This window comes from Pongo abelii, chromosome 20 (genome assembly GCF_028885655.2).
Source record: "Pongo abelii isolate AG06213 chromosome 20, NHGRI_mPonAbe1-v2.0_pri, whole genome shotgun sequence".
In the NCBI taxonomy this organism is placed as follows: domain Eukaryota; kingdom Metazoa; phylum Chordata; class Mammalia; order Primates; family Hominidae; genus Pongo; species Pongo abelii.
In genome coordinates, this window is record NC_072005.2 from 21,419,752 (window position 1) to 21,563,930 (window position 144,179).

A 144,179-nucleotide genomic window follows, 5' to 3' on the forward strand; every position below is an offset into this window, starting at 1 on the left:
CCTAAGTGCTTCTGTCTGAAAAAAATTATGGATTTTTTAAAGCTAAGTGAGACTTCTGGGTTCTGTTGGATTTTCATGAGCGATCATGTAGGGGCTGGCCATTTGTTATCCTCAAGTGCACTTTTGGCTGTCTCCTTCACTCCCTATATGCAGTCACAGGTATCTGCTACATGTGGTAACAGCCTTTCACCAAGCTCTCTTTCAGATACTCAGTGCTAGTCAGAGTTCCTAGCCTCATCTGTATGGCTCTGGGCTTTTCTGTGCAGCTGCCACCTCTTAGTAGCTGTTCCTCAATTGCAAACACCACAGCAGAGGGGAGAGAATCAGACAGAAAGAAAAGGCTCACATGGCCATTCACCAATTAACAAAGTATTTCTCCAATAAAACTAACAATAATTAGCCGAAATCCCTAACATCCCAGTGATCATCACAAATAAATCTCTTTACTCATTGAGACAACATAGAGTGAGCCATATATGTCAAAAACATCTAGGCTAAAGGATGTACAAAACAAAGTTGTGACAAGGTCTGTCTGGCCATTGGCTTATTTGCTCCCAGCTCCATTTATTGTCTTTCCCCGTCTGTTCCATGTTCCAGGGGCTATCCTCTGCAAACTACAATTCCCAGTTTATTAATTTTCTATTGCTGTATAATAAATTACTGCAAACTTTGCAGCTAAAAATAACTCCCATTTACTATCTCATAGGTCTATACTTCAGAAATCCGGGTTAATTTGGCTGGTTCTCTGCTTAGAAAGCCCAAGTCAACGTGTGAGCTGGACTCTTATTTTGAGACTCTGGGGAAGAATCCACTTTCTTTTTTTTTTTTTTTTTCCAGCCAAATAACACTTTATTTTTGTAGTTTCTTTTCTTTTTTTTTCTTTTTCTTTTTTTTTTATGGATCTTTGAGCGAAAAAATTCACTCTTTTTTTTTTTTTTTTTTTTTTACCCAAATGTGTTTTTAATTATAGCATTAACAAAGATAAAGCAAAATCAGGGAAGTACAAAATAATTACATGCGAGTCTAACAAAATAAACATCATTTGTTCTTAGATTCTATGTACTTCCTCTAAACCTGCTGTTTTTCCAAATATTGGACCTTTTCCTCTTTACTAATTTTCTTTTTTTTTTATTAAGTATTTATTGATCATTCTTGGGTGTTTCTCGGAGAGGGGGATATGGGAGGGTCATAGGATAATAGTAGAGAGAATGTCAGCAGATAAACACATGAACAAAGGTCTCTGGTTTTCCTAGGCAGAGGACCCTGTGGCCTTCTGCAGTGTTTGTGTCCCTGGGTACTTGAGATTAAGGAGTGGTGATGACTCTTAAAGAGCATGCTGCCTTCAAGCATCTGTTTAACAAAGCACATCTTGCACCGCCCTTAATCCATTTAACCCTGAGTTGACACAACACATGTTTCAGAGAGCACGGGGCTGGGGGAAAGGCCATAGATCAACAGCATCCCAAGGCAGAAGAATTTCTCCTAGTCAGAACAAAATGGAGTCTCCTATGCCCACCTCTTTCTACACAGACACAGCAACCATCTGATCTCTCCTTCCTTTCCCCACACTTCCCCCCCTTCTTTTCAACAAAACCGCCATCGTCCTCATGGCCCACTCCCGATGGTCGCTGTCTCTTCAGAGCTGTTGGATACACCTCCCAGACAGGGCAGCTGGGCAGAGGCGCTCCTCACCTCCCACACAAGCCGGCTGGGCAGAGACACTCCTCACTTCCCAGATGGGGCCCCCGGGCAGAGGCGCTCCTCACATCCCAGATGATGGGCGGCCAGGTAGAGGCACTCCTCACATCCCAGACAGGCCGGCCGGGCAGAGGCGCTCCTCACTTCCCAGAGGGGGCAGCCGGGCAGAGGCGCTCCTCACTTCCCAGAGGGGGCAGCCGGGCAGAGGCGCTCCTCACTTCCCAGAGGGGGCAGCCGGGCAGAGGCGCTCCTCACTTCTCAGACGGGGCAGCCGGGCAGAGGCGCTCCTCACTTCCTCCCAGACAGGGCAGCTGGGCAGAGGCGCTCCTCACTTCCCAGATGGGGTGGCCAGGCAGAGGTGCTCCTCACTTCCTCCCAGAGGGGGTGGCAGCCAGGCAGAGGCGCTCCTCACCTCCCAGACAGGGCAGCCGGGCAGAGGCGCTGCTCACTTCCCAGATGGGGTGGCCGGGCAGAGGCGCTCCTCACTTCCCAGACGGGGTGGCGGCCGGGCAGAGGCACTCCTCACCTCCCAGATGGGGCAGCCGGGCAGAGGCTCTCCTCACTTCCTCCCAGACGGGGTGGCGGCCAGGCAGAGGCACTCCTCACCTCCCAGATGGGGCGGCCGGGCAGAGGCTCTCCTCACTTCCCAGACGTTGGGCCGCCGAGCAGAGGCGCTCCTCATCTCCCAGACGGGGCGGCCAGGCAGAGGCGCTCCTCACTTCCCAGATGGGGCAGCCGGGCAGAGGCACTCCTCACGTTCCAGATGGGGCGGCCAGGTAGAGGCGCTCCTCACTTCTCAGACGGGGTGGCTGGGCAGAGGGGCTCCTCACATCCCAGATGATGGGAGGCCAGGCAAAGACGCTCCTCACTTCCTAGACGGGGTGGCGGCAGGGCAGAGGCTGTAATCTTAGCACTTTAGGAGGCCAAGGCAGGCGGTTCGGAGGTGGAGGTTGTAGTGAGCCGAGATCACGCCACTGCACTCCAGCCTGAGCAAGATTGAACACTGAGTGAGCGAGACTCCATCTGCAATCCCAGCACCTCAGGAAGCCGAGGCAGGCAGATCACTCGAGGCCAGGAGCTGGAGACCAGCCCAGTCAACAGGGCAAAACCCCGTCTCCACCAAAAACACAAAAACCAGTCAGGCGTGGCGGCGTGCGCCTGCAATCCCAGGCACTCGGCAGGCCGAGGCAGGAGAATCACAGGAGCCTGAGGCAGGGAGGTTGCAGCGAGCCGAGATCACGGCAGCACAGTCCAGCTTAGGCAACAGAGGGAGACCGAAAAAAGAAGGAGAGGGAGACTGAAGGAGGGAGAGGGGAGAGGGGAGAGGGGAGAGGGGAGAGGGGAGAGGGGAGAGGGGAGAGGGGAGAGGGAGGAGACTTGGAGGTTGAGGATGAAGTGAGCCAAGATTGCACCACTGCACTCCAGCCTGTGTGACAGAGTGAGACACTCTCCAAAAAATAAAATAAAGATTTAGTAAAAACAAAATATGGTGCACAAAAATCATGGAAGACTACGTGACCATATAAAAATGACACAAAGCCAGGAACCATGGCATATGCCTCTAATCCCAGCATTTTGGGAGGCTGAGGTGGGTGGATAACTTGAGATCAGAAGTTCAAGGCCAGGCTGGTCAACATGCTAAAACCCTGTCTCTACTAAAAATACAAAAAGTTAGCTGGGCATCATGGCAGGTGCCTGTAATCCCACCTACTCAGGAGGCTTAGGCAGGAGAATTGCTTGAACTTGGGAGGTAGAGGTTGCAGTGAGCCAAGATCATGCCACTGCACTCCAGCCTGAGCGACAGAGTAAGAATTCATCTTAAAAAACGAACAAGCAAACAAACAAAAAACACCAAGATTAAGTCCTTTGCAGCAACATAGATGGAGGTGGAGACCATTATTGTTAGAAAACTGATGCAAACACAGAAAACCAAATGCATGTCATTATTTATAAGTAAGAGCTAAATAATAACACATGGACACAAGGAAGGAACAGTCACTGAGGCCTAGTTGGGGATGAAGGATAAAAGGACAAAGACAATCAGAAAAAATACCTGTTTGGTGCTATGCTTAGGACCTCAGTGACAAAATAATCTACAACAAACCCCCATGAAACAATTTTACCTATATAACAAACCTGCACGTGTACATCTGAACCAAAAAGAAAAGTTAAGAAAAGAAAAACCCATGAGTGCAGAAGAGCGCAGTGTAACTGGAAAGAATTGTTTGTTCTACAGATAGTGGTCCCAGTGGGGCTGTACTCTGATTTATTTCTGTGTCCTTGCAGGTAGATGAGATTATGAACAGGTGCTCCATAATGCTAGGTAGACGGAGAAAACAGGTTGCTGTGAAGATTCAGTGTCTGTGGGTGGGGATGTGCCAGGAGACTTGCAGACATTTTTGTGGCTTTTTGGCAAGAAACACTAGGATCAAAAATGCTGTGGTAAAGTTCCTGATGGTGGTGCCTAGTCCTGGGAGGACTGTGAACACATTAATGTCTAGTAGGTGTGTTTGTGAGTGGGTGGGAATCCTGGGGTGACAGCTGTGAGACAAGGGGGTCTGTCATTAGAGCTCCTTTCCTCTGAGTTTTCATTTTCTCTCACCCTGGGAGGAGACTTGGAATCACAGAACAATGGGTAGTGTGACAGCCTTTGTACAGGAGAGCAGAGCCTCCCATTTCCAGACACCCAGAGTTCCATTTGAGGTCAGGCCTCTGTGATATCTTTCTTCTGGCACCAAATCTGTGGAGTTTGCTGAACACCAAGCAATTCTCTAACACCAACTCAATGTCTAACATTTGAATTCTGACACCACCCAGAATCAGCACAGACCCTGATTCAGGGCTCAGTCTCACAACCTTGTCCTCATTGCAGATGCCAGTCACAAACCCCATAGGCCCATCTATGTGTCTGAGATACTGTTTAAAAACTGGGGACTCCTGAGCCCTTTCTCAAGTTCAATTATCTGATCAACCTACTCACAGAACTCAGAAAAACACTGTAGTTACGTTTACCAGTTTACTATAAAACATACAACTGAGGAAAAGTCCAATGGAAGACATGTATAGGACAAAAAAAGAGGTGGAAAACTGAAACGCATGCATAACCCTAGTAAATAGCTGTGATTAATAAAATTCTTCATCCTTTGTGTTCTCCAGGACAGTTTATAGAAAGAAACACTCTTCCTATTATGACTTAAGATGGTGCTCTTTTTTCTTATTTATTACAGAGCCAGACACAGACTCTGCCAGAGGTACACAGCCTCCATTTTGAATAGGGGCTGAGTAAAATAAGGCTGAGACCTACTGAGCTGCATTCCCAGATGGTTAGGCATTCTAAGTCAAAGATGAGATAGGAGGTCAGCACAAGATACAGGTCACAAAGATCTGGCTGATAAAATAGCTTGCAGTAAAGAAGTGGGATAAAAGCCACCAAAACCAAGATGGTGATGAGAGTGACCTCTGGTCATCCTCACTGCTACACTCCCACCAGTCCCATGATAGTTTACAAATGCCATGGCAACATCAGGAAGTAACACCATAAAGATCTAAAAAGGAGCGGCATAATCCACCTTTTATTTAACATATAATTAAAAACCATAAAAATGTGCAACCAGCCTAAGGAGAAAGCCATTTCTTTTATTTCTTTACTTTCTTAATAAATTTGCTTTCACCTTACTCTATGACTCGCCCTGAATTCTTTCTTGAGCAAGATCCAAGAAGAAACTGGAAATTTAGTGTCTTATTGCAAGCTAGATTGAGGCTGGAGAAATGGGGGATGGGTCCCAAGACCCTGCTTGGGACACAGATGAAAAATGCAGCAGAAAATCAGTTCCCTATGGAGTGTGAAAATAATTAAGCGGCAGGAAATTGGAGTGAGGTGTCTCTAGTCCCTGGGTTCCTACTTTAAAAAAAAAACACAAAAATCTAACTCAGGTGCACTATTTTTAATTACCACATTCAGAGAAACAAAATTCAGGCTTCAGCAACTATAAACTGCCAATTAAGTTCTGATTACATAATCAGGAATTTTTCGCCTTTAATGTACAAATTAAGACACCATGTAAAAAAAAAAGACACCACGTGGCTGGGTGCGGTGGCTCACGCCTGTAATCCCAGCACTTTGGGAGGCCGAGGCGGGTGGATCACGAGGTCAAGAGATCATGACGATCCTGGCCAACATGGTGAAACTCCATTTCTACTAAAAAATACAAAAATTAGCTGGGCGTGGTGGCATGTGCCTGTAGTCCCAGCTACTTGGGGGCTGAGGCAGGAGAATCTCTTGATCCTGGGAGGCAGAGGTTGCAGTGAGCTGAAATCGCACCACTGCATGCTAGCCTGGGTGACGGAGCAAGACTCCATCAAAAAAGAAAAAAGAAAAGAAAAGGAAAAAGCCTGGGCACAGTGCAACTGTACCATGTAACTGTACCTAACCAATTACTAAACTTGGTTTTCTTCATCATGCATTTTATAAAAGACTTTCCTTCAAGCCTCTCCCATAGACCACAAATTACAAACCATAGCTGGGTGCTCTACAATTCTAGAACCACTCTTTGATTAAGTTATTTAATATTTTTACAGTAACTCCCATAAATTTTTAATAGGAGAAAATAGGAACTGGGACCCCCACGGACCAAAGTTCTTCCCATTTATGAACCACACCCCAAGTCAGGATTCTCCCCTGACGACCCTCCCATGGTCCCTGCACAATCCGAGAGAGACGCAGCGCTGCGGGTGCAGAGCTGCCCAGAGAGGGCACCAGGCCAGGGCATAGTCACTGCACAGGGAAGAGACAGGACACGCGGGGGGCCGGCTGTCGGCACGGCCACCATATTATGGCTGAAGGGGACTGAGGCTGAGATGGGCCAGGAGAACTCGGGTGCAGATTGTCGAGCTGACTGCTGGGAGGCCTAAGTCCGACCACGGCCACTTCCCACTGGTTCCAACCAGCCCCTTCTTCTCTCTCAGGACGTTGGACCCGGCACTCTCACCATTTCTAGGCTTCCAGGGCGTCCCGTTTTAGCTGTGGATCTCCCAATACCTGCAGGTCACAGGGCTACAGAGGCTGGGCCTCTAGGAGCAGAAGACAGAGAGCAGTGAAAACGAGACCTGGAGCTCCAGCTGCAGCAAGAGACAAAGGACCCGCCACAACCTAGAAGCCGTCCTCTCCGCTCCAGCTGCGTGCCTGATTGGACAGTTCCCAGCCCAGTGTTGCTGATTGGATAATGTTTAAAACCCCACCTTCTCAGGCCCTTACTGACAGAAGATGTGATTAGATGCTGGGTTGAATGAAGAAAGAGTGACAGCCTAGGCTGCAGCCTTTTCTGGCAGGGCTTACTCTCAGAGTTGAGCTAGGCCCACCTTAGAGGGTATTTGCATTCAACCATGTGTATAAGGTCATATGCTTTTGTAAATAATATATCATAAATCCTCTGAAATAAAATTTTGAATTTTCTAGTAGCCAAACTCTAAAAAGAAACAAGGGGCTGGGCATGGTGGCTCCTGCCTGTAATCCCAACGTTTTGGGAGGGCAAAGCGGGCAAATCATGAGGTCAAGAGATTGAGACCATCCTGGCCAACATGGTGAAACCCCGTCTCTACCAAAAAAAATACAAAAATTAGCTGGGTGTGGTGGTGCACCCCTGTAGTCCCAGATACTTGGGAGGCTGAGGCAGGAGAATCGCTGGAACTTGGGTGGCAGAGGTTGCAGTGAGCCAAGATCGCACCACTGCATGCCAGCCTAGGCAACAAGAGCGAAATCTCATCTCAAAAAAAAAAAAGACAATTGAATAAAACTTTTGTTTTATTTACATAGCCCATCAGGTATCAGAAATGTACATAAAGTTTTGATTGTCTTCTCAGGATTATATGTTTGACAAAAAAAAGGTCCTAACCCGTTTTAGTAATCTATAATAGTAACCAAACACACAGACACAAACACCCACACACACACTTATTAACTTAGATTATTTTTTATCTCTTCTGTGATGAGTAATTAAATGCAGTGTTTTTCATAAAAGAAGTTTGTTTTTTTTTTTCCTTTCTGATCTTGGTTATTTCTTTACTTCTGCTGGGTTTGGGTTTGGTTTGTTTTTGTTTCTTGAGTTCCTTGAGATGTGACCTTAGTCTATTTGTGCTCTTTCAGATTTTTTGATGTAGGCATTTAAGGCTATGTACTCTCCACTTAGCATCACCTTTGCCATATCCCAGATGTTTTGATAGGTTGTTTCACTATTATTGTTCAGTTCAAATAATTTTTAAATTTCCATCTTGATTTTATTGTTGATCCAATGATCATTCAGGAGCAGGTTATTCAATTTTCATGTATTTGTATGGTTTTGAAGGTTCCTTTTGGAGTTGATTTTCAATTTTATCCCCCTGTAGTTTGAGAGACTACTTGATATAATTTTGATTTTCTTAAATTTATTAAGACTTGTTTTGTGGCCTATCATATGGTCTATCTTAGAGAAAATTTCACACGCTGATTTGGGAGCTTCACTGTTAGGTGCTTATATATTTAGAATTGTAATATTTTTCTGTTTGACAGGGTTTTAATCATTATGTAATATCCCACTTTGTCTTTTCTTAACTGCTGTTGCTTTAAAGTGTGTTTGTCTGATATATGAATAGCTACTTCTGCTCACTTTTGGTATCCATTTGCATGGATTTTTTTTTTTTCACATTTTTACCTTAACTCTAGTGTGTTAGGTGAGTTTCTTGAAGGCAGCAGATACTTGGTTGGTGAATTCTTATCTATTCTGCAATTCTATATCTTTCAAGTGGAACATTTAGGCCGTTTACATTCAATGTTACTATTGAGATGTGAGGTACTATTTTATTTATCATGCTGTTTGTTGCTTGAATACCTTGTTTTTATAAAACATTTTGTTGTATTCATATTTTATAGGCCCTGTGAGAATTATGCTTTAAAGAGGTCCAGTTTTGATATTTTTCCAGGACTTCTTAGAGTCCCTTTTAGCAGTTTTTGTAGTGCTGGCTTGGTAGTGGTGAATTCTCTCAGCATTTGTTTGTATGGAAAATTTTTTTCCTTCAATTATGAAGCTTAGTTTTCCTGGATACAAAGTTCTTCACTGGTAGTTGGTTTGCTTAAGGAGGCTGAAAATAGGGCCCCAATCCCTTCTTGCTTGTAGGGTTTTTGCTGTTAATCTGATATGTTTTTATTTTATATATTTTTAGGTTACCTGGTGCTTTTGCCTCACAGCTCTTAACATTCTTTCCTTTGCCTTGACTTTAGCTAACCTGATAACAATTTGTCTAGGCAATCGTCATTTTGTAATGAATGTCCCAGGTGTTTTTGAGCTTCTTGTATTTGAATGTCTAGGTCTGTAGCCAAGAAAGAAAAGTTTACCTCAATTACTTTCCCAAATATGCTTTCTGAACTTTTAGATTTCTCTTCTTCCTCAGGAATGCAAATTATTTTTAGGTTTGGTAATTTAACATAATTCCAAACTTCTTGGAGGCTTTGTTGATTTTTTTGTTCTTTTTTGTTTGCCTTTGTTCAATTGGGTTAATTGAAAAACCTTGTTTTTGAGCTCGGAATTTCTTTCTTCTAGTTGTTCAACTCTATTACTGAGACTTTTCAGTATATTTTGCATTTCTCTAAGTGTGTTTTTATTTCTTGAAGTTGTGATTGTTTTTATTTATTCTATTTTTTTCACTGAAGATTTCTCCCCTCATATCTTGTATTATTGATTGATTTCCATAAATTGGACTTTACATTTCTATGGTACCTACTTGATTAGTTTAATAATTGACTTTCTAAATTTTTTTTTAGGCACTACGTGGATTTCTTCTTGGTTTGTATTCATTGCTGGTAAACTTGTATGATTTTTGGGTGGTGCTAAAGAATATTGTGTTTTCATATTACCAGAATTGTTTTTCTGGTTCCTTCTCATTTGGGTAGACTATGTGAGAGGGGAGATCTGGGGGCTTAAGGCTGCTGTATAGATTCTTTTGTCCCACAGGGTGCTCCCTTAATGTAATACCCTAACCCTTTTTCTAGGGATGTGGCTTCCTAAGAGCTGAACTACAGTGATTGTTGTTTCTCTTCTGGAGCTAGCCACACAGCAGGGCTATTAGTCTCTGGGCTGGTACTTGAGGGTGTCTGCACAGAGTCCTGGGATGTGAATCATCTTCAGGTCTCTCAGCCATGGACACCAGCAACTGCTGTGGTGGAGGTTGCAGAGGAGTGAAATTGACTCTGTGGGCATCCTTAATTGTAATTGTTTAATGCACTAGTTTTCTGCTGGCTGGCCTCCTGCCAGGAGGTGGCACCTTCAAGAGAGCATCAGCTGTGGTAGTATAGGGAGGATCAGGTACTGGACAGGGCCCTAGAACTTTCAAGAGAATATTAATTTTGTCTTTGGCTACCAGGGTGGGTAGGGAAGGATCATCAGGTGGGGGCAGGGTTAGGCAAGTCTGAGCTGAGACTCTCCTTTGGAGGGGCTTGCAGTGGCTGCTGTGGTGGGATGAGGTGTGGTTCCCAGGTCAATGGAGTTATGTTCTCAGGAAGATTATGGCTGCCTCTGCTGGTGATGCACGTTGTCAGGAAAGTGGGAAAAGTAGACAGTCACAGGCCTCACCCAGCTCCCACACAACCCAAAAGGCCAGTCTAGCTCCCACAATGCCTCTCCCCCAACAGCACCAGGTTAGTTTTCAGGGAGTGGGTGAGCAGGGCTGAGAACTTGCCCCAGGCTACCAGCCTCCCAGCAAAGGGAGCAAGCAGGACTTTTACACCTTTCCACCTGTCAAGTCTGCACATTGGATTCACGCCCTCCTCTGAGTTCTGGCAAGAAAACTTCACATTTGGTTGGAATTGTTACAAAGTCAAGCTGGAGGTAAAACCATTTTATATTTTTAATAAAATATTTTTTTCAAACTTTCTGCTAACTTACAGATCTAAATATATTTAGCTTTTCTATATCATATAAAAATAAGATTCTAGTCAGGCATGGTGGCTCATGCTTGTAATCCTAGCATTTTGGGAGGCCAAGAAACAAAGACTGTTTAAACCCAGAAATTTGATACCAACATGGCAAAAGCCCATGTCTACACAATATACAAAAATTAGCGGTCGGACACGGTGGCTCAAGTGTGTAATCCCAGCCTTTGGGAGGCCAAGACAGGTGGATCATAAAGTCAGGAGATTGAGACCATCTTAGCTAAAACGGTGAAACCCTGTTTCTACTAAAAATACGAAAAGTTAGCTGGGCGTGGTGGTGGGCACCTGTAGTCGCAGCTACTCAGGAGGCTGAGGCAGGAGAATCGCTTGAACCCGGGAGGCGGAGCTTGCAGTGAGTCGAGATCACTCCACTGCACTCCAGCCTGGGCGACAGAGACTCCGTCTCAAAAAAAAAAAGAAAAATTAGAAAAATTAGCTGGGCATGGTGGCCAGCACCTGCATTACCTGCTATTCAGGAAGCTGAGGTAGGAGGATGGCCTGAGCCCAGGAGCTTGAGGCTGCAGTGAGCCATGATCAATCTACCGCTCTCCATCCTGGGTGAAAGAGTGAAAACTTTTCTAAAAAAATGCCAAAGCATATAAACGTAAACTGTGGGTTTTTAAAAATTGTTGTTATTATTATTCTAAGACTTTTTGAGGTAAAGGTGTTCTTTGGCTATATAGATAAGTTCTTTAGCAGTAATGCCTGAGATTTAGGTGCACCCAGCAACTGAGCAGTGTATACTGTACCCAATGTGTAGTCTTTTAGCTCTCACCCTCCTCCTGCTCTTCCCCTCAAGTCCTCGGAGTTCATCGTATAATTCTCATGCTTTGGAATCCCCATAGCTTAGCTCCCACTTGTAAATGAGAACATACGATGTTGACTTTTTTATTCCTGAGTTACTTCACTTAGAATAATGATCTTCTAATCCATTCAAGTTGCTGTGAATGCCATTACTCCATTTTTTAATGGCTGAGTATTACATGGTATATACATACCACATTTTCTTCATCCACTTGGTGGTTGATGGGCATTTAGGGTGCTTCCATATTTCTGCAATTGGAAATTGTTTTGCTATAACCATGCCTGTGCAAGTGTCTTTTTTATATAATGACTTTTTTTTTTTTGCATGTAAATACCCAGTAGTGGGATTGCTGGATCAAATGGTAGTTCTACTTTTAGTTCTTTAAAAAAATCTCCTGGCTAGGTGTGCTGGCTCAAGCTTGTAATCCCAACACTTTGGGAGGCCAAGGTGGGTAAATCACCTGAAATCAGGAATTTGAGACAGTCTGGCCAACATGGTGAAAACCTATCTCTACTAAAAGTGCAAACAAATTAGCCAGTCATGGTGGCATGTGCCTGTAGTCCAAGCTACTGAGGAGGCTGAGGCACAAAAATCACTTGAACTTGGGAGGCAGAGGCTGCAGTGAGCTGACATCATGCCACTGCACTTAGCCTGGGTGACAGAGTGAGACTCCATCTCAAAAAATAATAATAAAAAAAAAATTCCCAGCTGTTTTCCATAGTGATTGTACTAGTTTACATTTCCACCAGTAGTGTTAAAGTGCTCCATTTTCATCACATCCATGGCAATATCTAGTTTTTTGATGTTTTAATTGTGGCCATTCTTGCAGGAGTAAGGTGGTATCACATTGGGATTTTAATCTGCATTTTCCTGATAATTAGTGATGTTGAGCATTTTTTTCAGTATTCACATTTTTTATTTCAAGGTGTAAAATATATGTGTCCAACATTGTTACTTTCATCTGCAGATGGAATAATTGGGAAGTATAAAAACCTGTACTTGACTTTTTTTTTTTTTGAGACAGAGTCTCACTTTGTCATCCAGGATGGAGTGCAGTGGCACGATCTCAGTTCACTGTAAACCCCGCCTCCTGGGTTCAAGTGATTTTTCTGCCTCAGCCTCTCAAGTAGCTGGGAATACAGGCATGTGCCACCATGCCCGGCTAATTTATGTATTTTTAGTAGAGATGGGGTGTCAACATATTGGCCAGGCTGGTCTTGAACTCCTGACCTCATGATCCTCCTGCCTCAGCCTCCCAAAGTGCTGGGATTACAGGCATGAGCCACTGTGCCCAGCCTTGTACTTGACATTTTATCAAGATTATCTGCCAACAAGTTACCCATATTCAGGTTTCAATGAACCTGGAATCTTCTTTCCTCTTGATAGGGGTATGTATTAGGAAATCCAGTTGATGACATTTTTATTTAAAAAATCAAAAAGAATCAGCACAGTCAAGTTGTCTTAGTCTTAAGGATTTCTGGATTTCTTTCTTGGAGGAGGTCAGGATCTTTCCAAGGCTTGGGTCCTTGGATATTCTTCCAGTCATCAAAAGTGGAGTCTCTTATTTTCTCATATTCTGACTCTAATGATACTATTTGCTTTCAGTTTTTTTCCAACTCAGGATCAATTTTAATCTTCACAGTATCATGTCAGATTTGTAAAAACTCATGAAGACCAAAAGAAACTCCAACAATTAGCAACAACATGGGGACTTCATAGCGGAGAGTCTTATTCTTGAGCAAAACACGCATCACTGCGGGTGCAAACATGACTGAACTCTTCCATCCATTTAGAACTCCAAGCAGGCCCAACTCAGATTCTCAAATCTCAGCAGCCCAAGCTCTCATCAAGATGAGTACATCCTTGACTCACCAACTTTCCTTGGTTGTTTGGTGCCTGGTCCTTACTGATAGGTTTCCAAGCATTTTTTTAATATGTTTGTTGGCCATTTGTATATCTTCTTTTGAGAATTGTCTATTCGTGTCCTTCGCCCACATTTTCATGGGACTATTTGTTTGTTTGTTTGTTTTTTCTTGCTGATTTGTTCAAGTTCCTTGTAGATTCTGGGTAATAGTCCTTCGTTGAATGCATTGGTTATAAATATTTTCTACTCTGTGGGTTTTCTCTTTACTCTGCTGATTACTTCTTTTGCTGTGCAGAAGATTTTCAGTTTAAGTAAGTCCCATTTATTTATGATTTTTTTTTTTTTTTTGGCATTTGCTTTAGGGTTCTTGGTTACAAACTCTTTGCCTAAGCAAATGTCTAGAAGTGTTCTTCTGATGTTATCTTCCAGAATTTTTATAGTTTCAGGTCTTAGATTTCTGTCTTTGATCCATGTTGAGTTGATTTTTGTATAGGGTGAGAGATGAAGATCCAATTTTCTTATTCTACACGTGGCTTACCAATTATCTCAGCACCATTTTTTAATGGGCTGTCATTTTTTTTTTTTTTTTTAATGGAGTTTTGCTCTTGTTGTCCAGGCTGGAGTACAATGGCACAAACTTGGCTCACTGTAACTCTGCCTCCTGGGTTCAAGTGATGCTCCTGCTTCAGCCTCCTGAGTAGCTGGGATTACAGGCACGTGCCACCATCCCTGGCTAATTTTTTTGTATTATTAGTAGAAACTGGGTTTTGCCATGTTGGTCAGGCTGGTCTTGAACTCCTGACCTCAAGTGATCCACCTGTCTCGGTCTCCCAAAGGGCTGGGATTACAGGCATGAGCCACTGTGCCTGGCTAATTTTTGTAGTTTTATTAAAGATGAGGTTTCACCATGTTGGCCAGGCTGGTCTCAAACTCCTGACCTCAGGTGATCCACCTGCCTTGGCCTCCCAAAGTGCTGGGATTACAGGCATGAGCCAACGTGCCCGGCCTTAGGGTGTCCTTTTTATACTTTATGTTTTTGTTAACAGTGTCAAAAATTAGTTGGCTTTAAGTATTTGGGTTCATTTCTGGGTTTGCCATTCTGTTCCGTTGGTCTACATGCCTATTTTTATATCAGTACCATACTGTTTTGATAACTATCACCTTTTGGTATAGTTTGAAGTTGGTAATGTAATACCTTCAGATTTGTTCTTATTACTTAGTCTTGTTTTGGCTATGTGGGCTTTTTTTGGTTCCATATGAATTTTATAATTGTCTTTTTTTGTTTTAGTTCTGCGAAGAATGATGGTGTTATCTTTATGGGAATTGCATGGAATTTGTAGATTGTTTTTGGCATCATGGTCATGTTCACAATAGTCACTCTACTTATTCATGAGCATGAAATGTGTTTCCATTTGTTTGTGTCATCTATAATTTATTTCAAGTGTTTTGTTATTTACCTTGTAGAGATTGTTTGCCTCCTTGGCTAAGTATATTCCTAATTGTTATTATTATTATTATTATTATTATTATTACCATTTTTCAGCTGTTGTAAGAGGGGTTGAGTTCTTGATTTGATTCCTAGTTTGGGTTGCTGTTTGTATATAGCAGTGCTACTGAATTTTGTACATTGATTTTGTATCCTGAAACTTCACTGAATTCATTTATCAGATCTAGGGGCTTTTTGGATGAGTCTTTAGTGTTTTTTAGGTATACAATCACATCATCAGTGAACAGTCACAGTTTGACTTCCTCTTTTCCAATTTGGATGCCCTTTATTTCTTTCTCTTGTTTGAATGCTCTGGCTAAGACTTCCAGTACTATGTCGAACAGAAGTGGTGAAAGTGGACATCCTTGTCTTGTTCTAGCTCTCAGGGGTAATGCTTTCAACTTTTTCCCATTCAGTATAACGTGGGCTGTGGGTTTGTCATAAATGGCTTTTGTTACCTTAAGCTATGTCCTCTCTGTGCCAATTTTGCTAAGGGTTTTAATGCTGAAGTGATGCTGGATTTTGTCAGATTTTTTTCTGAGCCTATTGAGATAATCACGTGATTTTTGTTTTTAATTCTGTTTATGTGGTATATCACATTTATTTACTTGCATATGTTAAACCATCCCTTCATTTCTGGTATAAAATGCACTTGATCTTGGTGTATTATCTTTTTGATATGTATTTGGTTAGCTAGGAATTTGCTGATAATTTTATCATCTATGTTCATCAGAAATATTTACTTTTTTTGTTTTTTTTGTCATGCCTTTTTCTGGTTTGGGGATTAGGGTGGTATTGGCTTGATGGAATGATTTAGAGAAGATTCCCTTTTTATCTTTTGGAATAGTTTCAGTAAGATTGGTATCAATTCTTCTTTGAATGTCTGATGATAAAATATATCTGTGAATTCATGTGCTCCTGGACTTATTTGGTTGGCAATTTTTTATTACTATTTCAATCTCACTACCTCTTATTGGTCTGTTCAGAGTTTCTATTTCTTCCAGGTTTAATCTAAAAGGATTGTGTATTTCCAGGAATTTATGCATCTTCTCTAGGTTTTCTAATTTGTACATGTAAATATATTCATGGTAGCAAAATCTTTTGTATTTCTGTGGTATTGTCTGTAAATCTTCCATTTTGTTTGTAATTGAGCTTGTTTAGATCTTCTCTCTGCTTTTTTTGGTTAATCTTGCTAATAATGGTCTATCAATTTTGTTCATCTTTGTAAACAACCAGCTTTTTGTTTTATTTATCTCCTTGTATTTTTTTTGTTTCAATTTCAGTTAGTTTTTCTCTTTGTTATTTTTTCTGTGCTGCTGCATTTGGATTTGATTTGTTTTTGCTTCTCTAGATTTTTGAGGTGTAACCTTATGTAGTCTATTTTTGCTATTTTAGACTTTTTGATGTAGGCATTTATTGCTATCAACTTTCTTTTAGCACGACTTTTGCTGTATCCAAGAGGTATTCATAAGTTGTGTCATTATTGTCATTCAAATCAAAGTGTTTTTAAATTTCCATCTTAATTTTGTTGTTGATTCAAAGCTCATTCAGGAGGCTGGGCATGGTGACTCACTCCTATAATTCCAGCACTTTGGTGGGCAGATCACTTGAGGTCAGGAGTTTGAGACAATCCTTGCCAAAATAGTGAAACCCCATCTCTACTAAAAATACAAAAATTAGGCATGTATTAAAAATACAAAAATACAGGCATGGTGGCTTGTTCCTGTAATCCTACCTACTCGGAGGCTGAATTGCTTGAACCTAAGAGGTGGATGTTGCAGTGAGCCAAGATCATGCCACTGCACTCCAGCCTGGGCAATAGAGTGGGACTCTGTTTAAAAAAAAAAAAAAAAAATCATTCAGGAGTAGGCTATTTGGGTTTATTTCTGGGTTCTGTATTCTGTTCTACTGATCTATGTGCCTGTTTTTTGTTTTTTGTTTTTGTTTTGAGACGGAGTCTTGCTGTGTCTCCCAGGCTGGAGTGCAGTGGCGCGATCTCGGCTCACTGCAAGCTCCGCCTCCCGGGTTCGCGCCATTGTCCTGCCTCAGCTTCCCGAGTAGCTGGGACTATAGGCGCCCGCCACCGCGCCCGGCTAATTTTTTGTATTTTTAGTAGAGACAGGGTTTCACCGTTTTAGCCAGGATGGTCTTGATCTCCTGACCTCGTGATCCGCCCGCCTCGGCCTCCCAAAGTGCTGGGATTACAGACGTGAGCCACCGCGCCCAGCCTATGTACCTGTTTTTATACCAGTATCCTGCTGTTTTGGGGACTATGGCCTTATAAAATATATTATGCCTTGAAGTCAGGTAACACTATGCCTCCAGATTTGTTCTTTGTGCTTAGTCTTTCTTTGGCTATGTGAGCTCTTTTTTGGTTCCACATGGATTTTATCAGTGTTTTTTCTACTTCTGTAAAGAATATTGGTGGTATTTTGATGGAAATTGCATTGAATTTGTAGATTGCTACTGATTTGTGTACATTGATTTTGTATCCTGAAACTTTGCTGAATTCATTTATCAGTTACAGAAGCTTTTCAGAGGAGTCTTTAATGTTTTCTAGGTATACTATTATATTATTATCAAACAGCAACAGTTTGATTTCCACCTTACCAATTAAAAAAAATTTTTTTTTTGAGACAGAGTCTCCCTCTGTCACCAGGATGGAGTGCAGTGGCACGATCTTGGCTCACTGCAACATCTGCCTTGGAGGTCAAGCGATTCTCCTGCCTCAGCCTCCTGAGTAGCTGGGACTATAGGTGTGTGCCACCACAGCCGGCTAATTTTTGTGTTTTTAGTAGAGACAGGGTTTCACTATTTTAGCCAGGCTGGTCTCAAACTCCTGAGCTCATAATCCACCCGCCTCAGCTTCCCAAACTGCTGGGATTATAGGCATGAGCCACCATGCCCGGCCTAACAATCATATCTGTCTCATCACTTAAAAGAGCCACTAATTTTTTTTTTTTTGAGATGGAGTCTTGCTCTGTTGCCCAGGCTGGAGTGCAATGGCATGATCTCAGCTCACTGCAACCTCCACCTCCTGGGTTCAAGTCATTCTCTCATCTCAGCCTCTTGAGTAGCTGGGATTACAGGCACGTGCCACCATGCCTGGCTAATTTTTGTATTTTTAGTAGAGACAGGGTTTCACCATGTTGGTCAGGCTGGTCCTGAACTCCTGACCTCATGATCCGCCCACCTTGGCCTCCCAAAGTGTTGGGATTACAGGTGTGAGCCACTGTGCCCAGAAAGAGCTGCTAATTTTACTTTGGAAATATAGTGAATATTTATATTAAAAGCTAAGATAAGCTTACTATTATGTAGAAAATTTGTGATTTGCATGTGCATTATTACCCATTAAGTGGTCTACAGTTTCTGAAAGTTGCAGAAACACCAATATAAAAATACTATTTCTGATTGAATAAAGGATATCCAGTTATTTTAGTTACTAAATGAAACAGATTGGAATTACTAGTCACAATGTGGTTTTAAATGTTATGTAATGAAAACATGTGAAGTTTCTGTTCAACTCATGTTAACTATTTCTATGTTTTTTCACTTCTATTAGAAAAAATATTAAAATTTAAATTGCTACAAATGTATGAATGTATTCAAATTTAAACACAGTGCCAATCTTAAAAGATCTGTATGCATAGGATTATAGAACACCTATTCTCTATTTACACTTAGAAGATAAATAACTGCTTTTCAGTAAACCCAATGGGGCAATTGTGACTCACCATCATAAGCTACTAAAATATTAATACTACCATCTAGAAAATATTTATTAATTCATTTTTCTTACTTATGAAATACAATCATACTTTCTAGTTGACATAACACTAGATTTGAGGTGCTGTGGCTGTAATAACTAGAAATGTCATGGTTGACTCTGCTTTACCTTCTGCTTATTTCTCACAAACACAGCAAAACAAGGAAGGCCAGAAATCCTGCACCTTGATTGCAAACACACCAGTACCCTTCTAGGGAGAATATATGTTTGAACATATTAACTTGAAATTCCTGGCATCTTTTCTTGAAGAACAGACTTTTTTTTTTTTTTTGAGGTGGAGTTTTTCTCTTGTTGCCCAGGCTGGAGTGCAACGGTGCAGTGCTGGCTGACCGCAACATCTGCCTCCTAGATACAAGCGATTCTCCTGCCTCAGCCTTCTGAGTGGCTGGGATTACAAGCACCTGCCACCATGCCTGGCTAATTTTCTTTGTAGTTTTAGTAGAGACAGGGTTTCATCATGTTGGCCAGGCTGGTCTCGAATTCTTGACCTCAGGTGATCCACCTGCCTTGACCTTCCAAAGTGCTGAAATTACAGGCATGAGCCATGACACCTGGCCTGAGGAACAGAGTTCTATATGGCAAATAATAAAGGCAAATAAAAATTAACGCTAAAATGGAATGAGGAAAGTATTCTTTCTTCACCAGAATGGTTGTGACAGAATGGTTGCAGCAGAGTGGTCTTAAATAACCCTCACTCTATTTTGTTATTCTTGAGCTATGGTCATAAGACATTTATGCTTATTTGAGAGAAATCTTTTTTTCCTAATTCAGAAATTTAGCATGATTTTCACAATCTCACATTTTCAAAAATGGTTCATTATAAAAAAGAAAGATGATTAAACCAACTTCCATTTTTTCCCCAAAGAGTAACAAATTAAATCTGTAGTCTAAAGTACAGCTAATAAATAAAAAATAAAGATTAGTCACTTATTCTAGCTGCATAATTGGGAATAAAACACTTCTTGGGCTATAGGCCAAGAGCTTTCAGAGACGTTAGCTTACAGAATGTCGAGCGACCTGGTACAGAGACTTTCACCCCTCTTTCAAAAGGGAACATAACACTGAGTCTTTCACCCCTAATTCCAACTATTAAGCCAGAATGGGAGAAGTTTAACATGTCATTATCCACAAAGCATTTTATTATTACAGATTGAGGGTACGTGTGCAGATTTGTAACACAGGTATACTGCATGATATTGAGGTTTGGGCACTTAATAATCCCATTACCCAAGTGGCATACATCATACCTGTTAAGTAGTTTTTCACTGCTTCTCTCCCTTCTTTCTTCTTTTTGGAATCCCCAGTGTTTATTGTTTTCATCTTTGTTTCCATATGCACCCAATGTTTAGCTCCAACATGTAAGTAAGAACATGTAATAGTTTTCTGTTAATTTGCTTAGAATAATGGCCATCTTCTGCAGCCATGTTGCTACAAAGGACATCACTGTCTTCTGTGGCTGCATAGTATTGCATGGTGTACAAGTATCTAAGTTTTTTTTTTTATCCAATTTAAGATTCATGGCACCTAGTTTAATTCTATGTTGCTACTGTGAATAGTGCTGCAATAAACACGTGAGTGCAAGGAGTCTTTTGGGTAAAATAATTTATTCTCAGGCTGGGCACAGTGGCTCATGCCTGTAATCCCAGCACTTTGGGAAGCCCAGGTGGGTGGATCACGAGGTCAAGAGTTGGAGACCAGCCTAGCCACCAGGATGAAACCCCGTCTCTACTAAAAATACAAAAAATTAGCTGGGCATGGTGACACATGCCTGTAGCCCCAGCTACTCAAGAGGATGAGGCAGGAGAATGGCTGGAACCCAGCGGGCAGAGACTGAAGTGAGTCCAGATCACGCCACTGCACTCTAGCCGGGGAGACAGAGCAAGACTCCATCTCAAAAATAAACAAATAAACAAATAAATAAATAAATAATTTATTCTCCTTTTGGTGTACACCCAGTAATGAGACTGATGGGTCAAATGGCAATTCTATTTTCAGTTAAGAAATCTCCAAACTGCATTTCACAAAGGCTGCATTAAATTGCATTTCAACCAACAGTATATAAACATTCTCTTTTCTCCACAACTTCAACATCTGCAATATTTTTACTTTTCAATAACAGCCATTCTAACTGCTGTGAAATGGCATCACATTGTCATTTTGATTTACATGTCTCTGATGATTAGGGATGTTGAGCAATTTTTTGCATGTTTATTGGCAACTCTCATGTCTTTTTTTGAGAAGTGTCTAGTCAGATTTGTGTATTTCCTTATTAAATTTTTATAGTATTCTAACCATTAAATTAATTTATATATTATATAAATACATAACATATATGAAATAATAAATATTAACTTTCTCTTATATGAAGTTTGAAAATAGTTTATTCCATACTCTAGGTTGTCTGCATATTTGTCAACAGTTTCTTTTGGTGTGCAGAAGCTTTTTAGTTTAATTAGGTGTTAATTTTTCACTTTTATTTTTGTTGCATTCACTTTTATGGTGTTAGTCATAAATCCTTTCCAGAGGCCAGTGACTAGAAGACTACTTTTTTGGCGTTCTATGATTTTTATAGCTTTAAGTTTCACAGTTAAGTTTTTAATCTATTTTGAATTATATTTTTTATATGGTGAGAGGTACAGTTTCAATTTTCTCCTTCTACATATGATTAACCAGTTTTCCCAGTACCATTTGTTGGATAGAGAGTTTTTCCTTGTTTACTTCTGTTGACTTTGTCAGAAAAAAGGTGGGTGTAGAAATGTAAACTTATTTCAGGGCTTTCTCTTCTTTCTATTGGTCTACATGTGTATTTTTGTAGCAAGCCATGTAATACAGATTACTGTAGCTTGTAGTACAAGCCAGGTAATGTGAGGCCTCCAGGATTGCTTTGTTGTTAATGTTGCTTTGGCTAAATGGGCTGTTTTATTCTTCCATATGACTTTTAGAATAGTTTTCTTTTTCTAATTCCATAAAAAGTTGCATTTATAGTTTGATAGAAATAGCACTTAATCTGTAAGTTGCTTTAGGCAGCACGAACATTTTAATTATATTGATTTTTAAATTCATGAGCATGGAGTGCCTTTTTACTTATTTGTGTTGTCTCTAATTTTTTTCAGCAGTTTTGTAGTTCTTGTTGTACAGATATCTTACCTTCTTGATTTAATGTATTACTAGGTACATATTTTCTTGTTTTTAGCTATTGTAAATAGAACCATGTTCTTTTTTTCTCAGCTTGAATATTATTGGTGCACAGAAATGCTACTCATTTGTGTATGTTGATTTTGTATGGTGAGACTTTGCTGAAGTCATTCTTTAGGCTTAGAAATCTTTTGGTGAAGTTTCCCAGGTAGAGAATTATATCACCAGTGAAGATAATTTGACTTCCTCTTTTTCTATTTGAACACATTTTATTTCTTTATCTTGTTAAATTGCTGTGGCTACAACTTTCAGGACTATGTTGAATAGAAGTGTTTAGAGTGGATACTCTTGTCTTTTTTTTTTGAGATGGAGTCTCACTCTTGTTGCCCAGGCTGGATTGCAATGGCTTGATCTCAGTTCACTGCAACCTCCGCCTCCCACATTCAAGTGATTCTCCTGCCTCAGCCTCCTGAGTAGCTGGGATTACACATGCCTGCCAGCATGACCGGCTAATTTTTTGTATTTTTAGTACAGACAGAGTTTCACCCTGTTGGCCAGGCTGGTCTTGAACTCCTGACCTCAGGTGATTCACCCGCCTCAGCCTCCCAAAGAGCCGGGATTACAGGCGTGAGCAACCACACCCGGCCTTCTTATTTTTATTCTGATGGAGACCTCATCCAGATTTTGCCCGCTCAGTATGATGCTGGCTGAGGATTTGTCATGGATGGCTCTTATTATTTTCAGGCATATTTCTCCAATGCTTAGTTTGTTGAGAATGTTTTTATGAATGAATATTAGATTTTCTTGAATGCCTTTTCTGCATGTGATAATCGTTTTTTAAAAATTATCTTTACATGGTTAATCACACTTATTTACTTGTATATGATGAAACATCTTTGCATTCATACAATAAAATTTACATGATTGTGGCAAAATACCTTTCTGCTTTGCTTATGAACACAACTTGCTAGTACTTCATGAATTTTTGTTTCAAGTTTCACCAAGAATAGTGACCTGTAATTTTCCTTTTTTGTTGTGTCTTCACTAGGTTTTACTATCAAGATAATAATGTTTTCAAATAATAATTTAGGAAAGACTTCCACCTTGATTTTTGGAATACACTCGGTAGAATTAGTACCAGGTTATCTTTGTATATGTGATAAAATGTGGCTGTGAACTCATCTTATCCAGGGCTTTCTACAGTTGGTAGCTTGTTTTATTACTAATTCAATCTTATTATATACTTTATACATTGTTGCTCTGTTCAAGACTTCTGTTTCTTTCTGGTTCAATACTGAGAAGCTGGATGTAGCCAGGAGTTTATCTATTTTCTCTAAATTTTTTCGTTTCCATGCATAGAGATGTACATAGTAGTCTCTGAGGATGTTTACTATTTATGTGAAATTAGTTGTGATATCACAACTCTAACATTTAAATAGATGCAGAATAAAAGCTTGACAAAATTTGGCTGGGCACAGTGGCTCACACCTGTAATCCCAGCACTTTGGGAGGTCGAGGCAGGCAGGTCACCTGAGGTCAGGAGTTTGAGACCAGCCTGGCCAATGTGGTGAAACCCCGTCTCTACTAAAAATACAAAAATTAGCCAGGCGTGGTGGCTCACGCTTGTAATCCCAGCTACTCGGGAGGCTGAGGCAGGAGAATCGCTTGAACCTGGGAGGCAGAGGTTGCAGTGAGCCGAGATCGTGCCAGTGCACTCCAGCCTGGATGACAAGAGTGAAACTCCACTCAAAAAAAAAAAAAAAGTTTGACAAAATTCAACATTCCCTCATGATAATCTCTAAAAAATAGTTAGTATAGGACAAATGCATCTCAAGCCAATAAATGCCATGTATAGAAAAAAATGCCCAGCTAACAACATATTAAACAGTGAAATGTAAGCTCTTACTCTAAGACCTAGAACAAGACAGGGATGCCCTCTTTCTTCCTTTTCCTTTCTTCCTTCCTTCTTTCCTTTCTCTCCTTTTCTTTCTTCTCTTTCTTCCTTTCCTTCTCTCCTTTTCTTTCTTCTTTCTCTCTCTCCTTCCTTCCTTTTCTTCCTCTCTTTCTTGTTCTTTCTTCTCTCTTTTTTTTTTTGACAGAGTCTCACTCTTGTCACCCAGACTGGAGTGCAATGGCACAATCACAGCTCACTGCAACCTCTGCCTCCCAGGTTCAAGTGATTCACCTCCCTCCACCTCCCAAGTAGCTGGGATTACACGTACCTGCCACCATATCCAGTTAATTTTTGTATTTTTAGTAAGACTGGGTTTCACCATGTTGGCCAAGCTGGTCTCAAACTCCTGACCTCAGGTGATCCACCTGCCTTGGCTTCCCAAAGTGCTGGGATTACAGGCATGAGCCACCACTCCTGAGCAGATGCCCACTTTCTACATTCTTAACTAAACATAATACTAAATGTCCAAAAAGAGAAATTATAAGATAAAAGCAAAGATAGACAGATTGGAAGAAAGGGAATTAAATTATTTGTTTGCAGATGATATAATCTTAAGTACAGAAAAGCCTAAGACTTTACTAGAACTACTAGAACTAATACACAAATTGATTAAATTTGCAGAATACAAATCAACATATGAAAGTCAGTAGAATTTCTATACACTAACAATTAACTATCTCAAAATGAAATTTAAAAAGAATCCCAGCTACAATAACTTTAGTAACTATACTTTGAAATAAATTTAAGTAAAAGGCAAAACACCTTATGTTAGAATCTAAAGAACATTAAAGTAAAAAATTAAGTAATACACAAATGGAAAATATTACTCATTCCTTAATTGGTACTATTAATATTGTTAAATATGTGTGTTAAACAAAATAATCTACAGATACAATGTAACCTGTATCAAAATACCAGTGACTTCATAAAATTTTTAAAAATGTATTTAAAATTAATATGGTACCACAAAAGACCCCAAATACCCAGAGCAATCAAGCAAAAAAGAAAGGCTGAAGGTATCACACAACCTCACTTTGAAATATACTACAAAGCTATAGTAACCAAAGCAGTATATTGGAATAAAAATGAACACAAAGAAACCAGAAATATATCCATGTATTTACAGCTATCTAATTTTAAATATAGGTGACAATTTCTCAGAGAAAGGACAGTATCTTTGATAAATGGTGTTGAGAAACTTTACAGCAACATGCAAAGCAATGAGACCCTCATTTGACACCATATATAAAAATCAACTCAAAATAAATTAGAAACTTACATGTAATGCTTGAAACTGCAATGAAACTCAAAAGTAGAGTAAAAGCCCCACAACATTGGTCTAGTCAGTAACTTTTTTTTTTTTTGAGATGGAGTCTCCTTCTTTTGCACAGGCTGGAGTGCATTGGTGCAACCTCAGCTCACTGCAACCTCCATCTCCTGGGTTCAAGCCTCAGCCTCCCAAGTAGCTGGGACTACAGGTGTGTGCCATCAAGTCTGGCTAATTTTTTTATTTTTAGTAGAGACAGGGTTTCACCATGTTGGCCAGGCTGGTCTCAAACTGGCCTCAAGTGATCCACCTGCCTCAGCCTCCCAAAATGCTGGGATTGCAAGCATGAATCACCGCACCCGGCTGGCAGTGACTTTATGATTTAAACTCAAACCCCAGGAAAGCAAAGGAAAAATAGATGACTCAGATTACTTCAAATTAAAAAGCTGCTGCACAGAATCTGATGAAATCAACAGGATGTGACAACTAAGAAATGAGAGAAAATATGTGCAAATCATACATGTGACAAGGGGTTAATATCAAAAATATATAAAAATTCAAATGACTATATCACAAAAAACAAACAACTATTAAAAATGAGTAAAATGCTTATTTTTCAAAAGACATACATAGAGCCAACAGATACATAAAAAATTCTCAATGTCAATTATTATTATTGAAAGCCAAGCCAAAATAACTGTGAGATATATACTCACTTTTGATACAATGACTCTTAGTAGAAAGAAATAAGTGTTGATAAAGATGTGAAGAAAAGGGAATGCTTGTACACTATTGGTATGAGTATAAATGACGACAGCCATTTTGGAAAACAAAAAAAGAGATTTTTCAAAAAAATTTAAAATCAAACTACCATATAATACAGCAATTGCACTACTAAATATACATCCAAAATGAATAAAATCACAACGAAGGAAAGTTTGCACTTCTATGTTGTTTGCAACACTCAACACCTAAAAGTAAATAAAGACAATGTGGTAGATATATCTAGTGGAATACTCTTCACCTCTAAAAAAAATTCTATTATTTTCAACCACATGGATTAACCTAGAGGATATTAGTTGAAATAAGCCAGGCACAGAAAGATTAGTATTTCACGATTTCACCTACACTTAAAGTATAAATAACAAATCTCATTGAAGTAGAGAGTAAAATGGTGACCACAAGATGCCAAGATATGTAGAAAAAAGAATGGTTTGGAAAGATGTCTATCAATGAATACATAGTTATAGTTAAGTTGGAGGAATAAGTTCAAGATGTTATTTGTACAACACTGACTATAGTTCATAATGGAGTATTGTATTTTTGAAAAATGGTAAGAGAATATTACAGGCTCTCACCACAAAAATGTTAACTATGTGAGGTAAAGCATTAATTACCTAGAATTTAGCATTTGACAATGTATATATACTTCAAATCATCACGTTTTACAGAACACACGTTTCATCTGTCCAGTTAAGAAATGTATTTTTAAAACATTATAGAAGGATAACAATGTTTCAAATAGTGTGTCTTTGTCATTAACTTGGCTGAATAGTATGCAAAATATATAGTTTTTGTGCTGTTTTTTTCGCATTATTTTTCAGCCACAACACAACCATAGGTACTCTGATATTTAACAGCATGTTCTGGACACAGCACAGTGTATGAGAGGAGCCAATATAGTTTAGGGCTTCTAAGCTTGGGGCACCTGGAGTTTCTGGTGCTGATGGTAATGGTATCATAGACAGTAAATGGGCAGGTGATGTTTATTGTCCCATGACTGTGAACACAGTAAACAAGCTTGCATGCAAAATAATAGGAAATGTTTTAATCCACAAGTTGCCCAAATTTCCAAAATTCTTCAGAGAAAACGACCAAGGAGTTGCCTATGCTTAGATGATTCAGAATAAAAACTGTAGATTGGGCCAGGTGCTACTTAGATGATTCAGAATAAAAACTGTAGATTGGGCCAGGTGCGTGGCTCACGCCTGTTATCTGAGCATTTTGGGAAGCTGAGGTGGGTGGATCATGAGGTCAGCAGTTCGAGACCAGCCTGCCCAATATGGTGAAACCCTGGTCTCTACTAAAAACACAAAAATTAGCTGGGTGTGGTGGCGCACGCCTGTACTCCTAGTCACTTGGAAGGCTGAGGCAGGAGAATCGCTTGAACCTGGGAGGCAGAGGTTGCAGTGAGCCAAGGTTGGGCCACTGCACTCCAGCCTGGGCAACAGAGCAAAACTCTGTCTCAAAAACAAAAAAACAAAAAAAACTGTAGACTGAACTTCACCCAGTGAAAAAAAATTATATGAACTGGAAATTTCTTCAAATTGTAATATCAGTATGGAAAAGAAATATTATCTCAAATTTCAAATTCACAGAGGTCACTTTATTATTTTGCCATGTTTAACATTCACACTTAAAGTAGAAGATTGTGCATAGAAATGTAAGTTACAGTACATTATAGAAAAGTAAATTTAAATTTCTTTACTTACCATTAGAACTCCTAAAATTTTAATTTCTAAAATATATTTTCTAGCAAATTTTGTATTTGCTACACTTTGTATAAAAATCTAGCTGCCACCCCGTCTGGGAGGAAGTGAGGAGCGTCTCTGCCCGGCCGCCCCGTCGGGGAAGTGAGGAGCGCCTCTGCCCAGCCGCCCGGTCTGGGAAGTGAGGAGTGCCTCTGCCCGGCCACCCTCTCTGGGAAGTGAGGAGGGCCTCTGCCCGGCCGCCCCGTCTGGGAGGTGAGGAGTGCCTCTGCCTGGCTGCCACCCTGTCTGGGAGGAAGTGAGGAGCGCCTCTGCCCGGCCGCCCCACCTGGGAGATGAGGAGTGTCTCTGCCCGGCCGCCCCGTCTGGGAAGTGAGGAGCGCCTCTGCCGGGCGGCCCCATCTGGGAAGTGAGGAGCGCCTCTGCCCGGCCGCCGTGTCTGGGAGGTGAGGAGCGCCTCTGCCCGGCCACCCTGTCTGGGAGGTGAGGAGCGCCTCTGCCCGGCCGCCCTGTCTGGGAGGTGAGGAGCGCCTCTGTCCGGCCGCCCTGTCTGGGAGGTGAGGAGCACCTCTGCCCAGCTGCCCTGTCTGGGAGGTGTATCCAACAGCTCCGAAGAGACAGCGACCATCGGGAGTGGGCCATGAGGACGATGGCAGTTTTGTTGAAAAGAAGGGGGGGAAGTGTGGGGAAAGGAAGGAGAGATCAGATGGTTGCTGTGTCTGTGTAGAAAGAGGTGGGCATAGGAGACTCCATTTTGTTCTGACTAGGAGAAGTTCTTCTGCCTTGGAATTCTGTTGATCTATGGCCTTTCCCCCAGCCCCGTGCTCTCTGAAACATGTGCTGTGTCAACTCAGGGTTAAATGGATTAAGGGCTGTGCAAGATGTGCTTTGTTAAACAGATGCTTGAAGGCAGCATGCTCTTTAAGAGTCATCACCACTCCCTAATCTCAAGTACCCAGGGGCACAAACACTGCAGAAGGCCACAGGGACCTCTGCCTAGAAAACCAGAGACCTTTGTTCATGTGTTTATCTCCTGACCTTCTCTCCACTATTATCCTATGACCCTCCCATATCCCCCTCTCCGAGAAACACCCAAGAATCATCAATAAATACTTCATTAAAAAAAAAAATCTAGGCCAGGCGCAGTGGCTCATGCCTGTAATCCCAACACTTTTGGAGGCCAAGATGGGCAGATCACGAGGTCAGGAGATCGAGACCCTCCTGGCTAACACGGTGAAACCCCATCTCTACTAAAAACACAAAAAATTAGCTGGGCGTGTTGGCGGGTGCCTGTAGTCCCATCTACTCGGGAGGCTGAGGCGGGAGAATGGCGTGAATGCGGGAGGCGGAGCTTGCAGTGAGCCAAGATCGCGCCACTGCACTCCAGCCTGGGGGACACAGCGAGACTGTCTCAAAAAAAAAAAAAAAAAAAAAATTAAACAGATTTAAACAAGAAAAAAGAATAAAAATTTAACCTACAGAAACAATATATATTTTAACTTATTTGCAGTTGAAAGCCACTGGCAAAGAAGATTACCAGAGATGTTAGTTGATTATGTTACCAAATAGTATATTCTTACTATCATTTACCTACACCTTTGAGTAAATGGGATAGGTTTCAGTTAGTGGCATATAATAATGTTTCATTGAATGCACAATAGTATTAACATGTTAAAAAAGTATAATTAAACAATTAAGTTCACATATAAACTGAAAATTTAAAAATGTACTGCATTTTATTACATGAAAGTACAAGTAGTAAAATCATGTACTACTAATTTTTTAATTTTAACAAAACTTAAATGTTCTTACTATAATGCAAAAGTATATTACTCTAAACACCTACCTCATGCACCACTCAATATCATAAGTTAACCACAAATATCGTCTCCACTTAGATTTTCATCATGCATGTTACATTTTAATGTCCTTACTCTTCCAAAGAAAAGGTCATAAATAATGCCCACCTAAAAAAAAAGAAACTCTCCTATCTTTGATGACGTGACAACTGATCACATGCTTTCACATGTCAATACAATAGAAGAAATAGCATCAAGTAATTTGAGAGCTGGATTACAGCATTATTAGCTTTTTAAAAAATCTGTACTTCTTTTCAAGGAAAAAAGTCCACTTTGGGCTGGGCGCAGTGGCTTAAGCCTGTAATCACAGCACTTTGGGAAGCCAAGCTGGGCAGATCATGAGGTCAGGAGTTCAAGACTAGCCTGACCAATATGGTGAAACCCCGTCCCTACTAAAAATATAAAAGTCAGCCGGACGTGGTGGTGTGCACCTGTAATCTCAGCTACTCAGTAGGCTGAGGCAGGAGAATTGCTTGAACCCAGGAGGCAGAGGTTGCAGTGAGCTGAGATTGTGCTACTGCACTCCAGCCTGGATGACAGAGAGAGACTCTGTCTCAAGGAAAACAAACAAACAAAAAGTATACTTTGAATGTAATTACAAACTTCCAAAAAATCTTCTACTCCTTTTAAAGTTATGAACAAACAAATTTATCTACCATTAGTTTGGGATCATTTTTCAGTCAGCACTTTGATATAGTGTAATGTCTGAAGCGTCCGTACCTTAGTTTGTTTGTTCTTGAGATGGAGTCTCACCCTGTGGCCAGGCTGGAGTGCAGCGGTGCAATCTCGGCTCTCTACAACCTCTGGCTCCTGGATTCAAGTGATTCTCCTGCCTCAGCCTCCCAAGTAGCTGAGACTACAGGCACGTTCCACCACGCCCAGCTAATTTTTGTATTTTTAGTAGAGATAGGGTTTTATCATGTTGACCAGGATGGTCTCAATCTGTTGACCTCGTGATCTGCCCACCTCAGCCTCCCAAAGTGCTGGCATTACAGGTGTGAGCCACCATGCCTGGCCCTACCTTAGATATTTCTACTGTGAATTCTCTGATATTTACATAGACTTAATTTTGAATTAAATGTTTTAAATATATACTGCATCTGCAAAAATATATCTCAGTATGAACCCTCTGGTGTTGTCTAAGTTGTAGTTTTGGAAAATTTTTTTTTCAAATTTATTATATTTGCAGGGTTTTTCTCCAATCTGAATTCCCTGATGTTGAACAAAGTTGAAGCAACTGCTTCAGGGTTTTCTCTAGTACAAAATGTGTACAATAAGATCTGTGATACAAGTAAAGGTACTACAACCCTCTTTTATTTGTAATGTTTGTCTTCAAAATAAATACTGTATTTTAAAAGCTTATATTTTCTGAAAGATTTTTTGACAGTAATTAAATTTATAATACTTTTATTAAGTACTCTCTGATGTTGAGTAAGATGTGAGCAGACATTAATGGCTTTTTCACAGTCTTTATATTGGTACAATTTTTCTCAAGTATAAATGCTTTCCTGGCAATAAGATGTGAGTATTCATTAAAAATTTTGCCACATTCTTCACACTTGTAAGAGTTTTTCTAGTAAGAATTATCTTACCTACAATCAAGTGTGACAATCATTTAAAGGTTTTGTCACACTTTTCGCATTTTTAAAGTTCCTCACCAGTATGATTTATGTTTAGAAAGTTTGAGGTGTTGTCAAAATTACTGTGATGTCTTCCAGCTTTGTAGTTTCTCTCCAGTGTAAGTTTTTTTATGTTTAGTAGATTTAGGGACCAGTTAAATGCTTTGCCACATTCCTTACATTTGTAGGGTTTCTCTCTGGTATGAATTATCTTTTGTTTCATAAGGATTAAGAGCCAGTTAAAGGCTTTGCCACATTTATCACATTTGTAGGATTTCTCTCCAGTATGAATTATCTTGTGTTTTTATAAAAGGTGAAAATACACTAAAGGGTTTGACACATTATTTACATTTGTAGGGTTTCTCTTTGGTATGAATTCTCTTATGTTTAGTAAGGTTTGGGGATTGGTTAAAGGCTTTGCCACATTCTTCACATTTGTAGGGTTTCTCTCCAGTATGAATTATCTTATGTTTCATAAGGGTTGAGGACTGGTTAAAAGCTTTGCCACATTCTTTACATTTGTAGAGTTTCTCTCCAGTATGAATTATCTTATGTGTAGTAAGATGAGAGGAGAGAATAAAGCTTTTGCCACATTCTTCACATTTATAGGGTTTCTCTCCAGTATGAATTTTTTTATGATTAGTAAAATTTGAGGAGTAGTTAAAAGTTTTGCCACATTCGTCACATTTGTAGGGTTTCTCTTCTGTGTGAATTACTTTATGTTTAGTAAGGATTGAGAAGATACTAAAGGCTTTACCACATTCTTCACATTTGTAGGGTTTCTTTCCAGTATGAATTACCTTATGATAAGTAAGAGTTGAGGACTTGGTAAAGGCTTTACCACATTCTTCACATTTGTAGGGTTTCTCTCCAGTATGAATTACCTTATGATTAGTAAGGTGTGAGGACCGGTTAAAAGCTTTGCCACATTCTTCACATTTGTAGGGTTTCTCTTCAGTATGAATTATCTTATGTTTAGTAAGGGTTGAGAATACACTAAAAGCTTTGCCACATTCTTCACATTTGTAGGGTTTCTCACCAGTATGAATTCTCTTATGTGTAGTAAGGTGTGAAGATAGGGTAAAGGCTTTGCCACATTCTCCACATTTGTAGGGTTTCTCTCCAGTATGAATTTTCTTGTGATTAGTAAGGTTTGAGGACTGTTTAAAAGCTTTGCCACATTCTTCACATTTGTAGGGTTTCTCTCCAGTATGAACTATCTTATGTTTAGTAAGGTTTGAGGACCGGTTAAAAGCTTTTCCACATTCTTCGCATTTGTAGAGTTTCTCTCCAGTATGAATTATCTTATGTCTAGTAAGAGTTGAGGACTGGTTAAAAGCTTTTCCACATTCTTCACATTTGTAGGGTTTCTCTCCAGTATGAATTATCTTATGATTAGTAAGGTTTGAGGACTTTTTAAAAGCTTTGCCACATTCTTTACATTTGTAGGGTTTTTCTCCAGTATGAATTATCTCATGTTGAGTTAGTTGTGAAAGCATGCAAAATGACTTGCCACATTCTTTACATTTGAAAGGATTTTTTCCAGTATGTCTTATCTTATGTCTCTTTGAATTTGAATATTTATGAAAGACTTTCACATATTTATCATACTGAACTATTTTGCTCTGGGTAGTTGTCACACACTGGTTAAGTCCCTTATGACCTCCTTTGTGCAACTTACGCTCATCCACACTTTTACAGCCTTTCTGATATCCACATTTTCCATATCTTCTCAGTATGACTTTTTGGAAAGAATTTTTTATATATTGCTCTGGCCTAAGGTCTTTGGCAAAATGAGAACACATAGCTGAAAGAAATAAAAATAACAAATTATTCCATTTACTCAACTCAGATTAATATCATTTACAAATCTAACTTATACCAACTATATAAGCAAGATGGCATAGCAAAATACCACAGATCCTAAATCCTTTATAGACATATAAATGTAACAAAAACATTCTGACCAAAATAAGTTTGTAAAAAATTTATAAATAAGTAAAGTGTGTGCAGTGCCCCAGGTGATGACAATGCATAGAGCCAAATAGGAGAAAAAAGAAAAGTCTGTTACATTTACCCAACACACTTTTTCTGCTGCCCAATATAACATAGTGCCTTCAGAAGTAAATTGCCAACTCCTGGTTTCTTTTTTAAAAGACTAAAAAAAATAGTGTCACATACATGTTTATTTCTGGCTCTAAGAGGCCTTTTCAGACACTGGTTTCCATCTCCCATGACATAAAGTGCTAAAAGAAACGGTGGTATACTTTGGAATGACAGTTTGAGTCTGCTGAGACCAAAGTTAAGTGTTACAGCAGCAGAGACTGCAGTACCACATACAGGAAACAGGTTTAGCAAGTGATTACTGACTATTTAGAAAAAATGCTAACATACTTCTTTAACTTAAAAAGCCCACAAAATTTCAGACAAGACACAATCTAAGAAAATGTTTGAGGGACTCCCAAAATCTGTAGCCAAGATAACTGGTTTCAGACTATACCAGGCCTAAGCTACATTATAAAGATTGTGACAGGGCCGGGCTCAGTAGCTCACAGCTGTAATCCCAGCACTTTGGGAGGCCAAGGCGGACAGATCACCTGAGGTCAGGAGTTCAAGACCAGCCTGACCAAGATGGAGAAACTCTGTCTCTACTAAAATTACAAAATTAGCTGGGCATGGTGGCACATGCCTGTAATCCCAGCTACTCGGGAGGCTGAGGCAGGAGAATCGCTTGAACTCGGGAGGCAGAGGTTGTGATGAGCTGATATTATGCCATTGCACTTCAGCCTGGGCAACAAGAGCAAAACTCCATCTCAAAAAAAAAAAAAAAAAAAGATTGTGACAGGTAGCTTGTTTTTAATGTCTAAATCTCAATCAAAAATTAATATACACAAAATATTAGGGCAGGATGACCCCATCAAAAACATTACTAAACTTTCAGAAGCAACCATAGGAATATAAAGATGTATAAATTTTTTAAATTTAAAGTAAATTAAATACTACACAGTGAATGAAACAGGAACACAGACAACAACTGAAGTTCAGAAAAATGAGGATGACAATAAAAATATTAAACAAATCAAAAAACATAAATTAGGAAGATAAAAATGTCACAGACAAGAAAAGAATCTTAGGAGCTGCAAGATAGAGTAATGTATTATTTATAAAAATGTCTTATGAGATAACCAGTAAATTTTCAAAAAAAATTGGAAGGCCTGAAGAGAACTGGGTGATATAGTCAAAGTCCTGGGGAAAAAAAACAGCTGTCAAGTGAAAATAATACAACTAAAAAGAACTGGCCGGGCACAGTGGCTCATGCCTGTAATCCCAGCACTTTGGAAGGCCGAGGCGGGTGGATCACCTGAGGTCAGAAGTTCGAGACCAGTCTAGCTAACATGGTGAAACCCCGTTTCTATTAAAAATACAAAAAATTAGCCAGGCGTGGTCACATGCCCCTGTAATCCCAGCTACTCAAGAGGCTGAGGCAGGAGATTCGGTTGGACCTGGGAGGCGGAGATTGCAGTGAGCCAAAATCACGCCATTGCACTCAAGCTTGGGCAACAAGAGCGAAACTCCTTCTCAATAAATAAATAAATAAATAAATAAATAAAAAAGAACTGTCCAACTGAATAAAAAGAAAGACCTTCCAAAATAACCCAATCCTGAAAAAGTATATTGGCACTGCCTATGCCCTACATGCCAAAGATGCTGAAAGGAGCTCATCCCACTGAAAATGACATGATGCAGGAAAACACATAATCATACAAAAATACATAACTTTCTGGGAAAGATATTTACATACACAAAAACAGAATTCCTTAGCATTTTAATAATCATGCAGAAAGCATTATTAATTATTCTCTAAAATTTAAATATAAAAGCATAGAAATGATTATAAACATCTGTTAATGTAACATAAAAATAAATAATTAGTGGCCAGGCACGGTGGCTCATGCCTGTAATCCCAGCAGTTTGGGAGGCTGAGGAGGGCGGATCAGCTGAGGTCAGGAGTTCAGGACCAGCCTGGCCAACATGGTGAAACCCCATCTCAACTAAATATATAAAAATTAGCTGGGTGTGGTGGTGGGCAACTGTAATCCCAGCTACTTGGGAGGCTGAGGCAGGAGAATCGCTTTAACTTGAAAGTTGGAGGTTGCAGTGAGCCGAGATTGCACCATTGTAATCCAGCCTGGGTGACAGAGTGAGACTCTCAAAAAAATGAATAAATAAAAATTTAAAAATATATATGTATATAATTAGCAACATCAGTAACAAAGTAGAGAGCAGATGTAATGAGATTTTTTTGTATGCAAATAAGGTTTATATATATATATATATATATATATATATATATATATATTTTTCAGATGGAGTCTCACTCTGTCGCCCAGGCTGGCATGATCTCGGCTCACTGCAACCTACGTTTCCTGGATTCAAGCAATTGTGGTGCAAATAAGGTTAATTTTTACTACATTAAAATTGTTTTATTTTTTAAAGTTTTTATGTAATTCCCAAGGTACCACAAAGAAAATATCTGTATAGATACACAAAAGAAAATAAGAGAGTAGTGAAAGCATATTAATACAAAAACCAAAGGACACAAAAGAAGACAGAAAGAGGGAAAATGAGGGACAAAGATACAAGAATTAAACAATAGAATTAATAAAATTACATTAGTTACTCTTTCAGAAAATTATTTAAATATATATAAAATTAACTTTTCAATTTAGAGACATAATTTTCAATAAAATGATTTATTAAAATCTTTCAAATACCAAGATTCATTTGCCTTTTTACAAGAGTCAGTTGAAATCTAACAATAAAAAAAAGACTGAAAGTAGCAAGATGAAAGTAGAAATTTTATGTAAATATTAACCAAATGAGAGAAGAAGAGGTCAAAATAATATTACACAAGCTACATCTTAAGTCAAAAAGTGTCATATTTAATAAGATGTACTTTAAGTCAAAACTCTGAAAAGAGAAAAAAGGACACTGAACAATAGTAGATTCATTTACTGGGAACGAATGACTAGTGTGTGTGTGTGTGTACGCATGCACATCTCACATGAGGGTTTCAAATATATAAAACAAATATTGACGGAATCGAAGAAACACACAGAGAGCAATATAATTATAGTAGAATATATCAAGACCCCATTTTCTTAATAAAAATAAAACAAGATGGAATATTAGTAAGGGAATAGAAAACTTGAAATCAGTATGGAACAATTATTTCTAACAGAGGTATAGAGAGCTGAACATCAGGATACACACCCTTCCCAATAGCTCATACAACATTCTCCTTGAAAGGACTGTCTGTTAGGCCAAAAAAATTCTTAACAAATTTTTTAAAACTGAAATTTTATGAATTACTTTCTGTGACCAAAATAGAATGAGATTATAAAACAATAATTTAAAAAACGGAAACATTCACAAATATATAGAAATTGAACAACACATTTTTGAGTGTGCTGTTGTTGAAAGGTTGAAAAAATTAATATTGTGTAGATGTCCATGCTGCTCAATGTAATCTAGAGATTTAATGTAATGTCTTTCAAATTTCTTATTGCACTTCTGAAGAAATAGAAACAGCAACCCCAAAAGTATATGGAATCTCAAGAGACTATACCCAACAATCTTCAAAAAAAGGAACAATGTTAGAGGTATCACAGTTCTTTACTTCAAAATACATGACAAATCTACATAATAAAAACAATTTTGTATTAATATAAAGATAAGAAAGTAGACTAATAAAATAGAATCCAGCACATGAACTTTCACATATATGGTCATATAAAGAGTCATTTGCATACCCATAATTATTGCAGCACTGTTACTGAAAGCCAATAGGTAAAAGCAATGCAAATTTCTGTTACAAAATCATTTAGTAAATATAATTTGAAATCTAAAAACACTGGAATATCACTCAGTTTGCAAAAAGCAGAAAATATTATAACAACTATAAAGATAAATCTTAACATTATGCAAAATGAAATGAGCCAGTCACAAAAAGACAGAGATTGTATGATATGTCTAACAGTTACACTCTGAAACAGAACAAGAATGGTGTTTGAAAAGTGAGATGAAATGGGAATAATTGGTAGTTGTTTAATGTATATTAAGATTTAGCTTTACGGCTGTGGGGAAAAGCAAGAGAGATCAGATTGTTAATATGTCTGTATAGAAAGAAGTAGACATAAGAGACTCCATTTTGTTCTGTATTAGGAAAAATTCTTCCGCCTTGAGATGCTGTTAATCTGTGACCTTACCCCCAACCCCGTGCCCTCTAAAACATGTGCTGTGTCAAACTCAAGGTTAAATGGATTAAGGGTTGTGCAAGATGTGCTTTGTTAAACAAATGCTTGAAGGCAGCATCCTCCTTAAGAGTCATCACCACTCCCTAATCTCAAGTACCCAGGGACACAAAAACTGTGGAAGGCTGCAGGGACCTCTGCCTAGGAAAGCCAGGTATTGTCCAAGGTTTCTCCCCATGTGATAGTCTGAAATACGGCCTCGTGGGAAGGGAAAGACCTGACCGTCCCCCAGCCTGACACCCGTAAAGGGTCTGTGCTGAGGAGGATTAGTGTAAGAGGAAGGCATACCTCTTGCAGTTGAGACAAGACAAAGGCATCTGTCTCCTGCCTGTCCCTGGGCAATGGATGTCTCGGTATAAAACCTGATTGTACATTCCATCTACTGAGATAGGGAAAAACTGCCTTAGGGCTGGAGGTGAGACATGTGGGCGGCAATACTGCTTAACAAAGCATTGAAATGTTTATGTCTATGCATATCTAAAGCACAGCACTTGATTCTTTACCTTGTCTATGATGCAAAGGCCTTTGTTCACGTGTTTGTCTGCTGACCCTCTCCCCACTATTGTCTTGCGACCATGACACATCCCCCTCTCTAAAAAACACCGATAAGTAATCAATAAATACTAAGGGAACTCAGAAGCCAGTGGGATCCTCCATCTGCTGAACGCTGGTCTCCTGGGTCCCCTTATTTCTTTCTCTTCACTTTGTGTCTTTTCCTTTTCCAAGTCTCTCATTCCACCCAACGAGAAACACCCACAGCTGTGAAGGGGTGACCCACCCCCTTCATCTGGTGCCCAACGTGGAGGCCTTTTCTCTAGGGTGAAGGTACGCTCGAGCATGGTCATTGAGGACAAGTCGACGAGAGACCCCGAGTAAGTCTAGTCAGCCTTACGGTAAGCTTGCACACTCGGAAGAAAGCTAGGGTGATAATGGGGCAAACTAAAAGTAAAACTAAAAGCAAATATGCCTCTTATCTCAGCTTTATTAAAATTCTTTTAAAAAGAGGGGGAGTTAAAATATCTACAAAAAATCTAATCAAGCTATTTCAAATAATAGAACAATTTTGCCCATGGTTCCCAGAACAAGGAACTTTAGATCTAAAAGATTGGAAAAAAATTGGTAAGGAACTAAAACAAGCAGGTAGGATGGGTAATATCATTCCACTTATGGTATGGAATGATTGGGCCATTATTAAAGCAGCTTTAGAACCATTTCAAACAGAAGAAGATAGTGTTTCAGTTTCTGATGCCCCTCAAAGCTGTGTAATAGATTGTAAAGAAAATACAGGGAGAAAGTCCCAAAAGGAAACGGAAAGTTTACATTGCGAATATGTAGCAGAGTCAGTAATGGCTCAGTCAACGCAAAATGTTGACTATAATCAATTACAGGAGGTGATATATCCTAAAACATTAAAATTAGAAGAAAAAGGTCCAGAATCAGTGGGGCCATTAGCGTCTAAACCACGAGGGCCAAGTCCTCTAGGTCAGATGCCCGTAGCATTACAACCTCAAACGCAGGTTAGAGAAAATAAGACCCAACCACCAGTAGCTTATCAATACTGGCCACCGGCCGAACTTCAGTATCAGCCACCCCCAGAAAGTCAGTATGGATGTCCAGGAATGCCCCCAGCACCACAGGGCAGGGCGCCTTACCCTCAGCCGCCCACTAGGAGACTTAATCCTACGGCACCACCTAGTAGACAGGGTAGTGAATTACATGAAATTATTGATAAATCAAGAAAGGAAGGAGATACTGAGGCATGGCAATTCCCAGTAATGTTAGAGCCGATGCCACCTGGAGAAGGAGCCCAAGAGGGAGAGCCTCTCACAGTTGAGGCCAGATACAAGTCTTTTTCAATAAAAATGCTAAAAGATATGAAAGAGGGAGTAAAACAGTATGGACCCAACTCCCCTTATATGAGGACACTATTAGATTCCATTGCTCATGGACATAGACTCATTCCTTATGATTGAGAGATTCTGGCAAAATCGTCTCTCTCACCCTCTCAATTTTTACAATTTAAGACTTGGTGGATTGATGGGGCACAAGAACAGGTCCGAAGAAATAGGGCTGCCAATCCTCCAGTTAACATAGATGCAGATCAACTATTGGGAACAGGTCAAAATTGGAGCACCATTAGTCAACAAGCATTAATGCAAAATGAGGCCATTGAGCAAGTTAGAGCTATCTGTCTTAGAGCCTGGGAAAAAATCCAAGACCCAGGAACTGCCTGCCCCTCATTTAATACAGTAAGACAAGGTTCGAAAGAGCCCTACCCTGATTTTGTGGCAAGGCTCCAAGATGCTGCTCAAAAGTCAATTACCGATGAAAAAGCCTGTAAAGTCATAGTGGAGTTGATGGCATATGAAAACGCCAATCCTGAGTCTCAATCAGCCATTAAGCCATTAAAAGGAAAGATTCCTGCAGGATCAGATGTAATCTCAGAGTATGTAAAAGCCTGTGATGGAATTGGAGGAGCTATGCATAAAGCTACGCTTATGGCTCAAGCAATAGCGGGAGTCGTTTTAGGAGGACAAATTAGAACATTTAAAGGGAAATGTTATAATTGTGGTCAAATTGGTCATTTAAAAAAGAATTGTCCAGTCTCAAATAAACAGAATCTAACTATTCAAGCGACTACAACTACAGGTAGAGAGCCACCTGACTTATGTCCAAGATGTAAAAAAGGAAAACATTGGGCTAGTCAAAGTCGTTCTAAATTTGATAAAAAGGGGCAACCATTGTCAGGAAACGAGCAAAGGGGCCAGCCTCAGGCCCCACAACAAACTGGGGCATTCCCAATTCAACCCTTTGTTCCTCAAGGTTTTCAGAGACAACTACCCCCACTGTCCCAAGAGTTTCAGGGAATAAGCCAGTTACCACAATACAACAATTGTCCCCCGCCACAAGTGGCAGTGCAACAGTAGATTTATGTACTATACAAGCAGTCTCTCTGCTTCCAGGGGAGCCCCCACAAAAAATCCCCACAGGGGTATATGGCCCGCTGCCTGAGGGGACTGTAGGACTAATCTTGGGGAGATCAAGTCTAAATCTAAAGGGAGTTCAAATTCATACTGGTGTAGTTGATTCAGACTATAAAGGAGAAATTCAGTTGGTTATTAGCTCTTCAATTCCTTGGAGTGCCAGTCCAGGAGACAAGATTGCTCAATTATTACTCCTGCCATATATTAAGGTTGAAAATAGTGAGATTAAAAAACCAGGAAGGTTTGGAAGCACTGATCTGACAGGAAAGGCTGCATATTGGGCAAGTCAGGTCTCAGAGAACAGGCCTGTGTGTAAGGCCATTATTCAAGGAAAACAGTTTGAAGGGTTAGTACACACTGGAGTGGATGTCTCTATCATTGCTTTAAATCAGTGGCCAAAAAATTGGCCTAAACTAAAGGCTGTCACAGGACTTATCAGCATAGGCACAGCCTCAGAAGTGTATCAAAGTACTAAGATTTTACATTGTTTAGGGCCAGATAATCAAGAAAGTACTGTTCAGCCAATGATTACTTCAATTCCTCTTAATCTGTGGGGTCGAGATTTATTACAACAATGGGGTACGGAAATCACTATGCCCGCTCCATTATATAGCCCCACGAGTCAAAAAATCACGACCAAGATGGGATATATACCAGAAAAGGGACTGGGAAAAAATGGAGATGGCATTAAAGTTCCAATTGAGACTAAAATAAATCAAGAAAGAAAAGGAATAGGGTATCCTTTTTAGGGGCGGCCACTGTAGAGCCTCCAAAACCCATACCATTAACTTGGAAGACAGAAAAACCAGTATGGGTAAATCAGTGGCTGCTACCAAAACAAAAACTGGAGGCTTTACATTTATTAGCAAATGAACAGTTAAAAAAAGGACATATTGAGCCTTCATTCTCGCCTTGGAATTCTCCTGTGTTTGTAATTCAGAAGAAATCCGGCAAATGGCGTATGTTAACTGACTTAAGGGCCGTAAACGCCGTAATTCAACCCATGGGGCCTCTCCAACCCGGGTTGCCCTCTCCGGCCATGATCCCAAAAGACTGGCCTTTAATTATAATTGATCTAAAGGATTGCTTTTTTACCATCCCTCTGGCGGAGCAAGATTGTGAAAAATTTGCCTTTACTATACCAGCCATAAATAATAAAGAACCAGCCACCAGGTTTCAGTGTAAAGTGTTACCTCAAGGAATGCTTAATAGTCCAACTATTTGTCAGACTTTTGTAGGTCGAGCTCTTCAACCAGTTAGAAACAAGTTTTCAGACTGTTATATTATTCATTATACTGATGATATTTTATGTGCTGCAGAAACGAGAGATAAATTAATTGACTGTTATACATTTCTGCAAGCAGAGGTTGCCAACGCAGGACTAACAATAGCATCTGATAAGATCCAAACCTCTACTCCTTTTCATTATTTAGGAATGCAAATAGAAAATAGAAAAATTAAGCCACAAAAAATAGAAATAAGAAAAGACACATTAAAAACACTAAATGATTTTCAAAAATTGCTGGGAGATATTAATTGGATTCGGCCAACTCTGGGCATTCCTACTTATGCCATGTCAAATTTGTTCTCTATCTTAAGAGGAGACTCAGACTTAAATAGTAAGAGAATGTTAACCCCAGAGGCAACAAAAGAAATTAAATTAGTGGAAGAGAAAATTCAGTCAGCACAAATAAATAGAATAGATCCCTTAGCCCCACTCCAACTTTTGATTTTTGCCACTGCACATTCTCCAACAGGCATCATTATTCAAAATACTGATCTTGTAGAGTGGTCATTCCTTCCTCACAGTACAGTTAAGACTTTTACATTGTACTTAGATCAAATAGCCACATTAATTGGTCAGACAAGATTATGAATAATAAAATTATGTGGAAATGACCCAGACAAAATAGTTGTCCCTTTAACCAAGGAACAAATTAGACAAGCCTTTATCAATTCTAATACATGGCAAATTGGCCTTGCTAATTTTGTGGGAATTATTGATAATCATTACCCAAAAACAAAAATCTTCCAGTTTTTAAAATTGACTACTTGGATTCTACCCAAAATTACCAGATGGGAACCTTTAGAAAATGCTCTAACAGCATTTACTGATGGTTCCAGCAATGGAAAAGTGGCTTACACAGGGCCAAAACAACGAGTAATCAAAACTCCATATCAATTGGCTCAAAGAGCAGTCATTACAGTGTTACAAGATTTTGACCAACCTATCAATATTATATCAGATTCTGCATACGTAGTACAGGCTACAAGGGATGTTGAGACAGCTCTAATCAAATATAGCATGGATGATCAATTAAACCAGCTATTCAATTTATTACAACAAACTGTAAGAAAAAGAAATTTCCCATTTTATATTACTCATATTCGAGCACACAGTAATTTACCAGGGCCTTTGACTAAAGCAAATGAACAAGCTGACTTACTGGTATCATCTGCATTTATAAAAGCACAAGAACTTCATGCTTTGACTCATGTAAATGCAGCAGGATTAAAAAACAAATTTGATGTCACATGGAAACAGGCAAAAGATATTGTACAACATTGCACCCAGTGTCAAGTCTTACACCTGCCCACTCAAGAGGCAGGAGTTAATCCCAGAGGTCTGTGTCCTAATGCATTATGGCAAATGGATGTCACGCATGTACCTTCATTTGGAAGATTATCATATGTTCATGTAACAGTTGATACTTATTCACATTTCATATGGGCAACTTGCCAAACAGGAGAAAGTACTTCCCATGTTAAAAAACATTTATTGTCTTGTTTTGCTGTAATGGGAGTTCCAGAAAAAATCAAAACTGACAATGGACCTGGATATTGTAGTAAAGCTTTCCAAAAATTCTTAAATCAGTGGAAAATTTCACATACCACAGGAATTCCTTATAATTCCCAAGGACAGGCCATAGTCGAAAGAACTAATAGAACACTCAAAACTCAATTAGTTAAACAAAGAGAAGGGGGAGACAGTAAGGAATGTACCACTCCTCAGATGCAACTTAATCTAGCACTCTATACTTTAAATTTTTTAAACATTTATAGAAATCAGACTACTACTTTTGCAGAACAACATCTTACTGGTAAAAAGAACAGCCCACATGAAGGAAAATTGATTTGGTGGAAAGATAATAAAAACAAGACATGGGAAATAGGGAAGGTGATAACGTGGGGGAGAGGTTTTGCTTGTGTTTCACCAGGAGAAAATCAGCTTCCTGTTTGGATACCCACTAGACATTTGAAGTTCTACAATGAACCCATCGGAGATGCAAAGAAAAGCACCTCCGTGGAGATGGAGACGCCACAATCGAGCACCGTCGACTCACAAGATGAACAAAATAGTGATATCAGAAGAACAGATGAGGTTGCCATCCACCAAGAAGGCAGAGCCACTGACTTGGGCACAACTAAAGAAGCTGACACAGTTAGCTACAAAATTTCTAGAGAACACAAAGGTGACACAAACTCCAGAGGGTATGCTGCTTGCAGCCTTGATGATTGTATCAACGGTGGTAAGTCTCCCTATGCCTGCAGGAGCAGCTGCAGCTAATTATACCTACTGGGCCTATGTGCCTTTCCCGCCCTTAATTCGGGCAGTCATATGGATGGATAATCCTATAGAAGTATATGCTAATGATAGTGTATGGGTACCTGGCCCCACAGATGATCGCTGCCCTGCCAAACCTGAAGAAGAAGGGATGATGATAAATATCTCCATTGGGTATCATTATCCTCCTATTTGCCTAGGGAGAGCACCAGGATGCTTAATGCCTGCAGTCCAAAATTGGTTGGTAGAAGTACCTACTGTCAGTCCTAACAGTAGATTCACTTATCACATGGTAAGCGGGATGTCACTCAGGCCACGGGTAAATTATTTACAAGACTTTTCTTACCAAAGATCATTAAAATTTAGACCTAAAGGGAAACCTTGCCCCAAGGAAATTTCCAAAGGATCTAAAAATACAGAAGCCTTAGTTTGGGAAGAATGTGTGGCCAATAGTGCGGTTATATTACAAAACAATGAATTCAGAACTATTATAGATTGGGCACCTCGAGGTCAATTCAACCACAATTGCTCAGGACAAACTCAGTTGTGTCCAAGTGCACAAGTGAGTCCAGCTGTTGATAGCGACTTAACAGAAAGTCTAGACAAATATAAACATAAAAAATTACAGTCTTTCTACCCTTGGGAATGGGGAGAAAAAGGAATCTCTACCCCAAGACCAAAAATAATAAGTCCTGTCTCTGGTCCTGAACATCCAGAATTGTGGAGGCTTACTGTGGCCTCACACCGCATTAGGATTTGGTCTGGAAATCAAACTTTAGAAATGAGAGACCGTAAGCCATTTTATACTATCGACCTAAATTCCAGTCTAACGGTTCCTTTACAAAGTTGCGTAAAGCCCCCTTATATGCTAGTTGTAGGAAATATAGTTATTAAACCAGACTCACAAACTATAACCTGTGAAAATTGCAGATTGTTTACTTGCATTGATTCAACTTTTAATTGGCAGCACCGTATTCTGCTGGTGAGAGCAAGAGAAGGCGTGTGGATCCCTGTGTCCATGGACCGACCGTGGGAGGCCTGGCCATCCATCCATATTTTGACTGAAGTATTAAAAGGCATTTTAAATAGATCCAAAAGATTCATTTTTACTTTCATTGCAGTGATTATGGGATTAATTGCAGTCACAGCTACAGCTGCTGTGGCAGGAGTTGCGTTGCACTCTTCTGTTCAGTCAGTAAACTTTGTTAATGATTGGCAAAAAAATTCTACAAGACTGTGGAATTCACAATCTGGTATTGATCAAAAATTGGCATATCAAATTAATGATCTTAGACAAACTGTCATTTGGATGGGAGACAGACTCATGAGCTTAGAACATCGTTTCCAGTTACAATGTGACTGGAATACATCAGATTTCTGTATTACACCCCAAATTTATAATGAGTCTGAGCATCACTGGGATATGGTTAGACGCCATCTACAAGGAAGAGAAGATAATCTCACTTTAGACATTTCCAAATTAAAAGAACAAATTTTTGAAGCATCAAAAGCCCATTTAAATTTGGTGCCAGGAACTAAGGCAATTACAGGAGTTGCTGATGGCCTCACAAATCTTAACCCTGTCACTTGGGTTAAGACCATTGGAAGTACTACAATTATAAATTTCATATTAATCCTTGTGTGCCTGTTTTGTCTGTTGTTAGTCTGCAGGTACACCCAACAGCTCCAAAGAGACAGCGACCATCGAGAACGGGCCATGATGACGATGGCAGTTTTGTGGAAAAGAAAAGGGGGAAATGTGGGGAAAAGCAAGAGAGATCAGACTGTTAATATGTCTGTATAGAAAGAAGTAGACATGAGACTCCATTTTGTTTTGTATTAAGAAAAATTCTTCCGCCTTGAGATGCTGTTAATCTGTGACCTTACCCCCAACCCCGTGCTCTCTAAAACATGTGCTGTGTCAAACTCAAGGTTAAATGGATTAAGGGTTGTGCAAGATGTGCTTTGTTAAACAAATGCTTGAAGGCAGCATGCTCCTTAAGAATCATCACCACTCCCTAATCTCAAGTACCCAGGGACACAAAAACTGCGGAAGGCCGCAGGGACCTCTGCCTAGGAAAGCCAGGTATTGTCCAAGGTTTCTCCCCATGTGATAGTCTGAAATATGGCCTCATGGGAAGGGAAAGACCTGACCGTCCCCCAGCCTGACACCCATAAAAGGTCTGTGCTGAGGAGGATTAGTATAAGAGGAAGGCATACCTCTTGCAGTTGAGACAAGACAAAGGCATCTGTCTCCTGCCTGTCCCTGGGCAATGGAATGTCTCGGTATAAAACCCGACTGTACGTTCCATCTACTGAGATAGGGAAAAACTGCCTTAGGGCTGGAGGTGAGACATGTGGGCGGCAATACTGCTTAACAAAGCATTGAAATGTTTATGTCTATGCATTTCTAAAGCACAGCACTTGATTCTTTACCTTGTCTATGATGCAAAGGCCTTTGTTCACGTGTTTGTCTGCTGACCCTCTCCCCACTATTGTCTTGTGACCATGACACATCCCCCTCTCTGAAGAACACCGATAAGTAATCAATAAATACTAAGGGAACTCAGAAGCCAGTGGGATCCTCCATCTGCTGAACGCTGGTCCCCTGGGTCCCCTTATTTCTTTCTCTTCACTTTGTGTCTTTTCCTTTTCCAAGTCTCTCGTTCCACCCAATGAGAAACACCCACAGCTGTGAAGGGGCGACCCACCCCCTTCAACGGCCAGGCAGTGCTGTACTCCCAGCACTTTAGGGGGCTGAGGGGGGTGGATCACAAGGTCAGGAGTTCAAGGCCAGCCTGGCCAAGATGGTGAAACCCTGTCTCTACTAAAAATACAAAAATTAGCCAGGCATGGTGGCGGGTGCCTGTAGTCCCAGCTACTTGGGAGGCAGAGGTTGCAGTGAGGCGAGATTGCACCACTGCACTCCAGCCTGGGTGACAGAGTGAGACTCTGTCTCCTACACACACACACAAAAACAGATTTAGCTCTGCAAGATAAAAACATTTTAGCATATGTTGCATACTAATATAAATATAATTAATTAATTAATATAATTAATATAAATATAATTAATATGAATAAACTAAATATTTAAAAATCTTGTAGGTGAGGTGCAGTGGTTCATGCCTGTAATCCCAGCACTTGGAGAGGCTGAGACAGATGGGTCACTTGAAATCAGGAGTTCAAGACCAGCCTGGCCAACATGGTGAAACCCCATCTCTACTAAAACAACAACAACAACAATAACAACAATAAAAAATTAGCTAGGTGTGGTGATGCACACCTGTAATCCCAGCTACTCAGAAGGCTGAGTCAAAATAATTCCTTGAACCCAGGAGGTGGAGGTTGCAGTGAGCCACGATCACACCACTGCACTCCAGCACAGGAGACAGAGTGAGACTCCATCTCAAAAAAAAAAAAAAAAAAAAGTTGTTTTTTTAATTCTAAATTTTGCTGTGTGTTTTTGACAAATAAAAGTAAACAATAATACTTAAAAGAGATAGTTATCATAGTTTAAAAAATATCTTTAAATCCAAAAATAATAGAGATTCACAAATAAATTTAATGTTAATATTAGAAGAATTTCTATCACTATTCACTTAGGATTAAACAAGCATTCACAACACACCTACACAACAAATACACAAGTTATAAAAAAAATACATGGATAGGCTGGGTGCAGTGGCTTATGTCTGTAATCCAAGCACTTTGGGAGGGAGGCAGATCACGAGGTCAGGAGTTCGAGACCAGCCTGACCAACATGGAGAAACCCCATCTCTACTAAAAATACAAAATTAGCCAGGAGTTGTGCCACTGAACTCCAGCCTGGGCAACAGAGCAAGACTCCGTCTCAAAAAAAAAAAAAAAAAAGGCCAGGCACGGTGGCTCATGCCTGTAATCCCAGCACTTTGGGAGGCTGAGGCGGGCAGATCACATGAGGTCAGGAGTTTGAGACCAGCCTCAACATGGAGAAACCCCGTCTCTACTAAAAATACAAAATTAGCCAGGTGTGGTAATGCATGCCTGTAATCCCAGCTACTCAGGAGGCTGAGGCAAGAGAATTGCTTGAACCTGGGAGGCGGAGGTTGCGGTGAGCTGAGATTGCACCATTGCACTCCAGCCTGGACAACAAGAGCAAAACTCTGTCTTAAAAAAAGAAAAAAAAAAATACAGGGATAATATTTACACAAGCAAACAAACAGAGATAATTATATTGGCAGTAGACATATGGCTGATTCATATTTAATTTTGCTCGACATTGTCTTAAATTGCATTGAGTTAATCATTGTCATATACAATTTATTATTATTATTTATTATTATTTTTTGAGACAGAGTCTCGCTCTGTCTCCCAGGCTGGAGTGCAGTGGCACCATCTCAGCTCACTGCATGCTCCACCTCCCAGGTTCATGCTATTCTCCTGCCTCAGCCTCCCAAATAGCTGGGACTACAGGCGCCCACCACCAGGCCCAGGTAATTTTTTGTATTTTTAGTAGAAACAAGGTTTCACTGTGTTAGCCAGGATGGTCTCGAACTCCTGACCTCATGATCCACCTGCCTCGGCCTCCCAAAGTGTTGGATTACAGGCATAAGCCACCATGCCCGGCCTGTCATACACAATTATAATATAAACTAAAATATCAAAACACAATTAATTGGTGTGAGGTGGCATAACCTAAAAAATATAACTCAAAAATATAAAATTGCAAAACAAAATTAAAATATGAAATGTAAAACTTATTAGACACCATCAAATAGATTAATATATTCATGAAAGAAATCCTAGAAAAAAGAATACAGAGAAAAACTAATATGAGGACATTTCAAGATAAAAACAACCTGAGAGCCAGGCACAGTGGCTCACCCCTGTAATCCCAGCACTTTGGGAGGCCAAGGTGGGCATATCACTTGAGGTCAGGAGTTCAAGACCAGCCTGGCCAACATAGTGAATCTCGATCTCTACTAAAAAAATACAAAAATTAGACAGGGTGCAGTGGCTCATGCCTGTAATCCCAGCACTTAGGGAGGCCGAGGCAGGTGTTTCACGAGGTCTGGAGTTCGAGACCAGCCTGGCCAGATGGTGAAACCCCATCTCTACTAAAAATACAAAAAAAAATTAGCTGGGAGCGGTGGCAGTCACCTGTAATCCCAGCTTCTCCGGAGGCTGAGACAGGAGAATTGCTTGAACCCGGGAGGTTGAGGTTGCAGTGAGCCAAGATCAAGCCACTGCATTCTAGCCTGGGTGACACAGCTAGACTCCATCTCAAAAATAAAACAAACAAACAAACAAACAAAAAATTAGCTGGGCATGGTGGCACGTGCCTGTAATCCCAGCTACTCAGGAAGCTGAGGCAGGAGAATCACTTGAACTCGGGAGGCGGAGATTGCAGTTAGCCAAGATCACAGCACTGCACTCCAACCTGGGCAACAGAGTGAGACTTTGTCTCAAAAAAGAAAAGAAAAACCTAAGAACTTTCCAAATTTTGATGTAATAAAAAAAATTTCTAACCAATAATACTTGACCCAAAATCATTTTACTTTAAAAACAAGATAAAAATAAAGACTCCAAAATAAAAGGTGTGAGTGTTCATCACTACTAGCAGAGTCCTATGAAAAGTACTACATGGTGTCCAGGCACAGTGGTTCGGGCCTATGAATCCTACAGTTTTAGCAGGCCAAGGCAGCCAGATCACTTGAGAACAGGAGTTCAAGATCAGCCTGAGCAACATAGTGAGACTCTGCATATAAACAAAGAGAAATACTAAAATGAGTCCATTATTTTGAAAATTAAAATGATGCTGGCCAGCATCATAAAACCATATATAAAATAAAGCTCTCTATTAAATGTAAATATACAGACACATGTAGAATTATTTACTATCATAATGATGGTACACAAAATCCTTAAACTACTTCTACAGAATATGAAATATAAAATATAAATCTGTTAGTAGATGCATAGTATAAAATAATCTTTAATATCAATAACTACTGAAAAATATAAAGGTATAGCTTTTGTATTAAATTGAAGTTGTTACGAGATTAAAATATATCATTTTAGTTTTGGCTGGGTGCTGTGGCTCACATCTGTAATCCCAGTACTTCGAGAGGCTGAGGCGGGTGTATCACCTGAGTTCAGGAGTTTGAGACCAGCCTGCCCAACATGGCAAAAACCCATCTCTACTAAAAATACAAAAAATTAGCTAGGTGTGGTGGCAGGTACCTGTAAACCCAGCTACTTGGGAGGCTGAGGCAGGAGAATTGCTTGAACCTGGGAGGTGGAGGTTGCAGTGAGCTGAGATCATGCCTCTGCACTCCAGCCTGGGTGACAGAGCGAGACTCTGTCTCAAAAAAATAAAATAAAATAGAATATATTATTTTCATATTAAAATGTTTTATGTAATCTCCATTTCTCAAGACAATTACAAAGATAATATTTATGGAATGTATAAATAAGGAAATGGAAAAATAACCAAAGCATGTCACTACACAGAATAAACAAAAATAAAGGCAGTAAAACAAGAAATGAGAAAAAAAATCTACAAGAAACACATAACAATAACAGTAAAACTGGTAATAGTAACACTATTTTAAAGCAATCATTTTAAATACAAATTAATTAAACTATTTAATAGAAAGAAACATAATCCCAGCATGTTTTGAGGTCAAAGTGGGCTGATCACTTGATCCCAGGAGTTTGAGATCAGCCTGAGCAACATCTCAAAACCCTGTCTCTACAAAAAAAAATGCAACAAAACTTGCCGGGTGTGATGGCAAATATTTGTAACACAGCTATTTGAGAGGCTGAAAGGAGAGGATCATCAGAGTTTGGAAAGTTGAGGTTCAGTGAGCCATGATCATGCCACTGAAAACCAGCCTGATTGACAGAGTGAAACCCTATTTCAAAATTGAATGAATAAATAGGCCAGGCATGGTGGCTCATGCCTGTAATCCCAGCACTTTGGGAGGCCCAGGAGGGTGGATCACTTGAGGCCAGGAGTTTGACACTACCCTGGCCAACACAGTGAAACCCCATCTCTACTGAAAATAGAAAAAATTAGATGGGTGTGGTGGCACATGCCTGTAATCCCAGCTACTTGGGAGGCTGAGGCATGAGAATCACTTGAATCCAGGAGGTGGAGGTTACAGTGAGCCAAGATCACGCTACAGCACTCCAGCCTGGGCAATAGAGTGAGATCCTTTCTCAAAAAGAAAAAAAATTAAAATAAATGAATAAATAAATAAAATTATAAAAAAGAAAAAGAAAAAATATCTGAGTAACTGGAAAAAAGCATACAATATGCTGCCTACAAGAGACTGGTTTTAGCATTGTGTTGAATAGACTGAAAGTAACATAATAGAAAAAATTTATTTTTCATGCATATACTAACCACAATTGGGTGAGGTAGTTATAATTATATTAGACATAATATGCTTTTAGTCAAGTACTAGCATGAGAACAAAATTGATATTATATAATGATAAAATAGGGCAATTTACCAGGAATCTGTAACTATTACATCTCTCTCTGTATATGTATGTATGTATAAAACATCAGAGCTGCAAAATATATAAAGCAAATACTGACAAAAGTAAAGAAATACTTAGCAACATAATAACTGTAAACATCAACACCCCATTTGCAATAATAAATAAGAAAATAAAAAACTCAGACATTATAGACTGTATTATTTTACATACAGAGGAATAGCTGAGAGTAGATAATTTATAAAGAAAAAAGGTTTATTTGGCTCACAGTTCAGCAGACTGTACAGTAAGTGTGTGCCAGCATCTGTTTCTGGTGAGTAAGGGTCTTAGTAAGCTTATAATCATTGTGGAAGGCAAAGTATAACTGGACACATCACACAGTAAGAGACAGAGTAAGTGTGAGGTGAAGAAGCCAGGTTTTTTTTTTTTTTTTAACCAACCAGCTCTCATTTGAATCAATAGAGTGTAACCTTTTTGATTATTAAAAGGATGGTGCCAAGCCATTTATGAGGAATTTGCTCCCCCATGACCCAAACACCTCCCACCAGGTCCCACATCAAACAGGAGGATTATATTGCAGCATGCGGTTTAGAGAAAATGGACATCCTCTAACCTTAGGCCAACCATATCACGTCACCAACTAGGCTTAACAGACATGTACAAAACTTTCCAGGCAAAAGCAAGAGAATACACACAATATTCTTACTTGTTCCTGGTGTGTTCTGTTACAACACATACCAAGTCTTATTAAATTTATGAATACCGGCTGAGTGCAGAGGCTCATATCTATAATCTCAACATTTTGGGAGAATCACATGGCGCAAAAAGTTTGGGACCAGCTTACACAACATAGTGAGACCCTGTCGCTACTAATAATTCAAAAAATTAACCAGGGGGAGTAGTGCATTTCTGTAGTCCCAGCTCAAAAATTTGAGGTAAAAGGATCACTTGAGCCCAGCAGGCTGAGGTTGCAGTGAGCCAAAATCATGTCACTGCACTACAGCCTGGGCAACAGAGTAAGATCCTGTCTCAAAATAACAACAAATACATTTAAGAAGACCAAAAGTATACACTATGTTTTCTGACCAAAACTGAAAGAAACTAGGAATTAAAAGCCAAAGTAAAACTGTGAAATCCAAAAATATAGGAAATTAAAACACACTCTTCAACAGATTCTTTTTTTTTTTTTTTTTGAGATGGTGTCTCGCTCTGTTGCCAGGCTGGAGTGCAATAGTGTGATCTCGGCTCACTACAAACTCTGCCTCCAGGGTTCAAGCAATTCTCCTGTCTCAGCCTCCTGAGCAGCTAGGACTACATGTGCGTGCCACCATGCCCAGCTAATTTTTGTATTTTTAGTAGAGACGGGGTTCCACCAGCTTGGCCAAGATGGTCTCGATCTCTTGACCTTGTGATTCGCTCGCCTCAGCCTCCCAAAGTGCTGGGATTACAGGCATGAGCCACTGCACCCAGCTACTTTTCAACATATTCTTGCTCCAGGGTCAAAAAATTTAATATTTCAAAGACATTACTATGACCTACAGTGGTGAATGAATTTAATATAATCTCTATAAAAACCCTAATCACACAGTTTTTTACAGAAATATAGTTTTTTTTTATTTATTTTTTTTTAGATGGAGCCTCACTCTATTGTCAGGCTGGAGTGCAGTGGCTGCAGTGACATGATCTCGGCTCACTGCAACCTCTGCTTCCCGGATTCAAGCAATTCTCCTGCCTCAGCCTCCTGAGTAGCTGGGAATACAGGCACCCACCACCACGCCCAGCTAATTTTCATATTTTTTTTTAGTAGAGACAGGGTTTCACCATGTTCGCCAGGATGGTCTCGAACTCCTGACCTCATGATCTGCCCGCCTTGGCCTCCCAAAGTGCTAGGATTACAAGTGTAAGCCACTGGGCCTGGCTTAAAATTTTTAAATTTGATTATAAACTATAGATAAACGCCCTTGAAAAAGAACAAAGAGGCATTATACTTTCTGATTTCAAAACATATTAAAAGCTACAAAAACAAAACAATGTGGTGCTGACACAAAGATAAACAGATGAAAGAACAGAATAGAGAGCCCAGAAATGAACTCTTCTGTATAAGATAAAATAATCTTCCACAAAGTTGCCATGAGCGTACAATAGAGAAAAGATATTCTCTTCAAATATTGTTGAAAACCGGAAATTGACACTGATGAAATAAAGTTGGATCATTTCCTTGAACAAAATACAAAAAAAAAATGGTTTAACTAAATACTTAAACATGAAAAGATAAATAACACCTCTTAGAAAAAATATAGGAAAAAGTCATGTCATTGGTCTTGGCACTGTTTTTTCAGATATGACACAAAATGCATGAGCAACTACAACAAGAATAACCATTAAGATTTAACTGCATTATACTTCAAAATTTCTGCACATCAAAACAAAAATTCAATAGACAATGCCTCCTAGAAAATGGGTGAAAATATTTGCAAATCACAAGAGATGTGTGATGAGTTAATATTCAAAATATATAAACAACTATTAAAACTGAACAATAAAGCTGAATAACTTGATTTATTAATGAAAAAATAATTGAGCTGAATTTTCATTAAAAAAGATACCCAAATGTGAACAAGTATTTGAAAAGAAAAGCAAAATTAATAATTTGTAGAGAAACATATAAAAAAGAAAAATGAAATCACCTCACACCCATTACAATGGCCACTGTAAATTCATGAAATACACCAAATCTGTTGATAATGCAATGAAAATAAAACCCCTGTTGATTGTTGGTAGAAAACAAAGAGCAGCCATTGTTTTAAAATGTTATAAATATTGGCCGGGCATGGAGGCTCAGGCCTGTAATCCCAGCACTTTGCGAGACCAAGGCAGGCAGATCACAAGGTCAGGAATTCAAGACCAGCTTGACCAACATGGTGAAACCCCATCTCTACTAAAAATACAAAAATTAACCAGGTGTGGTGGTGCACACCTGTAATCCCAGCTACTCGGAAGGCTGAGGCAGGAGAAATCACTTGAACCCGGGAGGCAGAGGTTTCAGTTAGCCGAGATCAGGCTACTGCACTCCAGCCTGAGCAATAAGAACAAAACTCCATCTCAAAAGAAAAATAAAATAAAATAAAACAGAATAAAATAAAATAGGAATTACAACTATCCAAGCCTCTTGTAACCAGCCAACTAAAGGTGGACCCTAGTACAGAAACTGCAGGCTTGAGACCAAGCTACTACCCCTCTCCACAAACCCAGAGGGCATCCCAGAACGCTGGCAGCCCAAAAAAGAAGACCTTGGCTGGGTGAAGTGACTCATGCCTGTAATCCCAGCACTTTGGGAAGCTGAGGTGGGTGGATCACAAGGTCAGGAGTTCAAAACCAGCCTTACCAACATGGTGAAACCCCGTCTACTAAAAATATAAAAATTAGCTGGGCATGGTAGCACACACCTGTAATCCCAGCTACTCGGGAGGCTGAAGCACCAGAATCACTTGAACCCGGGAGGCAGAGGTTGCAGTAAGCCGAGATGACATGACTGCACTACAGCCTGGGTGACAGAGCGAGACTCAGTTTCAGAAAAAAAAAAAAAAATCTTTACCTTCTGAAATCAGTTTATCAGTTTATAAAAACTTGAAGAGGCATTTGCATTTTCAAATTTACAGACACCAATGCCAAACTACATTGTGCCCACTTGTCAATGCTTCTCTTTTAACATAACACTGAAAATATGTGGCAGAAGAATTAGTCAAAAAATAAAAAACCCATTGAAATTGAAGGCAAGTAAAACGTTTCTGTTTGTAGATCATAAAATCTTACATATAAAAATACATAAACAGTACATTAAAACCTATCTAAATTAATAAATACACTCAGTAAATTACCAAATATAAAATCAACATACAAGTTATGGTTCCATAAACCTAAATTGTCTAATAACATAAAGGAAGAAAACAATATTATTTACAATAGCATTAAAATAATATATTTCTGAGAACAAATTCACCCAAGAAAGTGAAAAAAATCTTTACAATAAAAGATATAAGATTTCAATGATGAAATTAGAGAAAACACAAGTTTTAAAATATTTAATATCTATGGATTTAAAGAATAAATATTGTTAAAATACCATATTATCCAAAGTGATCTATAGATTCAAGAAACTGCCTATGAAAATTCTAGTGGCATTTTTTTCATAGTAATAGAAAATACAATCCCTAAATTTACATGAAACTACAATAAATTTTTTTTTTTTTTTGAGATGGAGTTTTACTCCTATTGCCAACGCTGGAGTGCAGTGGCACAATCTCAGCTCACAGCAACCTCTGCCTCCCGGGTTCAAGCAATTCTCCTGCCTCAGCCTCCGGAGTAGCTGGGATTACAGGCATGCGCCACCACACCCAGCTAATTTTGTATTTTTAGTAGAGACGGGGTTTCACCATGTTGGTCAGGCTGGTCTTGAACTCCTGACCTCAGGTGATCCACCCACCTCGGCCTCCCAAAGTGCTGGGTTACAGGCGTGCACCACCGTGCCCAGCCCAGTAAATCTTTTTAAGAGACAGGGTCTCCTTATGTTGCCCAGGTTGGTATCCAACTCCTAGGCTTAAGGGATCCTTCTGCCTCGGCCTTCCAAAGTGATAGGATTACAGCTGTGAGCCACTGCCCCCAGCCAAAACTACAAGAAACTTTGAATAGTCAAAGCAATCATGAGAAATAAGAACACAGCAGAACATCATACTTTTTAATTTCAAACTATATTTCAAGCCTGTAGTAATACAAATAGGATGAAATGTTCAGAAAAATATAAAAACCAATGGAACAGAAACCACAACTCTTACCACATTTCGGACATGATGCAAAAAGAGAACTTACAAAATAGTTTAACACAGAGTTTCTCAAAATTATGCAGATATTTCTGAGTCTCCAAAAACAATGGAAAAAAAAAGTCAGATTGTGCAGTCTCTTACATGCCACGAAGAGGACTTCAGCTCACTGTAAACTTGAAGGAAGATCACTGAAGGGAAAGTAGAATTTTTAAAGAATTTAAAAGCATAAGACAGAAGATGCCCCCATGTTGAAGTTAAAAAAACAAAACAAAACAAAACAGCTGCCTAGAAACTATTTCCTTTGGAACACAGATTTCCAAGTCAAATTTTAAGGACTGGCTTTCTCTTTTACCTTTGGACCTCTCATCTGTGTCATCTGTTGTATTCACTCTCACCTACCTGGAGGTTTGGCTACCATCTCATGTCTCTTCATATTCCAGGGCTCTTTTCCTTGCTCCAGACAGGTGATCAGGTCTAAATTAGACACAGCAATACCTGTTTTATTAAAAATAAATAACATGAATCTTGCTCATATTCTCCAATTACCAACCTAGTAATTTTCTCAGTAAAGAGAATGTAGGCCAGGCACAGTAGCTCATGCTGGTAATCCCAGCACTCTGAGAGGCCGAGGTGGGTAGATCACCTGAGGTCAGGAGTTCGAGACCAGACTGGTCAACATGGCAAAACCCTGTCTCTACTGAAAATACAGAAATTAGCTGGATGTGGTGGTGCACACCTGTAGTCCTAGCTTCTCGGGAGGCTGAGGCAGGAGAATCACTAGAACCCAGGAGGCAAAGGCTGCAGTGAGCTAAGATTGCACCACTGCATCCAGCCTGAGTGACAGAGCAACACTCCGTCTCAGAAAAAAATATTTTAAAAAGAGAATGTAATAGAATATTCTAGTAAATTAATCACAAAATATATTCTACTAAATTAATCACAAAATACTAACATAACAAAATTTCTAAATATTAAGAAAATATTTTCAATTTGTATATTCTTAATTTTACTACTCAGTGCTACTGAATCAAAAATTGGTGGTGGCAATTAGATTTTAAGGTGTGGGCAACAGTATTTTATGCCACTAAATTTCTGGAATTACCACTAATCTAGAATGAAGGATACAGATCAGCTCAGAAAGGAGGAAAGTTCAGGTCAGGGTGAAACATCTACACAGATAAATCCCACATTTTCTTAAAAACAGGTAGCTGAAACTCATTTATGTAAAGCATAAATTGCCAAAAAACACGCAACAAAAAAGAGAAATGAAACCTTTAGAGTATATTAGGAATTGTGTATTAAAGTTATCCTCACCCGCCGGGCAAGGTGGCTCACGCCTGTAATCCCAGCACTTTGGGGGGCTGAGGCGGGCAGATCCTGAGGTCAGGAGTTCAAGATCAGCCTGATCAACATGGTAAAACCCCGTCTCTACTAAAAACACAAAAATTAGCCGGGCATGGTGGCACACGCCTGTAATCCCAGTTACTCAGGAGGCTGAGGCAGGAGAATCGCTTGAACCCTGGAGGCAAAGGTTGCAATGAGCCAAGATCGTGCCACTGCACTCCAGCCTGGGCAACAGAGTGAAACTCTGTCTCAAAAAAATAAATAATAAATAATAAAAATTAAAAAAAAAAACTTATCCTCACCCAGGAATACCAGGTTACTGTAGTTCTCTAACATGACATTCCTATATAAATTCTGCTGTGCAGTGTCCAGGCATTGCCACTCCTCCAGAGAGAATTCTATGGCCACATCCATAAATGTCAATGGTCCCTGAAAAACACATACACACACATATTTACCAAGTGGTTATGGACAGAATTTTTAATTTGACTCAAGGCGAAATGAGAGAGTAAAAAGAACTTGTTCTGACTTATAGGAGTGACTGAAATTATACAATAAAATAATTTTCAACACAGAAATATTCTCTAATGTATTCTCTAACTCTGAAAAAAGAGAGTAGTATAAGATCCACAGAATCAGCGTATATATGTTACTTTTCTGAATGATAAAGTATAAACTTAAGGGCATGAACACAAACATGTACATTTTTTATTGCTATATATACATCACACAGAATGACTTGTGTATATTTTTCACATAGAAAAGACATGTTGAGTTAGAAAGTGCTTCTCAAATTTTAGTCTGTAAAATAAACTGGAGATCTTGTTAGTGGAGATTATTTTTTCAGAAGATCTGGAATAAAGTCTCGGTTTTTGAATTTCTAACAAGCTCACCAAAAATGCCAGTGTTTTTGGCCCAAAAAGAATATTTTGTCAAACATCCAGTAAGTAGAAGGGCCTGTGTTTTTTTCCATTTTACTTACCTGTAAACAAAGATAAGAGCTTTCATTTTCCAAAGACATATGTATACAAGGAAAATCTAAGAAAAAGTCAGCTCCCAGATAAAATATGATGATTTATGCATATTAGCTGCATAAAGATACTTAATAATGAATAGAAAAATAATTAACTCTATGGTGAAAATATGTTTTAGAGAGCTCTTTAACCAAAAGAATTATTTTGTCTTTTTTTTTTTTTAACCAAAAGAAATATTAACATCAACTGCACTAGGACAAATTTTTATGATGTGCTAATGCATAACACAGAAGGACACAGCACCACCGCTGCAATATTCCCCCCAAAACTGAATTATAGGCTGAATTTAACCATAAAGAAAACATCAGTTCTGTGCAAAGTTCAAGATAAACATATCTTTCACGTTTTAATTTTTAATAACGATTTTAGGTAGACATCTTAAGAACACGCCTTTAAAGGTGTCAGCACCACCTGTTTATCTGATGCCACCACACCCACAAGCAAAAAGATGAAGACTTGCAGAAAAATTCCACTCATTTCTGTCCTTTGTAACAGAAGAGAAGCAGGAAAAACATGCTGCACCATGGAAATAAAGATACAAGTTTCATTTTTCCTGTCCTCAGGTGCCCTTTCCTTACATGGACACCAACAATTTCTGCTACAGTAATAAAAATATGGACCACACTGCCCTCTCCCTACCAAACCCAAACAGAAACAGCCCTGTGGCCACCCTTTTAGTGCAAAGGTGAAACTGAACTCTCATGAATGTATCTGAACCCCTCATACTCAATTCTAGCCTCACATTAAAATCACATGAGGCACTTAATTAAAACAACATGGGGCCAGGTGTGGTAGCTCAAGCCTGTAATCCCAGCACTTTGGAGGGCCAAGGCGGGTGGATCTCCTGAAGTCAGAAATTCGAAACCTGCCTGGCCAACATGGTGAAACCCTGTCTCCACTAAAAACACAAAAACTAGCTGGATGTGGTGGAACGCGCCTGTAGTCGCAGCTACTCAAGAGGGTGAGGCAGGACAATCACTTGAATCTGGGAGGCAGAGGTTGCAGTGAGCTGAGATCACGCCACTGCACTCCAGCCTGGTGACAGAGTGACACTCCATCTCAAAAAAAAATACAAAAATTAGTCAGGGATGGTGGCATGCATGTGTAATCCCAGCTACTTGGGAGGCTGACTCAAGGAAAACCATTTGAACCTGGCAGGCAGAGGCTGCAGTGAACCGAGATCAAGCCACTACACTCCATCCTGGGAGACAGAGTGAGACTCCATCTCAAAACAAACAAACACAATATGGATGTGTCCACCCGGAACAATAAACAGAGCCTGTGGGGAGGGGACAAGTACAGAGACTTCTGCAAACTGGCTGTGTAATCCTAATGAGAAGCCTAGGCTGATAACCACTTAGCTAAGCATTGCCTCTCAAGCTTTAATGAGCTTAAAATTCACTTGGTAATTTTGGACCCACTCTATGTAATGGGATTCTGCAGGTTTGGAAAGGATCTATGGATAAATGTTTTAAACAAGTCCCCTGTCAATGCTAATGTTGCTCCCCCGGGCTCATTATTAGCAGTAGTTAGAGAAAGCAGGCACAGCACAGAGTCCCTTACACTCGGCACTCTTGTCACAACACAAGTATTTCTGGTACAAATAAAGACAACCCATCTTAATCCTAAAGTTTCATATTATTTGCTGGCTCTTTAAAGTTTACAAAGGAAACAGAAGTCAGCAATGTCTGAATAAGTCCGCATTTGGAAAACAACATGTACTAATTCAAGGTGTATTAAGCAGGTGCTATGTGCTCTCAAGGGTATGTTACAGGCCGGGTGCAGTGGCTCATGCCTGTAATCCTAGGAGGCAGGTGGATCACCTGAGATCAGAAGTTCAAGGTCAACCTGGACAACATGGTGAAACCTCATCTCTACTAAAAATACAAAAAAAAATTAGCCAGGTGTGGTGACATGTGCCCAACTACTCAGGAGGCTGAAGTGGGAGAATCGCTTGAACCTGGGAAGAGGAAGTTGTAGTGAGCTGAGATTGTGTCACTGCACTCTGGCCTGGGTGACAGAGCAAGACCCTTTCTCAAAAAAAAAAAAAAAAGTATGTTACAGAGCACTGTGCTGGGAATAACATATTTTATGACTTAATTCTCATAACATCATGGGAGTTGGTACTAAGTGTTTAATAATTACCAGGATTTAGAAAAAGAGCCCAGCATTTTTATCTCTTCTACTGTTTCTCTGTCACTGTTTTTTTAAAAAATGTGTAGAAAAGCCGGGCACAGTGGTTCATGCCTGTAATCCCAGCACTTTGGGAGGCCGAGGCAGGCAGATCACAAGGTCAGGAGTTTGAGACCAGCCTGGCCAACATGATGAAGCCCCGTCTCTACTAAAAATACAAAAATTAGCTAGTCATGGTGGTGGGTGCCTGTAATCCCAGATACTCAGGAGGCTGAGGCAGGAGAATTGTCTGAACCCGGGAGGCGGAGGTTGCAGTGAGCCAAGATCATGCCATTGCACTCCACCCTGGGCAACAGTGCGAGACTGTGTCTCAAAAAAGAAAAATGTGTAGAATAAAAGCCTAATATAGACAGATGAGAGGATTACAGAAAGAGTTTAATGTAGTTTCGAGGAATTTTTACTGGGTTTATATTTACTTTTTTGTGACTTGTGGAACAACTACTGAATCTGCAGGAATAGAAAACAAGTTGCTAAATGGAATGTTTCTGCAACCTTGGTTTTAATAAAAAATTAAGAAATTAAGACCCTAAAATACATACTTTATTCTTCCCATTTATCTGCTTTTGGATTTCAGGAAATTGGGAGCACCAGCTCTAGAGAGACAGCAGAATTCAACAATCAAAACTCTGATCTCTTCTGATCAGTTCTGTGAGGCAAGACTCCAGGGCTGGGTGAGATCTAAACAAGGCCCTCAAAAAGGGTGAATCTGAACAGAACTGGGGAAGGGGAGACCCTCTGTAGAATTCTGTTCTCTATGCCACTGGGGTATTTCAAGTTCTGTTTTTCCTAAGCTTACCTAAGAGAAACTTAAATCCCAGCGTTTGTGTAATTTTAATCTTTTCTAGCCACTGCCCTGTCAATTTTATAACATATACTAATAAGCAATTTAAACAAATCTCTTAAGGTTTTCTAGGGTAATATTATTAGAAGATAAATATGTATTCTTGGCGAAGTAAAAGAAATCAAAAAGTAATAATGCTTCTGTCCATAAATATCCCTTCAAGTGATGACATCAGAAGCCACAACAATATAAAGAAAGTGGGCTGGGCACGGTGGCTCACGCTTGTAATCCCAGCACTTTGAGAGGCATAGGCAGGCGGATCACGAGGTCAGGAGATCGAGACCACGGTGAAACCCCATCTCTACTAAAAATATAAAAAATTAGTCGGGCGTGGTGGCGGGCGCCTGTAGTCCCAGCTACTCGGAGAGGCTGAGGCAGGAGAATGGCGTGAACCCGGGAGGCGGAGCTTGCAGTGAGCTGAGATTGCGCCACTGCACTCCAGCCTGGGCAACAGAGCGAGACTCCATCTCAAAAAAAAAAAAAAAAGAAAGTGGCCCAAATAAAGCTCACGATTTTTTCACACATCTATTTGCTGTACCAACCATATGATACTTAATTCAACCATTTATTCAGTTGCTAGTCTAGACTAAGTGTTCCTGGATTGTAGAAACCGTGACTGCTTCATCTATTTTTCTTATGGCCATATAAAATTACAGCAATCAGTTTATCTGCTTGAGTCTCCAGATCTCCTCTTTGTTTTTACCCAAGTACCAGAAAACTGGAGAAACTCTCATCTGGGTACCAACCAAAAACATCCCTTGTATAAGGGAAGGAACAAACACAGGATGACTCATTTCTCTTACACTGAGACAAAAGCAGAATTAACCACTCTTGTCAGCCTGATACAATTCTGCTCTGGACATCCTCAAATGTCTCAAAAATGCCTATGTAATTGTGAGAGAATTCCCAGTGACCCTGGGCTGATGGTCCAATAATAAGCCAGGCTAGAGAGAGTCATGCTGATTCTAAATAGAAAATGGAACTGCCCTGGTTGAGCTCCAGAATTACTTGTTCTGATTAACTAGCTTTTGGGTAGGAGGAAGGACAAGAATATTGTACATAACATTTTACAGGCAGGTATACTTGTGGTCATGGCTCTGGATACTTTGTGGTCTTGATCTCTCACTCCTAAGATGTTTATTTATATTTACAGAATTTGCCATCAGATTCTATTTACATCTGGAGCCTCTCACATAACTGTGGCAGACCTGCTACAAGATCTTACTGGATGAAATCTGAGAAGCTTAAAGAGCCACAGTCTCAAAGGGAGCTGTAGGATGTCTATGTTGACAACTCACAGTGCAGAAAATGCCTTCTATTGGTTTTCAGTACATTCCCAATTCAAAGTCTGGCCCTGTCTTGTAATCCCAGGCAGAAGCCAGATCTTATGTGCAGATTCTAAGTGGGATCAATCTGACTCTGCACCCTTAGGTGTTACAGAAAGCAAAGTACAATCAAAGGAGAGATCCCCTCAGAGGCTGCTCTGGCACGTTCCAAATGATGTTTACCTAAAAGGAAATAGCTGAGGAAACATGAATATAAGTATACAATTTATTTGGGCCAAACTTGAGGATTGTAACCTGGGAGCAAATATTCAAGTTGCCTGGAATATATAGTTTGATTAGCAGCAGTTACAATTGGATTTGTAAAGGCAAAAACAGAGGCGCATAGAGTGGGTTGATACAAAGTTGTCTGTCAAAATTTTTTTTATTTACAAAAATAAATTGATTATTGATTGGATATACATTGTTAGGCTATAGGGTGTGGGTTATAGTGTCCAGTGTGGCATTATTAGTTCAATTTATAGCTACTTGTGGCAATAGGAAGCAGTTTCAAGAGGTAACTACATAGCTCAAAGAAAAAAGAAAGACATAATTGTGGTCTCATTTTAATGTCTCTCTGAGACTTATAAAGAAAAGGATTATTAGCCAGGCATGGTGGTGCAGGCCTGTAATCCCAGCTACTGAGAGGCTGAGGCAGGAGAATCGCCTGAACCTGGGAGGCGGAGATTGCAGTGAGCCGAGTTCGCGCCACTGTACTCCAGCCTGGACAACAAGAGCAAAACACTGTCTCAAAAAAAAAAAAAAAAAAAAAAAAAAAAAAACCCTTTTATATAGGAAATGCAAATCCTTTTCTTTTCTTTTCTTTTTTTTTTTTTTTGAGACAGGGTTTCGCTCTTGTTTTGTTGCCCATGCTGGAGTGCAGTGGTGCAATCTCAGCTCACCGCAACTTCCTCCTCCCGAGTTAAGGCGATTCTCCTGCCTCAGTCTCCCGAGTAGCTTGGATTACAGGCATGCGCCACCATGCCTGGCTAATTTTTTGTATTTTTAGTAGAAACAGGGTTTCTCCATGCTGGTAAGGCTGGTCTTGAACTCCCGACCTCAGGTGACCCACCCGCCTTGGCCTCCCAAAGTGCTGAGATTACAGGACTAAGCCACTGGGCTGGGCAAAGTTTTCATTTTTTCCCAGCCTTAAGATCTAGATTCAGAAATTGGAGCTACAGATTTAGATTCTGGATGGGTGGAGTAGCAGCAGGTATTACTTGCACATTTGTGGACATTTTAGCAAGAGGAGAAAAAAGGAATTAAAAATTCTCATGTCTACATATCTACTCAATGCACACACGCTACTCTGATAGGGTTTTTGGGCCCCATGGTCTCTGAGTCAGCTTCTGGTCTGATTATAGCAGTCCCTGAGGCTGGGCACGGTGGCTCACACCTGTAATCCCAAAACTTTGGGAAGCTGAGATGGTTGGATCACGAGGTCAGGAGTTTGAGACCAGCCTGGCCAATATGGTGAAATCCCATCTCTTTTTTTTTTTTTGAAATGAAGTTTCACTCTTGTTGCCCAGGCTGGAGTGCAATAGCACAATCTTGGCTCACTGCAACCTCTGCCTCCCAGGTTCAAGTGATTCTCCTGACTCAGCCTCCCCAGTAGCTGGCATTACAGGCGTGTGCCACCACCCTCAGCTAATTTTTGTATTTTTAGTAAAGACAGGGTTTCTCCATGTTGGTCAGGCTGGTCTCGAACTCCTAACCTCAGGTGATCTGCCTGCCTAGGCCTCCCGAAGTGCTGGGATTACTGGTGTGAGCCACCGTGCTCAGCCTTTGGTGAAACCCCATCTCTACTACAAATACAAAAAAAAATTAGCCAAGCGTGGTGGTGAGCATCTGTAATCCCAGCTACTTGGGAGGCTGAAGCAGGAAAATCACTTGAACCCAGGAGACCGAGGTTGCAGTGATCTGAGATCATGCCACTGCACTCCAGCCTGGGCAATGCAGCGAGACTCCATCTCAACAACAAAAAAGTCACTGAAAGAGGTAAAATGGTTGATTGCTGCCCTGTAAGGTTTGTAGAAATCTGATCTAGCCTCTCTGGAAGTGACTGTAGAGGACAATAGATACCAAATAGGCAGAGATGCAATTCTTCCTGCATATTTAGGGAAGAGCGTGCACTTTGCAGCACAATTGTGAGTTGACTGGAATCCTGAGAGGGAAAAGCCCTTCTAGAGTAAAGCTTGGTTGACACCTTATATGTTTATATCATGTCTGGTAATTCTAGACTGTGTTTGGAAAATATAACAAGAGAAATTATCTCCAGCCCCAGAAAAACTTCACAATGATGGAACAGAAAGAAAACTTTTATTATACAATTAAACCAGAATGTGACATGCATCATAATCAATCTGCTTAAGAGACTGCAAAGACAGAAAGACAGTCACCGTAATTAGTCCACAAGTCGAAGAATTTACAGCACCATGTCATACAGAGCTCATCCTAAATTCATCTGGTCATTGGGGATGCCACCTATGTATGCTAATTGGTTATAATCAATGACAAAATTTTCACATCTTCACAACAGGAGGTAGTTTTGCAACTTGAAGCCAGGTGCCTGCTGAAGGTAGACTCTCAGTCTCCTACTACAGTGGTTGAATAGGGTGCTATCTTTTTGGTTATTTACACTTTAAAGCAATGGCTCTCTATTTTCTGAGCACTCAGCTACAGCACTCCTGCTTGCCCTCTACTTACGGCTAGTGTCCTCTCTTGACCCCTACCATCTGCCAGTGAGGCACAGCCCAAAGCACAGAGCTCACAGCTGGCAGCTTACATCTTAAGTGAACCCCAATTGCCACAGCAGCACTCCAGTACCTCATCAGATACTGAAGACTGTAGTACAGGAGAGCCTACAGGATTTGGAGGTAGAACTGCACCTTCGTAATAATGGGAATGGGAGTGGTGTTTCAGCCTCAGTTTCAATTTATTATGGTGACTTGAAAAAAATACTGCTGGATTTCCAGCATGAGTCCAGCTAGAGATAGGATGGTTCTCCCTGTGAAAACCCACCTCTTTGTCAACACCAAGGGATAGCATTAGGGCTTCTAAAACAGACATCCGAAGCACTGAAGAGAAAAACAGCTCTCAGTCTGATTCTATTGCAAAATTATATTGAGAGAAAAAAGAAGTTAAATGTATCTTGAGAAAAAACTCAGATTAGATATGATTGATCAAGTCAGCTAGAAAATATTCCCCTAAAAGGAATTTCTCTCAAAATACCCCTAATGCACAGCTACTCTTGGCATGAGAAACATGAGCATTATGAAGAAAAAAAGCATATTCTCAGCAGAATTTTATAAGGTTTCTCTTCCATCTCTGCTGTTCTCATCTCCTAGCCATTGAATGGGGGTTCCATATTGAAATACAACTGACAATTCACCAGCACTTTTTAAATTAGGAACTGGAATCTGACTTTGTTCATATAGTAGAATACATGTGAGCTTGCCGCATAACTAACTGAAGGGCTATTATGGTTTTTGGGTGACCACATCACCTGTCTATTTGTCCTGGAATGGCAGCATTCCAATTTAGTAAAATGAAAGACACTAAAATTATGCTTACCTATAACTATCCCTATTGGATAAAGCAATATGTATGTCAGACACATAGCTACTGTAACAATTTGGTAGTATTTTTTGATATTAGCTATATAAATAAATATAAATAATTTTAATGTACTAGTCATAATGTATATAGGATTTTTAAAAATTGCCTATAACCATAATTCAGTTTAAACACTTTATATTTCAGAAGTATAAATAACAACATTAAAATGACTGCTTAGGAGATTCAAAGTAAACATTTTGATCTTATATTCATACTATTGTAGAAAATACTTTTTAATTTATATGAATGTGTGTTGCCTAAAAACACTTCAGATAACTATGCTAATTGTTCTTAAGTAATAAATAGAAACCAAAGTACAACTACAGGCTCCACTTTTCAGTTTATACACTGAACTGTTCTTGTTTTTGCAGTGTAAGTACTTCAGCCTGCAAATATTAGATAATTACCTTGGATAATTAGTTTTCTATAAAAGGAACCTAGTATGTTTTAGTCCTTATTATTCTGTATTGCTAAATTTACTCCCATCTTTGTGTTCAACTTGTGTGTGTGCTCCTAATATGAGGTTTTTTTTTTTTTTTTTTTTTTTGAGATGGAGTTTTGCTCTTGTTGCCCAGGCTGGAGTGCAATGGTGTGATCTTGGCTCACTGCAACCTCTGCCTTCCAGGTTTGAGGCATTCTTCTGCCTCAGCCTCCGGAGTAGCTGGGATTACAGGCATGTGCCACCACACCCAGCTAATTTTATATTTTCAGTAGAGACAGCCACGCATGGCTGAACAGATGCTTTTCAAAACAAGACATACATGTGGCTAACAAGCATATTTTAAAAATGCTCATCACTAATTATTAGAGAAATGTAAAAAAACACCCAATGAGATACCACCTCACACCAGTCAGAATGGCTACTGTTAAAAAGCAATAGATGCTGGCAAAGTTGCAGAGGAAAGGAAATGCTTATACACTGCTGGTGGGAGTGTAAATTAGTTCAACCATTGTAAAAAGCAGTGTGGCGGCCGGGCTTAGTGGCTCAAGCCTGTAATCCCAGCACTTTGGGAGGCCTAGGCAGGCAGATGACCTGAGGTCAGGAGTTCAAGACCAACCTGGCCAACACGGTGAAACCCCGTCTCTACCAAAAATACAAAAATTAGCCGGGTGTGGTGGCGGGTGCCTGTAATCCCAGCTATTCAGGAGGTTGAGGCAGGAGAATCGCTTGAACCTGGAAGGTAGAGGTTGAAGTAGGCCAAGATCATGCCACTGCACTCCAGCCTGGGTGCAAGAGCAAAAGTCAGTCAAAAAAAAAAAGCAGTGTAGCAATTCCTCACAGAACTACAGAACTAAAAGCAGAATTACCATTAGACCCAGCAACCTCATAACTTGGTATACACCCAAAGAAATATAAATTAGTCTCTCAAAAAGACACACACATGCACATGCATATTTATTGCAGCACTATTCACAATAGCAAAGACATGGAATCAATCTAAATGCCTATCAATAATAGACTGAATAAAGAACATATGGTATGGTCAGACAGGTGGCTCACACCTGTAATCCCAGCACTTTGGGAGGCTGAGGCAAGTTGATTGCCTGAGCTCAGGAGTTTGAGACCAGCCTGGGCAACATGGCAAAACCCCATCTCTACAAAAAAATACAAAAAGAAACATTAGACAGGCATGGTGGTGCATGCCTGTAGTCCCAGCTAATTGGGAAGCTGAGGTAGGAGGACTGCTCAAGCCCAGGAGATTGAGGCTGCAATGAGCAGACATCGCACCACTGCACTCCAGCCTGAGTGACAGAGTGAGACCCTGTCTCCAAAGAAAAATAAAATAAAAGATCTAATAAAAACAAAATATGGCACATAAACATCATGAAATATTCTGTGGCCATTAAAAAAAAAAAAAAGAACAGCATTATATCCTGTGCAGCAACATGGATGGAGCTGGAGACCATTACTCTTAGAAAAGTAATGCAGAATGCCGGGCGTGGTGGCTCACACCTGTAATCCCAGCACTTTGGGAGGCCTAGGCGGGTGGATCACGAGGTCAGGAGATCAAGATCATCCCAGCTAACATGGTGAAACCCCACCTTTACTAAAAATACAAAAAATGAGCTGGGCATGGTGGTGGGTGCCTGTAGTCCCAGCTACTGAGGCAGCTGAGGCAGGAGAATGGTGTGAATCCAGGAGACGGAGCTTGTAGTGAGCAGAGATTGCGCCACTGCACTCCAGCCGGGGAGACAGAGTGAGACTCATCTCAAAAAAAAAAAAAAAGAAAAGTAATGCAGAAACAGAAAACCAAATCCATGTTCTCATTTATAAGTAAGAGTTAAATAATAAGAACACATGGACACAAAGAGGGGAACAACAGTAACTGAGGCCTACTTGAGGGTGGAAGATGGAAAAACAAAGAGGGTGTGGGTATTGTGGTTCACGCCTGTATACCACCACACTGGGAGACCAAGACAGGTGAATCACTTGAGGTCAGGAATTTGAGACCCATCTGGCCAACCTGGTGAAACCCCATCTCAACTAAAAATACAGAAATTATCCTGGCATGGTGACGCATGGCTGTAATCCCAGCCAGTCAGGAGGCAGGAGAATCGTTTGAACCTGGGAGGCAGAAGTTGCAATGGGCCAAGATCATGCCATTGCACTCCAGCCAGGGTGACAGAGCAAGGCTCCATAGAAAAAAAGGGAAGGGAAGGGAAGGAAGAAGACGGGGATGGGAGGGGAGGGGGAAGGAGGGAGGGAGGTGAGAGAGAGAGAAGAAAAAAGAAGGAAAGAAAAGAAAGAAAGAAAGAAAGAAAGAAAGAAAGAAAGAAAGAAGGAAGGAAGGAAAGAAAGAAAGAAAGAAGGAAAGAAAGAAAGAAAGAAAGAAAGAAAGAAAGAAAAAAAGGAAAAGGAAAAGAGAGACAACTAGAAAAAATACCTATTTGGTGCTATGCTTAGTACTTCAGTGAAAAAATAATTTACACACCAAACACTCATGACATGATTTTACCTATATTACAAACCTGCACATGTACCAATGAATCAAAAATAGAAGTTAAAAGGAAAAAACTCCATGGGTAAGGGAGAGTGCAATGTAGATGGAAGGACTGGTTTGTGCCTGGGTGGGGCTGTACTCTAATTTATTTCCCTGTTCATGCAGGCAGGTGAGATTATGAACAGGTTGTCCAGAACCCTAGGTTGGTGGAGAAAACAGGTTGCTGGTGCAGATTCAGTGTCTGGGGCTGGGGATATGCCAGGAGACTTGTAGACATGTTTGTGAGTTTGTAGCAAGAAACACTAGGATCAAAAATGCTGTGGTAAAATTCCTGAGGGTGGTGCCTAGTCCTGGGAATAAGTGTGGACATGTCAATGTCTAATGGGTATGTTTGTGAGTGGCTGGGAATCCTGTGGTGGCAGCTGTGGGAAAAGGGGGTCTGTCATCAGAGCCCATATTCTTTTTTTTTCTTTTTTTTTTTTTCTTTTGAGACAGAGTCTAATTCTGTCACCCAGGCTGGAGTGCAATGGTGCAATCTTGGCTCATTGCAACCTCTGCCTCCCGGGTTCAAGTGATTCTCCTTCCTCAGCCTCCCGAATAGGTGAGATTACAAGAATGCACCACCATGCCCGGCTTATTTTTTCTACTTGTAGTAGGGATGGGGTTTCGCCATGTTGCCCAGGCTAGTCTTGAACTCCTGAGCTCAGGCAATCCACCCGCCTCGGCCTCCCACAGTGCTAGCATTATGAGCGTGAGCCACTGCACCTGGCCAGAGCTCCTATTCTCTAATTTTCCGTCCTCTCTCACCCTAGGATAACTGAAATCACAGGACAATGGGCAGTGTGACAGCCTGTGTACAGGAGAGTAGAGGATCCGATTCCCAGACATCCAGAGTTTTATTCCAGGCCAGGCCCCCATATCTTTTTTCTGGCACCAAATCTGCAGTTTGCTGAAAACCAAGCAATTCTCTAACATGAACTCATTATCTAACATTTTATTTCTGACACCGCCCAGTGTCAGCACAGGCCCTGACTCAGTCCCACAACACTGTCCTTACTGCAGATGCCAGGCACAAACTCCATGGGCCCATTTACATTTCTGAGCTACTGTTTAAAAATTGGGGACTCTCATAACCTTTTTCAAGTTCAATAACTTGATAAAGCTACTCATAGAACTCAGTAAATACTGTAGGTATATTTACCAGTTTATTATAAAAGATACAACCCAGGAAAAGTCAAATGACAGACATGTATAGAACAAAGAAAGGTGGGGAAAGATGACACACATAGACAATCCAGATAAATAGTTGTGATTAATAAAATTCTTCATCGTTTTTGTTCCCCAGGAACAGTTTATGGAAAGAAACACCCTTCCCATTATGACTTAGATGGTGCTCTCTTTTCTTATGTATCACACAGCAGACACCAACTCTGCACATTTTTTTTCTTTTTCTCATTGAGCAATCAGTTGAATTTGACTTCAGTGGTGAAAATAAAATACTTCTTAAGGAAACTTTACTTAAGTTTGTCTTTTTCCCAAAGGCTTCTGAATTTTACAATCCCATTTTATGTAACTCCAAAGAACAGGCTGACTTCAGTGTAAAACATTCTCTGAACTAAAATCTGATTTTTTCACCCTGCATTTGCCATTCCCCTTCTACCTCCTTTCTAATCTTGTTTGTTCCTCCCTAGGAAAGAAAGCCTTTGTCTGCCTAAACTTTGCAATTCTTAAAGATCTTGTAGTTGGTACTTCTGTTGCAATATTTCTTTGGAAGTCAAAATTTTTATGTAAATTTAACTTTATTTTCAAAGTCTATAAACTGCCTCAAAACAAGAACAACTTCATCTTCAGTAAGACCCTCCCAATCCCCTTTCTTTTTTTTTTTTTTTTGAGACGGAGTCCCGCTGTGACCCCCAGGCAGGAGTGCAGTGGCGCAAATTTGGCTCACTGCAAGCTCCGCCTCCCGGGTTCACGCCACTCTCCTGCCTCAGCCTCCCGAGTAGCTGGGACTACAGGCACCCGCCACTACGCCCGGCTAATTTTTTGTATTTTTAGTAGAGAAGGGGTTTCACCGCGTTAGTCAGGATGGTCTCGATCTCCTGACCCCGTGATCCGCCTGCCTCGGCCTCCCAAAGTGCTGGGATTACAGGCGCGAGCCGCCGCGCCCAGCCCCAATCCCCTTTCATTTTAACATTAACTGCATCCGCCTGTGGGTCCCCAGTTTTCCAGGGCTCTGTAGCTTCTCTCAGGATAAAGAATTCTATGGCTGGGGTGAGCAGGCTGGGATATCTACAGAGGAGACTCCCCAGAAAAAACTAACTGGGCCTTTAAGAAAATTTTTTTGCAGGCTCAATATTAGACCTAGCTCTAAGTCAATGGGCTAAAGCTTTAATTTGCATGTCAAGGTTATTCACTTGATTTTGAAACTTAAGTGTTTAGCTGGGCGCGGTGGCTCACGCCTGTAATCCCAACACTTTGGGGAGCCAAGGCGGGCGGATCACAAGGTCAGGAGATCGAGACCATCCTGGCTAACATGGTGAAACCCTGTCTCTACTAAAAATACAAAAAAAAAATTAGTCGGGTGTGGTGGCGGGCGCTTGTAGTCCCAGCTACTGGAGAGGCTGAAGCAGGAGAATGGCGTGAACCTGGGAGGCGGAGCTTGCAGTGAGCCAAGATCGCGCCACTGCACTCCAGCCTGGCGACAGAGTAAGCCTCCGTCTCAAAAAAAAAAAAAAAGAAACTTAAGTGTTTAAAAAATCCAGCAGTTTCTTGGCTGGGCGCAGTGGCTCACGCCTGTAATCCCAGCACTTTGGGAGGCCAAGGCAGGTGGATCACCTGAGGTCAGGAGTTTGCGACCAGCCTGACCAACATGCAGAAACCCCGTCTCTACTAAAAATACAAAATTAACCAGGTGTGGTGGTGCATGCCTGTAATCCCAGCTACTCAGGAGACTGAGGCAGGAGAATAGTTTGAACCTGGGAGGCGGAGGCTGCAGTAAGCTGAGATCGTGCCATTGCACTCCAGCCTGGGCAACAAGAGAGAAATTCCATCTCAAAAAATAAAAAAATAAATCCAGCAGTTTCTCAAACACAGTGTTGACATAAGAGAAGAAAATTTTAGGGTGCTTATATTTCATATCTCAATAAGAAAAGCAAAAGTGTCTATTCCTTTCAACCAGTAAATGCATTATTTTATTATTTCCATTAAAAGTCATATAGTAGTCATATGGAAACATGTCTAGGAGGTACCAAGTTTCAAATAAAATTTAGCATAAAACTCAGAAATCAAGATAACAGGATTTGCACAGAGATATTTACTGTCACAAATTTACCCTGCAAAAAGAGGAACTGATGCTTTCATGAATCTATGTAACTCACCAATTATCTACCACATTTTCTTGTGAAAATGTATTCATTTTCTACAGCCAAAATGGGAAAGATATTTCCCCTATTTTTTTCTTGGTAGCATTCTTAAACAGCCTTGAAATTTTATTGGGAATTACCAAGCCATAAAAAATACACCTGACACTGCTGAAAGAAATCATAGATGGCACAAACAAATGGAAACAAATCCCATGCTCATGGATGAGTAGAATCAGTATTGTGAAAATGACCATACTGCCAACGGCAATCTACAAATTCAGTGCAATCCTTATCAAAATACCACCATAATTCTTCACAGAATTTTAAAAATTCTAAAATTCATATGGAACAAAAAAGAGCCTGCATAGCCAAAAAAAAGGCTAGGCAAAAAGAACAAATCTGATTTCAAACTATACTATAAGGCCATAGTCACCAAAACAGCATGTTACTGGTTTAAAAATAGGCACATAGACCAATGGAACAGAATAGAGAACGCAGAAATAAACCCAAATACTTACAGCCAACTGATCTTCAGCAAAGCAAACAAAAACATAAAGTGGGGAAAGGACACCCTTTTCAACAAATGGTACTGGGATAATTGGCTAGCCATATGTAGGAGAATGAAACTGGATCCTCATCTCTCATCTTATACAAAAATCAACTCAAGATGGATTAAAGACTTAAACCTAAGATCGGAAACTATAAAAATTATAAAACATAACATTGGAAAAACCCTTCCAGACATTGGCTTAGGCAAGGATTTCATGACCAAGAACTCAAAAGCAAATGCAATAAAAACAAAGATAAATATCAGGGACCTAATTAAGTTAAATAGTTTTTACAAGGCAAAAAGAACAGTCAGCAGAGTAAACAGACAACCCACAGAGTGAGAAAAAATCTTCAAAATCTATACATCTGACACAGGACTAATATCTAGAGTCTACAACAAACCCAAACAAATCAGTACAAAAAAAACAATCCCATCAAAAAGTGGACTAAGGATATGAATAAACAATTCTCAAAAGAAGGTGTACAAATGGCCAACAAACATATGAAAAAATCCTCAACATCACTAATGATCAGGGAAACGCAAATCAAAAACACAATGCGATACCACCTTATTCCTGCAAGAATGGCCATGATCAAAAAATCAAGAAACAGTAGATGTTGGCATGGATGTGGTGAACAGGGAACACTTCTACATTGCTGGCGGAAATGTAAACTAGAAAAGCCACTATGGAAAACAATGTGGAGATTCCTTAAAGAACTAAAAGTAGAATTACCATTTGATCCAGCAATCCCACAATTGGGTATCTACCCGGAGGAAAAGAAGTCATTACTCGAAAAAGATACTTGCACACTCATGTTCATAGTGGCACATTTCACAATAGCAAAATCATGGAACCAACCCAAATGCCCATCAATCAATGAGTGGATAAAGAAACTGTGGTATATATATACAATGGAATACTACACAGCCATAAAAAATGAATTAACAGCATTTGCAGTAACCTGGATGAGACTAGAGACTATTATTCTAAGTGAAGTATCTCAGGAGTTGAAAACCAAACATCATATGTTCTGATATGTGGGAGCTAAGCTATGAGGATGCAAAGGCATAAGAATGATACAATGGACTTTGGGGACTTGAGGGGAAGAGTGGAAGGGGGACGAGGGATAAAAGACTACAAATATGGTGCAGTGTATAATGCTCTGGTGATGGGTGCACCAAAATCTCATATATATATATATAAAAAATAGGCTGGGCACGGTGGCTCATGCCTATAATCTCAACACTTTGGGAGGCCATGGCGGGTGGAACACTTGAGATCAGGAATTTGAGACCAACCTGGCCAACATGGAGAAACCCCGTTGTCTACAAAAATACAAAAATTAGCTGGGCATGGTGGCACGCCCACCTGTAATTCTAGCTACTCGGGAGGCTGAGGCAGAAGAATTGCTTGAACCCGGGAGGCAGAGGTTGCAGTGAGCCGAGATTGTGCCATTGCACTCCAGCCTGGGCAACAAGAGCAAGAGTCCATATTAAATATAAATATAAATATATATATATTTGTTTACATATATATTCACAAAAAATACATCTGAGAAAATTTCTAAACTTACTCTAAGAAAGGAAAACTTAAATGAGAATTTCTCACAAATAAAATACATGATTAATATTAATTTTTTTCTGAAATCACCTCTTTTATGCCCTTTGTTAATATTTTCTTACCTTCCAAGTCCTACTAATAAAATGCAATTTACAGTTAAATAATGGAAGTCAACATAAGTGAACAAATCTTTTCAAGGTGACAAACCCAGGGAGTGGTAGTGCTAATTAGAAAACAGATGTGTCTAGACTGGGCGTGGTGGCTCACACCTGTATTCCCAGCACTTTGGGAGGCCAAGGAGGGCGGATCACCTGAGGTCTAGAGTTCCAACGTGGAGAAACCCTGTCTCTACTAAAAATACAAAAAAATTAGCTGGGTGTGGTGGCGCATGCCTGTAATCCCAGCTACTCGGGTGGCTGAAGCAGGACAGTCGCTTGAACCCGGGAGGTGGAGGTTGCGGTGACCCGAGATCACGCAATTGCACTCCAGCCTGGGCAACAAGAGTGAAACTCCATCTCAAAAAAAAAAAAAAGAGAAAAGAAAGAAAACAGATGTGTCTGACTGATACCCACCCCATTCTGCTCACCTTAAGTGCTCAATAACCATCCTCTCAGGAGACATTACACTATGTCCCAGGTGCATTTTACTTTGTAAGTTCTTGCACCATCTCACTTGGGTCAGGTTTTTCTTTGTCTTTTGGGATACTTTTTTTTCCACAAAATTTAGAGAATTCAGAGGGCAGAAATTATTTCTGTGTTTTCTCCTCAATACCAGCATTTCATTGGCTGACCAGCATTGTGTCTCCAAGAAATGAAAGCTGGGTTGGGTGAAGACAATCTTAATGTCTCAAGGGGTTAGCTTTTCAAAGGAAGAGTAGCTTTTCAGCCCCAGGGCATCCACCTGCTCCCTTGAGAAGCTACACTCCATACCTCAGGTTGTCCTCAGGGAGAAAATGACCCAGGAGCTGATATTCACTAGACACTCTAGCAGAAAAAGTCATGATATGTATCTTGGTTTACTCGAGACAGTACTGAAACCCAGGACCAGGAAAAAACTGAAGCCTGGCTGAAGACACATCACTCCATGAAGTTTCCAAAGAAAAACCTTCACCCGAAAACAAATATTCTGATAAGATTTCTGTGCCTAAGGAAGATTAAAAAAAAAAAAAGAAAAAAAGCATAGAAATTTCATAAAATACAGTGTCAGGGAATTATTTTTTGCTTTCTTCTCATGAGAAATATTTTCAAACAGAAAACAATTTTAAGTGCCATCCAATGCTTTGTCAAAAAATGATTAACTAAAATACAGTATCAAAAATGTACACTAAAGGAAAAACAGTTGAGAATGTGAATTAGGAAAGGGAAGTTGGCACTTGGAAATGTCAGAAGGAACTGGAAATTTAGTATTTTAGTTTATTTGCAGTTTAAATCTAACTGCAGGCCAGAGTTAGGCTGGAGGAATGGGGCTGGGAGGTACACTTGAGACCCTGCTTGGAATGCATGTGAAAAATGCAGGGGAAAATCAGTCCCCTGTGGAGTGTGAGAATAATTAAGTGGCAGGCAATTACACTGAGGAGGCTCTAGTCCCCGGGTTTCTACTTAACAGCAACTGCTACGTAAATGTACCTAACCAATTATTAAATATAGTTTTCTTCATCATGCACCTTATAAAAAGTCTTTCCTTCAAGCTCCTCCCATGAATCACAAACTACAAAACATACTTTTGTGCTCTATTATTATTGAATCACTCTTTCATTAAATTCTTTAATATTTTTTGCGATGACTGCCACAAATTTTTAATAGGAGAAAATAGGAACTGGGAACCCCATGGACCAAAGCTCTTCCCATTCATGAACCCGACCCCAAGTCAGGATTCTCCCCTGACGACCCTCCCATGGTCCCTGCACAATCTGGGAGAGGCGCGGCGCTGCCCGTGCAGAGCTGCCCAGAGAGTGCTGCAGGCCAGGGCACAGTCACTGCGCAGGGAAGAGACAGGACGCCCGGGGGCCCGGCTGTCGGCGCAGCCGCCATCTTATGGCTGAAGGGGACTGAGGCCGAGCTAGGCAAGGAGAACTCGGAGCGCAGATTGTGGAGATGACTGCGGGGAGGCCTGAGTCCCGCCACAGCCACTCCCCACAGGTTTCAACCTGCCCTTCCCCTCTCTGGGGATGTCGGTCGGCACTCTCACCATTTCTAGGCTTCCAGGGGGTCCTGGCGTCTTAGCTGTGGATCTCCCAATACCTGCTGGTCACAGAGCCACAGAGTCTGGGCCTCTAGGAGCACAGGACAAACAGCAGTGAAGACAAGACCCTGAGCTCCAGCTGCAGCAAGAGACAAAGGCCGCGCCAAACCCGGAAGCCGACCTGTCCGGTCCAGCTGCGTGTCTGAGTGAACTGTCCCCAGCTCAGAGTCCCTGATTGGATAATGTTAAAACCCGCCCCTTCAGGCCCTGAGTGAGGGAAGATGTGATCAGATGCTGGGCGGAATGAAGTGTGACAGCCAATGCTGCAGCCTTTTCAGGCAAGGCTTCCTCTCTGAGCTGAGCTAGACCCACCCGAGAGGGTGTTTGCCTTTAATCTTGTGTATAAGGTCATATGCCCTTATAAATAATATGCTATATGGCTATTCACAAATGAAAAGGATATAATAACAATTGTTCTAAAAAAAAAAAATTTTTTTTTTGAGATCGAGTTTCACTCTTGTTGCCCAGACTGGAGTGCAATGGCGCGATCTTGGCTCATCGCAATCTCCACCTCCCGGGTTCAAGCGATTCTCCTGCCTCAGCCTCCCGAGTAGCTGAGATTACAGGCAGGCGCCACCATGCCCTGCTAATTTTTTTGTATCTTTAGTAGAGACGGAGTTTCTCCATGTTAGTCAGGCTGGTCTCCAACTCCAGACCTCAGGTGATCCGCCCGCCTCGGCCTACCAAAGTGCTGGGATTACGGGCGTGAGCCACCGCGCCCGGCCCAATTGTTCTAAAATTTTATATTTTGTGACCTTCCTGGCTTCTGGTCCTTTGAGCAGACAGCCTGAGATTTTAAAAAGGAGGCAATTCTCTGAAATAAAATGTGAGCCACAAGTTGGCGCTGTACCTCACGCCTGTACTCCCAGTACTTTGGGAGGCTGAGGAGGGTGGATTATCTGAGGTCCGGAGTTCGAGACCAGTCTGGCCAATATGGTGAAACCCCGTCTCTAAAACAATACAAAAAAATTAGCTGGGCATGGTGGCAGGCGCCTGTAATCCCAGCTACTTGGGAGGCTAGGGCAGGAGAATCACTTGATCCTGGGAGGTGGAGGTTGCAGTGAGACGAGATCATACCACTGCACTCCAGTCTGGGCAACAAGAGTGAAACTCTGTCTCAAAAAAATAAAAAATAAATAAAATAAAATAATAAAATGCGAGCCACATGTAAATTTTAAATTTTCTAGTAGCCAAACTTTATTTTTTATTTTTATTTTTTTTAGACGGAGTCTCGCACTGTTGCCTGGGCTGGAGTGAAATGGCGCGATCTCCGCTCACTGCAACCTCTGCCTCCGGGGTTCAAGCGATTCTCCTGCCTCAGCCTCCCAAGTAGCTGAGATTACAGGCGCTGGCCACCACGCCCGGCTAATTCGTAGCCAAATTTAAAAAGAGTTTAGCTCTGTTTTTTAAAAAGAAACAAAGAACAAATGAAATTGATTTTAACAATTTAACCCAATATATCCAAAGTATTGTCATTTTAATATGTGAGAAATACATAATTATTAATGAAGTGTGTCTATGTATATGGAACTAAACGTTTGAAACTAACTCGTATTTTACCTTTCTAGCACATCGCAGTTCAGACCAGGCACATTCCAGGCACCCAGTAGCAACACAGGGCCAATAGCTGCTACATTGAAATGCAGCTCTGACATCAGGAGGGTGAACGACCTGAACATCCCTTTTCTGCCAGAGGTGAGGAGAGAGCCTCTCCCTACCAACATCTCTCTTCAGTTCTGGGGATAGAACAGATCATGGCCATAGACAGAGCAGAGGACAGGCCGGGCGCAGTGGCTCAGGCCTGTAATCCCAGCACTTTGGGAGGCGGAGGTGGGCGGCTCACAAGGTCAGGAGTTCGAGACTAGCCTAACATGGTGAAACCCCGTCTCTAGTAAAAATACAAAAATTAGCTGGGCCTGGTGGCGCATGCCTGTAATTCCAGCTACTGGGGAGGGAGAAGAATCACTTGAACCTGGGAGGCAGAGGTTGCAGTGAGCTGAGATCGTGTTACTGCACTCCAGCCTGGGTGGCAGAGCGAGATTCCGTCTCAACAAAAAAAAAAAAAAAAAGAGCAGAGGGCAACAGGAATAAAATAACCACAGGTAGACCACTGCTGACCACCTGTTGCCCTCCTTCCTTCTAGAGATCAGACAGTGAACAAAGGATGATGGGGCCGCAGGAGAAGAGAACCCTATGTCTTCAGGCCTGTCCACACTCTTGACCTCCAATTTTTAGATATGAAAAAAAATAGATTAAAGGCAAGCTTATCTTGCTGTTTGGCCTTGGCCCTTATGGTCAGGCTGTGGTTGTCTATTCTCTCCTGTGGTATGAGGTACTGTGTGAGTATAGGCACCAATCACATGAATACAATGTCTATATGTATTTCTGCATTACTCAATATTACCTTACAAGACATCCAACTCTAAATCAGAGGAAAAAAATAGTACCTTTAGGGTGTCCACTGTGAGAAGGTAAGTAGTACTGAATCTGTCATTAAATCCTGGCATCCTGTCTGCACTGGGTGCATGTATTAGTTAGCTATTGCAGCATAACAAACCATCCAAAACTTATTAGCTCATAATTGAAATGGTCAGCCATTTGGGCTGGGCTCAGTTGGGCCATTTCTCTAGTCTCAGCTGAGCATTTTTAGACATGTGTCATCAGCTGCTTGTTGACTAAGCAGCTATGTTTCTGGGATTGAGTTTCTGCTTCTGGAGCTGTCAACAGGGGCAACTTTTTTCTCCTTTCCATGGTATCTTATTCTCTGACTGGTCAACATGGGTTTTTCCCATGGAGGTGGCAGCATTTTGAAATAAAAACAGAAGCATTCAAGACCATTTGAGCCTGGGCCCCAAACTAGCCCACTGTCACGTCCACAGGTTTCTACTGCCCTGAGCAAGTATGACCCACCAGATCTAGTGTTCAGAAAACAGATTCTGGATCTCAATGGAACAACTTTAAAAGCACCTGGCAATGGGCAAGAATACAGGAGGATGAAAAATTGCTACCATTTTGGTAATCATTATTATTCTGCCCTTTTTAATATATGTGGTTTATAGAACTCTTCCACAGAAAGAAACTTGTCCAAAGACTAATGGCTACTAAGTGGCTGACCTGAGATTCAGAATAAATTCTGTCTGACTTCAAAGCCCATGCACCACCATAGATAACAATATTACAGAATCTGCCTTAGTCCTTTGAAATCCTGGAAAGTGGAACTTCTACAATAGAGGACAGATGTTCTTTAGATTCATGCCCGTATGGTACTGTTTATTATTGAGAATAATTCTCTCAAGAAATTCCAGAAGCAGACGGTGGCTTAAACCTGTAATCGTAGTACTTTGGGAGGCTGAAATGGGAGAATCACATGAGCTCAGGAGTTCAAGTGCAACTTTGGCAACATGGCAAAATCTTGTCTCCATGAAAAAAAATATTTTAAATTAGCCAGGCATAATGGTGAATGTCTGTAGTCCCAGCTACTCAGTTGGCTGGGGCAGGAAGATTGCTGGAGCCTGGAAGGTTGAGGCTGCAGTGAGCCATGATTGGTTACACCATTACACTTCAGCCTGGGTAACAGAGTGAGACCCTGTCTCAAAATAAATAAATAAATACAATAAATTGCAGAAGCAATTTGAAAGGACATAAAATAATTTGGAAAAATAGCTAATGACTGAGTTTATGAAATCAAAGCTGGCAGGGCATCGTGGCTTATGCCTGTAATCCCAGCACTTGGAGATGCCAAGGCGGGTGGATCACCTGAGGTGAGGAGTTCGAGACCATCCTGGCCAATCATGGAGAAACCCCATCTCTACTAGAAATACAAAATTATCTGGACATGGTGGTGCTCACCTGTATACCCAGCTACTTGGGAGGCTGAAGAAGGAGAATCATTTGAACCCAGGAGGCAGAGGTTGCAGTGAGTGGAGATCCTGCCATTGAAGTCTAATATGGGTGGCAAGAGCAAAGTTCCATCTCCAAAAAAAAAAAAATCAAAGCCCAGCAACACATTATATATTTTTCATCATGGAAAAAATTTGGGCCAGGCACAGTGGCTCACACCTGTAATCCCAGCACTTTGGGTGGCTGAGGTGGGTGGATCACCTGAGGTCAGGAGTTTGAGACCAGCCTGGCTAACATGGTGAAACCTCGTTTCTACTAAAAATACAAAAAATCACCCAGGCTTGGTGGCAAGTGCCTGTAACCCAGCTACTTGGGAGGCTGAGGCAGGAGAGTTACTTGAACCCAGGAGGTTGAGGTTGCAGTGAACCAAGATCTGCCATTGCACTCCAGCTTGGGCAACGAGAGTGAAACTCTGTCTCAAAAAAAAAGCCGAACAACATATTATATATTTTTCATCGTAGAAAAAATTGGAAAACTTTTAAAAGAAAAAAATTTCAAAGAAATAAAATTAAATTTAACAAAGTTTAATTGAGCAATGAATAATTTGCAAATCAGGCAGACTGTGGATCCATAGTAGGCTCAGTGAGACTCCAGCACAGCCACATGGTGGAAAAATATTTATGGACAGAAAAAGCAAAGTGACATTCAGTTAATTAATGAAAGTGAGGTACAGAAACAGCAAGATTGATTAAAGCAAGGAATTTGCCTTATTTGAACATGGTTTGAACAGTTGATGTCCTCTTATTGGCAACGACACAGCAGTTGGTACAAAAATGGGTTACAGTTTATTTACATATCCAGTCAGGTTTCCATTTACTATATATTAAAAAAACCCATTAACCAAAATTAAACACAATAGGAAACAGCTTTAGGCTATAATTTATTAATTTTTCCCTTTTGGACATCTTCTTAACGTTGAGAAATAGACCAGAACTTTAGATAATGATATCAGTCTGTCACCATAAAAAAATGTACTTATTTAGGCTGGGTGTGGTAGCTCACGCCTGTAATCCCAGCACTTTGGGAGGCTAAGGCAGGCGGATCACCTGAGGTCAGGAGTTTGAGACCAGGCTGGCCAACATGGTGAAACCCCATCTCTACTGAAAATACAAAAATTAGCTGGGCATGGTGGTGGGTGCCTCTAATCCCAGCTACTCAGGAGACTGAGGCAGGAGAATCCCTTGAACCCAGGAGGCAGAGGTTGCAGTGAGCTGAGATCATGTCATTGCACTCCAGCCTGAGTGATAAGAGTGAAACTCCATGTCAAAAACAACAACTACAACAAAAAGTACTTAATTAGTCTCAAATTCCACTTTAAAATAGCAGAAATGTGGATTTTGAAAAGTGGAAACAAAGACTTCAGGTTGTTAGTTTTTTAAAGGATTACAGTAGAGGGGACCTCCTTGTGTTCAAATCTGCTGTTTACAAAAGAAAAACAAAACCTGGCCTGTAGATCCTAAAGATCTTCCTATTTCCTTAAATTTTCAGTTTGATTATGTCACATTTACCACGAGTGACTCCATTTGGTTTGGTTTGGTCTGTTTGGGCCTAGTGCACAAGCTCGGTCCAGAATGATGGCCTTCAATAATTTTGTTTAAAACATTTTCTCCTTTAGGTTAAGTTCTCACATAGGTCAAAGTGCGACCAAAACTCAGGGGTCTTATTGCCACTCTCAGTTTTTATTATTTTGGGTTTTTGTCCTTATAATGTCATTCATAGGTTATGGTGTCCCCATGTTCACATATGTCTTTGAGTTTTTTTTAATGCCAGTTAAAGAGAGACCATTTGGGCTGGGTGTGGTAGCTCATGCCTGTAATCCCAGCACTTTGGGAGGCTGAGGTGGGTGAATCCCAAGGTCAGGAGTTCAAGATCAAGCCACTGCACTCCAGTCTGGGTGGCAGAACAAGACTCTGTCTCAAAAAAAAAAAAAAAGAGAGAGAGAGACCATTTGACATTCTAGAGATGGCTACATGCAAACATTTATAACTTTTGAGAGAATACACTGCAAAAGGGAGACACTATTTTGACTATCAGAGCACCACACCCAGCTAATGTTGTATTTTTAGTAAAGATGGGGTTTCTCCATTGTGGTTTGACTGGTGAGAGCACACCTGAACAAAGGAGGGAAGCAGTTTTTATCAGAAGAATAATACCACAACTTTTAAGTATGCTTTTTGGCCAGGGTTCCCATGAACAACCAACTGAAATTAAATGGGTCAAATAGTTAACTAGACAAATGGCCTGCTCATTTCAACCAGGCAGACTGTTCATTAATCCCCTATAACTGAATCTCTGTAATACTCTATGTATTTCTCCATGTGCAACTACAAGTATTAGCAACTGCACAGATACTTCTCTGTTTATCCAGTAAGTAATCTAGAGAAATTCTATTATTTAGAACAAACTTAGGAGGAAAATTTAAAGTCTATAGATGTTATAAGTAAAATGTTTATTTAGAAACAGAATGCTTGTTCCTTGGTACCACAAGGAAAACTTAACATTCAGACAAAAAATTGTCTCAGCAAGGCAATTTTACTTTCTGCAGAATGGGTGCTCCCCAAATGGAACAATGGCAAGAGCACACCTGAACAAAGGAGGGAAACAATTTTTATCCCTTATGCAGCTTGTCCCTGCTACTGCATCCTGTCTCCATTAGATGGAGCTGGACCACACAATCTAAGTTAGCCCAACTGACTAATCATTTAAAACTTTCCTAAATAGGTAAAGGCAAGGGAGAGCAAACGAAAGGAGGAAGTTGTTTATGCCAAATAGGGAAGGGGCATAGGCTGTGAGCTGGAATGTGCCTGTGAACATGTCCAGCACAAATATCTTGGTTAGGGTACAAGGACGCAGAATGTACTATGTGCCTGTTAGCATGTCTAGCAGCTACATAGGATAGGGCTTAACAAAGAGTTATTAGCACAAAGAAAGGAGGCTTGAAGGAAGTTAGTCTTTAAAAGAAACTATTACTTTTAATACTTACAAATTATTCTTTAACAAGAAGGGAAACTTTGAAGAGGAGACTTTTTACTTTCTACAATAGTGTATCCATAATTCTTAGACTAGAATCTGCTATAGAGCCCTATTATGGGGGATAAATTTCTAACCATTGTCTCATTTACTCTAAACCATGGAAAAAAATAACCTACCAAATGTGCTCATTCAGAAGAGTAATGGCCTCCTGGCAATGCTCTTTATCCTATTCTGAATAAGTTCTCTTTAACTTATGAAGTAAGTTAAGAGCAATGGACCAATATTCTGTTTCTGATGTTATGAGGCAACAAATGTCCCATTAAAATGTCTCACCCACATTGGCCCTTCACCTTTAATCTATCAAGGCATAAGTTTGTTCATAGATAAGCTTGACTGCAAAATCCTCTACATATAAAAATAAAACCCATGAGTGCACACAAGAGATCCCTTTTTTCTTTTTCTTTTTCTTTTCTTTTTTTTTTTTTTTTGAGACATAGTTTCACTCTTGTTGCCCAGGCTGAAGTGCAATGGCACGATCTCAGCTCACTGCAACCTCTGCCTCCTGGGTTCAAGTAATTCTCCTGCCTCAGGCTCCTGAGTAGCTGGGATTACAGGCACATGCCACCACACCCAGCTGATTTTGTATTTTTAATAGAGATGGGGTTTCTCCGTGTTGGTCAGGCTAGTCTTGAACTTCTGACCTAAGGTGATCCACCTGCCTCAGCCTCCCAAAGTGCTGGAATTACAGGCATGAGCCACCATGCCAGTCTTTTATTTCTTTTATTTGCAGAGGCAAAAAAAAAAAAAAAAAACACCCAAAAAACAAACAGACAGACAAAAAACAGTGAACAAAGAGTGTCATGATAGCAGAAATGTCTTGATTTTTGATTTTGTGAAAATAGCGATCTACATCAAGGATGACATCTCCTTTTGAGGAGAAACATTCCTAGTTAGCTTTACCTTAAGATCTCCAATGGGTATAAAATTGTAAGAGTTTGGAGGTCTGCTTCTGAGTTGTGAGATTATGAACCCAAGTTTCAAGGTCCTGAAGTCTTACTGCAGTGTAGATGGCAAGCAGATTTAATCTCTGGGTTGTAGATTATAAAGACTTACTGTCCTCAGTCAGTAGACTGTTAAAAGGGCTTTCTTTACCTGGTGAAAATATGCTTCATCATAATGCATTAAAGTCTTGCTGCATTTAGTCATACTAGACTTCAGTAACAGAAGATACATTAGGATCTATTTTTAGTTGCATAGGCCTTCCAGTGACTATTTTATGAGGGTCAACACATTTTTTTTCACTCTAAGTGTATGTGATTGTCATCAATCTGCAATTATAAAAGCAATCCAGTCAATTTAGTTAGCTTTTCTCATACTATTGTATCCATTACACCTTATTTAACATTTTGAAAACTTGTCTAGCGAAGTAAGTATCTCTATCATTGCAGACTTTTTCAGAAATGTCCCGTGAGAGAAACATTTCCTTATATCCTTTTAGCTACTGGTATAACAGCAGATTTCTTACATCAGAAAGCTTTTCTACTTTAAGAAAACATGCGTTATAAGGGACAATTCAATAAAATTTCTGTGTAAATGTTTAAATGGCCCATGGGATAGCAGAAAACATGCAGTTTTGATTGTTTTCTCATGTTTATATGTTTGACAAAGGAAAGATGTCATAACCTATTTTAATAATTTATAATAGTCACCACCCCAACACACACAAACACAAACACTTATTTTTTTATTTATGTTTGTTTGTTTATTTATTTATTTTGAGATGGAGTGTTGCTCATTGCCCAGGCTGAAGTGCATTGGCATGATCTCAGCTCACTGCAACCTCCACCACCAGGTTCAAGTGATTCTCCTGCCTCAGTCTCCTGAGTAGCTGGGTTACAGGCTCCTGCCACCACATACAGCTAATTTTTTGTAATTTCAGTAGAGATGAGGTTTCATCATGTTGGCCATGCTGGTCTTGAACTCCTGACCTCAGGTGATCCACCTGCCTTTGCCAAGACCAGCTCAGTTGGGGAAACCCTAACCCAGCAGTGCTAGAGGAATTAAAGACACACACACAGAAATATAGAGGTGTGAAGTGGGAAATCAGGGGTCTCACAGCCTTCAGAGCTGAAAGCCCCGAACAGAGATTTATCCACATATTTAATAACAGCAAACCAGTCATTAGCATTGTTTCTATAGATATTAAATTAACTAAAAGTATCCCTTATGGGAAATGAAGGAATGGGCCAAATTAAAGGAACAGGTTGGGCTAGTTAACTGCAGCAGGAACATGTCCTTAAGGCACAGATTTCTCATGCTATTGTTTGTGGCTTAAGAATGCCTTTAAGCAGTTTTCCACCCTGGGCAGGCCAGGTGTTCCTTGTCCTCATTCTCGTAAATCCACAACCTTCCAGCATGGGCATTAGGGCCATTATGAACATGTTACAGTGCTGCAGAGATTTTGTTTATGACCAGTTTTGGAGCCAGTATATGGCCAGATTTTGGGAGGCCTGCTCCCAACATGTCCCCCTTCTCTGATTTGCAAATTGATAAAAGCAAAGGCAGCTTTGTCACAGTGAGCTACTTCTCACAGGAGTCAGGATCTACATCTGCAGACTATACAAAGACAAACAACACAGATTAAAAGCACAATCATCATTGAAGTTACAGAGTTTCCACGTGTTTTTATCCATTTTCAGCTCCTTTAAGCACTCTCGTTCCTGGCATTAAGGTCAGGTGTGCCTGGGATGCTTTAAGTATTTGTTCTTTTAATTTTAAATCGTTATGTTAAGCTCCTTGAGTGGGCCATATCACTTGAGGTTGAGGTGCCACTATACTGCCATGGTTCCAGATAATAGGAACTGTTGCCATACTTCTTATTATATACCATCTGACCATTTTGTTCAGACCAGCTGAACATAGTGTGGGTGTGGCATGCAGACTGAGAGGTGCAATTCAAGCTAAATATCCCCTTAGGAGACCAATTAATAATGATTCCATAGGAATCATTGCACAGCATCTCTGCCTGTTCTGCAATGCAATCTTCCTAAACTAGTAGGTTCATTTTTTCTAACTGGGTCCAATCCTGTTTACAAATAGGTTTTTGAGGGTGGTATGACTCAATTATAGGAGCAGATTTATTATGGTAAATACTGAGATCAGAAAGCATGTGTAACTGTGTCATAAAGTGATTGCATCCAGGCATTATTGCCAGCCAAGATTGATAAATATACCCAATAAGTATAATTGTTCTCTGTGTCAGCCCTTATTGAAGGAATACTCACAGCAGTGGTGATAATCACTATCAAAGCTACCATTAAATTATTCGTTGTGACTGGTTGTCTCACTTTCCTCAGGTTTTCTTCTGCCATCTGTGACAGCTTCTTGATTTGTCCCCAGATGGGTGGCTGTGTTCAATGGGTGTTGCTCATGACAGTTGGGGTCCTCCTCAGTGTCACTCTCAACATGGCTGCAACCAGGGGTCCTCAGGATCCTCCCAGAGTCTTTTCGTTGGCATCTGGCTCATGATAAGGTTTCAGATGTCTTGATGGTATCCAAATTGGCTGTTGATTCAGTCCTGGAGAAACACAAGCATAACCTCTACCCCAAGTTATTATTTTACCTATTTCCCAACTTTTTGTTATTGGATCTCTCCACCAAATCAGTTGCTCTGCTTCTGTCTTTGCAACTGGTTTCCATAGATGCTGTTCAGCTGCTGATAACATCTGGCCTTTGGGCAGGCTCAAAAAATTTAAAGTTAATAATGCTAGATTCAATTGTATCTGTGGGGTTCCATATTCTCTGTCTCCCTGTTTCTGCTTTTGCAACTCCTGTTTTAGGGAGAGATTCATTCTTTCCACTGTGGCTTGTCCTTGAGAATTGTATGAGATACCAGTAATGTGTTTAATATTCCACATAGAGAAAAATGTAGCTAGAGCTTGGCTAGTATAGCCTGGGGTATTATCTGTTTTAATAGAAACTGGAATGCCCATCACCGCAAAACACTGCAAAAGATGATGTTTAACATAGGCAGAAGACTCTCCTGTTTGGCATGTACCAGACAAAGTGAGAAAAGTGTCTACACATACATGCACATAAGCTAGTCTCCCAAACGAGGGAACATGTGTCACATCCATTTGCCAAAGAGCTATAGGTTCCAATCCTTGAGGATTAACTCCTCCTGTAAAAGATGAGGAATGTACCATTTGGCAAGTTGGGCATCACTGGATAATAGTTTAACTTCTTTCCAGGTAATGCTGTATCTGCGTTTGAGACCAGAGGCATTAACATGGGTTAAATTGTGAAAATGTCTAGCATTAGATATTGCATTAGCAACTAGGCAATCAGCCATTTGATTCCCTTTAATCAAAAGTCCTGGAAGAGCTGTATGAGCCCTAATGTGAGTGATGTAAAAAGGGTGCATTCTACTTCTAACTGCTGTTTACAGTTGTGTAAATAATCAGTTGTTCATCTGTATGAAATCGTAACTGAGCATTTTCAATTAACTGTGTGGAATGAACCATGTGCGAAGAATCAGAAATCACATTAATAGGCATATCAAAAGCAGTCAATACCTCAATTACAGCTACAAGCTCTGCTTTTGAGCTGAAGTATGGGGCATCTGGAAAACTTTACTTTTCAAGCCAGAATAAGGAGATTTACAATTACTAGACCTATCTGTAAAAACATTCTCAGCATCTTCAATTGGCTTAAATTTAGTTATTTTAGGGAGAATCCAATTAGTTAATTTCAAAAACTGAAACAGCTTCATTTTAGGAAAATGATTATCAAGAATATCCACAAAGTCAGCTAAATGAGTTTGCCAAGTAAGACTATTTATAAAAGCTTGCTGTATTTGTGCCTTCATGAGAAGGACATAATTTTTCCAGGATAATATCCATGTAATTTAACAATCCGAGTTCTCCCAATTCCTATCATAGTAGCAATTTGATCTAAATAAGGAGTTAGAGTCCATGAATTAGTATGTGGAAGAAAAAGCCACTCTACTAAGTCCTGTTTTTGGACAATAACACCAGTAGGTGAATGCTGAGTTGAAAAAATTAGCAAATCTAGAGTCTTCTCTGGATCTATTCTATTTATTTGAGCTTTATGGACTTGCTTCTCAATTAGTTGTAACTCTGCCACAGCCTGCTTTGTTAATTGCCAAGGGCTATTAAGACTAGGATTTCCTCTAAGAATAGAAAACAGATTACTTGTGGCATAGGTAGGAATGCCTAGAGCAAGTTGTATCCAATTAATGTCCCCTAGTAATTTTTGAAAGTCATTTAATGTTTTTAGTTGATCCCTATGTATGGTTACTTTCTGTGGCACAATAGTAGTGCCGTTTACTAAGGTCCCCAAGTAGGAGTAAAGAGTAGTAGTCTGAATTTTGTCAGGAGTGATAATTAAACCAGCATGAGGAATCAAATTTTGCAAGTGATCATAACATTGGATTAATATTTCTCAAGTGGGGGCAGCACAAAGTATATTATCCATATAGTGAATAATGTAACACTGTGAAAAATATTTTATAAGTAGTTTCAATTGCTTACCCCACGTATGTCTGGCAAATTGTGGGACTGTTTGACATGCCCTGTGGCAACACTTTCCAATGATAGTGCTTAGCAGGCTGCAAGTTGTTTATTGCACGAATTGTAAAAGCAAACCATTCACAGTCTTGCTCAGCTAATGGGATAGTAAAGAAACAGCCTTTTAAATCTATGACTACTAAAGGCCAAGTTTTTGGAATTATAGCAGCAGAAGGCAATCCTGGCTGTAATGCTCCCACAGGTTGTATAACTGAATTGATGATTCTTAAGTCAGTTAACATTCTCCATTTACCTGATTTTTTTCCTAATTACAAAAACTAGAGAATTCCAAGGAGAAAATGTTGGAGCTATGAGCCCATTTTCTAATTGTTCAGTAACTAATTTCTCTAAAGCCTCCAGTTTCTCTTTATTTAGCGGCCATTGTTCTATCCAAATTGGCTTATCTGTTAACCATTTTAAAGGTATAGGTTCTGGAGGCTTAACAATGGCTGCCATCAAAAATGATATCCTAATCTTTGGCGGGAATTTTGTCTTCCACTTGAAGTGGTTCTTTCAAACCTTGTAAACTTTTTTCTAGTCCCATGCCAGGGACATACCCCATTTCATGCACTGTATGTTGACTTTGAAGGCTATATAATTTTTCTGGAGTTAGAACTTGTGCTGCCCATTGTGGTAATAAATCTCTTCCCCATAAAATTATAGGTATAGAAGTAATAATTGGTTGAATAGTCCCAGGTTGTCCATCGGGCCCTTCACAATGCAAAATATAACTACTTTGGTATACTTCAGGGGCTTTACCAACTCCAACTATGTTAAATTGAGTGGGTTGAATTGGCCACATGGATGGCCAGTGCTGTAGAGAAATGATTGAAACGTCTGCTTCTGTATCTATCAAACCTTTAAATTTTTTCCCTGCATAGTTATTTCACAGGTAGGACATTTATCAGTAATTTGATTTACCCAATGTGCTGCTTTGCTTTGTTTATTTGTGCTTCCAAATCCTCTTGTTCATTTAATTTCACTTTTTCCCATTCCCACATACGACACAATCAGGAGCTGTGCTATGGGCTCTCCTGGCTCTGCTTTGCAGGGAACAGAAGTAGATACAACAATTTGAATTTCCCCATTGTAATCTGAATCAATGACTCCTGTATGTATTTGTATGCCTTTTAAACTTAAACTAGACCTTCCTAAAAGTGATCCTATTGTCCCCACTGGCAAGGGTCCACAGACTGCAGTTGGGACCTTTTGCAGGGGTTGCCCAGGCAGAAGGCTTACAGGTTTCATGCAGCATAAATCTACCGTGGCACTACTGGCTATGGCAGGGGACAGACATTGTATGGGGGTGAGGGAATGGCCTGAGCTGGAAATATCCCGGTTTAGAAGGGGGCCTGGGAAGGGCCCCTCATGGCATTTCTTGAAATTGGGTTCCCTTCTTTATCAAACTTAGAGTGACACTGATTAGCCCAATGTTTTCCTTTTTTACATTTTGGACATATTTCAGGATCAGCAATTTTCTTTCTTCCCTTATCTGACGGCCTGACTTCTACATTCCTTTCTAGTATGACCATGCTTCCCACAGTTAAAACAAGCTCCAGAAAATGGAGTATTTCCTTTATCCACTCTCAGTCCTGCCATTGCCTGTTCTACCAGAGTAGCTTTATGCAGATTACCTCTGATACCATCACTGGCCTTGATATAATCAACTAAATGTGCTTTCCCTCTGATAGGTCTCAGAGCAGCCTGGCAATTGGGATTAGCATTGTCAAACGCTAAGAACTGCAACACTACATCCTGAGCAGCCAAATCTGCAATCATTTTTTTAAGAGACTCCTGTAATTGAGCTATAAAATCAACATATGGTTTTCTTGGTCCCTATTTTATAGCACTAAAGGAAGGGTATTTTTCCCCACTTGAAGTGATTTTTTCCCAAGCTCTAATGCACACTCCACTAAGCTGTTCTATGACATCATCCTGCATGACCAGTTGTGCATCTAAACCAGCCCAGCCGCCAACCCCCAAAAGTTGGTCTGAGTTATATTAATTTGAGGATGGGCCTGGGTATTGCAAGCAGCCTGAATGGAAGCTTCATCTGCCCACCAAGTTTTAAACTGTTAGAACTGAACAGGAGTTAGACAAGCTCAAGTAAGAGTGTCCCAGTCAGCAGGAATCATCGGACTGGAAACAGCAACATCCTTTAACAGTTCCATTACAAAAGGAGAACCTGGTCCATACTGATTAATAGCTTGTTTAAATTATTTGAGTAATTTAAAAGGAAAAGGCTCAAATGTAGCTGCAATATTTCCCTGTTGATCTGGGGGGGGGGGGCGCATATTCTAACAGGGAACTGCCAAGCCCCTAAATCACCCTCTCATCTAGCTTGCTGAATTCCTGCCTGAATAGAACTAAGAGTGGTCACTCGAGGCGCTGCTTGAACAGTCACTGGGACAACTACTTTTCACCCAGTGTCCTCTGGAAAAGAAAGATCTGGAGGGTCTTTTTCTTCAAAATAATAAGGAGGGTGTGCAGAAGGGTAGGGATGAACCTCTCCTTCCTTTGCCTCTTTCTCTTTAGCTGGTAAATAAACATGCTCTGTAACCTCTTCTGTTACTTTGGTATACTCTCGTTCCTCCTCATCATTAGTGTGAAAAAGTTCCAAGGTGAAATGAACCAGACCCCACACCTGTCCTATTTTTACCCTGATGCTTCTGAGCTCCCCCTCTTACTCACCACGGAGATTGCTTTAAGAGTACTCAGGTGTCCTCCAGTTAGTTTTCCATTCCAAACGTGGCTCCAGTGACCCTTTGACCTGGATTTGAGCCCCGATGATGGATGCCACTTGCCAAGACCAGCTGGGTGGGGGAGACCCTATCCCAGTGGTGCTAGAGGAATTAAAGACACATGCACAGAAATAGAGGTATGAAGTGGGAAATCAGGGATCTCACAGCCTTCAGAGCTGAGAGCCCCAAACAGAGATTTACCACATATTTATTAACAGCAAACCAGTCATTAGCATTGTTTCTATAGATATTAAATTAACTAAAAGTATCCCTTATGGGAAACGAAGAGATGGGCCAAATTAAAGGAACAGGTTGGGCTAGTTAACTGCAGCAGGAGTATATCCTTAAGGCATAGATCACTCATGCTATTGTTTGTGGCTTAAGAATGCCTTTAAGCAGCTTTCCACCCTGGGTGGGCCAGGTGTTCCTTGCCCTCATTCCCGCAAACCCACAACCTTCCAGCATGGGCATTACAGCCATTATGAACATGTTATTTTGCTGCAGATATTTTGTTTATGGCCAGTTTTGGGGCCAGCATATGGCCAGATTTTGGGAGGCCTGCTCCCAACATGCCTTGGCCTCCCAAAGTGCTGGGATTACAGGTGTGAGCCACTGCACTCGACCCTATATTTATTTATTTATGTTTTCTTTTTGAGATGGAGTTTCACTCTTGTCACCCAGGCTGGAGTGCAATGGTGTGATCTCAGCTCACTGCAACTTCCACCTCCCAGGTTCAAGTGATTCTCCTGCCTCAGCATCCTGAGTAGCTGGGATTATAGGTGCCCACCACCATGTCTGGCTAACTTTTGTATTTTTAGTAGAGATGGGGTTTCATCATGTTTGCCAGGCTGGTTTCAAACTCCTAACCTCAGGTGATCTGCCCACCTTGGCCTTGCAAAGTTCTGGGATTACAGGTGTGAGCCACCATGCCCAGCCTAATTTATATCTAATTTAGGTTATTTTATATCATCTGTGATATGTAATGGAATACAGTATTTTCAATAATAGAAGTTATAAGAACTCAGGAATACACAAGGGGCTGTTGGCTTTCTAGGTTTTCCATGAGTCCACACTTAACATAAAATTTATTTCCTCTTAAGTACTGGGCTTTGTTTCTCCAATTTGGGTGCATTGCACTGACAACTGTCATAGGTAATTGACTTAAACCACAGGGTTTATTCAAATGATATATCTGAAAAATTCAGTACTAGCTGATTCACCAAAAATATGAGACAGAATATTTTCAAAATATTTAATTAATATTTATTTTGCCTGGGTTATAAATTTTATGAGTCAGTCTCTTCTTTAGAACTCATATAATCCTTACCCAGTCCAAACAATATGATCCTCAAATTCTCAGAAACCTGTACTCAATTTGTCTGGGCCATTTTTCTCTTTTCATAAACCTCCTTAAAGACATGATACTCTAGAATTTTGTATGCTTTTGAAGTTTTTAGAAACTATATCAGAATTAACCCATTAACTGTAGAAATGACTTGAAATGGTTATAAAGGAACAAATGAAAAGAAGTTCATTATATCTGTGGCCTACAATAATTTATCATAATAGCCATAATTATGACTAATAGCATATACTCAGATATATTAGATTTTTAGAAATTGTAGGCCAGGTGTGGTGGCTCATGCCTGTAATCCCAGCACTTTGGGAGGTCGAGGTGGGTGGATCATGAGGTCAGGAGATCGAGACCATCCTGACTAACATGGTGAAACCACATCTCTACCAAAAATACAAAAAAAAAAAATAGGTAGGCATGGTGGCATGTACCTGTACTCTCAGCTACTTGGGAGGCTGAGGCAGGGGAATCACCTGAACCCAGGAGGCAGAGGTTACAGTGAGCCAAGATTGCACCATTTCACTCCAGCCTGGGTGACAGGGCAAGACAAAAAAAGAAAGAAAGAAAGAAAGAGAGAAAGAGAGAAAGGGAGTAGAGAGGGGAGGGAGGGAGGAAGGATGTATACAATTTTGGAATACATTTGTTTGTTTTGTTTTGTTTTTTGAGACAGAGTTTGGCTCTGCCACCCAGGCTAGAGTGCAGTGGTGCAATCTCGGCTCACTGCAAGCTCTGCCTCCCAGGTTCATGCCATTCTCCTGCCTCAGCCTCCCGAGTAGCTGGGACTACAGGTTCCCACCACTGCACCCAGCTAATATTTTGTATTTTTGGTAGAGATGGGGTTTCACCATGTTAGCCAGGATGTTCTCAATCTCCTGACCTCATGATCCACCCACCTCAGCCTCCCAAAGTGATGGGATTACAGGTGTGAGCCACCGCACCTGGCCTTTTGTTTTTTTTTTTTTGAGACAGAGTTTCACTCTGTCACCAGGCTGGAGTGCAGTGGCTCACTGCGATCTACACTTCCTGGGTTCCAATGATTCTTCTGCCTCAGCCCGCCAAGTAGCAGGGACTACAGGCATGCATCACCATGCTCAGCTAATTTTTTGTGTTTTAGTAGAGACGGGGTTTCACCATGTTGGCCAGAATGGTCTCGAACTCTTGACCTCATGATCCACCTGCCTCAGCCTCCCAAAGTACTGGGATTACAGGCTTGAGCCACCACACCCAGCCTTTGGACTAAATATTAATAACATTTATTAAAATAAAAGTTTGATCAAACATTTTTAATTTAACAATGTTTTCCATGTAATTTACCATATCAAATAATTCTGTTCTTCACTCTTTGGGATGCTGCATTGGCCCTCTGTAACATCCAAAACTTTGGGATAAAAAAAATCCAATTTTTTAGCTGAAATGTGATTTTGTGAAGCTTGTCAAATATGTCAAAGGGTTGCCAGGCATGGTAACTCATGCCTGTAATCCCAGCAGTTTGGGAGGCTGAGTCGGGTGGATCACGATGTCAGGAGTTCAAGACCAACCTGGCCAAGATGGTGAAACACCATCTCTACTAAAAATACAAAACTTAGCCGGGCGTGGTGACAGGCACCTGTAATCCCAGCTACTCAGGAGGCTGAGGCAGGGGAATTGCTTGAATCCAGGAGGCAGAGGTTGCAGTGACCTGAGATCATGCCACTGCATTCCAGCCTGGGTGACAGAGCGAGACTCAGTCTCAAAAAAAAAAAAAAAATATGTCAAAGAGTTAAAATGCTTTACCAAAATAGGATCACATGTCACCATAAAATAATAGTCATTCACTTAAAAAAGTGATAATAAAAGGATTTTAAAAAATGAAACCATTACCACTTGATATAAGAGATTGAGTTTTCCAATTAAAACACCTGAGAAAGACAGCATGAAAAAAATTCTATCTCTACTCTCTTTGTTTTCAAATTTGTTCAAAAAGTGAACAAAAATATTTTACTTTGTCATATTATTAATACATAAAACTTTTGTTCCAGAGAAAATCAATTTCTAGTTTTGTATTAGTGTATTATCTATACTAAAACTTATTTTAATAAAACTTTATAAATAAATCCACCAAATTTGTCACTTTTGACCACTCTAGGTTTCCATACATGTTTTACAATCTTTTATAGTCAATTCTTTAACTTTTTGTATACTATTTTGTCTCTATTCTTTTCATTTTTTCATTTTTCAACAATCTCTAATTTCAAACTTATCGGAGGAACCAGCCCCCAATATTTCCACATATGTTCTTTTCTATTTTCCTTAAGTGTCAGCCAGTCTGAGAAATAAAGAGAAAGAGTACAAGGAGAGAAATTTTACAGCTGGGCCTTTGGGGGTGTCATCACATATTGGTAGGACTGTGATGGCGACCTTGAGCTGCAAAACCAGCAAGTTTTTATTAGGGATTTTAAAAGGGGAGAGGGTGTACAAACAGGGAGTAGGCCACAAGGATCACATGCTTCAAAGGGCAATAAAGATCACAAGGCAAGGCAAATTAGAATTACCGATGAAGGCCTATGCCCTGCTGTGCACACATTGTCTTGATAAACATCTTAACAGGAAACAGGGTTCAAGAGCAGAGAACTGGTCTGACTAGAATATACCAGGCTGGAATTTCCCAATCCTAGTAAGCCTGAGGGTACTGCAGGAGAACGGGGCATATTTCAGTCCTTATCTCAACCGCATAAGACAGACAATCCCAGAGTGGCCATCTATAGACCTACACCCAGGAAGGCATTCCTTCCCCAGGGTTATTAATTATTAATATTCCTTGCTGGGAAAAGAATTCAGTGATACTTCTCCTACTCACATATCTGTCAATAGGCTCTCTGCAAGAAGAAAAATATGACTCTATTCTGCCCAACCCCACAGGCAGTCAGACCTTATGTTTATCTTCCCTTGTTCCCTGAAAATTGTTGTTATTCTGTTCTTTTTCAGGGTGCACCGATTTCATATTGTTCAAACCCACATATTTTACAATCAATTTGTACAATAGTGGTCCTGAGATGATGTACATTCTCAGCTTATGAAGATAACAGGATTAAAAGATTAAAGTAAAGACAGGCATAAGAAATTATAAGAGCATTATTAGGGAAGTGATAAATGTCCATGAAATCTTCACAATTTATGTTCAGAGATTGCAGTAAAGACAGGCATAAGAAATTATAAAAATATTAATTTTGGGAACTGATAAATGTCCATGAAATCTTAAGAATTTATGTTCTTCTGCCTCAGTTCCAGACGGTCCCTCTGTTCAGGCTCTCTGACTTCCCGCAACACAAACTAGAGGAAACGTTCTCAATTTTGTTATCAAAAAGTGTTTTTTACTTGTCTATACATTCTATGCAGAGTTGTTTTTCTTACATCTAGTAGTTTTAATTACATACGTTAATTACATTAACTCTGAACAACCAAATTTTTAGTGAAATCTCAAGGAAGTAATTTAGAACAGTTTCATATCAGTATTTGTGACAAAAACAATTTTATATTTTTTAAAAAGGATGGTTTTCTCAAATTTTCTGTTAACTAACAGATCTAAATCTATTTAGTTTTTCAAACATCATATAAAAATAAGATTCCAGTAAATCATGGTGTCTCACACTTGTAATCCCAGCACTGTGGGAGGTCAAGACATGAAGACTGTTTAAGCCCAGAAATTTGAGACCAACCTGGGCAACATAATGAAACCCACGTCTACAAAAGATACAAAAATTAGTTGGGCATAGTGCCCTCCACCTGGAGTACAAGCTATTCGGGAGGCTAAGGTAGGAGGATTGCCTGAGCCTAGGAGGTTGAGGCTACAGCGAACCATGATGGAGCCACTGCACTCTATCCAAAGTCACAGAGTGAGACACTTTATTAAACAAAAAAAATGCTAATGTATATAAACTAAACTTACGGGTTTCTTTGCTCTTATTATTTTAATAGTTATTGGGGTACAGGTGGTGTTTGCTGGTGATTTCTGAAATTTTGGTGCACCCATCACCTGAGCAGTGTACATTGTATTCAATGTGTAGTCTTTTATTCGTCAACCTCTCCCATCCTTCTCCTTAAGTCTCTAGAGTCCATTATATAATTCATATGTCTTTACAGCCTCATAGCTTAGCTCTCACTTATCAGTGAGAACATACAATGTTTGGTTTTCCATTCCTGAGTTACTTCACTTGGAATAATGGTCTCCAACTCCATCCATGTTGCTGCAAGTGCCATTATGCTGTTTCTTTCTATGGCTGAGTAGTATTATGTATACCATATTTTCATTGTTTACTCATTGGTTGATGGGCATTTAGGCTGGTTCCATATCTTTGCAATTGCCAATTGTGCGGCTATAAATATGTGTGTTATAAGTTTCAGTTTTTTGTTTTTTTTTTGGGATACAGTTTTGCTCTTGTTGCTCAGGCTGGAGTGCAATGGCACGATCTTGGCTTACTGCAACCTCCGCCTCATGAGCTCAAGCAATTCTCCTGCCTCAGCCTCCTGAGTAACTAGGATTACAGGCATGTGCCACCATGCCTGTCTAATTTTTTATTTTTAATAGAGACGGGGTTCCTCCATGTTGGTCAGGCTGGTCTCTAACTCCCAACCTCAGGTGACTCACCCACCTTGGCCTCCCAAAGTGCTGTGGTTACAGGCGTGAGCCACCGTGCCTGGCCCACAAGTTTCATTTTTATGTGACTTCTTTTTCTGTGTATAGATACTCAGTAGTTGGACTGCTGAATAAAATATTAGTTCTATGTTTAGTTCTTTTAAGAATCTCCATAGTGTTTTTTTATAGTGGTTGCACCGGTTTACATTCACACCAAAAGTGTAAAAGTGTTTTTTTTAACCACATCCATGCCAATGTCTATATTTTTGTTTTGTTTTAATTATGGCCATTCTTGGCAGGGCACAATGGCTCATGCTTGTAATCCCAGCACTTTGGGAGGCTGAGGTAGGTGGATCAATTGAGGTCAGGAGTTCAAGACCAGCCTGGCCAACATGGTGAAACTCCATCTCTAAAAAAATATGAAAATTAGCCAGGCTTGGTGGTAGGTGCCTGTAATCCCAGCTATTCAGGAGGCTGAGGCATGAGAATTGCTTGAACCTGGGAGGCGGAGATTGCAGCGAGCCAAGATCATACTGCACTCCAGCCTGAGCAATAGAGCAAGACTCAAGTCTCAAAAAAAAAAAAAAAAAAAGAAAGAAAAGGCTGGGCACGGTGCCTCACGCCTGTAATCTCAGCACTTTGGAAGGCTGAGGTGGGCAGATCACAAGGTCAGATCAAGACCATCCTGGCTAACACGGTGAAATCCTGTCTCTACTAAAAATACAAAAAAAAAAAAAAAATTAGCCAGGCGTTGTGGTGGGCGCCTGTAGTCCCAGCTACTCGGGAGACTGAGGCAGGAGGATAGTATGAACCCGGTAGACAGAGCTTGCAATGAACCGAGATCGCACCACTGCACTCCAGCCTGGGTGACACAGCGAGACTCCATCTCAAAAAATAAAAAATTATGGCCATTCTTTTTTTTGAGATGAAGTTTCATTCTTGTTGCCCTGGAGTGCAATGGCATAATCTGGCCACTCTTACAGGAGTAGGGTGGTATTGCATCGTGCTTTTGATTTGCATTACAAATCAAAGTCCCATTTATTTATCTTCACTTAATTGTATTTGCTTTTGGGTTCTTGGTCATGAAGTCTTTGCCTAAGCCAATGTCTACAAAAGTTTTTCTGATGTTGTCTTCTAGAATTGTTAGTTTCAGGTCTTAGATTTAAGTCTTTAATTCATCTTGAGTTGATTTTTCTATGAGAGATGAAGATCCAGTTTTATTCTTCTACATTTACCTTGCCAATTATCCCAGCATTATTTGTTGAATAGGGCGTTCATTCCCCACTTTGTGCTTTTGTTTACTTTGTCAAAGATCAGTTGGCTATTAGTATTTGGCTTTATTTCTGGGTTTTTCTGTTCCATTGCTCTATGTGCCTATTTTTATAACAGTACCATGATGTTTTGGTAGCTATAGCCTTGTAGTACAGTTTTAAGTTGGGTATTGTGATGTTTCTAGATTTGGTTTTTTTGTTTGTTTGTTTGTTTTTTTGCTTAGTTTTACTTTGGCTATGCGTGCTTTTCTTTGGTTCCATCAGAATTTTATAATTGTTTTTTCAAATTCTGTGAAGAATGGTGTTATTCTGATGGGAATTGCCTTGAATGTGTAGATTGATTTTAGTAGGTTGGTCATTTTTACAGTATTTATTCTACCCATCCATGAAAGTCAGATGTTTTTCCATTTGTTTGTGTCATCTGTGATTTCTTTCAGTAGTGTTTTGTAGATTTTCTTTTAGAGATTTTTCACTTCCTTGGTTAGGTATATTTATTTATTTATTATTTATTTATTTTTTTTTTTTGAGATGGAGTTTCACTCTCATTGCCCAGGCTGGAGTGCAATGGCATGATCTCGGGTCACCCCAATCTCCACCTCCCGGGTTCAAGTGACTCTCCTGCTTCAGCCTCCGGAGTAGCTGAGATTACAGGTATGTGCCACCATGCCCAGCTAATTTTGTATTTTTAATAGAGATGGGGTTTCTCCATCTTGGTCCAGCTGGTCTTGAACTCCCAACCTCAGGTGATCTGCCCGCCTAGGCCTCCCAAAGTGCTGGGATTACAGGCGTGAGCCACCATGCCCGGCCATGGTTAGGTATATTTCTGATTGTTTTATTTTTTGCAGCTGTTGTTAAAGACTTTGTGTTCTTGATTTGATTCTCAGCTTGGTGGCTGTTGGTGTATAGCAGTACTACTGATTTGTGTACATTGATTTTGTATCCTGAAACTTTACTGAATTTATTTGTCACATCTAAAAGCTTTTTGGGTGAGTCTTTAGGGTTTTCTATGTATATGATCTCATCATCAGTGAACAGTAACAGCTTCACTTCCTCTTTACCAATTTGGATGTCCTTTATTTCTTTCTCTTATCTGAATGTTCTGGCTAGGACTTCCTGTACTATGTTGGATAGAAGTGGTGAAAGTGGCCATCCTTTTCTTGTTTCAGTTCTCAGGGGGAATGCTTTCAGCTTTTCCTTGCTCAGTATATGGCTGGCTGTGGGTTTGTCATAGATGACTTTTATTACTTTAAGATATGTCTCCTCTATGCTGATTTTGCTGAGAGTTTTAATCATAAAGCGATGCTGAATTTTGTCAAAAGCTTTTTCTGTATCTATTGAGATGGTCATATAATTTTTGTTTTTAATTCAGTTTATGTGGTGTATCACATTTATTGACTTATGTACATTAAACCATTCATCCATCTCTGGTAGAAGATGCACTCTATCATTGCGTATTATCTTTTTAATATGCTATTGTATTTTGTTGGCTAGTATTTTGTTAAGAATTTTTGCATCTATGATCATCAGGAATATTGGTGTGTAGTTTTCTTTTCTTGTTATGTTTTTTCCTGGTTTTGGTATTAGGGTGATATTGGCTTCATGGAATGATTTAGAAATAATTCCTTCCTACTCTATTTTTTTGAATAGTTGAAGTAGAATTGATACCAATTCTTGTTTAAATGGCAGGTAAAAGTCAGCTGTGAATCCATTTGGTCCCAGAGTATTTTTTGCTGGCAATTATTTATTACTGTTTCAATCTTGCTACTTGTTATTGATCTGCTCAGAGTTTCTATTTCTTCCTGGTTTGCTCTAGGATAATTGTATATTTCCAGAAATTTATTCACCTCTTCTAGGTTTTCTAGTTTGTGCATTTCATAATGTTCATAGTAGCTTTAAATAATCTTTTGTGTTTCTGTGGGATTGCTTCTAATATATCTTGTTTTGTTTCAAATTGAGTTTATTTGAATCTTCTCTCCTTTTCTTGGTTAATCTCTCTAATGGCCTATCAATTTCATTTATATTATCAAAGAATGAACTTTTTTCATTTATCTTTTGAAATTTTTGTTTCAATTTCATTTAGTTCTGCACTGATCTTTGTTATTTATTTTTCTGCTGGGTTTGCATTTGGTCTGTTTTTGTTTCTCTAGATTCTAGAGGTATGAGCTTAGATTTTTAAATTTGAGCTCTTTCAGACTTTTTGATGTAGGCATTGTTATGAACATTCCTCTTAGCACTGCTTTTGCTGTATTCCAGAAGTTTTGATAAGTTTTGTCACTCTTATCTTTCGGCTCAAAGAGCTTTTATATTTCCATCTTGATTTCATTGTTGAGCAAATGATTATTCAGGAAAAGATTATTTAATTTCCATGTATTTGTATAGTTTTGAGGGTTCCTTTCATAGTTGATTTCCAGTTTTATTCCACTGTGATCTGAGAGAGTACTTGATATAGTTTCAATTTTCCTAAATTTATTGAGACTTGTTTTGTGGCCTATCACATGGTCTATCTTGGAGAATGGTTCATGTACTGATAAAAAATACACTTTCTTCAGTCGTTGGGTAGAATGTTCTGTAAATATGTGTTAAGTCCATTTGTTCTAGGGTATAGTTTAAGTTTATTGTTTCTTTGTTGACTTTCCATCTTGATTATCTGTCTAGTGCTGTCAGTGGAGTATTGAAGTCCCCTACTATAAATGTGTTGCTGTCTATCTTATTGCATTTTTTCTTTTTTTTTTTTTTTTTTTTGAGATGGAGAGTCTCACTCTTGTTGCCGAGGCTGGAGTGCAATGACACGATCTCGGCTCACTACAACCTCTGCCTCCCAAGTTCAAGCAATTCTCCTGCCTCAGCCTCCTGAGCAGCTGGGATTTCAGGCACCTGTCACCACACCCAGCTAATTTTTTTCTTTTTTTCCTTAAGATGGAGTCTCGCTCTTGTTGCCCAGGCTGGAGTGCAATGGCATGATCTTGGCCCACTGCAACCTCTGACTCCTGGGTTCAAGCGATTCTCCTGCCTCAGCCTCCCGAGCAGCTGGGATTACAGGCTCCCACCACCATGCCTGGCTAATTTTTTGTATTTTTAGTAGAGATGGGGTTTCACCATGTTGGACAGGCTGGTCTTGAGCTCCTGACCTCAAGTGATCTACCTGCCTCGGCCTCCCAAAGTGTTGGGATTACAGGTGTCAGCCACTACACCCAGCCATCTAATTTGTATTTTTAGTAGAGACGGGCTTTCACCATGTTGGCCAGGCTGGTCTCCAACTCCTGACATCAGATCATCCACCCGCCTCGGCCTACCAAAGTGCTGAGATTACAGGTGTGAGCCACCTCTCCCGGCCTAAAGTTTTTTTTCTTTAAAAGTCTTCAAATATTTTCTATGATGAAAAATAAATAATGTGCTGTTCAGCTTTGATTTTCTTTTCTTTTCTTTTTTCTTTTTTCTTTCTTTTTTTTTTTTTTTAGAGAGTCTTGCCCTGTTGCCAGGCTGGAGTGTAGTGGCATGATCTTGGCTTACTTCAACCTCTGCCTCCTGGGTTCAAGTGATTCTCCTGCCTCAGCCTCCTGAGTAGCTGGGATTACAGGCGCGTGCCACCACACCCAGCTAATTTTTGTATTTTTCGTAGAGGTGGGCTTTCACCAGGTTGGCCAGGATGATCTGGATCTCTTGACCTCATGATCTGCCCAACTCAGCCTCCCAAAGCGCTGCAATTCCAGGTGTGAACCATGGCGCCGAGCTTCAGCTTTGATTTTCTAAACTCATCCTTCATCTTTTTCCCCAAATTATTCCATGTCTTTTCAATATGCTTCTCCAATTTTTTTTTTTTTCTTGAAACAGGGTCTCACTCTATCACTCAGTTTTGGTTGCAGTGGTGTAACCAATCATGCCTCACTGCAGCCTGGACCTTCCAGGCTCAAGCAATCCTCCTGCCTCTGCCACCTGACTAGCTGCAACTACAGGCATGCACCACCATGGCTGGCTAATTTCTTCATTTTTGTCATGAAAACAAAATCTTATTATGTTACTTAGGTTGTACTGGAATTCCTGAGCTCACATAATTCTCCCATCTCAGCCTCCCAAAGTGCTAAAAATATAGGTGTGAGCCACTGTGTTCTGCAATTTTTTTTTTTTTTTGATACAGAGTCTGGCTCTGTTGCCTAGGCTGGAATGCAGTGGCACCATCTCAGCTCACTGCAACCTCTGCTTCCCCGGTTCAAGTAATTCTTCTGCCTTGGCCTCCTGAGTAGCTGGGATTGCAGGTGCACACCACCACGTCTGGCTAATTTTTGTATTTTTAGTAGAGACAGGGTTTCACCATGTTGGTCAGACTGCCCTCAAACTCCTGACCTCGTGATCCACCCACCTTGGCCTCCCAAAGTGCAGGGATTACAGGCATGAGCCACTGTGCCTGGCCTCTTCTGCAATTTCTTAGGAGGATTATTTCCAGTGATAAACAGTAGTATATGAACACAAACCTAAAAGGAATCTGACTTATTCTGTAGAAGTGTCACTCTCCAGGATTTCAAGGGTCTAGGGCAGGGCAGCTACTTTAGTAGTATGATCTACAGAGGTGCATGGGCTTTGGCATCAGATAAAGTTGATCCTGAGTCTTAGCCCAGTCACTTAGTACTCGTGGGTCGTTGGACATGTTTTTTGACGTGGAGAAGTACTATACCACATATGCAAAAAAGGTAGAGTGATACTGATTGCAAACTGGCAGCAATTTTTCTTCCCTCTTGCATCTATGCCTGTTTTCAGGTCCTTTACAGCTGTTTCCATCAAGATCCCGAATCTGTCTTCCAAACCCTAGATCTGGCTGGCCTTATTTGCTCAGGGCAGTAGAAACTTTTGAACATGACAGTGGGCTAGTTTGGGGCCCAGGCTCAAATAGTCTTGAATGCTTCTGTTTTTTGTTCAGAATGCTGCAATCTCCATGAATAAAGCCCATGTTAGCAAGCTTAAAAATAAGATACCATGGGGAGGAGAAGGAAGGTGCCCCTGTTGACAGCCCCAGAAGCAGAAAATCACCCCCAGAAGTACAGCTGGCTAGTCAACAAGCAGCTGATGATACAAGTCTGAAAGAGCTCAGCTGATAACAGAAGAATGGCCCCATTCAGCCCAGCCTAAATGGCTGATCATCTTAATTATAAACTAGTATGTTTTGGATGGTTTGTTATGCTGCAAAAGCTAACTAATACATGCACCAGTGCAGATAGGATGCCAGGATTCGGTGACAGGTTGATTACTTGTTGCCTTCTAACAGTTGGCACCCTCTAGGTACTGATTTCTTCCCCTAATTTAAAGTTGGATGTCTTGAAAGAGAATGTTGGGTAATGCAGAAACACAGGGAGACATGTATGCATGTGATTGGTGTTTATATTCGCACAGTCCCCAAACCACAGGAGAAAACATAACCACAGCCTCGCAATTAGGATCAAGGCCAAATAGCAAAATAAGTTTGCCTTTAACCTATTTTCTCCGTATCTAAACATTAGAGTTCAAGAGTGTGGGCAGAACTGAAGACACAGAGGATTTTTTCTCCTAAACTCCATCATCCTATGTTCACAGCCTAATCTCTAAAAGAAAGGTGGGCGACAGGTGGTAAGCAGTGGTTTACCTGTGGCTATTTTATTTCTGCTGCCCTCAGCTCTTTCTATGGCCACTATCTGTTCCAACCTCAGAACTGAAGACAGATGTGAGTAGGAAGAGGCCCTTCCTTCGCCTCTGGCCTTTCACACCACCGACATCAGAGCTACCATGTGTGGCTCCTGGGTGCCTGGAATGTGCCTGGTCTGAACAGCGATATGCTAGAAAGGTAAAACACAGAGTTATTTTCAAAAATTTAGTTGCAAATATTTATAGACTTCATTAATAATTACATATTCCTCACACATTAAAATGATAATATTTTGTATATATTAGGTTAATTACACTGTTACAATCAATTCAACCTGTTCCTTGTTGTTGTTGTCATTGTTGCTGTTGTTTTTTGAGACAGAGTCTCACTCTGTCACTAGGCTGGAGCGCAGTGGCACGATCTTGGCTAACTGCAATCTCTGCCTCCTGGGTTCAAGCGATTCTCCTGCCTCAGCCTCCCCAGTAGCTGGGATTACAGGCATGGGCCACCACGCCCAGCTACTTTTTGTACTTTTTTTTAGTAGAGACAGGGTTTAGCCATGTTGGCCAGGAGGGTCTCAATCTCTTGATTTCGTGATCCACCAGCCTCGGCCTCTCAAAGTGCTGGGATTACAGGCGTGAGCCACCGCGCCTGGCCTTTTGTTTCTTTTCTTTATATTTTTCACCCCCCGACACAGAGTCTTGCTCTGTCCAACCAGGCTGGAGTGCAGTGGCGCAATCTCTGCTCACTGCAACCTCCTCCGCCTCCCGGGTTCAAGCAATTCTCCTGCCTCAGCCTCATGAGTAGCTGGGATTACAGATGCCCGCCACCGCACTAGGCTAATCTTTGTATTTTTAGTAGAGACACGGTTTCACCATGTTAGCCAGGCTGGTCTCAAACTCCTGACCTCTTAATCTGCCCGCCTTGTACTTCCAAAGTGCTAGGATTACAGGTGTGAGACACCGTGCTGGCCGCTGGTTTCTTTTTAATTTTCTAGTTTGGCTACTAGAAAATTCAAAATTCACATGTGGCTCACATTTTATTTCAGAGGATTACCTTCTTTTTAAAATCTCAGGCTGCCTGCTCAAAGGACCATAAATGCCAGGAAGGTAAAAAACCTGAAATTTTAAAACATTTGTTATTATATCCTTTTCATTTATGTATAGCCATATGATATATTATTTACAAGTGCATATGACCTTATACACAAGGTTGAATGCAAATACCCTTGGGAGGAAGCCCTGCCTGAAAAGGCTGCAGCCTAGGCGGTCACTCATTCTTCATTCAGCCCAGCATCTAATTACATCTTCTATCAGTCAGGGCCTGAGAGGGTGGGGTTTTAAACGTTATCCAATCAGCGACGCCGGGCTGGGAACTGTCCAATCAGGCACGCAGCTTGAGCGGAGAGGACGGCTTCCGGGATGTGGCGGGATTTGTCCGGTTCTTTGTCACTCGCTGCAGCTGGAGCTCCAGGTCTCGTCTTCGCTGCTCTGTGTTCTCTGCTCCTAGAGGCCCAGCCTCTGTGGTCCTGTGACCTGCAGGTATTGGGAATCCACAGCTAAGACGCCGGGACCCCCTGGAAGCCTAGAAATGGTGAGAGTGCGGGGTCCGACGTTCGGAGTGAGGGGTAGGGCTGGCTGAAACCGGTGGGAAGTGGCTGTGGCGGGACTCAGGCCTCCCCGCAGTCAGCTCCACAAACTGCACCCCGAGTTCTCTTTGCCCAGCTCAGCCTCAGTCGCCTTCAGCCGTAAGATGGCCGTTGCGCCGACAGCCGGGCCCCGAGCGTCCTGTCTCTTCCCTGCATAGTGATTGCCTGGAGCCCTCTCTGGGGATCTCTGCACCCGCAGCGCCGCTTCTCTACCGGATTGTGCAGGGACCGTGGGAGGGTCGTCAGGGGAGAATCCTGACTTGAGGTGCGGGTTCATGAATGGGAAGAGGTTTGTTCCGTGGGGTTCCCATTTACTGTTATCTCCTATTAAAAGTTAATGGTAGTCGCTGCAAAAATATTAGAAGAATTTAATCAAAGAGTGGTTCTAGGCCGGGCGCGGTGGCTCACACCTGTAATCCCAGCACTTTGGAAGGCCGAGGTGGGCGGATCAGATGTCAGGAGATCAAGACCATCCTGGCTAACACGGTGAAACCCCGTCTCTACTAAAAATACAAAAAATGAGCTGGGCGTGGTGGCGTGCGCCTGTAGTCCCAGCTACTCAGGAGGCTGAGGCAAGAGAATGGCGTGAACCCAGGAGGCAGAGCTTGCAGTGAGCCGAGATCGTGCCACTGCACTCCAGCCTGGGCAACAGAGCGAGACTCTTGTCTCAAAAAAAAATTAACTGATTAAATAATGTAATCAAAAAGTGGTTCTAGAATTGTAGAGCACCAAGCTGTGGTTTGTAGTTTGTGGTCTATGGGAGAGGCTTGAAAGAAAGTCTTTTGTAAAATGCATGATGAAGAAAACCAAATTTAGTAATTGGTTAGGTACAGTTACGTGGTTTCTTAATTTGTACATTAAAGGTGAAAATTTCCGGGTTATGTAATCGGAGCTCAATTGGCAGTTTATAGTAGGTGAAGCCTGAATTTTGTTTCTCTGAATGTAGTAATTAAAAATAATGTGCCTGAGTTAGATTTTTTTTAATTAAAGTAGGAACCCAGAGACTAGAGACACCTCAGTCTAATTGACTGCCACTTAATTATTTTCACACTCCACAGGGAACTGATTTTCTGCTGCACTTTTCACCTGGGTCCCAAGCAGGGTCTTAAGTCTAACCCCCATCCCCCATTTCTCCAGCCTCACTCTGGCTTGCAGTAAGATACTAAATTTCCAATTTCTTCTGGGGTTCCCAAATGCCAGCTTTTCCTCCCTAATTCACATTATCACGTATTTGTGGGTTTTTTTGTTTGTTTTGTTTTGTTTTTGAGATGGAGTCTCGCTCTGTCTCCCAGGCTGGAGTGCAATGGCGCGATCTCGGCTCACCACAACTTCCGCCTCCCGGATTTAAACAATTCTCCCGCCTCAGCCTCCCTAGTAGATGGGATCACAGTGCGCGCCATTATACCTGGCTAATTTTTGTGTTTTTGGAAAGACGGGGTTTCACCATGCTGGCCAGGCTGGTCTCGAACTCCTGACCTCAGGTGATCCGCCCGTATCAGCTTCCCAAAGTGCTGGGATTACAGACGTGAGCCACTGGGCCTGTCCACTTATTTTGTAGTGTACTTTTTTATACCATATTTTAATTAATTATTTTTTGGCAAAGCATTAAATGGTGCTTTTTTCTTTTCTTTTTTTTTTTTTTTGAGACGGAGTTTCGCTCTTGTTGCAAAGGCACATTCTCAGCTCACCACAACCTCCGCCTCTGGGTTCAAGAGGTTCTCATGCCTCAGCCTCCTGAGTAGCTGGGATTACAGGCATGCACCACCACGCCTGGCTGATTTTGTATTTTTAGAAGAGATAGGGTTTCTCCATGTTGGTCAGGCTGGTCACGAACTCCCGACCTCAGGTGATCCGCCCGCCTCGGCCTCCCAAAGTGCTGGGATTACAGGCGTGAGCCACTGCGCCCTGCATAAATGGTGTTTTGGGGGTTTTTTGGTTTGTTTTTTGTTTTGAGACGGAGTTTCACTCTTGTTGCCCAGGCTGGAGTGCAGTGGCATGGTCTCGGCTCACTGCAACCTCTGCCTCCGGGGTTCAGGCGATTCTCCTGCCTCAGCCTCCGCGTAGCTGGGATTACAGTCATGTGCCAGGCACCACGCTCGGCTAATTTCTTTTTAGTAGAGACAGGGTTTCTCTATGTTGGTCAGGCTGGTCTCCAACTCCAGACCTCAGGTGATCCGCCCACCTCTGCCTCCCAAAGTGTGGGGATTACAGGCGTGAGCCACCACACCAAGACAAATGGTGCTTTTAAGAAGGTTTGTTATCTGTTTGTAAATATTTTCCATGAAAAGAAAGCAAATAATAATCCCCTGACACTGTGTTGCAGAAAATCTCTGTCTTTTCCTTTTATCTTTCTAGGCACAGAGTTGTTATCGGAATTTTTTTGGGTCAGAGTTCTGCTTTGGAAAATTTATGGGGTGATGTGTCCTCAGCCACCGTTTAGTTTTTTCCTGGTCCTGGGTTTCAGTATTATCTGGGGATAAACCGAGATATCTGCCATGGTTATGTCAGCTAGAGTGTCTAGTGGATATCAGCTTCTGGTTTATTTTCTCCCATAGGACGGCCTGAGGTATGGAGTGTATCCTGTCAAGGGGGCAAGTGGATACCCTGGGGCTGAGAGGAATCTTCTGGAGTACTCTTATTTTGAAAAGTTAACCCCTTCATATGTTAAAATTGTCTTTGGGACCAGCTTGACAAACATGGAGAAACGCCGTCTCTACTAAAAATACAAAAAACTTAGCCAAGCGTGGTGGTACATGCCTGAATTTCCAGCTACTCGGGGTTGCTGAGGCAGGACAATCACTTGAACCCGGGAGGCAGAGGTTGTGGTGAGCAGAGATCCTGCCATTGCACTCTAGCCTGGGCAACAAGAGCGAAACTCCGTCTAATAATAATAATAATAATAATAATAATAATAATAATAATGAATAAATTGTCTTCTACCAACCCAGCTTCCATTTCATGGAGACATTGTTTATCAGCCAATCAGATGCTGGTAATGAGGGGAAAACACAAATAACTTCCGCCCCCTGGATTCCGTAAGGGAGCAGAAGAATAATGAAATAAATATAGTAAAAGAAAAAGAGTAAAAAAACAGTGAAAAATATGTGACCAAAAAAATAGTATCCCGAAAGACAAACAACAAAAGCAACAACAAACTGACTCCAGTGAGATGGTGTAAGAGCTTGCAAAGTAAAATGCACCTGGGGCAGTCACTGAAAAATAGTGCAGTGTCTCCTGAATGGGTGGTTCTTGAGCACATAATTGAGCAGGAGTGGGTGGAAGGATCTCTTAAGTGATTGAATGGCCTGACTTGAAACATGAGTCAGACACATCTGTTATTTAACCAGCACTGCCATTCCTGGATTTGTCACCTTGAAGAGATTTGTTCACTTATTTTCACCTGTTTTTTAGCTGTAAGTTACATTACATTAGTAGGGCTTGAAAGGTAGAAAAATATTTACAAACGGCATAAAAGATGTGGGATTCAAAAAAATTCATCATATATTTCATTTGTTAAAAATTTTCACTTAGCTTTTTCTTTCCCAGAGTGAGTTTACAAATTTTCTCAGGTGTGGTTTTTTATGGCTGGGTGATTTCAAACAGAATTTCAAGCTTAGCTTTTAGAATGCTACCAAGAAAAAGAAGAAGAAAAATCTCTATTCCATTTTTGCGTAGAAAATGAATACATTTCCACAAGAAAATGTGGTAGATAATTGGTGAGTTACATAGATTCATAAAAACATCAGTTCCTTTTTTTCACAGGGTAAATTTTTGACAGTGAATATCTCTGTTCAAATTCTGTTATCTTGATTTCCGAGTTTTATGCTAAATTTTATGAGATGAAACTTGGTACTGCCTGGAAGTGTTTCCACATGACTAAATGTTTGCTGCATGATTTTTAATGGAATTAATAAAATAAAACATTTATTTTCTGAAAGAAATACTTTTGCTTTTCTTATTAAGGTATAAAATGTAGGCACCTTAAAATTTTCTTTCCTTATATAAACACTGTGTTTGACTAATTTTTTTGGATTTTTCAAACAGTTAGTTTCAAAAACCAAGTGAGGAACAGTAACATGGAAATTAAAGCTTGAGCCCAGTGACTCAGAGATAAGGCTTATATTGACACTGCAAAAGTAGGTTATTAAAGGTCCAGTTAGTTTTTTCTGGAAAGCCTCTCCTGCAGATGTTCTAGCCTGCTCACTGCAGTCATGGAAGAAGCCTTTCTGCTGACAGAAGCTACAGAGTCCTGGAAAGCTACAGGCAGATGAGTTAAGGTTAAGACAAAAGGGGACTGGGAGGGTCTTACTGACCATGTAGTTGTTTTAAGGCAGTTTCTAGACTTTGTAATATGTTACAAAGTTAGATTTCTGTTAAAAAATTTGAATTCCAGACCCAGGCACAGTGGCTCATGCCTGTAATCCCTGCACTTTGGGAGGCCAAGGTGGGCGGACCACCTGAGGTCAGGAGTTTGAGACCAGCCTGACCAATATGTTGAAACCCCATCTCTACTAAAAATACAAAAATTAACTGGGTGTGGTGGTGGGTGCCTGTAATCCCAGCTATTCTGGAGGCTGAGACAGGAAAAATGGTTCAACCCAGGAGTCGGAGGTTGCAGTGAGCCAATGCGGTGCCACTGCACTCCAGACTGGGTGACAGAGTGAGACTCCATTTCAAAAAAAAAAAAAAATTGAATTCTAAAGCCGGGCATGGTGGCTTATGTCTGTAATCCCAGCACTTTGTGAGGCTGAGGCGGGCATACCACCTGATGTCAGGAGTTCGAGACGAGCCTGACCAATATGGTGAAACCCCATCTCTACTAAAAATACAAAAATTATCCAGGCGTGGAGATGTGCACCTGTAGTCCCAGCTACTTAGGAGCCTAAGACAGGAGAAATGCTTGAACCCAGGAGATGGAGGTTGCAGTGAGCCAAGATCATGCCACTGCACTCTAGCCTGGGCAACAGAGCAAGAAACCATCTCAAGAAAAAAAAAAAATTCAAACACAGGATTGCAACAGGAGGAATGCCAATTATAAAAACTTTAAGGAACGCAATTTTAGGTAGACAATGGCTTTTTTTCATAGAGTGGAACCTACAAGATTAGAAAGAATGGAGGGGACTGGCAAATGGGGGTTAAAAAATCAGATTTCAGATCAGAGAATGTTTTATCCTGAAGTCAGCATATTCTTAGGAGGGATATAGAATGAAATTGTATAATGGCTCAGATTGAGAGTAGCTCAAAGTTCAGTAGCCTGTGAAAAATTTTATTTAGACCACTGAAGACAAATACAGCTGACTCTTTTAATGAGAAAAAGAAGAAAAGGTGCCAAGTTTTTACCAAAAAAGGGTCCCAATCCAAACCCCAAGAGAGAGTCCTTGGATTTCACTCTAGAAAAGATTCTGGGTGAGTTCGTAGAGTAAAATTAAAGCAAGTTTATTAAGAAAGTAAAGAAATAAAAGAATTGCTTACTCCACAGGCAGAGCAGTCTGGAGGCCTACTGGTTGCCCATTTTATGGTTCTTTCTTTTTTTTTGAGACGGAGTCTCACTCTGTTGTGAGGCTAGAGTGCAGTGGCATGATTTCAACTCACGGCAACTTCTGCCTTCTGGGTTCAAGCGATTCTCCTGCCTCAGCCTCCTGAGTGACTGGGACTACAGGCGTCCACCACCACACTGAGCTAATTTTTTTCTCCACTACAACCAGCTAATTTTTTTTTTATTATTATTTTTAGTAGAGACAGGGTTTCACCATGATGGCCAGGATGGTCTCCATCTCTTGACCTCATGATCCGCCCACCATGGCCTCCCAAAGTGCTGGGATTACAGGTGTGAGCCACTGCACCCGGCCAGTTATTTTCTGGATTGTTTGCTAAACAAGGGGTGGATTATTTATCCCCATTTTAGACCATATAGGGTAACTTCCTGATGTTTTCATGGCATTTGTAAACTGTCATGGCACTGGTGGGAGTGTAGCAGCGAGGATGACCAGAGGTCACACTCATTACCATCTTGGTTTTGTTCGGTTTTATCCTGCTCTTTACTGCAAGCTGTTTTGCCAGCCAGGTCTTTATAACTTGTATCCTGTGCTGACCTCCTATCTTATTCTGTGACTTAGAATGCCTAACCATCTGGGAATTCAGCCCAGTAGGTTTCAGCCCTATTTTACCCACCCCCTATTCAAAATGGATTTGCCCTGGTTCAATACGCCTCTGACATTTCCCCCCCTCTTTTGTACAAAAAAAACCCCCTTAATCATAAGGGTTACAGAGGAATGAAAATTCATCTTCTGTACCTACTTCATGCTGTATAGGGGTGATGATATTCTTGCTTAGCTATTAGAGTCTTTTGTATCTGAGATAGAGAGGAGCTCAGTCAAAACTCATCAGTATGGTGAGGGCCATTCATAACTCTGAGTTTCAAAAAAGGGGTTATCTCAAAGATCAATAAGTGTTTAATTTAAGAAAACTTCTAGGCTGGGCATGGTAGCTCATGCCTGTAATCCCAGCACTTTGAGAGGCTGAGGTGGGTGGGTTGCTTGAGGAAAGGAGTTCAAGACCAGCCTGGCCAACATGACGAAACCCTGTCTCTACCAAAAATACAAAAAATTAACCAGGCATTATAGGCATGGTAGGCCATGCCTATAATCCCAGGTACTTAGGAGGCTGAGGCAGGAGAATCGCTTGAACCCAGGAGGCAGAGGTTGCAGTGAGCCAAGATTGCGCCACTGCACTCTAGTCTGGGTGACAGAGGGAGACTCCATCTCAAAAAAAAAAAAAAGAAAACATCCAGAAAGTTTATCCTGCATTTCTACACACAGAGTACAACTGCAATATATTTTACAAGTTCAGGCAGCCGCTTCTTGGTAGCAAAAGGATCGTTTCCAGATGTCCTATCAGCTCTCAAGTTTCCCCTTTTGGAGGGGAAAAAGCTCCCCATGTCCCATGGTCCTATAGATGCCTAATTCTGTCACTCATAGACACCAGCAAACAGTGCAAGACAGATTAATCCAAAAAGAATAGCAATTAACATCCAGTGGTGTGAAACCAGTTCTTAGTTGAGAGAGACTTTACTGAGAACAGTCTCTAACCTTCTAAATCTTAGGAAAGACTATAACCTTCCTAAGTTGGGCCTTGAGTCCAAGTACAGTCGAGCATCCTTGCCTTATTTTAGAGGCTCCTTTAACCCACGCTGTCATAGGAGAGACTCTGACTTTCCTAAGTTGTGCCTCCAACCTAATCTCATCCTTTACCCAGGTATATGGACTCAAAGTCAGCCAATTGGTATCCACAGATAATTCTTCTGGGGGAGGGACAGAGGTCTCTTTGGTATAGTCCTTTTGTGGTTGCCAGGAAAATGTTAGTAGAAAGAAGTCTTGATCCATACCCCAAGAGAGGGTTCTTGCATCTTGCTCAAGAAAGAATTCAGGGCAAGTCATAAAGTGAAAGCAAATTTATTAAGAAAGTAAAGAAATAAAAGAAAAGGCTTTCTCCATAGGCTGGTTATGCATTTTTATGGTTATTTTTTAATTATATGCTAAATAAAAGGTGGATTATTTATATATCTCCTTTGTAGACCTTTATGATGTAACATCCTGATGTTGCCATGGCATTTGTAACCTCTCATGGCACTGGTGGGAGGGTAGCAGGGAGAATGACCAGAGTTCACTCTCATCACCATCTTGGTTTTGGTGGCTTTTATCCCACTTCTTTACTGCAAGCTATTTTATCAGCCAGATCTTTGTGACCTGTATCTTGTGTTGACCTCCTATCTCATCTTGTGACTTAGAATATCTAACCATCTGGAAATGTAGCACGGTAGGTCTCATCCTTATTTTACTCAGCCCCTATTCAAAATGGAGGCTGTGTACCTCTGACAGATTCTGTGTCTGGCTATGTAATAAATAAGGAAAGAGAGCACCATCTAAGTCATAATGGGAAGGGTATTTCTTTCTATAAACTGTTCCTGGAGAACACAAAGAATGAAGAATTTTATTAATCACAGCTATTTACTAGGGTTATGTATGTGTTTCATCTTTCTACATCTTTTTTTGTCCTATACATTTCTTCTATTTGAGTTTTCCTGAGCTGTATATTTTATAATAAACTGGTAAACATAACTACAGTGTTTTTCTGAGTTCTGTGAGTAGCTCGATCAGATAATTGAACTTGAGAAAGGGCTCAGGAGTCCCCAGTTTTTAAACAGTAGCTCAGACACATAGATGGGCCTATGGGGTTTGTGACTGGCATCTGCAGTGAGGACAATGTTGTGAGACAGCCCTGAATCAGGGTCTGTGCTGACTCTGGGTGGTGTCAGAATTCAAATGTTAGACATTGAGTTGGTGTTAGAGAATTGCTTGGTGTTCAGCAAATGCTACAGATTTGGTGCCAGAAGAAAGATATCACAGAGGCCTGGCCTGCAGTGGAACTCCACGTGTCTGAAAATGGAAGGCTCTGCTCTCCTGTACACAGACTGTCATACTGCCCATTGTCCTGTGATTCCAGGTCTCCTTAGGGTGAGAGAATGAAAACTCAGAGGAAAGGAGATCTAATGACAGACCCTCTGTCTCACAGCTGCCACCACTGGATTCCCACCCACTCACAAACACACCCACTAGACATTGATGTGTCCACACTCCTCCCAGGACTAGGCATCACCTTCAGGAACTTTACCACAGCATATTTGATCCTAGGGTTTCTTGCCAAAAAGACACAAAAGTGTCTACAAGTCTTCTGGCATATCTCCACCCCCAGACACTGAATCTGCAGCAGTAACCTGTTTTCTCCATCTACCTAGCATTATGGAGCACCTGTTCATAATCTCATCTGCCTGCAAGGACACAGAAATAAATCAGAGTACAGCCCCACCGGGACCACTATCTGTAGAACAAATAGTTCTTTCCAGTTATATTGCACTCTTCTGCATGCCTGGGTTTTTCTTTTCTTAACTTTTCTTTTTGGTTCAGGCATACACGTGCAGGTTTGTTATATAGGTAAAATTGTTTCATGGGGATTTGTTGTAGATTATTTTGTCAGTGAGTTCCTAAACATAGCACCAAAGAGGTATTTTTTTCTGATCCTCTTTGTCCTTTTATCCTTCATCCTCAACTAGGCCTTCCATGACTGTTCCTTCTTTATATCCATGTGTTGTTATTATTTAGCTCTTCCTTATAAATGGTAATATGCATTTGGTTTTCTGTTTTGCATTAATTTTCTAAGAATAATGGTCTCCAGCTCCATCCATGTTGCTGCAAAGGACTTAATCTTGGTATTTTTTGTTTGTTTGCTTGTTTGTTTTTTGAGACGAATTCTTTTTTTTTTTTTTTTTTTTTTGAGACGTAGTTTTGCTCTTGTTGTTCAGGCTGGAGTGCAATGGTGCGATCTCGGCTCACTGCAGCCTCAGCCTCCCAGGTTCAAGCAATTCTGCCTCAGCTTCCCGAGTAGCTGGGACTACAGGTGCATGCCATCAAGCCCCGTTAATTTTTGTATTTTTAGTAGAGATGGGATTTCACCATGTTGCTCAGGATGGTCTCGATTTCCTGACCTTGTGATCTGCCCACATCGGCCTCCCAAAGTGTTGGAATTACAGACATAAGCCAACGTGCCCAGCCAGACAAATTCTTACTCTGTTGCTCAGGCTGGAGTGCAGTGGTGTGATTTCTGCTCACTGCAACCTCCACCTCCCAAGTTCAAGTGATTCTCCTGCCTCAGCCTCCCAAGTAGCTGGGATTACACATATTTGCCACAATGCCCAGCTAATTTTTTGTATTTTTAGTAGAGACGGGGTTTTAGTATATTGGCCAGGCTGGTCTCAAACTCCTGATCTTAAGTAATCCACCTGTGTTGGCCTCCCAAAGTGCTGGGATTACAGGCATGAGCCACAGCACCCAGCTTTGTGTTTTTATATGGCCACATAGTCTTCCATGATTTTTATGTACCATATTTTATTTTGATTAAATCTTTATTATTATTATTTTTTTTTTGTAGAGTGTCTCACTCTGTCATGTAGGATGGAGTGCAGTGGTGCGATCTTGGCTCACTTCAGCCTCAACCTCCAAGGCTCAAGGCTTAAGGAATCCTCCTACCTCAGCCCCTTAAGTAACTGGAACTATAGGCTCACACCATCACGCCTAATTTTTCTTTTTTATTTTTTGTAGAGATACGGCTTTGCCATGTTGCCCAGGCTAGTCCTTAACTCAAGCTAAGGCATTACACCTGCCTTAATCTCCTAAAGTGCTGGCATTACAAGCATGAGCCACCTCATGCTATCATATTATATTTTTTCAATCTAGTCTACCATCAATAGGCAGTTAGGTTTATTCCATATCTTTGTAATTGTGGACAGTGGTGAAATGAACATGCATGTTTTAAGTTTTGCATTTAAGTCTTCAATTCAGGTTGAGTTGATTTTTATATATAGTGTAAGGAAGGGGACCAGTTTCAATCTTCTACATAGTGCTAGCTAGTTATTCCAGCACTGTTTATTAAATACGGAATTCTTTTCACATTCCTGTCAGGTTTGTCAAAGATCAGATGGTTGGAGGTGTGTGGCATTATTTCTGGGCTCTCTATTCTGTTGCATTGTTCTATGAGTCTGTTTTTGTGTCAGTATAATGCTGCTTTGGTTACTGTAATGTAGTTTGAAGAGGGGCAATGTAATTGCTTCCAGCTTCATTCTTTTTTTTTTTTTTTTTGAGACATAGTCTCTCACTGTCTCCCAGCCTGGAGTGCTGTGGTGTGATCTCAGCTTACTGCAACCTCCACCTCCTGGATTCAAGCAATTCTCCTGCCTCGCCCTCCTGAGTAGCTGGGATTACAAGTGTATGCCACCATGCCTGGCTAATTTTTGTATTTTTAGTAGAGATTGGGTTTTACCATGTTGGTCAGACTGGTCTTGAACTCCTGACCTCATGATCCACCCACCTCGGCCTCCCAAAGTGCTGAGATTACAGGCTTGAGCCACCATGCCTGGACTATTGAAAGCTTTTTAAACAACTATTGAAATAACTTTGTGGTTTTTATCTTTAGTTGTGTTTATATGATGAGTAACATTTATTAATTGTATGTTGAACCAACCTTTTATTTCAGAGATACAGCCAAGTTGATCATAGTGCCTTAGCTTTTTGATGTTCTCCTGGATTCGGTTTGCCAGTATTTTGTTGAGGATATTTTCATCAATGTTCATTAAAAATATTGGCCTCAAGTTTTCTATTTTTTGTTTTATATTTGCCAGATTTTGGTATCAGAATAATGCTATTTTTATAGAATAAGTTGGAAAGAAGTCCCCTTTTCTCAATCTTTTGAAATAATATTAGTAGAAGTGGTACCAACTCTTATTTTTACATCTGGTGGAATTCAGCTGTAAATTTTTCTGATTCTTTGTTGCTTTTGGTGGGTAGGCTATTTCTTACTAATTCAATTTTGGAGCTCGTTATTGGTCTATTCAGAGATTCAGTTTCTTATTTGCTCAGTCTTTGGAGGATGTATCTTTGCTCCAAGGTTACAATCCTCAAACTTGGCCCAGATGAATTCTCTACTGATATTCACGTTGCCTCAGTTTTTTTCTTTTAGGTAGACATATTACTTAGAATGTGCTAGAGCAGCCTCTATGAAGGGATCTCTTCTTTGATTGTACTCTGCTTGCTGTACACCCAAGGATGCAGAGTCAGGTTGATCCCACCTAGAATCTGCACTTAAGTTCTAGCCTCTGTCTGGGATTTACAAGACAGGGCCAGACTTTGGATTGAGAATGTACTGAAAACCAACAGAAGGCATTTTTCTGTATTGTGAGATGTCAGTGTAGAAATCTTAAATCCCCCATTTGAGAGTGTGGCTCTTTAAGCTTTTCAATCTTGTTCAGTGACCTGCTACAGTTTGTGAGAGGCTCCCGGTGTAAATAGAATCTGATGATAGAATCTGTAAGTGTAAATAAGCATCTGAAGAATGAGAGATCAAGGCCACAAAGTATCCAGAGCCATGACCACAACTATACCTACCAATAATTGTGATATTGGAGTAAAGTATTATCGTCCTTCTTCTTACCCAAAAGCTAGCAAAAATCAGGATAGGTGATCCAGGTTTTAGAATCAGCCTGAGTTTCTCCAGCCTGGCTTATCACTGGGCCATCAGCCCTGGGTCACTGGGAATCCTCTCCTAATCACCTGGGTGTCCTTAAGACATTTGAGGATGTCAAGGGTAGAATTATGTCGGGCTAACAAGAACGATTAGTTCTGTTTCTGTCTCGTTGTAAGAGAAAGGCGACATCCTGTGTTTTTTTCCCCCTCATACAAGAGATAACTTTGGTTGTTACCCATATGAGAGTTTCTCAAGTTTTCTGGTACTAGGGTGAAAGACAAAGAGGAGGTCTGGTGACTCAAACAAACTAATTACTTCCATTTCATATGGTCATTCAAAAAATAGATGAAGCAGTCAAGGTCCCTACCATCCAGGAAATTTTAGTCTAGACTAGCAACTGGATACATGGTTGAATTAAGCATTATATGGTTGATACAGTGAATAGAAGTGTGCAAAAAAAAACTTGGTCCACTTCTTTTTAATATTGTTGTGACTTCTGAAGTTATCACCTGAAGGTATATTTATGGACTGAATAATTGTTATTATTATTTGTGTTTCTTTTACTTTTCTAAGAATACATATTTATCTTCTAATAAAATTATCCTAGAAAACTTTAAAAGATATGTTTAAATTGCTTATTAGTATACGTTACAAAATTGACAGCAGTGGCAAAAATAGATTAGTGTTACATAAACTCTGGGATTTAACTATTTTTTTTCTTTTTTCTTTTTTTCTTTTTTAGATGGAGTTTCGCTCTTGTTGCCCAGGCTGGAGTGCAATGGCACGATCTCAGCTCACCTCAACCTCCACCTCCCGGGTTCAAGCGATTCTCCTGCCTCTGCCCCCTGAGTAGCTGGGATTACAGGCATGCACCACCACCCCAGCTAATTTTGTATTTTTAGTAGAGACGGGGTTTCTCCATGTTGGTCAGGCTGGTCTTGAACTCCCGACCTCAGGTGATCCACCCACCTCGACCTCCCAGAATGCTGGGATTACAGGCATGAGCCACTGTGCCAGGCTGGGATTTAAGTTTTTCTTAGGTAAGCTTAGGAAAAACAGAATTGGAAATACTCCAGTGACGTAGAAAACAAATTCTACCTAGGTTCTTTTCCCTGCCCCAGTTCTGATCAGATTCACCATTTTTGGAGGCCTTATTTAGGTCTGGCCCCACTCTGGAATCTTTCCTTACAAAACTGATTTATAAAGATTCAAGTTTTTGGGGGTAAATCCTGCTGACTTTCTAGAGTTGCTGCTCACAATATCCTGAAAGCCAAAAGCAGATACGTAAGAAAAATAAACTATCCATTTTAAGATCTTAACTTTTAAATTTTGTAGTAAAGCCAGTACTTACAGAAACATTCCATTTAGCAAATTTTCTATTCCTGCAGATCTGGTAGCTGCTCTACAAGTCATAAACAAGTAAATATAAACACACAAAAAATTCTCTAAACTACATTCTAAATCCTGAGAATTATTGAACACTTAGTATGAACTTTCAAGGTGTTAGTAGGACATAATAACAAATAATAACACATAATGTGTTATTCCCAGCACAGTGCTCTGTAACATACTATTGAGCACATAGTATCTGCTTAATAAACAGTGCATTAGTTCATGTGTACATGTTGTTTTTTAAATGCAGACTTGTTCAGATATTGCTGCCTTCTGTGTCCTCTGTAAACTTTAGTGAGCCAACAAAGAATATGAAACTTTCCATTTTTTGTCTTTATTTGGGTGTCAGAAGTATTGTATTGTGACAAGAGTGTGGCATGTAAGGGACTCTGTGCTGTGCCTGCTTTCTCTAACTAATGCTAATAATGAGCCCAGGGGGAGCAACATCAACATTAACAGGGGACTTGTTTGAAACACCCATCCATGGACCCTTTCCAAACCTACAGAATCACATTACATAAAGTGGGACCAACATTACCAAGTGATTTTTGAGCTCATTAAAGCTTGAGAGGCAATGCTTAGCTAAGTGGTTATCAGCCTAGACTTCTCATTAGCATTACATGGCCAATTTGCAGAAATATCTTTACTTGTACCCTTTCCACAAGTTCTGTTTATTGTTCTAGGTGAAAGTATTCATGTTGTTTTAATTGTTTCTCATGTGATTCTAAGGTGAGGCCAGAATCAACTGTGTGGGGTTCAAGATACACTCATGAGAGTTAAGTTCCACCTTTGCACTAAAAGTTAGTCACAGGGACTGTTCTGTTTGGTTTTCATAGGGAGAGGTCAGTGTCACCCATATTTCCATTACTGTAGCAGAAATTGCTGGTGTTTGTGGCAAAAGCAGGCACCTGAAGACAGAAATAGAGAAACATATTTTTATATTCATCGAGCAGTTCATTGTTCCTGAATCTCTGCTGTTATAAAGGACAGAAATGGGTGGCCTTTTTCTGCAGGTCTTAGTTCTTTTTTCTGTGGCTGTGAGGCTAGCAGGTAAACAGGTGGTGCTGATACCTTTTAAGGAATTTTCTCAAGATGCAGGTGTAACTTCTCCAGAGAATGTTATCTGAAAAGCATTTCCAAGGATGTCGAAAGAGGAAAAATGGCTTTTTTTCTTTTTTTTTTTTTAGCTAAACATGTCTCAGATGAAGAGCTGTGTCCACTCTGCCTCCTGGAGTGCGATGCATTTAGTCCTTGCAAACCTTTACTTCTCTACTTGTGTTTCTTTCCCCTAATGAGTTTAACTACTTTAAAAAATTCCTGTGATAGTCAATGGTCTCTGCAAAATATTTCACGCCTATATCCCAGAGCCTTCTCTACACTTTCTAAATCATGACTTCTTATATGCCATGCAGAATTCTTACCATGAATTTTTGATCTGCAATATTAAAAATGTTTCCCTTGTTGCTGTTGAACATGGGAAGATATGGATACTCAAGATTCCTATTGGGGGAACGTCCTTAGTAAAGATGGAGAACATGTAATGTTGAGGTTTCATATGTGTTCTTCATTAGCTCTATTCAGAACAGGATTAAGAAAATGCTTATTTAAACTGGATGGCATTTATTACCCTGAAAGTTCTGAAAAAAATAATTATTGTGAGATACCCACTTTCTAGGGTACTAAAGAAAGACTACTTTAAATTGTTATTAAAAATTACAGAACATAGAAGATATCTGCATCTTGAACTGTGCATAAAACTGATTTTTCTGTGTGGTTAAATTCAGACTATACTTTTTGGGGGGCAATATCTCAGTAATGAGGCTGTGTTCTTTGGTGTGCATCAACACATCACAAAAATTTGTCCCCATGCAGTTGATTTTAAATATACTTCAAGAGCTCTCAGAAATATTCATTTCACTATAGAGTTAATTATTTTTCTCCTCATTATTAAGTATTTTTTTATGTAGCTAAAGAAGTGCTGTGCACAAATCACCACATTTAATCTGTCAGCTGCTTTTCTTAGGTTTTCTTTGCGTATGTCTATCTTTGGAAAATGAAGACTCTTTGTTTACAGGTGAGAAAAATGGGGTAAAACACAGGCTCTTCCACTTACTGGATGTTTGACAAAATATTCTTTTTGGGCCAAACACATTGGCATTACTAGTGAGCTTGTTAGAAATTCAGAATCTCAGACTTTTATTTCACATCTTCTGAAAAAAAAATCTGCATAAGATCTCCAGTTTATTGTACACATTAAAACTTGAGAGGTGCCGTCTAACTGAACGTGTCATTTTTGCCTGAAAAATATGTACTACTCATTCTTTGTGATGCAAATATAACACTAAAAAATGTACATGTTTGTGTTCATGCCTTTGGTTTTTATACTTTATTGTTCATAAAATTATCATATATACAGTGGTATTGTGGATCTTATACCATTCTCTTCTTTCAGAGTTAGAGAGTACCTTAGAGAATATTTCTGTGTTTAAAATTGTTGGATGATTTTAGTCATTCCTGTAAGTCAGAACCAATTTTCTTTACTCTCTCATTTAACCTTAATTCAAATGATAAATTCTGCCCATGGACACTTGTAAATATGTGTGTGTGTGTGTGTGTGTGTGTGTGTGTTTCAGGGGCCGTTGACATTTAGGGATGTGGTCATAGAATTCTCTCAGGAGGAGTGGCAATGCCTCGACAGAGATCAGCAAGATTTGTATAGGAAAGTGATGTTAGAGAACTTCAGAAACCTGGTGTTCTTGGGTGAGAATAACTTTAATACACAATTCCTTATATACACTAAAAGTTTCATTTCTCCATTTTTGTAGAATAATTGTTGGTAGTTTATGCTTTGCATAAATACATTTCTGATGCCTGTTTTCAAAAAATCGTGAGGAATTATCCATGTAGAAAAAAATTTCCTCAAGATGTTTTATCTTAACCTGAACTTTTTGCATTCCTGAGCTGGTCTGTACCCTTCACTCTAGAGTAGTGGTAATCTCAGAAATTTAGTAGTATAAAATATTGTTGCCCATATGTTAAAATCTATTTGCCACCAATAATTTTTGATTCATGAGCACTGAGTAGCAAAATTAAGGACCTACAAATTTAAAATATTTTCTTAATGCTAAGAACTTTCTGTCATTAAATAGTATTTTGGGATGAATTTTCTAGAATATTCTATTACCTCCTCTTTACTAAGCACAGTAATAGGTAGGTAATTAGAGAATATGAGCAAGATTCATGTTATTTATTTTTAATAAAGCAGGTATTGATGTCTCTAAGCCAGATCTGATCACCTGTCTGGAGCAAGGAAAAGATCCCTGGAATATGAAGAGACACAGTATGGTAGCCACACCCCCAGGTAGGTGAGAGTGAATGAAACAGTTGACATAGATGAAAGGTTAGAAGATTACAAAAAAAAAAAAGCAAGTCCCTATAATGTGATTTGGGAAGCTGTGTTCCAAAGCAAATAGATTCTGGGAAGCCTGAGGTGTGTTTTGTTTTTTTGTTTTCTTTTTTGTTGTTACTGTCACATAGGGCCATCTTCTGTCTTAGGCTTTTAAATTCTCTAAGGATTCTACTTTCCCTTCATTGATTTTCCTTCAAGTTTACAGTGAGAGCCAGAGTCCTCTTCATGGCATATAAGAGACTACACAATCTGACTGCATTTCCATTGTTTTGGGGGACACACGAATATCTGCATGATTTTGAGAAACTTTATGTTACACTATTTTTTTAGTTCTCTTTTGCATCACATCTAAAATGTGTGAGAGTAGTGGTCACTGTTCTATTGGTTTTTATGTTAATTTTCTGCACATTCCATCCTTTTTTTATTAGTATATTCTTGAAATATAGTCTGAAATTATAAAATATGATGTCTTTCTGCTTTGTTCTTTTCCCTCAAGATTGCTTTGGCTATTCAAAGTTTATTGTAGTTTTTTTGTTTTGTTTTGTTTTTTGTTTTGAGATGGAGTTTCACTCTTGTTGCCGAGGTTGGAGTGCAAAGGCTCCATCTTGGCTCATCGTAACCTCTGCCTCCAGCGATTCTCCTGCCTCAGCCTCCCGAGTAGCTGAGACTACAGGCATGCACCACCATGAGAGTTTTTAGTAAAAACTCTCATGTTTTTATAAAAAGTTTTATAAAAATTTTGTATTTTTAGTATACCTGCCTCAGCCTCCCAAAGTGTTGGGATTACAGGCGTGAGCCACTACACCCAGCCTTTTTTTCCATTTTATACTTTCATTCCGTTTTGGTCATAGAATGTAATTCATAAAATGTCAAATTTAACAAATTTTTAAGACTCCGTTTTTGGTCTAACAGGTGGTCTATCAAAGAGAATGTTGCATAAGCTATTGAGAAGGATATGTTTCCTCATATTCTTGAGGACTCTTCTCTATTTCTCTGTTAAAAATAATTGTACGGGCTGGGCGCGGTGGCTCATGCCTGTAATCCCAACACTTTGGGAGGCCGAGGCAAGTGGATCATCTGAGTTTGGGAGTTTGAGACCAGCCTGACCAACATGGAGAAACCCCGTCTCTACTAAAAATACAAAATTAGCCAGGCATGGTGGCGCATGCCTGTAGTCCTAGCTACTCAGGAGGCTGAGGCAGGAGAATTGCTTGAACCCAGGAGGTGGAGGTTGCCGTGAGCCGAGATCATGCCATTGCACTCCAGCCTGGGCAACAAGAGCCAACTCCATCTCAAAAAAAAAAAATTGCATTATACTGCCTTCAATTCCTCTCTTCACTTACTAATATTCTGTCTTGTTTTATTTTTATTACAGAAAGTGGGGTATTGAAATTTCCTACTATAATTATATTGCTGTCTAGGTGTTTCTTCCAGTCTGTCAATATTTGCTTTATATATTTGGAACCTTAGTGTGACATACACACAGACACACACACACATATACACACACACAAATTTGTCATAGGTTCCCAGTTAATAAACCTATTATTGTTTAATGTCCTTCTTTGTCTCTTTGCAGTTTTGACTTAAAGTAATTTATGTAAGATATGACAGTTTTTGACTTAAGATGTAGCTTTTGTAACACTATTTTGACCTCTTCTACTCTCATTTGATTAGTATTTGCATGCAATGTCTAAATCTATCGTGCCACCTTCAGTATGTTTTTATCATTAGATGTCAGCTGACCCTTGTAGAAAGGCAAATTGGATCTTGGTTTTTAATAATTTTAAATAAATTTCTTTATTGAAAGTGTGTCTATTGATTGGAAAGTTTTCTGAAACAAAGAGACTTACTAATTTTTTCTGTTGTTCTATTTGATTCTTGCATCTTTGTCCCACATTTTCTCTCTTTCTGTTTCTCTCTGTGGCTGTTTTATTTTTACTTTGATATGCTTTTACTTTTTTATTTTGTTTTCTGTATCTATACAGGCGTATTCTTTGTGGTACATGGGGGATAACATAAAACCTCTAAAAGATACAATGTATTTCAGTCTGGTTAAAAATGAACTTTAGTTGCATGCAAAAATTTTTTCTCATTACATATGTTCTCAGATTTGTCCTTGATGTTGCTAATTATATTTTTATTTGTATATTTATTAACAGATGTTTATAATGATTTCTATGCCTTTATCTTTCAAATTTTGGAGAATAATTAAAAATTTCTTCTGTGCCATTATGATAATGCTAAGAAGTTTATTTTTGTGTATGTGCATATCTTTCCCAGAAAATAATGTGTTTTAATATGATTTTGTGTTGCTTTGTTGAATCATCTTATTTTCATTGGAAGCAACGCTTTCAGCACCTTTTATATGTAAGGAAGTGCCAATGTACTTTATAAAATTTGGTTATTTTTGAAGTTTGTTTTCTTTTTATTTAGCAGGACAGATTTGGTGATGATATTATACTCACTTGATAACTGTTTTCTTCAGATTTGACTATATCACACAGTTTCCTTCTGTCCTGAAAAAGTTTTGTTGAGAATCCACTGGCTATCTAATCTCATAAGAGTATTCTTGCAAATAATATAACTTTTTTTTTTTTTTTGAGATGGAGTTTCACTCTTGTTCCCCAGGCCAGAGTGAAATGGTGAGATTTCACCTCACTGCGTCCCGGGTTCAAGCAGTTCTCCTACCTCAGCCTCCCGAGTAGCTGGGATTATGGGCATATGCCACCACAACTACACCCTGGCCAACCCCCTAAACACCACACTCCACATTAAACCCGAATGATACTTCCTGTTCCCCTACACAGTTCTATGATCTATCCCCAACAAACTAGGAGGCGTTCTAGCCCTCTTACTATCTTACTCATCCTAGCAGCATTTCCTGCACTCCATATATCCAAACAACAAAGCATAATATTCCGTCCACTAAGCCAATCCCTATATTGATTCCATCCAGCTAAGTTTGTATTTTTAGTAGAGACGGGGTTTCTCCATGTTGGTCAGGCTGGTCTCAATCTGCCGACCTCAGGTGATTCACCCACCTCAGCTTCCCAAAGTGCTGGGATTACAGGCTTGAACTACCGCGCCCAGCCAACACATCACTTTTATCTTGCAGCTCCCAAGATTCTCTTTTCTGTGACTTTTAAAATTGTGCTTACATATGTGTTTGATATAAATATCTTTGTATTCTAGTTTGTTTGTTGAGCTGCTTCATTTTTACATCATTTTTAAAAGATTTCTCAGTTATTTTTTATATTTTTTACCTCCATAATTTCTGTTTTTCTAATATTTTAAATATTTCTGTTCTTATTTCCAGTTTTCTGATTTTCTGTGGTTCTCTGTGTTCATATTTTACTCATTGAGTATTCAATTTATTTTCAATTTTTAGAATTAATGTATACATTTTTTATTTCTTTCTGAAAAATTTATAATAATTTTGTTGGAACTATATTGCCCTGTTGTATATATATTCTAATCTTTTATTAAAATTTGCACATTAAAAAAAGTTACCTGTCCCAGTCTTTATAATGTGGCTTTTTCCTGGCATACTTTGAACAATTGTCTGGGTTAGAGATTCTGAGAGTCTCTCAGACATATTCTTACAATGTGTCTTGCCTGAAATTTTGTGTTTATTTTTTAGTTAAGGAAATTATTCATCTTCTTTGTTAATAGTCAGTAATCACTCACTGCACCTGTTTTCTTTCTGTGGTCCTGCAGTCTCTTCACTGCTGTAACATTTACCTTTGATCTCAGCAGACTCAAACTGTCATTCCAAATTATACCACCATCTCTTTCAGCACTATATGTCATGGGTAACAGAAACCAGTGTCTTCAAAGGCCCCTACAAGAAAGTAATAAAGATATATGAGCCAGTATTTTACTTGTGTTTTTTTATTTTTTTATTTTTTTTTAAGGCCACATTTTTTAAATTGACAACTCAATCTCTACATACATACAGTATTGCATGAATTATAAGTGGATCAACAATTATATTATTGATGCAAACTCATGAGCATTTACATAAAACTACTGCTCTAGGTTTTGGTATGTTTTGTGCCAGCTACTTTAGTGAATAAAAGAAACATAAAGGAACTCAACTACTTGAATTCATGAGAATCAGCTTTCAATAAAAGCCTATGTGTCATCTCATAGAGTACTCAATATGTCAAACCCAGGAAAATCAGTAATTAAGTAACAAAAGGAACACTTATTAAGAAAATTTGGGGATAAAAATGTTAGGCTAAGATATTAAGAACTTTAGCTACTGGACTGAAGTACCAGAAAGTATATGCACACCGGGAATTTTAAGAAAAGATCCCCATATTCTCCTGCACAATGAGGACCACATTCCAAAAACATAATTCTGGGTTGTTACAGTGTCTTCTCTGCTACAAACCATAGTTTCAAAGATGAAAGAAACAAGATGGTAATTCACATAAAAGGGTTTTAAAATTCTTCCCACTCAAAATAAAAATAATATGATCTCCATCAAATTATAAAGAAATTCTATCAAAATAGTGACCAAATAAAGAAGTCAGACCATTTGCCTTCACTGACTGCCTCAGAGGGCAGAGAATGTGTCATCTACAAGGAAGAGGAGATGGGGGTAGAGTCCCCACTCTCCCCTGGCCTGTGGTGTGGGGGTGGACAGGAGTCCTTTGGCCTCCCTGGGGTTTTGCTTCCACACATAGGGAATTGAGGGAGGTGGGCTAGATGGCTTTAAGAGACCCCTCAACTAAAAGAATCAAAGTCAGCTTGAGATCCTATCTCTGAGCAGGCACATAAGGTGGCAAAAGAAATGAATTAAAAAACAGATGGATGATGTCTTTCTCACCTTTTAATACCATCACTGAGAACTAATCTGTACTATAGTTGAAGAAAATCTTAGCCCGGTACTATTAAAGGGTACACAATGAGGCATCTGACAATTAAATTTTTCATAAAAATGTATAAAAAGGCTATATTAAGTTTGGGTGGGAAAACAATGCACTACCATGTTACTACCAGCAGTCAGGACGTCCTGTCTCAGATTTTAGGAGTTGCCGATCTGGTTGGGAGAAATGCTGAGGGGGATGCATGTTCAAGCCATTAAGTAGAGAGCTAAGGAGTGCACACTGTTCAGGAAATGGATAAACAGGTGCCCAGGAAGGCAACTTTAATGAAACTCTTTCTAAAACAAAGGATGCAAGAGACCTAAATGATCCAAAGAGAGTGATGGCTTCTCATTTTCTGTCCCCTAATGAGAATACAAATATTTCTTCTGGGATCTAACACACTAGCTTCATTTTCAAGATGCATCACTTTATTTTCCTTACAAGGCAGCAGCACACTAAGGATGTGACAGTCACATGATTTCTGCAGTGAGCACCAAGGCTTCCAGGAGTTTTCTTGGAACCTACAGCCAGAAGAGTCCTGAGATTTCAAATATTAAAGCTTTCTCTACAGCCACAAGTCCCTTTGATGTTTGGGTTATTGAACACAAACTCACTGGATAATTTGTCTTCAACACAGTCCATTTCCGTTCCTAAAACTGTTAGCTTTGCTTTCTTTTTGATGAATACTCTGACTCCATCTTGAATAACTTCTTCATCAGAATCTCTTTTTGTCTTTGTATATTCTAGAGTATAAGAAAGGCCATTACAGCCACTGGTTTGGACACCAACTTTTACACCTACAAGCTCAGGATTACCTTTTTCTTTCTTTTTTCTTTTTTTTTTTTTGAGATGGAGTCTCGTTCTGTCACACTGGCTGCAGTGCAGTGGCGTGATCTCAGCTCACTGCAAGCTCCGCCTCCCGAGTTCACACCATTCTCCTGCCTCAGCATCCTGAGTAGCTGGGACTACAGGCACCTGCCACCATGCCTGGCTGACTTTTTGTATTTTTAGTAGAGACGGGGTTTCACTGTGTTAGCCAGGATGGTCTGGATCTCCTGACCTCACGATCCGCCCACCTCAGCCTCCCAAAGTGTTGGGATTACAGGTGTGAGCCACCATGCCAGGCTAGGCTTATCTTTAAGAAGTTGTTTTACCTTGTTTACTGCTGAAGGTGTCAGGGTGAGGGCGGCCTGGGTGGGCTGCAGCTTCCTCTTGCTCACAGCCTGGACAGTTGCCCGGACTAAGGAAGCTGACATCTTCACCATCCCAATGCCCCAGTGCCTCAGGCCAGAGCTCGGCTGCCTCAGCCTCTCTCCATGGACATGGCAGTTGCATTCTACTTGTGTTTTTTAAAAAATACATATATATAAAATGTTGGCAATTTACTTCTTTTTTTCTTTTTTCTTTCTTTTTTTTTTTTTTTTTTTTTTGAGATGTAGTCTCGCTCTGTTGCCCAGGCTGGAGTGCAATGGTGTGATTTTGACTCACTGCTACCTCTGCCTCCTGGATTCAAGCAATTCTCCTGCCTCAGCCTCTTGAGTAGCTGGGATTACAGGTTGAGTCACCACGCCCAGCTGGCAATTTACTTCTTTTTGTTTTTTTGAGATGGAGTCTTGCACTGTCACCCAGGCTGGAGTGCAATGGTGTGATTTCGGCTCACTGCAACCTCTGTCTCTTGGGTTCAAACAATTCTGCCTCAGCCTTCTGAGTATCTGGGACTACATGCACACACCACCATGCCCAGCTAATTTTTATATTTGTAGTAGAGACGGGGTTTCACAATGTTGGCCAGGATGGTCTCAATCTCCTGACCTCGTGATCCAAATGCTTCAGCCTCTCAAAGTGCTGGGATTACAGGTGTGAGCCACCACATCTGGGGCAATTTACTTCTAAAGGCATTATGTTATATTGGGGAGAAGGAACAGCTGTGTTGGGTAAATGTAACAAACTTTTTTTCTTCTGTGTGACTTTTTGCATTGTGCTCACTTGGGGTACTTTAAACATTTAACTCATTTACAATTTTTTCTCAGATGTATTTTGGTTAGTATGTTTTTGTTATGTATGTCTATAAAAAATTAGGGCCTTTGGTATTTTGCTGTATCATCTTGTATATGTAGTTTGTATAATGTTATAGTTTAGATTTGTAATCTATATTTATCTGAGTCTAGTAAGTGGAGTAATTTGATATTTTTATTTCTTTCAGTTAAATATTCTCATTTTGCCCAGGAACTTTGGCCACAGCCAGGCATAAAAGATTCTTTCCAAAAAGTGATACTGAGAGAATATGGAAAATATGTACATAAAGATTTACAGCTAAGAAAAGGCTGTAAAAGTGTGAATGAGTGTAATGTACAAAAAGAAGGTTATAATGAACTAAACCAGTGTTTGACAACTACCCAGAGCAAAATATTTCAATGTGATAAATATGTGAAAGTCTTTCATAAATTTTTAAATTCAAATACACATAAGACAAGACATACTGGAAAGAAACCTTTCAAATGTAAAAAATGTGGCGAATCATTTTGCATGCTTTTACACCTAAGTCAACACAAAAGAATTCATATTAGAGAGAATTCTTACCAATGTGAAGAATGTGGCAAAGCCTTTAAATGGTTCTCAACCCTTACTAGACACAGGAGAGTTCATACTGGAGACAAATCCTACAAACATGAAGAACGTGGAAAAGGTTTTAACCAGTCCTCACCTCTTACTAGACATAAGGTAATTCATGCCGGAGAGAAATACTACAAAAGTGAAAAGTGTGGCAAAGATTTTAAACAGTCCTCACACCTTACTAAACATAAGATAATTCATGCTGGAGAGAAACCCTACAAATGTGAGGGATGTGGCAAAGCTTTCTGCCAGTTCTCATACCTTACTAAACATAAGATGATTCATACTGGAGAGAAACCCTATAAATGTGAGGAATGTGGCAAAGCTTTTAACTGGTACTCACACCTTACCAGACATAAGATAATTCATACTGGAGAGAAACCCTACAAATGTGAAGAATGTGGCAAAGCCTTTAATGTATTCGCAACCCTTACTAGACATAAGATAATTCATACTGAAGAGAAACCCTACAAATGTGAGGAATGTGGCAAAGCTTTTAAACAGTCCTCAAACCTTACTACTCATATGAAAATTCATTCTGGAGAGAAACCCTACAAATGTGAAGAATGTGGCAAAGCTTTCTTCCGATTCTCGTACCTTACTACACATAAGATAATTCATACTGGAGAGAAACCCTACAAATGTGAGGAATGTGGCAAAGCTTTTAACTGTTACTCCTACCTTACTGCACATAAGATGATTCATACTGGAGAGAAACCCTACAAATGTGAAGAATGTGGCAAAGCTTTCTACCGATTCATTTACCTTACTACACATAAGAGAATTCACACTGGAGAGAAACCCTACAAATGTGAAAAATGTGGCAAAGCTTTCTACCGATTATCTTATCTTACTACACATAAGATGATTCATACTGTAGAGAAACGCTACAAATGTGAGGACTGTGGCAAAGCTTTTAACTGGTACTCACGCCTTACTACACATAAGAGAATTCATACTGGTGAGAAACCTTACAAATGTGAAGAATGTGGCAAAGCCTTTAGTGTATTCTCAACCCTTACTAAACATAAGATAATTCATACTGGAGAGAAACCCTACAAGTGTGAAGAATGTGGCAAAGCCTTTAATGTATTCTCAACCCTTACTAAACATAAGAGAATTCATAATGGAGAGAAACCCTACAAATGTTTAGAATGTGGCAAAGATTTCTACCAATTCTCATACCTTACTACACATAAGATGATTCATACTGGAGAGAGACCCTACAAACATGAAGAAAGTGGCAAAGCTTTTAACTGTTCCTCACAAATTACTAGACATAAGATAATTCATACTGGAGAGAAATCCTACAAATGTGAAGAATGTGGCAAAGCTTTTAAAAAATCCTCAAACCTTACTAATCATAAGATAATTCATACTGGAGAGAAACCCTACAAATGTGAAGAATGTGGAAAAGCTTTTAACCAGTCCTCAACTCTTACTAGACATAAGAGAGTTCATACTGGAGAGAAGCCCTACAAATGTGAAGCATGTGGCAAAACTTATAACTGGTCCTCAAACCTTACTAAACATAAGAAAATTCATACTGGAGAGACACCCTACAAATGTGAAGAATGTGGCAAAGCTTTTAACCAATCTTCAACCCTTACTATACATAAGATAATTCATAATGGAGAATAACACTACAAATGTGAAAAACGTGGCAAACCTTATAACCAGTACTCATACTTTACTACACATAGGAGAATTCATATGGAAGAGAAATTCTAAAATGTGAAGAATGTGGCAAAGGCTTTGACTGGTCTTCTACCCTTCCTAAAGATAAAAGAGTTTGACTGGGTTTGGTGGCTCATGCCTGTAATCCCAGCACTTTGGGAGGCTGAGGCAGGCAGATCACCTGGTCAAGAGTTCAAGACCAGCCTGGCCAATATGGTGAAACCCCATCTCTACTAAAAATATAAAAAATTATCCAGGTGTAGTGGTGCACACCTGTAATCCCAGCTACTCTGGAGGCCTAGGTGGAAGAATCGCTTGAACTCAGGAGGTGGAGGTTGCAGTGAGCTGAGATTGCTCCACTGCACTCCAGCCTGGATGACAGAGAGAGACTCTATCTCAGAAAAAAAAAAAAAAAAGATAAGAGAGTTCATGCTAGAGAGGAACCCTGCAAATGTGAAGAATGTGAGAAAGCTTTTAACTGGTACTCATGCCTTACTACACATAAGATAATTCATACTGGAAAGAAACTCTACAAATGTCAAGAATGTGGTAAAGCTTTTAACCAGTACTCAACTCTTACTACACATAAGGTAATTCATGCTGGAGAGATACCCTACAAATGTGAAGAATGTGGCAAAGATTTTTATTGATTCTCATAGTTTACTAAACATAAGATAATTCATTCTGGACAGAAATTCTACAAATGTGAAGAATGTGGCAAAGCCTTTAATTGGTCCTCAACACTTACTAAACAGAATTCATAGCAGAGAGAAATCCTACAAATGTGAAGAATGTCACAAAGCTTTTAACCACTTCTCAACCCTGATGACACATAAGGTAATTCGTGCTGGACAGAAACCCTACAAATATGAAGAATATCTCAAAACTTTTTATAGATTCTCATACCTTATTAAACATAAAATCCTACAGGAGAGAAATTATACAAATGTGAAGAACGTGGCAAAGCTTTTAAGAAATCCTCATCCGTTACTAAACAAGATAATTTGTACTGGAGAGAAAACTTACAAATGTGAGGAATGTGGCAAAGCCTTTAATGGTCCCCTCAACTTTCTGCACATAAGATAATTTATACTGTAGAGAACCCTTACAAATGTGAAAAATGTAGCAAACCTTTTAACTAATCCTCAACCGTTACTACACATAAGATAATTAATGCTGGAGGGAAATCCCACCCATGTGGCAAAGCTTTTAACCAGTCCTCAAACCTTACTAGACATAAGATAACTCATACTGGAGAAAAATCTTAGAAATGTGAAGGATGTGGTAAAGCCATTATGCAGTCCTCAACTCCCACTAAACATAACATAATTCATACTGGAGAGAAACCTCACAACTGTGAAGAATGTGGCAAAGCTTTTAACCAGTCCTACAAACCTTTTTGAACAAAATAATTCATACAGGAGAGAAACCCTACAAATGTGAGGAATGTGACAAAGCCTTTAACCAGTCCTCAATTCTTACCAAACATAAGAAAATTCATACTGGAGATTAGCCTTATGAGTGTGAAAAATATGGCAAAAACTTTAACTAGTTCTCAGTTATTATTAGTATTTTTAGAGATGAAGTTTCACTCTTGTTTCCAAGGCTGCAATACAGTGGCATGATTTCAGCTCACTGCAACTTCTGTCTCCCAGGTTTAAGCAATTCTCCTGCCTCAGCCTCCCAAGTAGCTGGGATTACAGGCATACACCACCATACCTGTCTAATTTTGTATATTTACTAGAGATGGGTTTCTCCATGTTGATCAGGCTGGTCTTGAACTCCTGACCTTGTAATCTGCCTGCCTCAGCCTCCCACAGTGCTGGGATTACAGGCATGAGCCACCACGCCCAGCCACTAGTCCTCAGATCTTAACACACATAAGATAATTCATACTGGAGAGAAACTACACAAACCAGAAAGATGCGATAATGCTTTTGACAACACCTCAAACTTTTCTAACCATAAAAGCAATCATATTGGTGAGAAATCCTAGAAATGTGAAGAATGTGACAAAGTCTTTAAATGGTTGTCATACTTGACTTTTTTCTTCTTTTTTTGAAGAAAAAAAGATGAAGTCTCTCTCACTCTTGTCCCCCAGGCTGGTGTGCAATGGCATGATGTCGGCTCACTGCAACCTCCGCCTCCCAGGTTCAAGTGATTCTCCTACTTCAGCCTCCCAAGTAGCTGGGATTACAGGCACCTGCCACCACACCTGGCTAATTTTTGTACTTTTAGTAGAGATGGGGTATGACCATCTTGGCCAGGCTGGTCTCGAACTCCTGACCTTAGGTGATCCACCCACCTCGGGCCTCCCAAAGTGCTGGGATTACAGGCATGAGCCACCACTCCCTGCCTTACTTGATTACATGTAATGTAACTCATACTGGAAAAAATTCCTACAAGTGAGAACAATGTGGCAAAACTTTTAACCACCTTATTGCACAGAAAAGCATTTATATTTGAGAAAAATTATACAAATACAGACTGTGAAAAAGACATTAATATCTGCTTACATCTTAACACCAGAGAGTTCATACTTAATAAAAGCAAGATAAAGACAATTACTGTCAAAAGGTCTTTCAGAAAAATATAAGCCTTTAAAGTGAAGAAGAGTATTTGTATTGAAGATGGACATTACAAACATAGAGGGTTGTAGTACCTTTACTTGAATCAGATTTTATTGTACACATTTTGTACTAGAGGAAAACTCTGAAGCAGTTGCTCAAGCTTTGTTCAACATCAGGGCACTTATATTGGAAAAGTGTCTTGCAAATGTAATAAATGTGGAAAAACACTTTTTCAAAAACTACATCTTAGAAAACACCAGAGTTTATACTGAAGAATATTTTTGAAGATGCAGTAAAAATGAAAAAATATTTAATCCAAATTAGGGCTATGTAAATATCAGAATTTATAATAGAAATATATAAGGAACTGACACTTCAGATATACTAAGTCAAGAATTCTGAGTATAGAAAATAATCTAAAACTAAAGTTGATAGAAAAAGTATTTGTATATAACTTTAAGAGGGGTAAAAGATTTTTTGCAGTGTAATAACTACATTCAAAGTATACTTTATTTCTGGAAAAAATTACAGACTTTGAAAGCAAATGATGTAATTCAACACTCATTTTCCGGTGTTTCTTCATTCTTATTCACTTGTGAAAGCATGTGATCAATTGTTGCTGCATCAAAGATATGAGGGATTCTTTTCCATTAGATGGGCATTATTTTTTATCTTTCCTATGGACAAGTAAGGACATTAGGACGTAAGATGCATGATGAAAAAGTGGAGAGGTTCTTTGTGGTTAACTTATACTCTTGAGTGATGTATGAGGTAGGTGTTAAGAGTATTATTCTTTTGCATTATGAGAAAACTAGTAGTGTATTATTAGTATATTATTGTACTAATTGTACTTTTATATAATAAAATGCAGCACATTTTTAAAATTTTACATTATGCGTGAAGTTGATGTGTTTCAACATTTTTAACATGTTAAAAATGTTAAAGCCAGTGGCTTTAAAGTATAGATAAAGTATCCAAAGTTCCTGTTGGATAAATATTTATTCTTATTTTAATCAATTAAATATTTTTCTTAATTTTTGTGGGTATATGAGTATATATACTTATGCCATATATGGCATATTTTGATACACAAATACAATACATAATAACATGATAAATGTGGTATCCATCACCTCTAGCATTTATCCTTTGTATTACTGACAATCGAATTCTACACTTTTACTTATTTTAAAATGTACAATTATGGCCAGGCACAGTGGCTCACACCTGTAATCACAGCACTTTGGGAAGCTGAGGTGGGTGGATCACCAGGTCAGGAGTTCAAGACCAGCCTGGCCAACATGGTAAAACCCTGTCTCTACCAAAAATACAAAAATTAGCTGGGCATGGTGGCGGGGACCTGTAATCCCAGCTACTTGGGAGGCTGAGGCAGGAGGATCACTTGAACTCAGGAGGTGGAGATTGCAGTGAGCTGAGATCGCGCCACTGCACTCCAGCCTGGGTGAGAGAGCAAGACTTCATCAAAAAAAAGAGAGAGAGAGAGAGGAAGGAAGGAAAGAAATAAAGAATTGGTCTCTATTCTCATGAAACTTTCAGTATAACTTCATAAAATCCTCATGCATTCCTGAGAAGTGGATACATCTGAAGTTTCCTAAAGCCCTACTAACCCAAAGTAACCAGTATCTGAATTTTGTATTATCATTTACTTTATGCAATTTTATCTATAAACAATATACGTTTCAGTGTTGCCTGTTTTTTGGCTCTAGATAAATTCTACAATTTTTCATCTGTGACTTGCTTTTTTATTTACAATTGTTTCCTTCTATTTTTCCATGTTGCTTTGCATAGCTACGGTTGTCCATTTTCACTGCTGCATAGGGTGAATATATATCAATTTTTAAACCAATTCTATAGCCAGTGGTTATTTGTGAATTCCAATTACTCTATATTTTACCAACTCTTGGAATTACTAGACATATTCAGGGGTGAAGCCAGCTGGAATTCCTGGGTCAAATGGGGACTTGGAGAACTTTTCTGTATAGCTAAAGGATTGTAAATGCACCAATCAGCACTCTGTAAAAACGCACCAATCAGCACTCTGTGACTAGCTAAAGGATTGCAAACACACCAATCAGCACTCTGTAAAAAGGCACCCATCAGCACTCTGTGTCTAGCTAAAGGATTGTAAATGCACCAATCAGCACTCTGTAAAAACCCACCAATCAGCACTCTGTGTCTAGCTAAAGGATTATAAATGAACCAATCAGCACTCTGTAAAATGGACCAATCAGTGCTCTGTAAAATGGCCCAATCAGCAGGACGTGGGCAGGGCCAAATAAGGGAATAAAAGCTGGCCACCCAGAGCCAGCAGCAGCAACCTGCTTGGGTCCCCTTCCATGCTGTGGAAGCTTTGTTCTTTCACTCCTCACTGTAAATCTTGCTGATGCTCACTCTTTGGGTCTGCACCACCTTAAAGAGCTGTGACACTCACCACAAAGGTCCACGGCTTCATTCTTGAAGTCACCTAGACCACAAACCCACCAGAAGGAAGAAACTCTGGACACATTGGAAGGAACAAACTCCAGACACACCATCTTTAACAGCTGTAACACTCACCATGAAGGTCTGCAGCTTCATTCTTGAAGTCAGCAAGACCAAGAATCCACCAGACAGAATAAATTCTGGATACAATATTTTTTGGCAAAGTGGAGAATCAGAATGGGATATCATTTATACTTTTAATTAGCATTTCTGTAGTTACTAATGAAGTTAGCATTTTTCAGAAGTTAATTGGTCAGTTGTGTTTTAAGATGTGCCATCTATTTTTAATGTATTTCATTTCTTTGTGTATTCATATTCTGTAAGGTATATTGTCTAAATACTAATTTTTTGTAATATGTGTTTTTGTAGATTTTTGTCCTAGTTATGATTTGCCTTTCCACCATCTTTATTTAAACATGTTTTTGTAAGTTCTTAATCAAAAGTTCTTAAAATTTGGTCTAATTTATAATATATTGTGCCATGTTTAAGAAACTGTTTTACCTCACTGTTATAACAACAATAATATCCTGTATTTTCTCCTAAAATTTTAAATTCTCATTCTATGTGAAAAATTGTTGCATCAGTTGCTGTGCAGGAATCCAATCTACCCAGGTAGAACCAATTGTTTAGGTATTAGCTTATTGACTTGTTCTACTTTGCCGGTATTATTGTAATACTGAGCTCTCATTTTAATCTATTGGCTGCGACCATAGATGCAATATTTAATAAAAATGTTGATAGCAGCATCCTTGTAATGTTTATGACATCAAAAGACAAGTTTTCAATGGTTTATCATGTACATTTGCTATAGTATATTTTAGATACCTTCCATATTTAGAAAATAAAATTTCCTTTTATTTTTAGTTTGCTAAAAGGTTTTTACCAAGCTCTTTTTCTGTGCCTATTGTATATACACATATAAATTTTACAAAGTTTAACTTATCTTGTACTCTCGAGATAAACTTATTCATGGTTTTACTTTTTTTTTTTTTTTTTTTTTTTTTGAGATGGAGTCTCGCTCTGTCATCCAGGCTGGAGTGAAGTGGTGCAATCTTGTCTCACTGCAACCTCTGCCTCCTGGGTTCAAGTGATTCTCCTGCCTCAGCCTCCCAAGTAGCTGGGACTACAGGTGCGTGCCACTATGCCCGGTTAATTTTTGTATTTTTAGTAGAGATGGGATTTCACCATATGGCCAGACTGGTCTTGAACTCCTGACCTCATGATCCACCCAACTCGGCCTCCCAAAGTACTGGGATTATAGGCGTGAGCCACCACTCCCAGCCGGGTTTACTTATTTTATACAGAGCAAGATTCAGTTTGTTAGCAAATGCTTTAAAACTTTAAAATCTGTCTTTATGAATGATACTTTTATAGTTATTCATGTTTTGTCTCTGTCAATCTTTGGTATTAACTCTCAGAAATTGAGTTGTGCAGTGTTTTTACTTCTTCTGTTTTTTGAAAGATTAAATAATATCAACAGTACGCTTTTCATTTTTAAACTTTAAATGTCTGAAAGACTTACCTGTAGAGTTTTCTGACACTGACATTTGTTGCATATGTGTTAATTTCATCTGCTCTCTCATCTAGTTTACTAGTTCTGTCTAGTGCACCTAAGTTCAAATGTGGTTAGTGAGTTCTTTTAGTTATTGTATTATTCATTCCACAACTTAGTTACTTTTTAAATTATTTTATAGTTCCTAATGTCCTGTAGATACTTTCATTTGTCTTATTTAAATATGGTAAGCCTAGTTGTTTTTAATATTTTTGCCAATAAATCTAATATTGGATGTCATTGCAGGTTTGTTTCTGTTATTCCTTCTTCTGGTGTCTTTCACACTGTCTTCTTTATTGTGAGTTTTGTCATCTTTGGTTGCTTGCTAGTCACTGTTCATAGAAAATTACTTGCAAGTTTCATCAAGGACTGGATGAGATGTTACCTTCTTTAAGAAAGTTTGCTTTTGCTTCTTTCAGTTTTCTGAAAATTTTACAATGTGGAACAATCATTTGGACAACTTTAAGTAATGTGGTTCATTCAAAATTTATATAACTGATGGAGAAATATATGTAAGATCAATGTGTGGTGACAAGATTGTAGAAATTTCTTTCTTTTTAAAAATTTTTCTTTATCACCTGCCCTCAACCTCAGCACACTCTTGTATGCCATTCCTCAGTGTTGGGAAGAAAGGGACTGTTTGGGTCATACATAGCCTTTGATCTCCCAGGTTAATTTTGAGAACGTTTTTATAATAATTCCCAAGTGCTAAACATCCAAAAGTACATAATAAATGTTAGGTAACATCATTATACTAGTAATCCTGAACACAATATTTTAAGTGTTCAGCTGCACTATTGTGTTCTATGAAAAGAAGGTTTTTGTTTAGAATATTTTCCAATAGATTGATTACGTGTTATAAATTGCAAATATGTTTGTAGTTTGTATAAGGCAACGAATGAGATGTTTGGATTCAAAGATGCATAAGATCAAACACTAAGACAATTTTCTATGTAGTTGAGGAGAAAGAGTGGATGTTGAAAAAACCAATGCAGCTCATGGATTGCAAGTTTCTGCCTCCTGTTCCCACCTAATCTGGCTGTGCCTGGCTGCCAGCAGCCAAGATTTGCTTTACAATACTGAAGAAAAAGTATTAAGAAAGCGAACCCCATAGTCTGTTTATATATACAAATATAAAGCAATGTTCTTCTCTAATGTGAGGAATATGTTCAGGAAAGCTAAAATGATTTCAAAGTAAGAAAGTAAAAAGTTGGCAGCATGAGCACATCTAGCCCTACAGGCTGAGTTTCTTTTGGAGTGAGGAGCTAACATGAAAGGCAAGAGAAAGATTAGAAAATAATAATTTTGCCTTTGAGTACTTTATATTTTTTATATTTCCATGAATTCCATTAATAACAAAATTGTATGAATGCATATTTTTCTGTAAACATTATTTTGGATATAGTGTCTGACTCTGATGCCCCAGATCGAGTGCAGTGGTGAGTTTACAGCTCACTGCAGCCTCGATATACAATGCTCAAGTGGGTCTTTCACCTCAGCCTCTCAAGTAGCTGGGACTACAGGTGGGTACCACCATGTACAGCTAATTTATTTGATTTTTAGTTTTATTAAGATCTCAATATGTTGCCAACACTTGTCTTAAACTCCTGAACTCAAACAATCATTCCCCCTCATCTTTCCAAAACAGGATTACAAACATAAACAAGCACACTTTACCCATATAAGTATTTTTAAATATTACAGACAGCACTTTGGGAGGCTAAGACAGGAAGATTGCTTGAACAAAAGAGTATAACATCTGCCTGGGCAATGTAGCAATACCTCATCCCTACAAAATGAAACAACAACAAAGAGAATGCTGGTATCATGTGAAAATCACTACATTCTTAACCTCAGTGCCCTTTTGCGGACAAACTCTGTATAAGTTTGTTTTATCTTTACAAAGATTTGCATGTATATGTGTGATTTCACGTACCTTTTGAAGTAGTATTGCATGTGTGTTTCCTTGGGTGAGATAGTGTGTTCGATGGTTATAAGAGCAGGCTCAAAGTACCTGTAAAACCTTGGGCAAGTTGTTTTTTGTTTGTTTGTTTTTGTTTTTGAAATGGAATCTCGCTGTGTTGCCCAGGCTGGAGTGCAATGGTGCGATCTCGATTCACTGCAACCTCCGCCTCCTGGGTTCAAGCAATTCTCCTGCCTCAGCTTCCCAAGTAGCTGGGATTACAGGTGCCTTCCACCATGCCCAGCTAATTTTTGTATTTTTAGTAGAGATGGCGTTTCACCATGTTGGCCAGGCTGGTCTCGAACTCCCAACCTCAGGTGATCTGCCCTCCTCAGCCTCCCAAAGTCCTGGGATTACAGGCCTGAGCCACCTCGCCTGGCCAGGCAAATTTCTTTTTTTTTTTTTTTTTTTGCAACCTCAACATTTATTACCATTTTGCCAATATTAGCAAAGCTTTTCTTCATTGGAATTTTAATCTTGGTCTCACATAGGACTCTTTGGTGCTTTTACATCTTTAAACTGTTTTAGTTTAGAAGCTCCCCTGCAATTTGTAATTGATTTACCAATTACAAATAATTCCAATTATTCTTTAAATAGGTCTCTTAGGGACATTCTGGGACAATGCTTCCTTAAAGCATTTTGAGTCCAGCTTGAGTTGTTTTTATTTGAGAGTAATAAAACTCGTTTCTTTTTTTTTTTTTTCAGTAAATTTTTCTTTTTTTTTTTTTTAACTGAAAGTTTTTTTTTCTTTTTATTATTATTATTATTATTATTATTATTATTATTATTATTATACTTTAGGCTCTATGGTACATGTGCGCAATGTGCAGGTAAGTTACATATGTATACATGTGCCATGCTGGTGCGCTGCACCCACCAACTCGTCATCTAGCATTAGGTATATCTCCCAATGCTATCCCTCCCCCCTCCCCCCACCCCACAACAGTCCCCGAAGTGTGATGTTCCCCTTCCTGTGTCCATGTGTTCTCATTGTTCAGTTCCCACCTATGAGTGAGAATATGCGGTGTTTGGTTTTTTGTTCTTGCGATAGTTTACTGAGAATGATGATTTCCAATTTCATCCATGTCCCTACAAACGACGTGAACTCATCATTTTTTATGGCTGCATAGTATTCCATGGTGTATATGTGCCACATTTTCTTAATCCAGTCTATCATTGTTGGACATTTGGGTTGGTTCCAAGTCTTTGCTATTGTGAATAATGCCGCAATAAACATACGTGTGCATGTGTCTTTATAGCAGCATGATTTATAGTCCTTTGGGTATATACCCAGTAATGGGATGGCTGGGTCAAATGGAATTTCTAGTTCTAGATCCCTGAGGAATCGCCACACTGACTTCCACAAGGGTTGAACTAGTTTACAGTCCCACCAACAGTGTAAAAGTGTTCCTATTTCTCCACATCCTCTCCAGCACCTTGGCCAGGCAAATTTCTTAACCTCTCTGTCTCATCTATCACTTGGGAATAATAACATGGCCAGTAAAATCAGTGTTGTTCTTTGAACATATTAATAAAGTAGAAAAAGTTATTTTAAGAGCAATAAAAATATTAAACCCAAAAGAGGATATTTATAGATAAAGTCAAGATTTTAAAATGATATTGTAGGGAGGCTGAGGCAGGAGAATGGCGTGAACCCGGGAGGCAGAGCTTGCAGTGAGCTGAGATCACACCACTGCACTCCAGCCTGGGCACAGAGCGAGACTCCGTCTCAAAAAAAAAAAAAAAGTTTGCCTTTAATCTATTTTCTTCATGTCTAAACATTAAAAGTCAAGACTGTGGACAGATTTGAAGACATGGAGTTTTTTTCTCATGTAGCCCTATCATTCTTTTGTTTTGTTTCGTTTTAAGACAGAGTCTTGCTCTGTTGCCTAGGCTGGAGTGTAGTGGCGCGATCTCGGCTCACTGCAACCTCCACCTCCCAGATTCTAGCGATTCTCCTGCCTCAGCCTCCTGAGTAGGTTGGGATTAAAGTCACCCACCACCATGCACAGCTAATTTTTGTATTTTTAGTAGAGATGGGGTTTCACCATATTGGCCAGGCTGGTCTTGAACTCCTGACCTTGTGGTCTGCCCATCTCAGCCTCCCAAAGTGCTGGGATTACAGGCGTGAGCTACCATGCCCAGCCTTTTTTTTTTTTTTTTTTTTTTTTGAGACAGAGTCCCACTCTGTCACCCAGGCTAGAGTGCAGTGGCAAGATCTGGGCTCACTGCAAATTCTGCCTCCCAGATTCTAGCGATTCTCCTGCCTCAGCCTCCTGAGTAGCTTGGGATTAAAGTCACCCACCACCAGGCACGGCTAATTTTGGTATTTTTAGTAAAGACGGGGTTTCACCATATTGTCCAGGCTGGTCTTGAACTCCTGATCTTGTGATCCACTCACCTCAGCCTCCCAAAGTGCTGGGATTACAGGCGAGAGCTACCGTGCCCAGGCTTTTTTTTTTTTTTCTTTTTTTGAGACAGAGTCCCGCTCTGTCACCCAGGCTGGAGTGCAGTGGCAAGCTCTGGGATCACTGCAAATTCTGCCTCCCAGGTTTAAGTGATTCTCCTGCCTCGGCCTCCTGAGTAGCTGGGATTACAGGCATACGCCACCACGCCCAGCCAATGTATATATTTTTAGTAGAGACGGGGTTTCACCATGTTGGCCATGCTGGTCTCAAACTCCTGACCTCAAGTGATCTGCCCATCTTGGTCTCCCAAAGTGCTGGGATTATAGGCGTGAGCCACCGCGCC

General features: G+C 40.0%; 4 protein-coding genes and 3 pseudogenes across 7 annotated transcripts; 3 read left to right on the forward strand and 4 right to left on the reverse strand.

The window, feature by feature from the left end:
• Positions 1-12,828: 12,828 nt before the first annotated feature.
• LOC100436217 (cytochrome c oxidase assembly protein COX16 homolog, mitochondrial-like) lies at positions 12,829-13,317 on the reverse strand (annotated as a pseudogene).
• Positions 13,318-13,647: 330 nt separating this feature from the next.
• LOC100437729 (zinc finger protein 708) lies at positions 13,648-77,290 on the reverse strand. Of its 2 annotated transcripts, none has more exons than XM_054540044.2 (4): positions 77,050-77,290; positions 57,742-57,868; positions 56,495-56,590; positions 13,648-32,729 (listed from the first exon to the last, which is right to left on the reverse strand). In XM_054540044.2, exons 1-4 carry the CDS (start codon positions 77,050-77,052, stop codon positions 31,264-31,266), a joined length of 1,692 nt encoding a protein of 563 aa, XP_054396019.2. In that variant the 5' UTR covers positions 77,053-77,290; the 3' UTR covers positions 13,648-31,263. The 2 variants fall into 2 exon arrangements, with proteins under 2 accessions (XP_054396019.2, XP_063576102.1); XM_063720032.1 differs by lacking the exon at positions 13,648-32,729 and adding an exon at positions 55,488-56,283 and having other exon boundaries at positions 77,050-77,263.
• On the reverse strand, positions 26,407-26,887 carry PONPYGV1R-PS1898 (vomeronasal 1 receptor ponPygV1R-ps1898 pseudogene; annotated as a pseudogene).
• LOC129051902 (endogenous retrovirus group K member 6 Env polyprotein) lies at positions 43,351-46,095 on the forward strand. Its single transcript, XM_063720016.1, has one exon. It carries the CDS (start codon positions 43,490-43,492, stop codon positions 45,587-45,589), a length of 2,100 nt encoding a protein of 699 aa, XP_063576086.1. The 5' UTR covers positions 43,351-43,489; the 3' UTR covers positions 45,590-46,095.
• A 29,261-nt stretch (positions 77,291-106,551) lies between the features above and the next one.
• ZNF738 (zinc finger protein 738) lies at positions 106,552-133,311 on the forward strand. 3 transcript variants are annotated; one of them, XM_063719999.1, is made up of 5 exons: positions 106,552-106,746; positions 109,357-109,447; positions 122,897-123,025; positions 123,528-123,626; positions 130,755-133,311. In XM_063719999.1, exons 1-5 carry the CDS (start codon positions 106,744-106,746, stop codon positions 132,803-132,805), a joined length of 2,373 nt encoding a protein of 790 aa, XP_063576069.1. In that variant the 5' UTR covers positions 106,552-106,743; the 3' UTR covers positions 132,806-133,311. The 3 variants fall into 3 exon arrangements, with proteins under 3 accessions (XP_063576069.1, XP_063576070.1, XP_063576071.1); XM_063720001.1 differs by lacking the exon at positions 130,755-133,311 and adding an exon at positions 125,050-125,656 and having other exon boundaries at positions 106,564-106,746; positions 123,531-123,626; XM_063720000.1 differs by lacking the exon at positions 109,357-109,447 and having other exon boundaries at positions 106,553-106,746; positions 122,899-123,025; positions 123,531-123,626.
• LOC134760698 (iron-sulfur cluster assembly 1 homolog, mitochondrial-like) lies at positions 129,086-129,807 on the reverse strand. The gene is made up of 2 exons (XM_063720042.1): positions 129,678-129,807; positions 129,086-129,366 (listed from the first exon to the last, which is right to left on the reverse strand). Exons 1-2 carry the CDS (start codon positions 129,805-129,807, stop codon positions 129,098-129,100), a joined length of 399 nt encoding a protein of 132 aa, XP_063576112.1. The 3' UTR covers positions 129,086-129,097.
• Positions 133,312-133,666: 355 nt separating the features above from the next.
• On the forward strand, positions 133,667-137,606 carry LOC134760696 (zinc finger protein 430-like; annotated as a pseudogene).
• The last annotated feature ends 6,573 nt before the right edge of the window (positions 137,607-144,179 follow it).

What these genes read in the sequence shown, in the direction of transcription:
- LOC129051902 (XM_063720016.1), top strand. Translation starts at nt 43,490, where the DNA reads ATGAACCCATCGGAGATGCAAAGAAAAGCACCTCCGTGGAGATGGAGA.
- LOC134760698 (XM_063720042.1), bottom strand. Translation starts at nt 129,807, where the DNA reads ATGTCAGCTTCCTTAGTCCGGGCAACTGTCCAGGCTGTGAGCAAGAGG. An exon ending in ACTTCTTAAAGATAAGCCTA is followed by an intron (nt 129,367 to 129,677) that starts GCCTGGCATGGT and finishes AGAAAGAAAAAG; the next exon opens with GTAATCCTGAGCTTGTAGGT.
- ZNF738 (XM_063719999.1), top strand. An exon ending in GGAGTACTCTTATTTTGAAA is followed by an intron (nt 109,448 to 122,896) that starts AGTTAACCCCTT and finishes TGTGTGTGTTTC; the next exon opens with AGGGGCCGTTGACATTTAGG. An exon ending in TATGGTAGCCACACCCCCAG is followed by an intron (nt 123,627 to 130,754) that starts GTAGGTGAGAGT and finishes TATTTCTTTCAG; the next exon opens with TTAAATATTCTCATTTTGCC.
- LOC100437729 (XM_054540044.2), bottom strand. An exon ending in CAGTAACCTGGTATTCCTGG is followed by an intron (nt 56,591 to 57,741) that starts GTGAGGATAAGT and finishes TTAATAAAACAG; the next exon opens with GTATTGCTGTGTCTAATTTA. An exon ending in GATGGTAGCCAAACCTCCAG is followed by an intron (nt 32,730 to 56,494) that starts GTAGGTGAGAGT and finishes TATTTCTTTCAG; the next exon opens with CTATGTGTTCTCATTTTGCC.